The sequence below is a fragment of the Lissotriton vulgaris genome, chromosome 6, assembly GCF_964263255.1.
Source record: "Lissotriton vulgaris chromosome 6, aLisVul1.2, whole genome shotgun sequence".
In the NCBI taxonomy this organism is placed as follows: domain Eukaryota; kingdom Metazoa; phylum Chordata; class Amphibia; order Caudata; family Salamandridae; genus Lissotriton; species Lissotriton vulgaris.
The window spans coordinates 1914474266-1914618444 of record NC_141694.1 but is presented as its reverse complement, the minus strand read 5'-3'; positions in this window follow the sequence as shown (position 1 = coordinate 1914618444).

Sequence of the window (144179 nt, the reverse complement as noted above, 5' to 3'; positions counted from 1 at the left end):
TGGGTTTTTGTACAGGGCCATAACCTTCTTGACGTATATATCACCTAGATTGTATGCCTGTAGGCACTCTTCTAAGAAGTGCCAGGACACCCTGTCAAAGGCTTTTTCAGCGTCCAGTGTGATTGTGACGGCTGATGTGTGTGAATTTGAGCAATGTTCTATTACTTGGCAGAGGAGTCTGGTGTTATTGCTGGACATCCTGCCTTTCATGTACCCTACTTGTGTGTTCCCTATTAGCTTGGGGAGCACACTACTAAGCCTCGTTGCTAATATTTTGGCATAGATTTTGCAGTCTATGTTGATAAGTGATATAGGACGTTCGTTTTTTGGCCATTGTGTATCCTTACCCTCTTTTGGAATGACTATGATGTTGGCTTGTGACATTGTGGCGGTTACTTCTCATAAATCCCTGCAATGGTTGAAAGCTTTCGCTAGTGTAGATACGATTAGATCTTGGAAGGATTTGTAGAAGTGTGCTGTGTAGCCGTCTGGCCCTGGGGCCTTGTTGTCTTTTAGAGACTTAATGGCTGTTTTGATCGCTGTGGTTTTGAAGTCCTGGCCTAATGGTTTCGCTTCTGTCGGTGTTATTTTTGGTAGTTTAAGCTTCTCGAGGTAGGATTTAGTTCCTTTAGTGTCTAGCCCTTCATCTTTGTTGTATAGTTCCGCATAAAAGTCTTTGAAGGTGTGTACTATCTTGTTGTGTCTTGTGTGTGTTTTGTTTAAGGTGTCTGTGATTGCTGTGATGCTGTGCTGTCTTTTTTTGCGCTTGAGGTATGAGGCTAGAGATTTCCCTGCTTTGTTCGCCTCACATAGGTTGATTTCTTTGTATTTCCTTATCCAGAGAAATGTTCGCTCGCTAAGTATTCCATTGAATTTCGTGTTTCTTTTTTGTGAGTTGTGTTAAGGTACTCTGATTTGCGGTGTCTCTAATGTGTTGCGCTTCTAGATTTTTTATATCTTTTTCAAGCTGCTCAAGTTGGGCTCTTGCCTCTCTATCTCTTCTCGCTTTTATTTCTATTAGTACCACTCTTACTGTTGTTTGATTGCCTCCCACACAGTACCGGGATTTGTGTCCTGGGAACCGTTGTCTGTAATGTAGTCTGCTATGGCGTTCTGTATTTTTACTCTGTGCTCCTGTTTGGCTAAGGTCGTGGGATTGAGTTGCCATCTGCGTGTTAGTTGTTCGTTGTGTCTCCCAGTCAGGTGTAGGCTGATGCATGAATGGTCTGATAGTGTTCTTGCCGCTATGTCTGTATGTTCAGTTAGGTGTATGTGAGTACTCGAGATGAGGATGTAATCTATCCTACTGTAGGAGTTGTGTGGGTGCGAGTAGAAGGTGTAGTCTCTGGTATCGGAGTGTTGCAAACGCCATGGGTCTGCTAGGTCCATTTTGTTGCAAAGGTTCGTTAGCGGTTTGTGGAAAGTTGGGGTGCGTGTTTTAGACTTGGTCTGTCTGCCTAGCGACTGGTCTAATGCCATGTTGAAATCACCCACCACTACCATCATGTTGTTTTGGGGGCTGGATTCTAGCTTTTTCGTCACTTTGTCCCAGAATGGAGTGTCATCCGTATTGGGCGCATAGATGTTGGCTACCAGTATTGTTTCATCTCTTCTTTTCAGCTGCTTGATCAGTAGCCTACCCTCTTTGTCATGCTGCACACTTTCGATCGATATGTGATCTACTACTGATCAGTGTTACTACCCCCCTCTTTTTCCCCACCGCTGGTGAGCATGCTACTTGGCTTATCCATCTCGCCCTGATTTGTCTGCTTCTTCTAGGGATAGTTTTGTTTATTGTAGTAGTATGATGTTTCCCTTTGTTTTGGATAGGTAGTCTAGGGTTTACTTTCGCTTAACTGGGTGGTGGAGTCCTTTGACATTGAGTGAGATGATCTTGAGGTCCGCTAGTAGTGCTGTACTACCTATTCCTGAATTTGTTGGCCGCTACTAGGGCTAGGTATATTTTGGCCTCTGACGGCCTTACCCTCCTTAACCTGCTCCTGTATTTCAGGGTATTTTGCTTCAGAGCCGAGGCCGATCTGTGTGAGTTGCTGGAGGCCTCTCTACCAGAGACCTTGACAAGACGTACGCTACTAACTCAACATACTTGACGAACATGACATACAAGACACAAAAAATTACACCCCGCATCTGCCCCCCCTCCCATATCCCCTTCCTCACCCGCTTTTTGTCCAGTCCTTCCTTGTGCTGTGGGCGTGCGACAGCAAGATCCCCCTGCTCCCGCTTGGACCCCGGGGAGGCGAGACCTTTAACCTGTCATTGACCACATGTTTCTACTAAAAAGGATATATACATTATGACTGGGCCCTTCGTGGTGGGCCCTGAGGTAGATTGTCTACAGTACATGAGGCTGAGCATATGTTCTCTGTGCGAATAGATTCTATATTGTCGCTGGCTGTGCTCCTGTTGTCTCGTAATCCTTGTAATTCCTTCTGTTGTATCTTTCTCTTGGTTTTATCAGAGGTAGATTTGTTGTAGTGTCCATGTTTATATAGTTTGTTATGATAATCTAGTGAGGTGGAGTTGTATATGTCCAGAGCTTAGTCTCTGTTGGCTGCCGTTCCTGGTGAGGCGCTCCTTTTTTCCGTTGGCGTTGAGTCTTCCATTTCCTGTGTTGGTGGTCCTTTTAGGTACCTTGCGAGCTCTGCGGGGTCTTCGAAGATCAAGACTATTCCTTTGTTGTTTATCCTGAATTTTGCTGGGCCTGTGAATGAGAAGGCGATGTTTTCTTTCCTTAGTTTGTCTCTTTGGGCTAAAAACCCCTTTCTGATATCTACTGTAGGCTTTGAGTAATCCTGCGTTAGAATGATTCTGTGGCCATTCCATGATAGGTTTGGGATTTTTCTTTCTACACCGAAGATGGCGTCGGTTTGATGTGACCGTAGCGGTTTGCATATTATCGGTCTGGGGTTAGTTCTCCCCGTCTGTCTGCTTGCAGGAACTCTGTATGCCTTATCTACTTCGAAGGGGCCCTCAAACTTTATGCTTGTTAGTTTTGGGATGAGGTTTTGTAATAGTGCAACGCACGATCCGGGTTTGTCCTCCTCTCCTTCTGGTATCCCCAGAATTCTTATGTTTCCCTTTCTGCTGCGATCTTCAAATTCCGCTGCCTGTCGTCGGAGCTCAGTGGTAGCTTTGGCGATGTTGCCTACGGCTTAGCCCGTTAGTTGTGACCGGTCTTCGTTGTCGCTGACTCTTTACTCTATCGCCTCTACCTTGTTGTTTGTTGTGTGGATATCTGCTCTGATTGCTGCTAGCTCCAGCTCTATTTTGTCCATGGTTTTTTTGGTTGATTTGGCCAGCTTGTGGACGTCTGCCAGCTTTCTTAGGATACTGTCTAGTGTGCTGTTTATGTCTGTCTTTTGTTTGATCGATGAGTCATTATTGCCGCCCAGCCTGTTTTTCTTTAGTTGTTGTGTTGCTTTACTGTCTCCACCCGCCATCTTGATGTGGTTGGCTTATTACGTGAGACAGTTGTTGTTGTTACTCCTTTGTTATTGAGTTTGACTGGCTGGGCTAGCTTGTGGTTGTTGTAAAGCTCCTTGTGTCCTTTTGATGTATGCTGGAGATTTCTTGTTGTTTTGTCAGCTGTTGTGGGTTTTATGTCTGGGGTTTCCAATGCCACTGCTGAGCTACCATTGTTGCCTTTGTTTGCTAAAGTGTGTTGTTGCTTGCAAGTAGACCTTGTGTTGCCACTTTTTAGCCTACCTACAGCTATGGTTGGTTGCTGTATGACCGTTGCACGATAGCCTCGTGGCCCGACTAGCTTGTGCTATGTTCGGATTGTCGTTCCTTGTTGCCTGTTGGCTGAAGCCTCGAGCCCCCACACTATCTGGTGCAGCCTTGGCGGTGTCTTATTTTTTACACGCTTTAAGCCTTAAGTGACCTGGTTATTGGTGCGTTTGCCTTTGCTGGAGGTTTTTTGTGGCGAGTTGCCGGTTGTCCCCTTGGCTCCTTGGTCCGCTGCGAGAAGTTGTTGTGCCGCGCTTTTAGTCAGCGCAGTTTGGTTTTTTAGCGGTATTGTCGGTAATGTCCCGCTGTCTAGATGGCTCGTTTTAGCGCTAGGGATGATGTCTGGCTGGGCCTGCGCTGTTTCGCCTGATTAGGGGACACTATATTGTTCTTTTTTGTTTCTTTTTCTGCTTGCTTAGCTTCCCCTATGCTGGCTTCTCCTTGTTTGCCCCCTCGCCTGTTATGGGTTTTGTTTTCATTTTTGTTTGACCGCCTGATGGCCGCGCTCTTGGTATTGCATTGGTGTTTCGCTTTGGCACCTGCTCGTATGTTTGTTTTCGTTCTGCTCCCCTTTGCGACCTTTGACTTGCAGAAACTCTTTTCTGCGCATGCGCGACTTGTCTGTGCTTGTTTTGAGTTTCGTTCTTTAACTCAAAATGGCCGCGCCCAAGTGGAGTTTCGGTTTCGGCTTGGGGTACTTCTGCCTGTGCTCTTCGCTATATTCTCGTTGCCTTACCCCTTATTAGTGGTTTTGATCAGTTATCAGGCGCTAATATCTGGCTAATATCTGGGCCGCTCGCACTGACCTTGGGCCTCTTGGAAGCCTCTGAAGTTCTTTTGTAGTGATTGCCTCTTATACATATCTGTCTGACCGCGCCATATTGAGCTCATTCCTGCTCGTTCTTTGTGTCGGTTGCCGCAAGGGGAATTCTTCGATGTTGACCTGCGCTGTAATCTTCCTCTGCGCGCTGTGGTGGTCTTGTCTTGTTCCGATGTCTTTTGCTCCATTCCACAATTAAAACTGTCTCGGTTCTGGCTGTTTTTTCCGGCTTTTGAACACGGGGTCCGACGGAGCTCCGGATTTAGGCTGGCTCTTCCCTTGCCATCCAAGCCACGCCCCATAGTGGGACATTTTCAATACATTTATTGAACCAACATCATTCTTGCATAAAATATGTGTACTGCAATGATTAATAGACAGAAGCAGTCAAACGTGATTACTAACACCAAAAGCATAAATAGTAGATATAGTTCTAGCATTGTGTTAATGCAATGTATATATGCAGGCAAAAAAACAGGGCAGTAGTAGTAGTAAATGAACTTCATTCGGTATCCAAGAACCGTCAAAGTGCACATGTGCATAAACATTAAAAAAAAATTAAGAAAACCAATATAAAAGATGTGACACCACAGTTCATTGTAACAAGGCAGCAATCAAGAGTACTCCTACAATGCAAACCCTACTCTAAGTATACCTTGAGTGTATGGAGGTGTAATGCCAAGAATCCCCACAAGGGATGATCCAAACCCATTACCCAATGCAATAGAATGAAGGACCTCTTCTTGATCACAAACTTGATATCCCTCACGAGATGTCTGACTGCTGCGTGGTGAATTTTCAATATAAAATAAAGATTGCCTGGTCTCGAGTTCAATCGCTGTTTTTTTATTTATCAGCAAGTGTGAGCTCTATTATGTAGTTTTTAGAGACTCATTATTAATTCACTTTTTTTTAAATGTTTATCTTACTTGTACATTTGCAGTAAGAGGTTATAACACAACCTGAAGCAGTTCTTACACATAAATCATAATTCAAAAAAACAATTGTACATGGAAAATCATAACAACAATGGTTTGCATGACCATTACATACGTAAACATGAATTTCAATCATTAAAAAGGTACACCAGAATTTTCAACAATCAGTCTTGGGTCATATTTCGTTTTGGGAATTTTTTAAGACTGACACACTATGGGCATCTAATTTATGCAAGGTTCGAAAACGTCCTAGCAGCGCGGGACGTATTTTTCAGTTTAATGCCTTATAGTGGATTGGAAAATCAATCCATGTGGAAAAGCCGACGCGTTTCCAAACCCGGTGTGAATACTCGGGTTTTTCTTCAGGGCAAGCCTGGGTACCTGTTGGGTTAGAAATTATATTTTAGTCTCTACTCTTTCTCATAGTTATTGCTAGTAGGTTATGTTGGATGGGGCATATGGTACCTGTTAGTTTCGAGTGCGCGATGTCCTCATTATCATTCCGGTTTCCTGACCTTGACTCTGTATCAAGAGAAAGGAGACCATAAGTTGTCACCATGTCTCACTCTCTTTGGGCTACATGGGCATACCCGAGTATTCAAAGTAACTTCACTTACTTATTCTGAAGGTATGTGGGCATCAGTCACGCTGGCTTTTTCGAGCGGGTGCTGGCAGGGAAGTTTCCGCGTTAGGCGCGTGTTCTTTGCTGGGGTTGTTTCTTTGTTTCAATCGCTTATGGCTACAAAGTTAACAAGAACGCTCGGATTAATTCGGCGTTTTGCTTCAGAAATGAAGGCTGAAAGCGCAAGTTTGCAAACGCGAGGCGTTGGGAGCTCACCTTTTTAGATTCAATCACGGAGTTGTTTCGACCACACTGACTCTGCCGGACTTCACCCGGAAGTGACAAAGGTTAATCACCTGACATAACCCGCTGGTAGAGTTATGGGAGTTGAAGTGCGCTTTTTATAGGGATTTGGAAAAAGCTAAAGGAAGCTAATTCATTTGTTTTCATTGAAGGCAGGGTGGGTGCTCCAAAAGGGGCGGTGGCATTACATGAGGGCTCAATGAATGTTCCTTTGTAATTCAGATAGTTCATTCATCCCCTCTACTACACAGTTGAACTTGAGAATTAAGTAGGCTTCTCGTTGTAGCAACAATGTTTCTATGTCTCCTCCTCTAGGTGGAATTTTTATTCCTGACAGGACTGTCCATTTAAAGTCTTTTTCTGTGTGTCCACTTTGAGTGAAGTGTTGTACCATTGGGGCTGTTAGTACTTTTTGTTTGATGCGGGACCGGTGTTGGGCCATTCTCTGATTTATTTGCTGAACCGTTTTCCCAATATATAGTTTGGGACAAGGGCAGATAACCGCATACACCAAGTTGCGGCTTTTACAGTTGGTAAATTCTTTATGGAACCATTTTGTGTTATTGAATTCAAATTCAGTGCCTTCAATTGTAGTGGCACACGAGACACACGTTCCACATTTGTGATGTCCTTCAACTGGTTTCAGTCGCCATAGTGTGCGTAAGTCTGTTCTGACTTGGCTGACTCCTAGGTCTGCCCTCACAATCTGTTGTCCAATACTTTTATTCTTCTTCAGGGCAAAAAGGGGTTTCTGCATTGGCATCTCTAGCCCAGATAGCAGGTGCCAATTTTTGAGAATTATGGATTTGAACTTGTTAGTGTAAGGCCCGTAGGTACTAACACAAACTAGTCTGTCTAATGGTTTTTTCTGTTTTTTAAACAACAACTCTTCTCTTGGTGTACACCAAGCCCTTTTGATGGAGTGCTTTAACATTTTGTCAGGGTAACCTCTTTTTTTAAGTTGGTTGCTGAGGATTTCTGAATGTGCTGTAAAGTCCTCTTTTCTAGAGCAGTTCCTCCTAATCCTTAGCATTTGTCCATAGGGGAGGTTAGCTTTCAAACTTTGAGGATGGTAACTTCGGTAGTGGAGGATAGTGTTTTTGTCTGTGGATTTGCGGTGTAACGTGGTAATGAGTTTTTGATCTTGTACACCAACCTCAACGTCGAGAAACGTTAGGTGGGTGGTACTGTGGGTTAAAGTTAATTTTATATCCGGGTGTCTCATGTTCAGCCATTCATGAAATTGGATCAAGGATTCAACTGAACCCTTCCATTGACACCAGATGTCGTCAATGTAACGATACCAATTTAAAATGTGGTTCTGATAGGGGTTATTGTGGTACACAAACCGTTCCTCGTACAAGGCCATGAAGAGGACCGCCATTTCCGGGGCGTAAGGACACCCCATGGCGGTCCCCTTGACCTGCACGTAGAACGTGTCCATGAACCTGAAATAGTTCCTCTTTAGTGCAATTCGAGCTAAATCGATTATAAACTCAGTGGGCACTCTGTGTGGTTTGGGGCGGGTTTCCAGAAAGAATTCTATTGCTTCTAAGCCTTCCTCTTGTGGGATTTGTGTATATAGGGAAACTATGTCAAAGGACACCATTAGGTGTTGGTTCACATCAAATGGGACCCCTTCGACTTTAGTTATAAAGTCCATGGTATCTTTTAAGTAAGATTTTACATGGCCCAAAAATGGTTTCAAAAACACATCAACATATTTTGCTAATGGCTCTAGCACAGAATCACACCCGGAGACTATAGGTCTCCCGGGCGGTTCTGTGAGGTGTTTGTGTATTTTGGGTAAAAAATAGATTACCGGGGTACGTGGATTCTTTTTGAGTAGGTAATTGAACTCTTTCGGACCTAAGATGCTTTTGTCAAAAGCATAAATAGTAGATATAGTTCTAGCATTGTGTTAATGCAATGTATATATGCAGGCAAAAAAACAGGGCAGTAGTAGTAGTAAATGAACTTCATTCGGTATCCAAGAACCATCAAAGTGCACATGTGCATAAACATTAAAAAAAAATTAAGAAAACCAATATAAAAGATGTGACACCACAGTTCATTGTAACAAGGCAGCAATCAAGAGTACTCCTACAATGCAAACCCTACTCTAAGTATACCTTGAGTGTATGGAGGTGTAATGCCAAGAATCCCCACAAGGGATGATCCAAACCCATTACCCAATGCAATAGAATGAAGGACCTCTTCTTGATCACAAACTTGATATCCCTCACGAGATGTCTGACTGCTGCGTGGTGAATTTTCAGCATACAAGGACCTCAGTGTCAGTGGAAGGGCCTCCTCTGCTAATCTATTGGGATGCTCATCTTTTATAATAGAAAGCAACCTTGCGATGTGTGTATAGATTAGTGGTGTCATGGATATGTAGATAGCGCTGTCGCCCCTTGGATGAAGATAGAGATTACATTTGTACATAGTGCAAACCTAGATCTTGTACATGGTTTTCAAGGTGTTGTGATATTATTGTGCGAAGCTAGATGTGTTAACAAGTTGAGGTTCAAGGAAACAGATCCAACATTGTCAAGCACACAAAAATGTGCAAAAGGTCAGAGAGGGAAATGTTATTTGTGAGAACAATGTAAGAAATAAGCTACATGGCCAAACTTGGGAATGGTACAATATATGGCACTTGCACAGGAATCACACCTAAAAACTTTAGGATACCTATTTGTATATGTTGCTTTTTAAAAAGATGCAGAACCACAAACAATGATTGTCTCACACATAAGCAACTTCCAGGACAGTGAAATGCCACATGAGCATTAAACCTTTACAATGCAAGCATAATGTTAGGAAGAGTTACCACACACTTGTGGAAGTAAATGGCCGACCTAATTCAATCACACACATTCACAGTGTAGGAAAACAGAAAGAAGTAGCAGGTCATGGGGTGACTTCTGACAACATACAGAATTTACAACATGCAAAAGCAATCTGGACAAATAGTGGGGGAAGCAATTCATTTTGGTAACATCCAAGGATCAGCAGACCTCCTGGGAAGTAGACCTGTGACTAACAAGTGCATTTCAAACTGCCTCTTAGCCTCTGCCATGGCCAATGATGGACACAATTGCTCATCATCCCTTGCCATCTGTAGGCAGTGCAGACTCATCTCACATGTACAACACATTCACAGCACTTCTGTCCAGAAATGTACATCTTTGGGCCATGCTATATGTGACATGACTGTTGTGTGGCACTATCAGAGGGCCATTGCGGTATAGCTAGCTCCATAAGCACAGTTTGACAAGTACAGATCTGTCCAGCGTAAGTATTTCAACTGTACACATGCCTCACAGCATCCGTACCTGCTTCTAACATAATACACACACAGCTCAGACTGTCAGCCTATAAATATTTAACACCCTTCACCATGATTTTGTAACACAGGCTTTACATTGCGCCATCCAATGAACAGATGTATTGGAATGTGCATGCTAGACAGGAATGATTTATGGCTTAACAAACTTCACAATGATGATGTGAATTACACAGAGTACAGTGCTTAACAATCTATTACATGAAACATATGACACACCATCCACTAACACCCCATCATAGCCTGTTAGACAGGAAGCAGTGCAGTCCAACACAGTGAAGTATGTTTGTTAGGAAGTTACCTTGTCCTCTGGTGAGCATAGAGCTCATCAATGAGCATCTCCAGCTCATCTTGAGAAAAGGCTGGAGCCCTCACCCCTTTATCGCGTGCCATGACTGCTCCCAGGGATGGCAAACAGAAGTGAAATCAAGGAGGTGTAGATCGCAGCAGTTTCATTAGGCAAGGGAATCGTTTTGCGTACCACAACATACAGGTACGCCACATAGGCTGTATTCTACATACACGGACACAGCCATATGCACCAATGTCTGCCAGTGGCTGTGTCCACTGTGAACGTTACTGCCTATGGGGTGCTCTACTTCTACCGGCAGTAGTCGATTCTGAATGTCCGATAAGCAATGACATGCAACCGTCATTTTGGCATCTGTAATGAGAGCATTCTTCAAATTTTCTACAGCATCACCATCACTACAAGTATGTTCGGACATGTCTTCAGAGGTTGTAGACTAACGAGATAGTACGGCATTCCTGCTGATGTTTCCACGATTACTGCAGTGATTTTGACCTTAGCAATGATGGAAATAAGGTGTTCATATCGACATATATAGAACAGGTTGTTGTATATCATAAAATTAGAGCATGTACAATGTAGACAATAAATACGTAGATGGATGTGTAATGCTTACATAGCCAGTGCTATTTGCTCACATGAATAATTTGGCTTTCCCCTCACAGATGTTACTTTGGACACTGGGACCCTAGTCCAAATGAATGTGTACACCCCACATATAGATCGTCTGGGACAGGAAGAAGACACTAGGCTCCAGTATACATACCATTCCTCTACCGTTAAACCATGGAAGAAAGTGATGTCTTGGAGGGGTTCTGTCTGAATAGAAAGTACCCATACATAATAGTACTCACTGCACCATGTGTGTTCCTGACAGTGTGAGTGCCTAGGCCACAGTCAACATTGCACATGACTCCAAATCCCCATGTGCAAAGTAGCAGTGGACTGAAGTATATCAGGGACTAACATTATCATAACAAACAGCTATGACAATCAGGAAAATGTGGAAGTGTATGTTGACTACGCAAGCACACTAGTAACTAATTGTGTGACACAGGATGATAATGTATGTGGAAATCCAACACACATATGTGGACATAAGCCCATTACAAATCATTCAACATTAAGTCAACATAATTCTCTCTATGTGGGGTGAATCATGTTTGTTACTTCAACACATCAAACACATATCCAAACTACATCATTGCAAGAAACTCAAGCGAAATCAGGTTGACATTGTCCAAGAGAGGTAGAAATACCCACCATATCACATCCCACCGAATTCCAAGTCATCCACTCAATTGAGCAGTTAGCCTTCTCCTGTGGTATACCATCACAAGATCTACAACCCTCTGATAATTGCTAAACAAATTGGATGTAAGAGCCAAAACTGTAGTCCCACATTACAAAGTTCATAGTAACATCACAATGATATCATAAAATGTGGCCAGACTTGTGTGTTTCTAACAAAATTATCTCCTTTATTCAGATCAAAACAAATCAGTTTTTCAAATTGTCAGGCCATTGGCTAGTCCACGTGGATGCTAGGGAGGGCCGGCAACCAATAGGTTTGCCACCAGACTTGCCTACAAAACACTGCCACGGGTACCTCCCCAGGAAGGGGAATTTAGTGAGCACAGCAGGCACCTAAAAGATCTGAACTGGGAGGGGGCATTGGGCTTGAGAAGAGGGTATTGGGAGGTTTTTTTTGTTTCTTCTTCCTTTTATTTTGGGACTTGGATGGGTGTTTCTTGAGGTGGAAGAGATGGGTATGGGGATGCAAAAAGGCGGCCTAGGTATGGGAGAGGGAGCTGTCAAACAGGGCATAGTCCAAAGAAAAGGAATCATTGATCATGGTTAGATGCTAAAATGATATGAGTTTGGTCAATTCCAACTGTGCTGACACACATGAGGAACAGCTAATTGCAAAATAACATAACAAATGTGCATGTATCACACCACTTACTAGGATGGTCAAATGGTCTACAATATTAGCCTTAGCACATGCATTAATACCAATCGAGGAATTGATATAGCGTGCTACTCACCCGCTAGGGTCTCAAGGCGCTGGGGCGGGGGGGGGGGGGAGAAACCGCTACAGCTCGAAGAGCCAGGTCTTGAGTTGTTTCCTGAAGGAGAGATAGTCCTGGGTCAGTCGTAGGTGGGTGGGGAGGGAGTTCCATGTCTTGGCTGCCAGGTAGGAGAAGGATCTTCCTCCGGCTATGGTTCTGCGAATGCGTGGGACGGTGGCGAAGGCGAGGCTGATGGAGCGGAGCCGGCGGGTTGGTGTGTAGATCTTGAGGCGGTTGTTGAGGTATATGGGTCCCATGTCGTGGAGAGCCTTGTGTGCGTGGGTGAGGAGTCTGAACGTGATCCTCTTGCTGACGGGGAGCCAGTGCAGGTCTCTCAGCTGGGGCAAGATGTGGCTGTGGCGGGGGGTGTCCAGTACGAGTCGTGCAGAGGCATTCTGTATGCTCTGCAGTCTTTTCTATAGTTTGTCTGTGGTTCCGGCGTAGAGGGTGTTTCCGTAGTCTAGTCGGCTGGTGACGAGGGCCTGGGTGACCGTCTTCCTGGTGTTGGTGGGGATCCACCGGAAGATCTTTCGGAGCATGCTCAGGGTGTTGAAGCAGGATGATGAAAAGGCGTTGATGTGCTTGGTCATTGTGAGGGAGGAGTCCAGGATGAAGCCCAGGTTGCGTGCATGGTCCTTTGGCTTGGGGGCGGTGCCTAGGGCAGGGGGCCACCAGGAGTTATCCCAGGCAGAGGGGGATGTTCCCAGGATGAGCACTTCCGTCTTTTCTGAGTTCAGTTTCAGACGGCTGAGCTTCATCCATTCCGCAACGTCTTTCATTCCTTCCTGGAGGCTGGCCCTGGCAGTGGCGGGGTCGTTGGTGAGGGAAAGGATCAGCTGGGTGTCATCAGCTTAGAAGAAGATGTTAAGGTTGTGTTGGCGTGCGATGGCAGCGAGGGGGCTCATGTAGACTTGGAAGAGGGCGGGGCTGAGCGAGGATCCTTGAGGGACGCTGCAGATGATCTTGGTGGCCGAGGACCGGAACGGGGTAAGGCGGACCTTCTGGGTTCTACCGGTGAGGAACGAGATGATCCATTCCAGAGCCATTTCTTGGATTCCGATGTTACTGAGGCGCTGTATCAGGGTGCGGTGGCAAATAGTGTTGAAGGCTGCTGATAGGTCGAGGAGGATGAGGGCCGCTGTTTCCCCGTTGTCGAGCAGGGACATGATGTGGTCGGTGGCTGCGATGAGGGTGGTCTCGGTGCTGTGGTTAGCTCGGAAGCCGGACTGCGAGTGGTCGAGGGATCCGTTAGTGTCGAGGAAGGCGGAGAGTTGTTTGTTGATGGTCTTCTCGATGACTTTGGCCAGAAACGGGAGGAGCAAGATAGGGCGGAAGTTCTTGAGGTCCGTGGGGTCTGCGGTGGGTTTCTTCTGGAGGGCGGTGAGTTCGGCGTGTTTCCAGCTCTCCGGGAAGGTGGCGGATGCGAAGGAGCTGTTGATGATGTCCCGGAGATGGGGTGCGATGATGGAGCCGGCTTTGTTGAAGATGTGGTGAGGGCAGGGGTCGGTAAGGGAGCCAGAGTAAATGGTGTTCATCGTGCCGATGGTGTCTTCGGTGCTGACCGGAGTCCAGGTGTAGAGGGTGGTGGTGGGGGGCGTTGGATTGGAGGTAGGGTGTGTGGTCTGTGTGTCGAAGCTGTTGTGTATGTCGGCGATCTTGCGGTGAAAGAACGAGGCGAGTGAGTCGCAGAGGTCCTGTGAGGGTATGATGTTGTTGTTGCAGGCGCTGGGGTTGGAGAGCTCTTTAACGATGCTGAAGAGTTCCTTGCTGTTGTGGGAGTTGTTGTCCAGTCGTTCTTTGAAAGTGGCCCTTTTGGTGGTGCGGATCAACTGGTGGTGTTTGCGGGTGGCGTTCTTGAGGTCTGTCAAGTTTTCTGTTGTCTGGTCGTGGCGCCAGGCTTTCTCGAGGGTGCGGCAGGTTTTCTTGGAGGTTTTGAGGTCGTTGGTGAACCATGAGGCTTTCTTGCTGCCGGGTCTGCTGGGGGGGGAAGGAAATTACTCTTCATCCACTGTGAGATAGCTCTCATTCCTGCGGAGAGGGTCAACTGTACCGCCGATGTAAACTTGTCAAATCGGTAAAGCAGCTGAGTATCGTCAGCATATGATATGGGAATAAACCCATGGTTACTCAGGAGGTTGGCCAAGGGAGCAACATAGATATTGAAAAGAGTTTGGTTCAGGCATGAGCCCATAGGCACTCCCTTGGACAATTCCATAAGTGCAGAGCGGTATGGGCCAAGATTGACAGTCTGCGAGCGACCGGATAGGAAGCTCAACCATTGGAAGGCCGAGCTTCTTAAACCAATCTCCTGCAGTCTCCTGAGCAATATTTGATGAGAAACCATGTCGAATGCGGCAGATAGGTCCAACAGCGCCACATTTGTAGAGTGGCCCTTGTCTAGGGTCATCCTGATGTTATCGGTGACCGCTAGCAGGGCTGATTCTGTGCTGTAGTTGGGCCTAAAGCCAGACTGGGAGGGATTGAGACAGCCAGTATGTTTGACATGTCTTGAGAGATGAGTGCTAATATGTCTCTCCAAAAGTTTACCCAGAAAAGAGAGCAGCGAGATAGGACGGAGATTAGACAGATCTGCCAACGGGGCCTTTGTGTTTTTCCAAATGGGCATGGCCTGCGCTTCTTTCCATTCTGACGGGACATGGCTGTCTCTAAGTGAAAGCTTGAGGAGGTGTTTAATTGGGGGGGAAAGCTGAGTGGCCAGAGAAGTGATGAATTTGGCTGGAATGGTGTCATGAGGAGACCCGGATTTGATTTTGTGGATCAGAGTGGTAACCTCTCCCGAGGTTAACAAGGGAAACATTTCCAGCATCTGAGAGGTAGCCAGCACAAGGAGATCCACGGCTACGGGGGCAGATGCTGGCAATGTGATAAAACAATTTTTTCATAAATTTATTCAATCTTCAGTGAGAAATATTGAGCAATATTATTGCACAGGGTTTGCGTGGGAACCTCAAGGTTTTCGCAACCCTTGGGATTAATAAAAGACTGGAAGATGCAATATAGATTTTAGGGGCATTGCCAGCCATATCCAATTGGGAGGCAATACATTTTCTACGTGCTTCTTTTAAAATATTGTGATACCTGGACAGAGTGGTCAAAAACTGAGTTTTATCATTCTCATCGTGGGTTGTGCGCCAGCGCCTCTCATATTTCCTACATAGTTGCTTTTGCATATGCAACTGAGGAGAGAACCAGGCAGCCTGCGTCAGTTTGGAATGGTTGGGAAGACGTTTCAGTGGTGAAAGATAGATAATCGACTTAGAGAGTGCACATTTGTATTCTCCAAGGCTTCTATAATATTATCAGATGCGATAATCCATGGTCTTGAAAAGGAGGCTTGAAAGCTCTCTGGGGAAACTTTCTGCCATTGTCTGAGAATATGGTGGGTAGCTGGAATTGGTCCCTTCAGCTCCTTTTGTCCCTGAATAGAAAATTCAATTAGCACATGATCGGACCAAGTAAGTTGGAAAGGGGGCTAGCAATGGACCTTGGGAGAATTGGAAAAAAAATTGTCCAGTGTGTGGTTCACTATGTGAGAAGGGCCCTCATTGAGCTTAGATAGACCTAAGGGGTTCTAAGTCAGTCATAGGAGCCTGTGAATCAGTTTTGGAAGTGCATTCGCTGTGAATATTAAAATCACCTAAAAGCAAAAAATTGCTACTCACGATTACATGAGGGCTATTAAATCCATGAGTAATAAAGGGAAAATCAGCCAAAGGTCACACTGAAGCTCCCTTCTAACTAATTTGGTAAAAGAAGTCTATCCGGAAGACAAGTACTTCCATTTGAGCATTACAGCACTCATCCAGAGGCGAGACTTTGATACTATCTATGTGCACAATAGCAAGTCCTCCCCCCACTTTAGGTGTCCTGTTCATCTTAATGAATTTATAGCCTTCAGGTATGGCCTATGCAATAGCAGGGCGCAGAGTGGATTTTCAGCCAGGTTTCAGTCAGGAATCCCAAATCAGGCTTTATGGAGAATAGATGATCCCAGACCTCAGTAGAATGCTTGGGCAGGGAATGGATGTTGCATAGCAAAATTTTCCATCCTATATGTGACTTATCTATAACATTGCCTATAGATTGGGTAGGGGGGTAGTAGGTTCAGAAATATGGAAGCCTATATTAGGCAGAGGGCAATAAGAAGACTCACAAAGCTGCGCCATCTGGCCCATTGGTTGAACATGAACTCTCAACAGTTGCACACAATGATGTCTGAACGACAGTCTTCCACAGTCGCAAGAGTTGCCTTGTCTCCAGACCATCCTCATGTATGTAGTAAGATATAATAGCACCCTGTACACTTAGGTCCTTTTGACATACAACAGTGACCAGGTAACATCTACTATCATGGCCATAATTATAGCACCCCTACCAATATCACACAAGGCCCTGTTACAGCAACTAGTCATATTTTTAAATCCAACTCAGGATTAAGTGATGGACACCTGATACATACAGCTGTCTTCCTGCAATATGTGCGGTACTGTTTTAAATGAATCTCGGACCCTAGTATAAATTTCCCAATTAATGCCCTTATATAGGTATACTTTATCATTCCCTTATATAGGCAAAGAAATCATTACCATATTTGGCCTAAACTATACAGCCCAAATACGACATGGATACTTCCACTAAGCTCCAAGAATTAACAACGTTTCCTTGGAAAAACCCGCCTTCGACAGCCCAGGACTTACCCCTGCGTGAATATTAAGTTCTCCTAGAACACCCAGCGTTTTCCAAGAAATGAGCCTTTGAGTGACGTTATTAAGTCCAAACATGCGTCAAAGTAAAAATGTGCCTTGATTTGCCTAAACAAACACAAGGCGGTTTGGAGCAGATCGACTATCTACTTGCCCGACGCCCTGCAGCAGCAAGTGCCGAAGGAAGCCGACCCTCCAGCACACGCACTGGGAGACTCTGTCATTTCTCCTGCCGAGAAATCTAGCTCCAGTGTTTCCAGGCTACCCTTGCGGGTATCTGGGAAATCGAGTCCCGAGAACGAGATACAAGACCTCCTTCATTCTTGAACAAAGGTACGGAGCTGATTAGACCTCTTAGAGAATTATTGGAATCAGATTCCTGGCAGAAAACTCCTAGACTTAAACTCCTCCTCTTGTACTCCCTCCCTCTTACCAGACTTAGGTTAGGTACACCGGGGTAGGCGTATTCTAGAAGCACCAGTTGAGTATTTTAGTCATCCTTTTATCACTGTATGTATTCTATGTATTTTATACATTTTATGCACTTTATGGCTTAGAAAACATATCATGCTTTTACAGTTCTACTTTATAATACTGTTCGTATTATATGCATTGTACTTCATAGTAAGCTTTACTATTGTAGCAGTTCATTTTCAATGCTTGAGAAAGAAGACTGTTCAATAAATACCTTTTTATTGAAAACGCCCGTCTCTCTATTTCTCTTACACCTCTGGTGAAACTAAGCATGCAAGATTGACTGAGTGAAATAGTTATCTATTGTTTCCGCGACTCTAGAGATTTGATTTCTTATTCTTGGGAAACAAAGTTGTCATGTTTTATGCGGTTGTCAGAAACAAATCCCTTCTTGTTTATTCGAGAAAGTTTCTAGTGAACTCTGAGCTAGCTGGCACTCACAATTAAGTCTAATATAGCCAGTAGAGACCTAGTAGACCTCAGTGCTACGTCTAAGCTACAGGATATATTATTCCAATGAGCAGAGCCTATTGGGAATATAGGAACTACACTACATGGCGCCCAACGTTTGTTAAGGCGATAATTTAACGCTAGATACTAGAGTAAATCAGTCATGCTTTTCACACAGACCCCTCTTTACCATAAAAACTCCAATAGACGTTTGGAGTGGGTGAAAGGGCATAATATCCGCCCAAACTTAGTAGGACGAGAATCCTATGTATTAGTTTTTGGTTTAGTCAACGTTGAAGGATACAGGGATCCAAATTATTGTGCACCTAATCTTTGTTTGCTTGAAAGTTGTCCTGCAGAACTTTTCGTAAATAAAAATGTCGGAGAGTGACTACAAAAGGGAGAGAGCTAGAATAGCAGCTCAAGCAGTCTTAGATGACACACCTCTCCAAAAAAATGACCCGGATGCTATATTCATCCTGGCAAATATAAGGAAAACCATAACTATAAAACTTGTAGAAAATGGGGTATCATCGAGAGGTGGTAAAGTTATATTTGTGATAGAGGCACATGAATATCGGCAGACAGAGGTAATCTATTCATGGATTACTTTTCCACAAGCAAATCCAGTAACACAGGAGTTCCACTACTACAAAACAGAGGAACCTCCAGCGGAATACGTTCCTTTCGAGGACGTTGAAATTCCACTAACTTACCAAGAGCATCAGCTCTGGTTTAAAGGCGCCCTAAAACATCAAAATCATGTTACAAGGCTCGATCCACTAGGTAGACCAAGGAGCTACATGGCCGGTTCTAGCCAGCGATACACCGTATCCTGACATTGAAGAAATGTCAGATAGAGAACTTTTAGCTCAGCTAAAACAATTAATAAAAATACATAGACAATTGGTTCAATATGTCATGAGGAATTTAACAGTCCAACCAGCGATAAAAATTCTGCAACACACCCCGTAGCAGGGGAACACAAACAAAATTACACCACAAACTATACAGTCAGTCATTGGCAAGTTACCCGCCAAAAGGGAACAAATTCCATTTTGGCTAGCACAAAAAATTACTCTAATAGAGGCAGTATTCACCGATAGTACCTCATGAAAAACACAGAATTCTGACAATCTGTTTACCAATGGGGATTGCACCGCATGTGGAGGACTGTCACACTTGGGGTACAGTCTTTGCTTCAATCTACACAAAAACACATGGTGTACTGTTCATGGCGGGAATACCAGACATTCTGACACAAATTCAGAATGAATATGGCCCAGAACCAGCCTTAAATCTAGGTATGAAATTACTGAAAGATTTCAAACATGTCTCAGCTATATTATTGGTAACATTAGAGGTGAAGCAGCATCGTGGCAATCCGCCAGAAGTTAAAAGAAACAGATATAGCAGACCAACCTTATGAGCTTGCCAGAATTATTAAAAAATCATATGAAGAATTAGGTAGACATTGTTTGGGTGGAAAACCATTGAAGCCCCAACTAACTGAAAATCCTGAAAAAAACATTTATTGAGAATAATCTCACTACTCCAAAAAAGAAGTGGGAGAGTAATAAACAAACTCTTCCTCGAGAAAAATATTCTCAACCCAGAGGAAGATCTCCCCAACAGAGAGACAAGTCTCCCCGAAGGGAGCCCTCTGAAAAGAGATATAATATTAGGAATAGGGATAATTTGAAAAAACCTGATAGATATCAAGATAATGATACACGTCTCTCTCGATCTTTTCAGACTTCCTCGCAGAAATCGGAAAGAAGAGGACGGTTAGAACACAAGGAAGAACGCATCAAGACAAAAGACAAGGAGGAACCCGTTCACCAAAGTAAAAAAGCTCAGTTTTCCAAAAAGAACGTAGCAAGCATAAAAGTCAGACATGCCGAGGATCTTAAGGACACAACTCAAGAACGGGGAGTGGGCTCAGTCAATGCTAGACAGCGCAGCAGAAGTACCCGTAGTTTGCAAGATCCTGAAGGATCATCTGGAGACAGTGAACTTGAATGAATGCCTTCAGGTTGAAACTGCAGAGACCAGGGTTAGTATACCCCATAAGTTATATGAAGTAACACTCTGGATGGTCGGGGACTTAACTAGAAAAATAAGAGCACTCTTTTGGGAGAAGCTCTCTAAGGGCTATGACATTCTTCTAGCTGAACAAGACTGGCCACCTGAATTTGTCAGGGAGTGCCCACATGGCGAAGAGATAATTATGCGAGCCTTCTCTAATAACATTCCAATTCATAAATAATATACATATGCCAGAAAATGGGCAGTAGCTCAAGCTCCAGCATTATATAAAAATCACGCAGGATGGGATGAGGATTCTCCTCATCATAAAATCCAGTTAAAAAACCAGCCCACTGCACAAAGACAGTACCCAGTTAAGCAAGAAGCTAAAAAACAGGTCAGGGAGATTTTAAATCAACTTGAATACCAACGGGTGATTGAAACATGCATCTCATCTATGAACAATCCTTTGTTTCCTGTATCCAAACCAGACAATTCATATCGTCTAGTATTGGATTACAGACACCCTCAAGAAAGCCTGGCGCCACGACCAAACAGCAGAACACATGACACCCCTCAAGAACGCCACCCGCAAACACCACCAGCTGATCCACACCACCAAGAAGACAGCATTCAAAGAACGACTGGACAACTACACCCACAACAGCAAGGAATTCTTCAGCATCGTTAAAGTCAAGTCAAGTCAAGTCAAGAAATTTATATAGCGCGCTACATACCCATGGGGTCTCAAGGCGCTTGAAGAAGGGTGGGGAATTACTTGTCGAATATCCAAGTTTTAAGTTGTTTTCTGAATGCTAGGTGGTTCTGAGTAAGGCGAAGGTGAGTGGGAAGTGAGTTCCACGTTTTAGCTGCCAGGTAGGAGAAGGATCTACCTCCCATGGTGGTTTTGTTGATGCGAGGTACAGTGGCAAGGGCTTGGTTGGAGGATCGTAGCTGGCGGGAGGGGGTGTAGAAGGACAGTCGTGTGTTGAGGCATTCGGGTCCAAGTTCGTAAAGTGCTTTGTGTGTGTGGGTTAGGAGGCGGAAAGTAATCCTCTTGTTTACGGGGAGCCAGTGGAGGTTTTTCAGGTGACCAGAGATGTGTTCTTTAAGCGGGATGTCTAGTATGAGCCTGGCTGAAGCGTTCTGGATGCGTTGGAGTTTTTTCTGGAGTTTTGTGGTGGTACCGGCGTAAAGGGTGTTTCCGTAGTCCAGGCGGCTCGTGACCAGTGCGTGGGTGACAGTTTTTCTAGTTTCGGTAGGGATCCAGCGAAATGTTTTTTTGAGCATGCGAAGAATGTTGAAGCAAGATGAAGAAACGGCGTTGACTTGTCTGTTCATCGAGAGTGAGGAATCCAGGATGACGCCCAGGTTCCGTGCGTGGTCCGTCGGGATGGGTGCTTTTCCAAGGGCCTCTGGCCACCAAGAGTCATCCCAGGCGGAGGGGGAGGTGCCTAAGATGAGGACTTCTGTTTTGTCTGAGTTCAGTTTCAGACGGCTGTGCTTCATCCACTCGGCTACTTCTTTCATTCCTTCGTGTAAGTTGGTTTTGGCGGTGTTAGGGTCTTTGGTGAGTGAGAGGATCAGTTGAGTGTCATCAGCGTAGGAGATGATGTTGAGGTTGTGTTGGCGAGCGATGGCCGCAAGGGGGCTCATGTATACGTTGAAGAGGGTGGGGCTGAGTGACGATCCTTGTGGCATGCCGCAGATGACTTCAGTGGCCTCTGACTTGAATGGTGGGAGGCGGACTCTCTGAGTTCTTCCGGTGAGGAACGAGGTGATCCATTCCAGTGCTTTTCCTTAGATTCCGACGTTTCTGAGGCGTTGTAAAAGGGTGCTATGACAGACTGTGTCGAAGGCTGCGGAGAGGTCGAGGAGGATGAGGGCGACTGTGTCTCCATTGTCCAGTAGAGTACGAATGTCGTCTGTTGCTGCGATGAGGGCGGTTTCAGTGCTGTGTTTGGCTCGGAAGCCGGACTGTGAGGAGTCGAGGGATTTGTTGGTTTCGAGGAAGGTGGCGAGCTAGTTGTTGACAGCTTTCTTGATGACTTTGGCCGGGAATGGAAGAAGCGAGATGGGGCGGTAGTTTTTGAGTTCGGTGGGGTCAGCTGTGGGTTTTTTCAGAAGGGCGCTGAGTTCTGCGTGTTTCCAGCTTTCCAGGAAGGTGGCGGAGTTGAGGGAGCAGTTGATGACATCTCGGAGGTGTGGTGCTATGATGGAGTCTGCTTTGTTGAAGATGTGGTGAGGGCATGGGTCAGTTGGGGATCCTGAGTGGATGGAGTTCATCAGGCGGATGGTGTCCTCAGTGGAGATTGGGTTCCAGTCATTAAGGATGTTCAAGGGGGGTGAAGGTCCTGCAGAAGATTGGGTGGGTTGGTCTCCGGGTCGGTTGTCGAAGCTGTTGTGGATGTCTGCAATTTTGTTGTGGAAGAATGAAGCTAGGGAGTCGCAGAGGGCTTGAGAGGAGGTGATGTCGTTGGAGTTGGCTGATGGGTTGGTAAATTCTTTGACGATGTTGAATAGTTCCTTGCTGTTGTGGGCGTTGTTATCTAGTCGGTCTTTGAATGCGGCTTTCTTGGCAGATCGGATTAGTTGGTGGTGTAAGCGGGTGGCGTTTTTAAAGGCGTCCCTGGTGCTGGTGTTTGGGTCTTTTTTCCAGGCCTTCTCGAGGGAGCGACAGAGTTTCTTGGATTTCTTAAGATCATCGTTGAACCAGGAGGCGTTTTTGCTGCCTAGTTTGATTTGACGTTTTTTCAACGGTGCTAGGATGTCGGCGCTGTTGGATAGCCATTGGGTGAGGTTAATGGCTGCTTGGTCGGGGTTTGAGGAGTGGGCGGGGGGGTTTAGAAGAAGCGATGAGGAGATCTGGTCGATGGTGATTTTGTTCCAGTTTCTTCGCAGAGTGGGTTGAAGATGGTTGTGGATTGTGGTCTTATTGTAGATAAAGTGGACGCAGCTGTGGTCCGTCCAATGAAGAGCTGTGGTGTGACTGAATGAGACATGTTTGCTGGAGGTGAAGATAGGGTCGAGTGTGTGACCTGCAATGTGGGTGGGGGTAGTGACAAGTTGTTTGAGTCCGAGGTTGGCGAGATTGTCCAGAAGGGTGGTGGCGTTGCTGTCATTGCTCTTTTCCAGGTGAAAGTTGAGGTCTCCCAATAGGATGTATTCCTCAGAGGGGAGGGCGTGTGGGGTGATAAAGTCAATGATGTCGTCGCTGAATTGTGCACGGGGTCCTGGAGGTCGGTAGAGGAGGGTGCCTCTGAGTGTGGTCTTGGGGTCGGTGTGGATCTGGAAGTCAAGGTGTTCGGCGCTGGCAAGGTTGACGTCTGAGCTGGTTGAGATGCGGATGGAGTTCTTATGGACGATAGCGATGCCTCCTCCTGTTTGGTCGGTGCGGTCCTTACGGATGATCTTGTATCCTTCCGGGATGGCAATGGTGATGTCTGGGGCTGATGAGGCGTTCATCCATGTTTCTGTTAGGAAGGCGACGTCCGGGGAGATGGTGTCTAGTAGATTCCAGAGGTCGATGGCGTGCCTGTGGACCGAGCGGGTGTTGAGCAGGATGCATTGTAGGTGGTTGGTGTCGGATATTTGTTGTGTGTTCGTAGATGAGGAGTTGTTCTTGGTGCCGTCGAACTTGCAGGAGTAGCATGTGAAGGGTCCATGGGTGTGTCCAGGAGCGGCTTGGGCGCAGTTTGGGAGGCGGCCGGGGTTTAGGGCGAAGAGGGTGGAGGGGTCGTATGTAATGCGGGTGGGGTGGGTGGGGCGGGGGCCAGGGGGTCTGGCGCTGGGCACGGTCCAGGCACGGACGGGGGCGTAGACGGGCTTACCTTTGGCGCACCTTCGGCACGAATGGGGCGCGGTCGCTGCGCGTGAACGCTGCGCGCAAGAGCATCTGACATAAGTGGGTGGAAGGGGAGGGGCGAGGGAGGCTCAGCTGGGAGGCCGGGCGTGCTCTAAAGGACGGCCTTGCAGTGAAAACAACAACAACAACGAAATGGCGGCGGATGGTCAAGCACTATCAGCAAAGCGCCAGAGAAGAGTAAACGAAGGCACAGTGAGAGTGAGAGCGCAGCAGTTAATTGTAAGCTGAAGGTGTGAGGCAGACTTTAATATTTAACGTCCCAGCAGTCAAACTCCAACTCCAGCGCCTGCAACAATGACATCACACCCTCGCAAGACCTCTGCGACTCTCTCGCCTCGTTCTTCCACCGCAAGATCGCCGACATACACAACAGCTGCGGCACCCTGACCATGCACCCAACCACCGAACCAGCACCCCCACCACCACCCTCTGCACCTGGACCCCTGTCAGCACCGAAGACACCACCCGCCTGATGAACACCATCCACTCCGGCTCCCCTACCGACCCATGCCCACACCACATCTTCAACAAAGCCGACTCCATCATCGCACCCCATCTCTGAATCATCATCAAAAGCTCCTTCACCTCCGCCACCTTCCCGGAAAACTGGAAACACGCCGAACTGAGCGCCCTCCTGAAGAAACCCACCGCGGACCCCACGGATCTCAAGAACTTCCGCCCCATCTCGCTCCTCTCCTTTCCAGCCAAAGTCATCAAAAAGACCGTCAACAGACAACTCTCCACCTTCCTCGAGACCAATAGATCCCTCGAACCCTCACAGTCCGGATTCCGAGCAAACCACAGCACCAAGACCGTCCTCATCGCAGCCATCGACGACATCAGGTCCCTGCTCGACAACGAGGAAACAGCTGCCCTCATCCTCCTGGCCATCTCAGCAGCCTTCGACACCGTATGCCACCGTACCCTGATACAGCACCTCAGCAACACCACAATTCAAGGAGCGGCACTGGATTGGATCATCTCGTTCTTTGCCGGAAGAACCCAGAGAGTCCGCCTCCCCCCGTTCCGCGGACACCGAAGTCATCTGCGGCGTTCCTCAAGGATCCTCACTCAGCCCTACCCTTTTCAACGTCTACATGAGCCCTCTCGCAGCCATCGCTCGCCTACACAACCTCAACATATTCTCCTACGCCGACGACACCCAGCTGATCCTCTCCCTCACCAACGACCCCGCCACCGCCAAAGCCAACCTCCAAGAAGGAATGAAAGACATTGCAGAATGGATGAAGATCAGCCGCATGAAAGTGAACTCAGACAAGATGGAATTCCTCATCCTAGGACCATATCCCTCTGCCTGGGACAACTCCTGGTGGCCCCCTGCCCTGGGCATTGCACCCAAACCAACGGACCACGCACGCAACCTGGGCTTCATCCTGGACTCCTCCCTCATGATGACCAAGCAAGTGAATGCCGTCTTGTCATCCTGCTTCAACACTCTGAGCATGCTCCGAAAGATCTTCCGGTGGATCCCCACCGAAACCAGGAAGACGGTCACCCAGGCCCTCGTCACCAGCCGTCTGGACTACGGGAACACCCTCTACGCTGGAACCACAGCCAAACTCCAGAAAAGACTCCAGCGCATTCAGAACGCCTCAGCACGACTCATCCTGGACATCCCTCACGGCAGCCACATCTCTGCCCACCTGATTAACCTGCACTGGCTCCCCGTCAACAAGAGGATCACGTTCAGACTCCTCACCCACGCACACAAGGCTCTCCACGACACGGGCCCGAAGTACCTCAACAGCCGCATCACTTTCTACACACCCACCCGCCAGCTCCGATCTCGCCTACGTCCCACGTTTTCGGAAATCCACCGTCAGAGGTAGATCCTTCTCCTACCTGGCAGCCAAGACATGGAACTCCCTCCCCACTCACCTACGGCTGACCCTGGACCATCTCTCCTTCAGGAAACAAATCAAGACCTGGCTGTTTGAGCAGTAGCGACCCCCCCCCCCTCAGCGCCTTGAGACCCTTACGGGTGAGTAGCGCGCTATACAACTTTTGTGATTGATTGATTGATTGATTGTTGCAGAACATTTTCAGTACAAAACTCACACAGTGCAGCACTGATGAATAACATTGTGCGCAAAAAATATAAAACAACATTAGATATTTCAAATGGATTTTTCTGTCAAAATATTGCACCAGAAAGCAGGCATTTGACCGCTTTCTCAATATTAGGGACACAGCGACAATTTTGTCGTCTCCCCCAAGGATTCAATAATAGCCCAGTTTTTTTCGGCAAGACTAACAGAGTTACTCCAAACGTACCATGATGAGGCATTATCTTATGTCGCCGGGTTTGAGTCCTTGGATGGAACCCAGGGTTTTGGAGACCACTAATACTAACATCAGCCAGACACTATCTCTCACTTCATGTGGTCACCAAGTACAGGGTGCTGATTCTAGCTGCGGGTCTGGGCAGGGAAAATGTGTATCCTGCCAACTCTCCGAGGGGGAGCGGATTCCCAACCTTGTACCTCATGGCGAGCCACCTGTGGCGGATCCTGCTTTAAGGATTCTCAGTTGGAACGTTGCGGCTATTACAAGGAAGCTGTCCCTACCAGAATGGAATACCCTTGTGGAGGGCTATTCCATTTGCATCTTCCAAGAAACTTGGACTATGGAGGCCTGCCACAAGGTTGGGTATACTTTTTTCAGCCAGCGGTTCCATCCTCTTCTGGGAAGGGTCGCCCCTCGGGGGGACTCCTCATATGGGTCGCCATCTCACTTCGTTGCCAGGTTATCCAACATGTGACTGACTCACTCGATCTCCTGAGTATATCGCTCAAAGGACCCAAGAGAGGATTGACCCTAGACATTTTTAATATCTATGGTAGGGGTACAAAGGGGGGTTCAATCTCACCCATAGTCCTGGTCGCAGGGGACCTTAACTGTACGTTTGAGCCCCTCGGTTTGGAGGAATCTTTGGGGACCACTGAAGACGATACCAGGAGAGGTATACCAGTTTTATCCCTACCTCCCATTAGAAGGTGGTCCCAAGTGGTGGTCCAAATCTATTCCTTAAGTCTGGAATTCGATCTTAGGGCTGTGAATGGCAGGACGACTTCGGACCTGTCTGGAGCTCATACTTATAACAGGGTGGACCATACGTCCAGGATAGATTATATCCTCCTTGATGTAAAACTCTGGGGCTATTTGTTGGACATGGAGATACTCCCTACTGTAGAGAGTGACCATAACCTGCTCTCCCTTACTCTGCGTCCCTTCTGGTCGGACAGTTTGGGGGTACATACGCCCTCCCTGACGCATGCCCACCAGGTGGTTCACCCCTCTAATTGTGGCCGGCGTCTAAAATGGAGTCATCTTATCATGGACGAAGAGAAAGTCCTATCCATTACAGCACTCCTGTCCACCGTCCAGTCTAAGTTAGATGTACCGATCCCACATCCAGAGGAAGTTTCAGCACTTTTTTGTGCTACTACCAAGGTCTTGAGTGAACTTTTCCATCTTCCCAACAAGGCCTCTCGAATTGACAAGAGAAAGAACAGGCCAAATTCACAGGGTTGGTACACGAAAAAATCTAGAGAGAAGAAAAACTCCCTGATTGGTGCTGTTAAGAGTAAATACTTGGCTGATATAAGATTGGCAAGGAAGGACTATTCACAAACCATGCTTGCAGCAAAGAGAGAATGGGAGGACAGGTTCTGGGTGGATCTTAGGACAGCGAGTTTGGAAAGGGCTGCTAGAGGTTTCTGGAACCTTATAAGATCTAGGGATAGGCCAGTTAGCACACTGATAACGTGCAACATCCCTGCCCAGAGCTGGTTCAACCATTTCTCGTCTGTCCATACCTCAATTGAGTCACCTACCAATTCTGCTTTTCCACTTTGTGCTTGTCTAAAGGGATCAGAGTACGTTCCCTTTACAGCTAGAGAGGTGGAGGATGTAATTAAGACATTGGTGCCTTTGAAAGCAGCAGGGCCTGATGGGTTACCGGGTGACCTATTACGGGCTAGTCCCAAAGAGTGGGGGAATCTAGTATCATCACTGCTAAATGCCATCTGCGAAGGCGCACCAGTACCCGAATCCTGGAAGGGGGCAGAGGTTGTCCCGATATTCAAGAAGGGGTGTCGGGACAACCCTGCCAACTACAGGCCAATAAGTCTTATTGACTCCTCCCAAAAGGTGGCAGGGAAGGTGATCCTGAGAAGGGTGCTCCAGTGGATGGACGACAACAACATCTTGTCGGACCTTCAGGCTGGATTCCGCTCTGGCACTGGGACTATCGAGCAAGCCTTCAGATTGACCCTTCTCCACTGGAAGGTGGTGGTTCTGGGAGGGGGCAGTCTATATCTGGCCTTTATAGACCTTAAGACTGCCTTCGACCTGGTTCCCAGGGAGGAGCTTTGGAAGGTTTTGCTAGATCTAGGGCTGCCTATGTACATCCTTTCCCTTTTGGTAAAATTACACGATGGAAATTTTGCGCGGGTGCGCTGGGGTACGAAGGGTGAAAAAACTGAAAGGATCCACGTGGGAAGGGGCGTCCGACAGGGATGTGTGCTTGCACCCACCCTGTTTTCTCTTCACGTAAATGGTGTGGTTGCACATCTGCTGAGAAATCCCTCGGACGCTCCCTCCTTGGCGGGTAAACGGATCCTTACACTGCTTTTTGCAGATGACACTCTTCTTATCTCAAAGTCCCCTATGGGTCTCCAGAGCCTTTTGAATAGCTTCCAGGAGTTTTGTTTGTTGAGAGGGTTGGTAATTAATACCAATAAAACTAAGTTTCTGGTTATGAACCGCCCGAAGAAACTTGTCCGACCTCCGGCTCTGAACTCTGTGCCATTGGAGAGGGTTTCTGAGTTTGATTACTTAGGCATTCGCCTTAATGACTCTCTCACTTGGAAATCGCACATACACAAAATGCTACTGGGCCACAAAAGGGTGGGAGGTACTTTACTCAAGGAACAACGCTCCTCATCCAGTAAACCCTTAGCCCCAGTTGTGGGAATATATAAAGCCAGAGGGGTTAGTGCCGCATTATATGGGGCAGAGCTGTGGGGCACCTGCAACCTGGATGTACTAGCAATATCAGAGAGCAAATGTTTGAAAGATCTGATGGCTCTCCCCTGGAGTACACCAACAGTACCAGTGCTACTAGATCTAGGCTGCAGATCCATTAGGGACCAGGCGCAACTCCGCCCCCTTCTTCTTTGGGCACGGTTATGGCGGGTTCCCGAATTAGCTTCCTATGCGGAAGCATTATCTGAGGTTATGGCCATGGCAGGCTGGTCTAAGATCAAATGGTTGAGGGACGTCAAACGATTATTGGCGGAAATAGGGTTATCTGATGTATGGTCTTTGAAAACTGCACCACCCAAAGCTACGATTAAAAAGTTGTACTGGAACTGGGTCTCCATAAAACTACATTCAGATTCACGCCATTGCAACTCCACTGTAGCTTTTGTGAGGATTAAGGATGTGGTGGCCTATGAACCCTAAGTTTAAGTTTAAGTTTAAAGTATTTCTAAAGCGCGACATACACCGAGCGGTTTCTTGGCGCTAAGATAGCAAACTACCAGAGGGGGAAGAGTCAACCACTAGGACATAAACTGAAAAGGGGGGATGTTAAGGCAGAAAGGCCTGGGCAAACAGGAAAGTTTTCAGAGATTTACGGAAAAGGGAGTACTGGGTAAGGGATCTGAGGTGGAAGGGAAGGGAATTCCAAAACACAGGGGCCAGAGTAGCAAATTTAGAGCCACCCAGTTTTGTTTTCCTGAATCGCGGGGCAACTAGAAGATGTTGAACTGAGGAACGGAGGTCTCTGCAGGGAACGTAAGTTTTGATGGCTGAAGATATGAAAAGGGGGGCCAGACCAGACCTGGCCTGAAAGGCCATGCAGCCTAGTTTGAATAAGGCGCGTTCCCGAATGGGAAGCCAGTGAAGGGTCTTCAACAGAGGAGAGGTATGGTGGAATCTGGGGAGACCGAATGCAAGACGGGCCGCCTGGTTCTGAACAAGTTGGAGCCTACGCAAGCTGTACTGTGGGATGCCGTTGAACAGGGCATTCCCGTAGTCCAGGCGGGATAGAACCAGTGCGGACATAATCAGTTTGAGTGCAGGGAAGGAAAAGAAACGAGAGATAGTGCGGATAGTACGGAGAGTAAGAAAGCAAGAAGATACCACGGAGCCTATCTGGGAGTGCATGGTGAGTTTATCATTGAGCTTGATACCTAAGGTCTTAACTGAGGAAACAGGAGTGGGGGGAGAGCCGAGAGAGGGGGGCCAAAATAACGAGTTCCAGGGACTGGAGCAACCACCCATAAGCACCAGTTCCGTCTTATCGGGGTTGAGCTTCAGGTGGTTGAAGTTCATCCAGTCCCTGATGAAAGACAGAATAGATTGGGAGTTAGATATAGAGTCAGGGGAAGAGGAGAGATTAAAGATGAGCTGGAGGTCATCGGCATAGTTATATACCGTGACCTCCAGCCGCTGAAGAGCAAAGATGAGAGGAGAGATGTACAGATTGAATAATAGGGGAGACAGAGAAGAACCCTGAGGCACCCCGCACTGGACCTTACAGGGGGTAGCTGAAAACTCCCCAAGACGAACCCTACTTAGATATTATTTCCATGCCGTTTGATCATACCTTGTATTTTAAGTTTCGAGTGGGGATTCTACCAGTAAGCGAGGTAGTCGCACGCTGGAAACGGCCTTATCAACTTTCCCCTATGTGTGCATCCTTTTCCACCCAAATAGAGTCTGTAGACCATATTTTCTTTGAATGTCCGGACTATTTTGCACCGAGGTCCCGGTGGCTAAAACCTCTATGTAGACTTTTAGGCACCCGCCAGTGTACAGTGGCAATGCATATTTTAATGACTGATACATCCTCTGTAATTGTCTGTGCTGTGTCAAAGTTTTTAAAATGGGCTTGGTTGATTCGTACAAAAAGGCTTTCCTTGTCAATTTAATCTGGTTTTAATCGTTTTAAACATTTAGTTTTTGTTCTAATTTTTTAGTTGTAATTAGATTGTATTGATATTTATTATAATTTGTTTTGTTGTACTTGCTTTTATGGTATTTTTTTTACCAAAATAAAGCCTATCAATCAATCAATGTCGAAGACATCTATCTTACGGATGACGACTTGGACAAGCACTTGAAAACAGTGAACACCATAATACTTGGGTTCGCTTCTGAGGGGTATAAATTCAATTAAAAAAAATCAAGAATTGCCCACCTCAATGTCATATTCTTGGGATATGAATTGTCAAGTGAAGGCAAAAGCCTAGCAGCAAATTTCCTTGAACATTATGGCTGTATATTATATACAGATGGATCAGCAAAGCCCGCAATTGAGGGTAAACAAGCCTATAGTGCTGTGTGCGCAATTGTTAAAGGTCGCTGGCGAAGGCAAATTTAGATCTATGATCACAAAAACTCAATCACTCGGAGACTGTACAGCTCAGCGAGCTGAACTACAGGCTTTCAAGATGGTGCTTGAAAATACCGATCGCGAATTTCCCACACTTACAGTGTGCGATTCGTATTAATGCGTCCAATCTTACAATGAGTATCTGCATAACTGGGTTCAAAACGGATTCAAAGACGCTAAAGGTGGCACCATCAAGCATAAGTTGCCTTGGGAACAAGTAGTTCTTTTACAGAAAGAACTACAAAAGACTCACGTGATACATACACTGAGTCATCAGCGTGATGGCGTTCACGTTGCAGGGAATTCATTGGCTGATGAGGCCGAAAGGGAGCTGTGCAAACGGCTTCCGTAGCTGCTATCACTCGGTCAAAAACAAAAATAGACAGCAAAATAATGCAAGCTGTCACTGCTTCAATCAAAGACAGTGGTAAGACACTCCCGAAAGGCTTTCCAGTAAAATACTCATATATAACTGATGCAAACAATGTTCCTTTTGCTCAAATCCCTGGAGTGGGGAATAGGGCAATACCAAACATGGAACATAGGTTAGGACTAATCATTGCAGCCCATGAAGGGCGTGCTTCTGCACAAGCAGGTGTTTCCGCCACTGTATCATTATTAAAACAGAGATACTGGTGGCCACGCGTGAGGAAACAAACTAGAGACTATGTACTGGAATGTGAAATCTGCCAGAAAACGAAAGTCTCTACAGTGAAACGTCCTGCACAAAAGCCTCTTTTGATTTCAGACAAACCACTAGCGTGTGTTTATCTGGACCACTGTGGCCCCTTAACACGGGATGGCAACTATAAATATATCATGGTCGCAGTGGATTCGTGCACAAGATTTATTTGGTTATGGCCCCAGCGTTCGGCTGACGTCAGAACTGTTATAAAGGATTTGCAAGTCTTTATCGGCACATACGCAATAGGCACGCTACATTCTGATCAGGGTCCTGCGTTTAGCTCTTGAGGTTACAAAGGGGCCATGGTTAGTGTTGGCGTTGCATTGAGGTATTCTTGTCCCTTCCATCCTAAGGGTAATGTGGTAGTGGAAAGATAAAACCGTGACATAAAGCAATCCATAACAGCAAAGGTATTAGGTTTGGGTGATGGGTGTGTCAAACATCTAATAAGTGTCCAACGTAGTCTTAACAATCTGCCAAGAAATTCTCTTGGGGGAATCACTCCTTATGAGCTACTATTTGGTACGAGAATGATTATCGAGGACCTCGATTGTCAGACTTCAGTGGTAAAACAGAAACCCTTTGATGTCAAAGATCGTTTGGCTGTCTTACAGGACTTAAATAAAACAAGAAGAAGTCTGAGTAACACAACACAAAAGCCAACAGCCACTGAAGATAAACCGCCTGTCCCAGCAAGACCTGTCTGGATTCCAAAGATTGGGGATCTAGTCAGGGAAAAGATAGCGGTGAAGAAGGAATTTGAGCCTTCTTACAGAAAAGCAGTACATGTCTTAGCAATCCAAGGAACGAGATCAGTAGTACTACTGCCCCTTGCTGGTAAAAAGGAGAACAGAGACGTGTCTATTGACCTGGTAAAACCACAACATGTGGCCAATAATAAGTAGTAGGCCAAGTGGACTCCCAAGATGTAGCAGACAGCCAAATCTTGCTACAATCCTGTTGTTCAATGTTCAATGTTCAAACTGAAAGACTTATCACCTTTGATAAACCTGCAGTAAGACAAGAAGGACTATACAACAAAGCAATGGAACTCGTGCCTCTTGAGACCCAATTATCTGTTCGACCAGAAACACCAGTCTACAATGATGTAGCACCTGAATACACTAGCATGCCAAAGGAGAAATCAGTTCCAGCAATTTCAACAAACCCCGATGCCATTCAAACAATTGACAGAACTGCATCTGGATATTTCATCAACTTTGATAACTTTTCTGAGGATCCAAGTGAACCTGAAGATACAACAACAAAGAAAACTCTCAAAGAAAAACAACAGAACTTTTTCATGAACTTGAAAAAATATATCTGGTTTCACCATGGACTGAATTTTGGATTGGTTTAGGTGCATTTTTCCTCCTGCTTTAGTTAATATTGGTTTTAAGCCTGTGACAAATGATAGATGGAAAATACAGTACAATGGACACATCAAATCAGAAAATCAACTTGGTCCTAAAACCGCACAAGTCATCAGTAAACATCACAGCCATGCCTATACCAGGCGGTATAGCATGGGATAGAACTGATTATGATATCTATGGGCCGGTAGAGATGCTGAGGATTCCACATCAGCTCAAGGTTTCTTTGAATGACTTTGTAACACCCAGCATATTCTCTGATGATTGGGACTTTGAGACAATTAATAATATGATGTCAGATTTAGAAATGTCTGCGAAATATACTGAACATGACTATTTAGAAGGGTCGTCAGACTATGAACAAATGTATTGTTTTAACCATTTTGGTCATCACTATTTGCACAAATCTGTAAGCCCGAGAAATGTTTTTATGTATAATCAATGGGAACATAGTCCAACACCACAAAAAGGCAGCTCTAAAACATTTTATGAAAAGTTTCCTTACTTTTCAGGGTTTAATGTTACAGATCCAGAAACGTTTTATTTCAAAAATGTAAATAGGACAGGATTGAAAACAGTGTTGACCAATACCAAACAAGTTTATTCAGCAAACTTTTATGATAAGTTATCCACATTGGGTTACGACTTCTGTAAAGACAACATCGAGACAAAAACTGTCTGGGGCACAAAAGAATGGCAGATGCAAGGTCTGGAAGCTTTATTCAGAGCCTGCATTATACCTGAACAAATAATGTTTTTAAATGACACTGTGCAACAAACCTCTTGTCTTGGCCTAGCAAAAATAAAATATTTAAATAAACCCTCTATACCAAAGCCCATACCTGAAAATAACAAAACAACAGTAGGGAAGATAGACATACAATATGTTTTCAAATTGAACAGAACTAGTCCTAACTGAAAAAAATGGTTAATCTGGCCCATAGACACCAATAACTGTCAAGATAGATTCCTAAACAAAACAAAGGGTTTAATTCTTAACAGGCCAGATCCAAGATACTCCCAGAGTCAACATCCAGGGATAGTAACAACATACAGTGTAGGGAAACTATGCCTTGAATGGCTGAAAACTTCTACACTTCCAGAAATTAAACAACACTTGACTTTACTTAAAGAAAGCAATGATTTGCGAGATTTCTTATTGAGACCTCACAAACCACGGCAAAAACGTTTCATATACACCGATATATATGCAGCGTACAACAACGCTTGGAAAATAACACAATTAGAAACTACTGAAAGAATACGAGAAATTGATCGTATCAACTTGGAGAAAGCTCTCTCTCCAGTGGACAATGGGTTAACTACTCTGTCCTCCACAATATATTCATTGGACAGCATTGTATCCACTGCAATTGACATAATGGAACAAGACTTGATATTGTTACAACATGGCCAGTCTCTATTACGTTCTATAATGCAGCTATGCTGGACATTGCAAAATCTGCGTTCAGGCTACGTGCCATGGAGGCTTATCAACACAACGTCATTGTTTACTGGGTTTAACCTTAGAGATAAACAAATCTCTTTGCCACAAAGAGGAGCAGACTATACGGTGCTGAGCATGATGTGGTGTAGTTCCTATTTTCCCAATAGGCTCTGAGCATTGGAATAACATAAACGATAGTTTAGACGTAGGACCGAGGTCGACTAGGTCTTAATTAGCTAGCTCAGAGGTCACTAGAAATTTCCTTTAATGAACAGGAAGGAGTTAAATTTCCTGATTAGACAAGAAGGGATTAGTTTCTGACAACCGCATAAACATGACAACTTTGCTCCCTCCAGCATAAGGAGTATATCTCCAGAGTCGTGTGAAAACAATAGATAGCTATTTCACTCAGTCAATTGTGCATGCTTAGTTTCACCATAGTGCAGAGAAATAGAGAGACAGGCGTTTTCAATAAAAGTGGTTATTTATTGAGCAGTCTTCTTTCTCATGTAAGAGAAATGAATTGCCACAATTGCAATACTTATCATAAAGTAAAGTGCGTACAGTAAAAGGAGTATTATAATATAATACTGTAAAAGCATTTATATGGTTTCTGAGCCATATGATACTTAAAACGGATAAAATATATACAATACATACAATGATAAAAGTTGACTAAACGTACTCAACTGGTGCTTCTAAAGTACACCTACCCCGGTGTACCTTACCTAAGCCTAGTACGTGGGAAGGAGTAAGTGAGCTGCAGTTTAAGTTAAGTTAGTTTTGCCAAGAATCAAGAATTCTCTAAGGAACTAATCAGCTCCGTACCTTGGTTTTAGAATGAAGGAGGTCTTGTATCTTGTTCTCAGGACTCGATCTCCCAGCAACCTGCAAGGGTGACTGGAAACACTGGAGCTGGATTTCTCGGCAGGAGAAAAGACAGCGTCTTTCTCAGTGCGTCAAATGGGAGGGTCGGCTTCCTTTGGCACTCGCATCAGCTGGGCTTTGGGTAAGTAGATAGCCGCTCTGCTCCAAACCACTGTGTGTTGCTTAAGGCAAATGCTGGTATATTTATACCTGGAAGGTGTTGTGTTTGACTTAAGGTTGGACATAAGACGTCACTAAGAACTAGAACAAAGAAACCAAGCAGAGCCGCTTGCCCTCTGCGCACTGTTGCAATTCCCCGAAGGTGGGATTAATAAATACAATGTATATCAATGTTAAACATTTTAATTTCAAAAGACACGCTGCAAGCTACATGTGTTTGATTTTTTTCTTTACTGACATGTCCTTTTACATTAACTCATAACGTTTTTCAAGTGTACAACTCTCATTTAGTACGAAAATTGATAAATTTCCAACAATTTCATTTCAGAAATAAAAAGATACATCAATGGGATACTCTTCCTATATTCCCTGCCCAATGCATTTCGGGCCACCGGCCCTTCGTCAGGGGCAATACCTAAAAAAACAGAAAAAATAATTGCTTTTACTTTAAAGTGCTAGGTTTCTTGAAATGTGCAAAGTACACCGCAAGTCACTGTATGCATTCATTAAACATGCTGATACAAAAAAGTTTTAGAAATGTCCTGTAGTTCGCTACAGTTTTGTGTGCTCATACTCACTTTAACTCAGAAGTATAAGGATGAGACAGACGGAAAAGATGCGAATGTGTGATTGTGGATGGTTCCCTCAGTTTCTATAAAAATAAATGAAAATTGGCTCGTTTTAATCGCATGTTAAAACATCAGGGACAAGGTTGCCAAAAAATACTACGGGGGTTCCTTATCACTTACTCGTCAAAACACGGGTAATGGTGCCGCCTCAACGTAAACAAATAGAAAACAGGTCACACCGGACTTTGGTTATGAACCACTTGCCACAAAGGGTGCACTCGATGATACTGAAAAAGGACGAGTGGACACATATTCAGAATGTGTGACTCTGACCTATGCTTAACAAAAACGTGCACTATTTCATTCGCGTCCTGTCACTACCCAGCGTTACCAACTATATAGCGACGAGCATACCTCTTTATCTGCCGCTGCAGGCTTTGGCTTTACAAACAATCTCTCGTCTGAGTCCTCGGACTCGCTCGTGGTGCCGCTTAAAAATGAAAGAAAACAGGTTCTAACTAGAACGCAACGCTGAGAACCACATCTACCTACGGGTCTCGTTTCGAGAAGGTATCTACCTGCACTCCAATCCGTGATAAACTTCTAAGTTCTTCCGTCGTTCACAACTTCTTCGTGGTAATCCCGGCAGTCGGTAAACAAACCGGTCCTGCTATGCGACTAATAAACCCACCTACAAAAATGACGGGCCAATCACACGCATGAAAAAACTAAAGATGGACTAAGAAACTGAGAAGATTCTCGGGAGAGAACCCGGTGGGCGCCATATTTACATGGTGAAAAATAAAGTGTGATAGAAATCACGAAATGAACAATACTAATGTGTGATGTGTGAACTACAGGTTGTGGGGGTACATATTCCTTAATGACATATAACAATCAGCCTCTGTGCAAGCTCATACGTGCAATATCACAAATAACAACTCAAATCAACACGATCATTGATCCCTTTGGGATCTTGTGTTTGCAATCTCTTGATCCAATAAATTTCTCTTTGTAATAGAGTTCTGGTCATGCTTTTTCCGGGTGTTGGAGTCACCATTTCTAAGATCTGGAATTTTAGTTGGGCAATGGTATGTCTGTTTGTGTCCCAATGCACTGCCAGGCTACTGTTTGCATTCTTGTTCCGTATGGTGCTCTTGTGCTCTGAGATCCGTATTTTCACTTTTCTCTCTGTTTTCCCTACGTACAGAAGACCGCAGGGACATTTGATGGCATAAATAACGTTCATAGCATTACAGTCCGCATTTATCCTGAGAGGAATAGTTTCACCCGTGTGCGGGTGAAACTATTCCGGAACAAGAATGCAAACAGTAGCCTGGCAGTGCATTGGGACACAAACAGACATACCATTGGCCAACTAAAATTCAAGATCTTAGAAATGGTGACTCCAACACCCGGAAAAAGCATGACCAGAACTCTATTACAAAGAGAAATTTATTGGATCAAGAGATTGCAAACACAAGATCCCAAAGGGATCAATGATCGTGTTGATTTGAGTTGTTATTTGTGATATTGCACGTATGAGCTTGCACAGAGGCTGATTGTTATATGTCATTAAGGAATATGTACCCCCACAACCTGTAGTTCACACATCACACATTAGTATTGTTCATTTCGTGATTTCTATCACACTTTATTTTTCACCATGTAAATATGGCGCCCACCGGGTTCTCTCCGGAGAATCTTCTCAGTTTCTTAGTCCATCTTTAGTTTTTTCATGCGTGTGATTGGCCCGTCATTTTTGTAGGTGGGTTTATTAGTCGCATAGCAGGACCGGTTTGTTTACCGACTGCCGGGATTACCACGAAGAAGTTGTGAACGACGGAAGAACTTAGAAGTTTATCACGGATTGGAGTGCAGGTAGATACCTTCTCGAAACGAGACCCGTAGGTAGATGTGGTTCTCGGCGTTGCGTTCTAGTTAGAACCTGTTTTCTTTCATTTTTAAGCGGCACCACGAGCGAGTCCGAGGACTCAGACGAGAGATTGTTTGTAAAGCCAAAGCCTGCAGCGGCAGATAAAGAGGTATGCTCGTCGCTATATAGTTGGTAACGCTGGGTAGTGACAGGACGCGAATGAAATAGTGCACGTTTTTGTTAAGCATAGGTCAGAGTCACACATTCTGAATATGTGTCCACTCGTCCTTTTTCAGTATCATCGAGTGCACCCTTTGTGGCAAGTGGTTCATAACCAAAGTCCGGTGTGACCTGTTTTCTATTTGTTTACGTTGAGGCGGCACCATTACCCGTGTTTTGACGAGTAAGTGATAAGGAACCCCCGTAGTATTTTTTGGCAACCTTGTCCCTGATGTTTTAACATGCGATTAAAACGAGCCAATTTTCATTTATTTTTATAGAAACTGAGGGAACCATCCACAATCACACATTCGCATCTTTTCCGTCTGTCTCATCCTTATACTTCTGAGTTAAAGTGAGTATGAGCACACAAAACTGTAGCGAACTACAGGACATTTCTAAAACTTTTTTGTATCAGCATGTTTAATGAATGCATACAGTGACTTGCGGTGTACTTTGCACATTTCAAGAAACCTAGCACTTTAAAGTAAAAGCAATTATTTTTTCTGTTTTTTTAGGTATTGCCCCTGACGAAGGGCCGGTGGCCCGAAATGCATTGGGCAGGGAATATAGGAAGAGTATCCCATTGATGTATCTTTTTATTTCTGAAATGAAATTGTTGGAAATTTATCAATTTTCGTACTAAATGAGAGTTGTACACTTGAAAAACGTTATGAGTTAATGTAAAAGGACATGTCAGTAAAGAAAAAAATCAAACACATGTAGCTTGCAGCGTGTCTTTTGAAATTAAAATGTTTAACATTGATATACATTGTATTTATTAATCCCACCTTCGGGGAATTGCAACAGTGCGCAGAGGGCAAGCGGCTCTGCTTGGTTTCTTTGTTCTAGTATTTAATTGATGGAGTTTGGACTATCCATCTCCTTCTGCAGCACGCATAGATAAAGTTGGTAATTAATCAATTGTGAATATTGTTCAACACGGAGTGCCTTTCCCATTAATAACATTTTGTCACTAAGAACTGTCACTTAGAACTGGCAGTTCTTTCAGGACTCTCAGGAGTTCTAGGACAAATCAAAAGAAAAGCAGGGGGAATTCCCGGGTTGCTGGAGGTTTGGTTTGTTTAAAGAACGCAGTGTACTTTTTAGGAGTCTAGGGAAGTAGCCTTGCCGTATTTGGACTGCATGATGCTATGACTAAATATGGATACGATTCTTATGCCTTTATAAGGATATGATTTGTTATAACCACATGAGGGCATAAATCGGGAATATTTAATTAGGGTCCTAGATACGTTCACAACACCCACTCCACGTATAATGTCCAATATTACTAAATACTAAGCAATATATCAACATATAAGTATGCATGTGTTTTCCAGCCCACCCCAAAATACATCAAATGCATTTGAAATGGTATAGATACACGAAAATGAGTATTATACTGTATGCTTTCAAGCAGTGGTATCATTCAGATAAAATTTTGTTCATTTAGAATGTTGACTGAATGAATCACGAAAATTACATTCCTGAAATGGCTCTTAATCCAGAAGAAAAGGTCGAGACCATTTCATCACATATTTATACAAGATTGTACATGTGCTAGAGGCTGATTCAAAATATTGTCTCTAGAGTCTCTAAAAATAGAAGTTATGTTCTCTAAGAATAGTTCTACTTTAAGCAGAGTACCATGTGCCAAAAAAAGGTAAATATTTTGGAAATTGGGAAAAAACTAATTTTGCTTTCATGGGAAAAACATATTTCCAAATCTTTTCAGTAGTGTTGTTTATAAAAACTGAAGGCTGAATTCAGAGTTCAGGGAATGCTGTGTGCTCGCTATTTCAAATACTATTCCCGTTGTTAGGAGAGAACAATACTTCAGATAGGCCGGCAAAAAATGCGTCTACAAAAGTAGGTGAAAGTCAGAAAAAGTTGAAATAGTACATATATGCGATGCATTGCCATCATCGGTGTTTAGATCAGCAATGGTCATGGAAGGTTGCACCTGTGTGGTGCCGCTTTCATCTCGTACTTCACCACCACCTAATCATAATGGTGAAGTCTCAACGAATGCCGTCATCAGAATAGGTAGCCGCTGGGGACAACACGTTGCATGAGTTGTTACCGGACCAAGCAAAGCATCGATATCCATTGGTACTGCTAATGGTAGTGTAAGACAGACGTCCAACATGCATTCTTCTCCGCATAGCAGACATCGAAGCACAGGTACGATGCAATCTTGCCAGATTGGGGTGAATGAAAGAAACCAGGGAGTATTCAGATCTCTTAGCCGGGCCAATCCGAGGACTTTAGTGATACGTTCTCGGTATCGTATTGATAGGATCATTTCTTCCATCGTAGCCGGAGTTTTATCTGTGACTTGGCTTGCCATATCGGAGCAGAAGGAACAAAAATAAAATTCCCGCTACGAGTCCCAAAATAAGAGGCAGGCCACCGAATAGAGAATGCACAAAATTCGGAAAGATGCCCAGAACTGTTTCAAAGGGTGCTAACAGTCCCAAAAAAATTGTCTTAAATACATGTGCGATGCCACTGGTATCTGACATGTTTAAGATTTGGCTTAACTTTTCTACAAATTGCACGGGCAATTTGTCGATAATAGGGTATGTATCTCTGCCGCTGTCCTTACAACTTGCAGATCATACGTTTCTTTGGACGAGGTTAAAGGCACAGTTGTCTGTAAAAGAATAGACTTCATTCTGCTTAAAGTATCAATTCGAATAGAAGAGATATTCACAGAAGGACATATTTCTGCCTCCATGTCTGGATTGGTTTTTGGATACAATACTTGCATACAACAAATGACCCTGGAAGTAACGCTCACGAGATAGGCTTTTTCTGGCATCATGCCACAACGGCTGTGGTCACTTATTATAACGTAGCTACCGTTGGAAAGTTGTCTGAAAAAGGGATCTATCTGTGTAGCAGGGGTGCCGTGCAGATGACATGAAAGGTTGTTTGATGAACCTTCACAGGCTCCATGCAAGTTAATTCCTTGACACAGAAGTGTACCCCTTAGTGATTTTTTACAATTGTTACCACTAAGAAATACTTCTTTTTTCCCTTCACTATAACATCTATGTGTATAAGGTAAATTCCAGGTTGACTTGATGTATCCTTTACCCAACCTTTCATACAGGCCTGCTGGTATATACTTTTGGCAGTTTTGAAACTGAAAAGTTGTTATCGGGATTGTAATGGTGCCATGTATTATCCATTCAATGACAGGTCTTTCTGACATTGTCAATGGTAATCTTTCTAGTTTTTCAATGCTCAGCACCGTATAGTCTTTTCCTTTTTGTGCCAACGAGATTTGTCTATCAGTAATGTTAAAGATAGAAAATAATGACGTTGTGTTGATTAGACGCCATGGCACGTAGCCTGAATGGAGGTTTTGTAACATCCAGCCTAGCTGTACAATAGAATGTAATTGGGACTGGCCATGTTGTAGCATTAGCATATCCTGTTCTATTATATCAAAAGCAGATGATACAATGCTGTCCAGTGAATACATTCTGGAGGACAGAGTCGTTAACCCATTGTCCACTACAGAAAGTGATTTTTCCAAATGAATACAATCAATTTCTCGTATTTTTTCTACAGTTTCAATTTGTGTTACTTTCCAAGCTTCATTGTAAGCTGCTTATATACCGGCGTATATGAAACGTTTTTGACGCTGTTTGCGAGGTCCCATTATGAAATCTCGCAAGTCAGCACCTTCTTTAAGAAAAGTTAAGTGTTGCTTAATTTCGGGAAGTGTGGATCTCTGTAGCCATTCGAGGCATAGTTTTCCTACACTATATGTTGTAATTATCCCTGGATGTTGTCTTTGGGAATATCTTGGGTCTGGCCTGTTCTGTTTGAACCCCTGTATTTTGTTCAGGAATCTATCTTGACAGTTATTAGTGTTTGTGGGACAGATCAACCATTTGTTCCAATCAGGAATTGTTCTGTTTTGTTTTAAAATATAGGACACGTCTAACCCCTCTTCTGTAGTGGTGTTTCTATCAGGCATAGGCTTTGGTATAGACGGGTTGTTTAAATCTTTTATCTTGGCTAGGCCAAGACAAGTTGTTTGTTGAATGGTGTCATTCAGGAACATTATTTGTTCTGGGATCATGCAGGCTAAATAATGATTCTAAACCTTGTACCTGCCACTCTTTTGTACCCCTGATGGTTTTTGTCTCAATGTTCTTTTCCCAAAATTCAAAACCAAATGTAGACATTTTTTCATAAAATTTTTCAGAATAAATCAATTTAGTATTTGTCAACATGTTTTTGACTCCTGTCTTAATCATAATTTTAAAATAAAACGTTTCTGGATTAGTGTAATTAAACCCTGAGAAGTATGGAAACTTCTCATAAAATGTTTTCAAACTGCCTTTTGGCGGAGTTGGACAATGTTCCCACTGATCATAACTGAAAACATTTCTAGGATTAGCAGATTTATGCAGATAATGATGCCCAAAGTGATTGAAGCAATACATTTCTTCATTATTCGATGAACCCTGTAAATATTCATGTTCTGTACATTTTGCTGACATTTCTAAATCATATTATTAATATTTTCAAAGTCCCAATCATCAGAGAAAGTAAAAGGTGATACAAAGTCACTTAAAGAGATTTTGAATTGGTCTAGATATTTCAAGAGCTCAACCGGGCCATAGATTTCATAGTCAGTTTTGTCCCATGCTATACCACCAGGTATAGGGATGGCAGTGATGTTCACTGATGATAGTTCTCTTTTTTTGATGTGAGAAGATCTGTGTGGTTTCAGGACCAAGTTGATGTTCTGACTTGCTGTGTCCATTGTACTATATTTTCCATCAATAAATCTACCCACATTTAAAACCAAGATGAGCCACAGAAGGAGGAAAAGTACACCTAACACAATCCATAATTTAATCCATGGTGAAATTAGATATGTTTCTCTCAGTTGATGAAAGAGCTCTGTAATTTTTTCTTTGAAAGTTTTTGTTGCTGGCTTGTCCCCATGTTCACTTGGATCATCGGAAAAGTCATCAAAGTTGATAAAGTAGCCAGATGCAGTTCTGTCAATTGGTGGAATTGCTTCCGGATTTCCATTGATCTTTGGATTTTCTTTTGTTACATTTGTATAGTCAGAGGCTACATCGTTGTAGACAGGTGTTTCTTGACGAACTGTTGCAATTTGGGTTTCAAGAGGCACGAGTTCCATGGCTTTGTTGCATAGTCCTTTTTTATTCACTGCAGGTTTATCAAATGTGATTAGTCTCTCAGTTTGAACCTCTTGGATTGTAGCAAGATTTGGTCTTCTGCTAATTCTTGGGAGTCCACTGGGCCCACTACCTATTATTGGCCACATGGTTGTGATTTCACCAGGTCGATTGATACAACTCGGTTCTCCTTTTGACCGGCAAGGGGGGGTAGTACTACTGATCTAGTTCCGCTGACAGCTAAGACAGGTACTGCTTTTCTGTAAGAAGGCCCAAATTCCTTCTTCAGCGCGATCTTTTCTCAGACCAGATCCCCAATCTTTGGAATCCAGACAGGTTTTGCTGGGACAGGTCGTTTTTCTTCAGTGGTCGTTGGCTTTAGCTTTTCGTTACTTAGACTTTTTCTTGTTTCATTTAAGTCCTGTAAAACAGCCAAACGATCTTTGATATGAAAGGTTTTTTGTTTCACCACTGAAGTCTGACAATCCAGATCCTGGATGATCATTCTAGTTCCAAACAAAAGTTCGTACGGACTAATACCTCCTAGAGAATTTCTTGGCATGTTATTAAGACTACATTTGACACTTATTAGATGTTTGACCCACCTGTCACCCGAACCTAATACCCTCGCTGTTATAGATTGCTTTATGTCATGGTTTTTTCTCTCCACTACGCATTTCCCTCGGGATGGAATGGACTAGAGTACCGCAATGCAATACCCATGCTGGCCATGGCCTCCTTGTAAGCCGGAGAGCTAAACACAGGACCCTGGACAGAATGTAGCATGCCAATGGCGTATATGTCGATAAAATCTTTTATAACAGTTCTGGCCTCAGCCGAGCGCTGGGGCCACATCCAAATGAATCTCGTGTAGGAATCCACTGCGACCATGATATGTTTATAGTTGCCGTCCCTTTGTAAGGGACCACAGTGGTCCAGATAAACACATGCTAATGGTTTGTCTGAGATTAGAAGGGGCATCTGCGCTGGTCGTTTCACTGTTGATACTTTCGTTTTTTGGCATTTTTCACATTCTAGAACATAGTTCCTAGTCTGTTTTCTCATGCGTGGCCACCAATATCTCTGTTTTAATAATGATACTGTGGCAAAAACACCAGCATGTGCAGAATCGAGCCCTTCGTGTGCCACTAAAATTAGTCCTAACCTGTGTTCCGTGTTTGGAATTGCTCTATCCACCACTCCAGGGATTTGAGCAAACAGAACGTTGTTTGCATCAGTTTTGTATGAGAACTTTACTGGAAAGCCTTTCGGGAGTGTCTTACCACTGTCTTTTACTGAAGGACTGACAGCTTGCATTATCTTGCTGTCTATTTTTGTTTTTGACCGAGTAATGGCAGCTACGGAAGCCATTTGTACAGCTGCTTTCACGGCCTCATCAGCCAATGAATTCCCCGCAACGTGAACGCCATCACGTTGATGACTCAGTGTATGAATCACATGAGTCTTTTGTAGTTCTTTCTGTAAAAGAACTACTTGTTCCCATAGCATTTTACGCTTGATTGTGCCACCTTTTGCATCTTTGAAGTTGTTTTGATCCCAGTTCAGCAAGTATTCATTGTAAGACTGGACACAGTAATATGAATCGCACACTATTAGTGTGGGGAATTCGCGATCAGTATTTGCAAGTGCCAACTTAAAAGCCTGTAGTTCAGTTTGCTGAGCTGTACAGTCTCCGAGTGAATGAGTTTTAGTGACCAAAGGTTTAAATTTTCCTTCGTGCCAACAACCTTTAACAATCGCGCACGCAGCACTATAGGCTTGTTTACCCCCAACTGCGGGTTGTGCTGAGCCGTCTGTATATATTATACAGCCGTAATGTTCCAGAGGCAGGATTTCAGTTGGCAGAGGACATTCATATTCGTTTTGTAGAAATTCTTGTGGTTTTAAGTTAGGATCAAATTCGTATACTACGTCTGGTGCAGTAAGAGAATGAACCCATTGTATCCATCTCGGATGTAAAGCTTTAGCATTGGGAATGCTTGCTTTTGTTACTGCTTCTAGGGCAGGTACCGGTGTAACGAATATTATACGTTTACCTTGTGCCAGGGCTCTTTCTTTTGCTACAGCAGTTTGAACCGCAGTTAGAATTTTTTCAGAAGACCTGAAATTCATTTCAGCTTGTGTGTACAAGTGTGCTTTGTAAGCTAATGGTACCGTTTCTCCCTCATTAGAGGTCAGGTATGTGAATCCGCATCTTCCTGGGATGACTCAGATTACAAGATTGCGTTCATTTGCGCGTGTTTGCAGTTTTGTTTTAGTTAACATGTCTGTCTGTAATGATCTTAAAATTTCTGTGTGTTTTTGAGTCCAATTAATTGGTTTAAAATGAGGTTTTATTAGGTCATAGAGAGGTGTAACCCTCTCTGCCTAATTTAGAATGTATGTTCTTCCGAAATTCAGGAAACCTAGAATTGATTGTAAGTTTTTCAGCGTTTTTGGAGCTTGGAGTACTGCACACTTCTCTAAGAAGTTGTCTGCTAGGCTTTTGCCTTCACTTGATAATTCATATCCTAAAAATAGGACTGTTAGATGGGCAATTCGTGACTTTTTAAAGTTAAATTTGTACCCTTCAGATGCGAACCCAAGTATGATGGTGTTCACTCTTTTCAAGTGAGTCTCCAGGTCATCGTCTGTAAGATAGATGTCATCAACATGAGATAATGCCTCATCATCATACATTTGTAGTAACTCTGTTACCCTGGTTGAAATTAATCCTGGGCTGTTTTTGAACCCCTGTGGGAGACGACAACATTGTTTTTGGGTCCTCATGCTGGAGAAAGCGGTCAAATACCTGCTTTCAGGTGCAATGTTTTGACAGAAGAAACCATTTGAAATATCTAATGTTGTTTTATATTTCTTGCGCACAATGTTATTTATTAGTGCTGCACTGTGTGAGTTTTGTACTGCAAAGGTTTTGCCACAAGAGTTTAGGTGTCTGTAGTCCAAAACTAGACGATATGAATCGTCTGGCTTGGAGACAGGAAAAAAAGGATTATTTATTTGTAAGGTGCACGTTTCAATCACCCCCTGATATTCAAGTTGATCTAAGATTTCTCTCACTTGTTTTTTAGCTTCTTGCTTAACAGGATACTGCCTCTGTGCAGTAGATTGATTTTTTAACTGGATTTTATGGTGAGGAGAATCCTCATCCCATCCTACATGATTTTTCTATAATGCAGGGGCTTGGGTCACTGCCCATTTTCTAGCAAATGTGTATTTTTTATGAATTGGAATGTGATTTGAGAAAGCTGGCATAATCATTTCTTCGCCATGTGGGCACTCCCTGACAAACTCTGGTGGCCAGTCTTTTTCTGCTAGAAGGATATCATAGCCTTTAGATAGATTCTCCCAAAAGAGACCTTTTATTTTCCTAATTTTATCTCCCTCTATACGTAATGTTATTTCATATAGTTTATGGGGCACGCTAACTTGGGTGTCTGCAGTTTCCACTTGAATGTATTCATTCGTGTCCACTGTCTCCAGAAGATTCATCAGGATCTTGCGAGCTATGGTCACTTCTGCTGCGCTGTCTAGCATTGTCTGGGCCCACTCTCCGTTTTTCAGTTGTGTCCTCAGAATTCTCGGCATGTTTTACTTTAATACTGGCTACCTTCTTTCTGGGAAATTGTAATTTTTTACTTTGATGAGCAGGTTCCTTGTCTTTGGACTTGACGTGCTCTTCTTTATGTTCTGACCATCCTCTTATTCACGATTTCTGTGTCTAAAAAGATCGAGAGGGACGTGTATCAATATCTTGATATCTGTCAGGTTTTCTCAAATTGTCCCTATTTCTAAGGTTGTATCTTTTTTCAGAGGGCTCCCGTTGTGGAGACTCGCCCCCCCCTTCTGGAAATCTCTCTCTTCTTTGGGGAGACCTTCCTCTGGACTGAAACTGTTTTTCTCTGGGAGAGGTTTGTTTATTACCCTCCCACTTCTTTTGAGAGTTGATATTATTTTTAATGAAAGTTTTTTCAGGATTTTCAATTAGTTGTGGTTTTACTGGTTTACCACCCCAGCTATCTCTACTTAATTCTTCATAGGATTTTTCAATTATTCTAGCAAGTTCAAAAGGTTGTTCTGCTATATCCGTCTCTTTCAATTTTTGGTGGATCGCCACAGATGCTGCTTCTCCTTTTATGTTGGCTAATCATATAGCTGAGACCTGCTTAAAGTCTTTCAGTAATTTCATACCCAGAGTTAAAGCAGGTTCTGGACCGTATTCATTTTGAATCTATCGTAGTACATCTGGTATAACGGCCATTGACGGAACACCATGTGTTTTTGTGTAGATTGAAGCAAAGACTGTGCCCCAAGTGTCACTGTCCTCCACATGTGGTGCGATCCCCATTGGGAGACAGATAGTCAGAATTCTGTGTTTTTCTTGAGGGGTAGTATCAGGAAATACTGCCTCTATTTGAGTGATTTTTTGAGCTAACCAGAATGGAATTTGTTCCTGTTTTGCGGGTATTTTACCTATACATGATTGTATATTCTGTGGTGTAATTTTATTTGTGTTCCCCTTTTGAGGGGTGTTTTGGGGAATTTTAATTGCAGGTTGGACTGTTGAAGTCCGCATGACATATTGGACCAATTGTCTATGTATTTTAATTAGTTGTTTTAATTGAACCACAAGTTCTCGGCTTGACATTTTTTCAATGTTGGGGTGTGGTGTGTAGCTGGCTAGAACCGGCCAGGTGGCTCCTGGTCTACCTAGTGGACCGAGCCTGGTAATGTGATTTTGATGTTTTAGGGCGCCATTAAACCAGAGCAGGTGCTCTTGGTATGTTAGTGGGATTTCAACTTCCTCAAAAGGAGAGTATTCCTCTGGAGATTCCTCTATTTTGTAGTAGGGGTACTCGCGTGTCACAGCATGTGCTGCTGGAAAAGTTATCTAGGAATAGAATACCTCTGTCTGCCGATATTCATGGGCCTCTACCACAAATACAACTGTACCACCTCTTGATGATACTCCATTTTCTATAAGTTTTATAGTTATGGTTTTTCTTATATTGACCGGGATGATTATAGCATTCTGGTCGTCATTTTGGATAGTTGTGTCATCAGCTAGAGTTGAGCTGCTAGTCTAGCTCTCTCCCTTTTGTCCTCACTGTCTAAGATTTTTACTGACAGAAAGTTTGCAGAGTATGTTTTGAGGAAACAAAGATTAGGTGCACAATATTTTGGAACACTGTCAGGCTGATTCATGAAAACCGGAATCTGCGATTCTCAAATAGCGAAAAATTGCAAATCGCTATTGAGAAATCGCAGATCATGATGATTAGCGATAAAAAAAAGCGATTCGCACGCGGCCGCAAAAGCCGTTTGCGATTATCGATAATCGCAGAAAAATCGCTATTTCCGGCTACATCTGTGTCGGGATTGCGATATCGCAAATAGCGATATCGCAAATAGCGATATCGCTAATTGCGAGATCGCAAAATCGCGAGATCGGGAAAACGGGAAGTCGCATTTCGAGCACAGTAATGACATCACAACCAGGAAGCAGCCAGTTCCCACCCCCATTCACCACAGTGAGGCAGACCTCGAGTCAGCAACTGGGAGAGCTCCTGCTATTCTGTTTGGATTCCAACTCTGAAACTACAGTGCTGCAATATCTGAGGATGCAGTTCCTGGGCCCAGCAACACCACAGGGTGGAAGAGGAAGTTAACATTTTCCGAGCAGGAGCTGGAGCATTTGATAGAAGGGGTGGTGGCCAACCACTCCAAACTGTTTGGCAAGGACTCTAGGAGGGTGCCGGAGCAGGAAAAACGGAGGATCTGGCAGGGAATAGCGTCCACGGTGAACTCCGTGGGTGTGGCTGATAGGTCACTGGGCAAACTAAAAAAACGCTGGTACGACCTCCGAGGTCGTGCCAAAGAGAAGGTGGCTGAGCGGCTTGGAGAGGCATCGGGCACTGGAGGGGGAGGACCTACAGTCCCTCCAAACACAGCCTTGGAGGACCAAGTAGAAGACACGCTGGAGAGGGAGGCGTGCATTGGAGTGACTCGTCTTGACTCATCCCGCCCCACCCAAGACATCCAAGGTAAGTGGCATGCGACTGCGACCCTGTCCCCTATGAATGTTCATGACCATATAGCCTCCCATAATGTTCCATAGTCATGCCATTGTTGCACATCAGGTAATGCCCTGAAGCATTGTGGGACATGTAGTGTGGCCACAATGTAGAAGTACCACAATGCAGCCAGACAGGTTCCAAAGTACGCAAAGCCATAGCCAGTCAGGGAATGTCACCCAGCATGCATGTAGCAACTGCACGTGTGACAGATACATGCAACTAATGAACGTCCACTTACCCTCACAGGTGGCGCAGACAGCAGCGACAGCGAGAGGCTGCAAATAGATGAGGAGGCCCTGGATCAGGAGGAGGTGCCGCCACATACACAGCCACCAGCCCCTGCCGCAGCAACAACCCCAGCAGCCAGGTCCACCAGCAGTGTGCCTCCTGCGTCTGGCGCAGCAACCACTGCCGCAGGCAGGCCCAAAACTAGTGTGCCCCCAGCCACAGCCGCAACTACTGCTGCCGCTGCCAGGCCCACTACCAGTGTGCCTCCAGCCCCTGCCGCACCAGCAACACCTGCGGTGACACCACCAGCAGCTGGTGCTTATACATCAGGGCCCGCGACAGCGGCAACACAGCGGCCAGCCACTGTGTCAGGCCAGCAGAGCAGGCGTGGCAGGTCTCGCCAGCCGACCAATGCAGCTATCAGCAGGAGGGGGAATGGACAGCGGCTGGCGCGAATGAGCGTGGAAAGACGCATGCTGCGTATACATCAGCTGCAGGCACGCCGGCAAGGTGCCATACAGCTACAGCTGTACAACATTGGGTGCAATGTGGCCGGAGTGGGGGACCGGATGGACCGCATGACGGAGGCCATGGCAGGTGTGGGGGAGGGAATGGCCCGCATGACTGCAGCCATGGAGGCCAACACTGCAGCAATTACATCTCAGTGCAACGCAGCACGCCGGCGCCACCGTCAGCTATTGACCCGGCTGACGGCCTACACCAGGTCCAATTATGTTATAGGCAATGCCACATCACAGTTATCGCGGCGGTCCCTTGCGCAGCAGCAGCAGCTCATCCAGTGCTGCGAGGATGTGGCCAGGGTCCTTGAGCACCTGACCACTGCCGTGACAGCACTACACCCTCCTGCTCTACCTGCCAATGTTGGGGGTGATGATGTCAGTGAGGGGACATCGAGCGTGAGCAGCCACTCGGCCTCACAAGTAGGGGCACTCAGGCGCAGCACCAGGCCCACGGCAGGTACACGAGCCTTGGATGAGGATGAGCCGCAGAGGCGCTTGGGTGGTACGCGCAGGAGGCGCACTTGACTTCATATGACTATTTCAGGCACAGGCTGAGTATAAGCCTGCCCTGTCCTTTCACACAGCAGTATGCTGAAATACTGTTAGTAATGACAACATTTAAAGTGGTACCATTATTGTGAATGAAACAATAATATTTAATTTTGCAGCACACATTGGCGTTGTGTCATTATTACATTTTGCATGCATTTGTGATTTGTGGAGTGAGGGTAGAGGGTGCACTAGAAACTGTTCATTGTGATGTGGTTGCGGCGTCTGTGGCCTTCAGCTGGGTTCTCCCCGCGTGCATGGCGCGCATGTGCAGGAGGCCGGTTGTCCCCTTCCGATTCACTGCCAGAGATGTCGACAGGTATCCGGCGCTTGGTAGCAATGTTGTGTAGGATAGCACACACAGCCACAATGCGGCAGCACACTTCAGGACTGTAGTACATGGCCCCACCTGTCATGTTAAGTATGCAGAATCTGCTTTTCAGTAGGCCAAATGTTCTCTCTATGCAATTCCTTGTGCGTATGTGTGATACGTTGTAACGCCGTTGCTGTGGTGTAGCAGGGTTGAGGTATGGGGTGAGGAGGTATTCACGCAGGGCGTACCCACTGTCACCTGAATGAGAGGAGCAGAGGGTGAGTGCCTGTGCAGCGCAGCTAGTCATTCGCAATGTGACATTGTGGGCAAAGTGTACTTACCAAGTAGGTGTCCTTCCCCGAAGTCTCCCCTGACCAGTCGTGTGTGGAGGCCGCTGTGGCGAAATATGAATGAGTCATGTGTACTCCCCGGGTACTGTGCCACTATGTCCGTGATGTATGTCTTTGCATTGCAGACCATTTGGATGTTGAGGGAGTGGTAGGACTTGCGATTGCCGTACATGTACTCCGTTCCAGCAGGTGGGCAAATGTGGACGTGGGTACAGTCAATGCATCCTATAACGTGTGGGAAACGGGCAACATTGTAGAATTGTAGCTTGGTCTCATCCAATTCCTGTTGGCTGGTGGGAAATTTGATGTGCTGGTGTAGCTGGGTCAGCATTGCGTCAAGGAAACTACGTAGGCAGCGGGACATGGTGGGCTGGGATATCCCCCCAGCTACCGCAACTATCCCCTGGAAGCTCCCAGAGGCCAGGAGGTGCAGGCTACACAATACCTGGACATGTGTTGGGACGGCATTGGTCCGCCTTTGTTGGGTGCTGCATCAGGGGGTCAAGGTCCTGTATAAGCTTGATGATCATAGCCCCATTCAGCCGGTACTTTGCGTATATTTGCTCTCTGGTCTGGCCCAGCAGGGTGACCCGCTGGCGGAATATCCTGTCCTGGATTCTGCGTCTCCTCCTTGCTGCTCGCTGTAGCCTTCGCCGCCTGACCACCATGTACATTCCTGGCATTGTGAGACTCCTTCTGCTGTTGCTGCTTCCCCTTAAGTGTGTTTGGTCAGGCCTGCACCAGTTACTGATTGGCCAACGGTTTTTCAAAAAAAAAATTCCAATGGATTTGATGGTTACCACCTGCTTTGGGTTCTCCTTAAATTGCGCCTCGCAAAATGCGATTTTTGGCTTTTCGCTAATAGCGATTTTTCATGAATACTGATTGCGAGTAATGTGCGATTTCGCTATTATTTTCGCAGATTCCGTGCTTTCTCGCTATTTCCGATTCGCAATTGGTATCCTGCCGGCATTCTGCGAATATTTTAGCGATTTCGCAAATCTGTGTTTGCGAATTCGCATTTTTGATTGTGAATTCCGATTTTGGGAATTGCGCCCGCGATAGCATTTTCACAGCTATTGCGGGCGCAATTTTGCTTCATGAATCAGGGTGTGTATCCTTTAACGTTGACTAAACCAAAAACTAATACATAGGAATCTCTTCCTACTTAGTTCTCGTGGATATTAACCTTTTACCCACTCCAGACGTCTATTGGAGTTTTTACGGGAAAAGGGGACTGTGTGAAAATCACGACTGAGTTACTCTAGTATCTTGCGTTAGATTATTGCCTTACCAAACGTTGGGCGCCATGTAGTGTAGTTCCTATATTCCCAATAGGCTCTGCGCATTGGAATAACATAAACAATAGTTTAGACGTAGGACTGAGGTCGACTATGTCTCTACTGAATATGTTAGACTTAATTAGGTATGCCATCTAGCTCAGAGGTCACTATAAACGTTCTCGAATGAACAGGAAGGAGTTAACTTTCCTGATTAGACAAGAAGTTCAAGTTCAAGTTCAAGTTCAGGAATTTGTATAGCGCACTACTCACCCAGAGGGTCTCAAGGCGCTTGAGGAAGGGTGGGTGCGTTACTTATCGAAAAGCCAGGTTTATAACTGCTTTCTGAAGGAGAGGTGGTTCTGTGTAAGGCGGAGGAGAGTGGGGAGAGAATTCCAGGTTTTGGCTGCTAGGTAGGAGAAGGATCTTCCTCCCATGGTGGATCTATGGATGCGCGGAATTGCGGCGAGGGCTTGATTGGATGATCGTAGTTGGTGTGTGGGTGTGTAGAAGGACAGTCGTGTGTTGAGGCATTCAGGTCCTAGGTCGTAGAGGGCTTTGTGTGCGTAGGTGAGGAGACGGAATGTTATTCTCTTGTTCACGGGGAGCCAGTGGAGGTCTTTCAGGTGACCGGAAATGTGAGCTTGACGGGGGATGTCCAGTATGAGTCTGGCTGAGGCGTTTTGAATGCGTTGGAGTTTTTTCTGTAGTTTGGCTGTGGTTCCGGTGTAAAGGGTATTTCCATAGTCCAGTCGGCTAGTGACACATGCGTGGGTGACTGTCTTTCTTGTTTCGGTGGGGATCCAACAAAAGATTTTTTTGAGCATGCGTAGGATGTTGAAGCATGAAGATGAAACGGCGTTGACTTGTCTGGTCATCGAGAGGGAGGAGTCTAGGATGAAGGCCAGGTTACGTGCGTGGTCTGTAGGTATGGGTGCTGTACCTAGGGCCGGTGGCCACCATGAGTTGTCCCAGGCAGAGGGGGATGATCCTAAGATGAGGACTTCCGTTTTGTCCAAGTTTAGCTTTAAACAGCTGTTCTTCATCCATTCGGCTACTTCTTTCATTCCTTCATGTAGATTGGTTTTGGCGGTGTTTGGGTCATTTGTGAGGGAGAGGATCAGCTGGGTGTCGTCTGCGTAGGAGATGATGTTGAGGTTGTGTTGTCGCGCGATGGATGCGAGGGGCTCATGTAAACGTTGAAGAGGGTGGGACTGAGTGATGATCCTTGTGGTACGCCGCAGATGACTTCGGTGGCCTAATGGGGGGAGGCAGACTCTCTGGGTTCTTCCGGCGAGGAACGAGATGATCCAGTACAAAGCTTTTCCTTGTATTCCGACGTTGCTGAGGCGTTGTATGAGGGTGCTATGACAGACTGTGTCGAAGGCGGCGGAGATGTCAAGTAGGATGAGGGCAACTGTTTCTCTGTTGTCCAGTAGCGTTCGGATGTCGTCTGTAGCAGCGATAAGGGCGGTTTCGGTGCTGTGTTTTGCTCAGAAGTCGGACTGTGAGGGGTCGAAGGAGTTGTTGGATTCAAGGAAGGCGGCGAGCTGACTATTGACGGCTTTCTCAATGACTTTGGCAGGGAATGGGAGGAGTGAGATGGGGCGGTAGTTCTTAAGTTCAGAGGGGTCTGCTGTGAGTTTCTTCAGAAGGGCGCTGAGTTCGGCATGTTTCCAGCTTTCCGGGAAGGTAGCGGAGTTGAAGGAACAGTTGATGACATCGCGGAGATGGGGTGCGATGATGGAGTCTGCTTTGTTGAAGATGTGGTAGGGACATGGGTCTGTTGGTGAACCTGAGTGGATGGAGTTCATCAGGCGGATGGTGTCTTCAGTAGTGATTGGGTTCCAGGCGCAAAGGTTGTGAGAGTGCTGTTTTGGTTCGGAGGTGGGTGGAGTGGTCTGTTCTTCACACTGGTTTTCAAAGCTGTTATGTATGTCGGCGATTTTGTTGTGGAAGAAAGAGGATAAGGAGTCTTAAAGGTCTTGGGAGGGAGTGATGTCGTTGGTGCTGGCGGAGGGGTTGGTAAATTCTTTGACGATGTTGAATAGTTCCTTGCTGTTGTGGGCGTTGTTGTCGAGTCGGTCCTTGAATGCTGATTTCTTGGTGGATCGGATCAATTGGTGGTGTTTGCGGGTGGCGTCCTTGAAGGTGGTCAGGTTGTCAGTGGTTGGGTTTTTTCTCCAGGTTTTCTCGAGGGTACGACATAACTTCTTGGATTTCTTAAGGTCATTGTTGAACCAGGGGGCCTTTTTGCTACCTTGTTTGATCTGGTGGTTTTTCAAGGGTGCTAATTCGTCAGCGCTGTGGGTGATCCATTGTGTGAGTTTGGTGGCAGCTTGGTTTGGGTCCGATGGTATGGCAGGAGGGTTTTGGTTAAGCGCTGTGAAGAGTAGGTCGGTGGTGATTTTGTTCCAGTTTCTTCGAGGAATAGGTTGTGGGGGGTTGTGGGTCGTGGTCTTTTTGTAGTTGAAGTGAACGCAGCTGTGGTCCGTCCAATGGAGAGCTGTGGTGTGATCGAAGGAGATGTGTTTGCTGAAGGTGAAGATAGGGTCGAGCGTGTGTCCGGGGGTTTCAACAAGTTGTTTGAGTCCGAGATTGGCCAGGTTGTCCAGAAGGGTGGTGGTGTTGCTGTCGTTTTTCTTTTCCAGGTGGAAGTTGAGGTCTCCCAGTAGAATGTAGTTCTCGGATGTGAGGGCATGTGGGCTGATGAAGTCAGTGATGTCTTCGTTGAATTGTGTGCGGGTTCCTGGTGGTCTGTAGATGAGGGTGCCTCTAAGTGTGGTCCTGGGGTCGGTGTGGATCTGGAAGTGAAGGTGTTCGGCGGTCGCGAGGTTATCGTCGGAGTTGGTCGTGATTCGGATGGTGTTCTTATGGACGATGGCGATGCCTCCTCCTGTTTGGTTGGTGCGGTCTTTTCGGATGATCTTGTAAGCGTCCGGGATGGCTATGGCGATGTCGGGCGCTGATGAGGCGTTCATCCAGGTTTCTGTAAGGAAGGTGACGTCCGGCGATGTAGTATCGAGTAGGTCCCAGATTTCAGTGGCGTGTCTGTGGACCGAGCGGGTGTTCAGCAGGATGCACTTCAGGTGGTTAGAGTCAGAGCTGTGTTTGAGGGAAGTGGATTTGGTGTGGGTCCTGATGCAGGTGAACTTGCAGGAGTGGCAGGCGAATGGTCCATGGGTGTGTCCTGGGGCAGCTACGCAGCATTGTGGTGTGCGTCCGGGGTTAAGGGCAAAGAGGGTAGCGGCGCCATACGTTATGCGGGTGGAGTGAGTTTTGCGAGGACCAGGGGGTCTGGCGCTGGGCGTGGTCCAGGCGCGGACGGGCATAGACAGGCTTACCTTTGGCGCACCTTCGGCGCGCATGGGGCACGACCACTGCGCGTAAAAACATCTGTCATATGTGGATAGTGGAAGGGGAGAGGCGAGGGAGGGTCAGCTGGGAGGCAGGAGCGGGGTGGAGATCAGGGCAGGGAGGCACAAACAACAACAACAAAATGGCAGCAAGCCAATAACGAAACAGGACTGGGGCACAATCTGAAATAGCGCAATGCAAATGGCAGTGGCGCCGGCACAATCAGGCACAAATAAATCTGCAGGCAGCACAGCACAAGTTAAAAAGTCGTACAAGCGCACCTTGGCAATCAAGCGCTACGATCTAATTAACTTCAGCAATTTAGTAAATAATAATAGGCAGGCGGGGGCAATCTATCGCTACGAATTTAAATAAAATAATTATACAGGCTAAAGCAGTGCAAGGCGAGATCGCTACGATACCAGGTGAGGCAGGGAGCAGCGTGTGGAGCGACTGCTTCTGCTGGGAGCAGGACGGTCCAGACGGTTTCTGACAACTGCATTAACATGACAACTTTGCTCCCTCCAGAATAAGGAGTATATCTCCAGAGTCGTGTGAAAACAATAGATAGCTATTTCACTCAGTCAATTGTGCATGCTTAGTTTCACCAGAGTGCAGAGAAATAGAGAGACAGGCGTTTTCAATAAAAGTGGTTATTTATTGAGCAGTCTTCTTTCTCATGCAAGAGAAATGAATTGCCACAATTGCAATACTTATCATAAAGTAAAGTGCGTACAGTAAAAGGAGTATTATAAAATAATACTGTAAAAGCATTTATATGGTTTCTGAGCCATATCCTACTTAAAACGGATAAAATATATACAATACATGCAATGATAAAAGTTGACTAAACGTACTCAACTGGTGCTTCTAAAATACGCCTACCCCGGTGTACCTAACCTAAGCCTAGTACGTAGGAGTAAGTGAGCTGCAGTTTAAGATAAGTTAGTTTTGCCAAGAATCTGAATCAAGAATTCTCTAAGGATCTAATCAGCTCCGTACCTTGGTTTTAGAATGAAGGAGGTCTTGTATCGCGTTCTCAGGACTCGATCTCCCAGCAACCTGCAAGGGTGACTGTAAACACTGGAGCTGGATTTCTCGGCAGGAGAAAAGACAGCGTCTTTCTCAGTGCGTCAAATGGGAGGGTCAGCTTCCTTCGGCACTTGCATCAGCTGGGCTTTGGGTAAGTAGATAGCTGCTTTGTTCCAAACCACTGTGTGTTGCTTAAGGCAAATGCTGGTATATTTATACCTGGAATGTGCAGTGTTTGATGTAAGGTTGGACATAAGAGGTCACTAAGAACTGTCACTAAGAACTGGCAGTTCTTTCAGGACCCCCAGGAGTTCTAGGACAAATCAAAACAAAAGCAGGGGGAATTCTCGGGCTGCTGGAGGTTTGGTTTGTTTAAAGATCGCGTTGTACTTTCTAGGAGTCTAGGTAATTAGCCTTGCCGTATTTGGACTGCATTGGCTATGACTAAATATGGATATGATTCTTTTGCCTTTATAAGGATATGATTTGTTATAACCACATAAGGGCATAAATCGGGAATATTTAATTAGGGTCCTAGATACGTTCACAGCAATGAAAATCTGGAAAGATTACCATTGACAGTTTCTGAGAAACCTGTAATAGAATGGATACTTCATGGCACCATCATGATCCCAGTGACGATTTTCCAGTTTCAGTACAGTCTACAGCATATACCAGAAGGCCTGTATGAAAGGTTGGGTAAAGAATACATTAAGTCAACATGCACTTTACCATATACACACAGTTGTTGGAATAAGGGGAAAGAGGTATTCCTTAGTATGAAAAATTGTAAAAATTCACTAAGCGGTACACTTCTGTGCCAGGGTATTAATTTACACGGAGCCTGGGATGGTTCTGCGAATAACTTTTCATGCCACCTGCACGGTACTCCCTCCACACTGATAGAACCCGTTTTCAGGCAGCTATCCAATGGCAGTTACGTTATGTTAAATGATCACAGCTGCTGTGGAATGGTGCCAGGAAAAGTTTATCTGGTTAGTGTGTCATCCATGGTCACTTGTTGTATGCAAGTATTGTATCCAACTCGCAAGTCAGACAGTCAGACGGCAATTTGGCATTCATTGAATATCTCTTCTATACAAATTGATACTTTAAGCAGACTAAAGTCTATTCTTTTGCAAAAATCTGTGCCACTGACATCATCAAAAGAAACGTATGATCTGCAAGTTGCAAGGACATCTGCAGAGATACATGCATTATTATCAACAAACTGCCCTGTACATTTTGCAGAACTGTTAAGTCAAATCTTAAACATGTCTGATAGCAGTGGCATCGCACATGTTTTTAAGACGATTTTTTCGGGACTGTTAGCACCATTTGAAGCAGTCCTCGGCATTTTCCTAAATTTCGTGCACTCTGTGTTCGGTGGCCTGCCTCTCATCTTGGGACTCGTAGCAGGAATATTATTTTTATTTATTCTGCTCCGATATGGCAAGTCCAGTAACCGGCGATACCCAGAACCTCATGGAACAGACGGTCCTTGCCCAGAGGTATCGTGAGAGGATAACACAGATTCTCGGCTTGGCTCGTTTAAGAGATCTGAATACTACATGGCTTCTCTCGTTCAGACCAATCTGGCAAGATTGCATCTTACCTGTTCTACGATGCCTGCTTTGTGGAGAGGAATGTGTGTTAGACATTTGTCTTACACTTCCATCAGTCCTGCCATCTCATGTCGACGCCTTGCTAAGTCCTGTAACAGCTCATGAATTGTGTTGCCCCCAACGGCTACAGATCCTGATGATGGCATTCATTGAGATCTCACCAGTGAGTCTAACTGAGGGTGAGGTGCGAGAAACACCAGGCACACAGGTACCATCTGATATGACCATTGCTAACGCGGCAACAAGCGCTGACGGCAATGCTTCTCATCTATGCATATTTGATCTGCTGGATCAAGTGGTTCCACTTTCACCTACTGTGGTAGACGATTTCTTTGCCAGCCTAGACGACTTGATGTTTTCTCCTGACACCGAGAATAACTTTTGAGTCATGCACACAGTATTCTCTGAACTCTGAAATTCGGCCTTTATATTTTCAAAACAATGACTTCTAACATTTGGAACTCTATTTACACAACAAAGTTGTAATTTTTCTCTCTTTCCAAAACATTGAACTTTTGGCACAGACTAATCTGCTTAAAGTAGAACTATTCCTAGAGAACAAGTCATTTTTTGAATACTGACTAAAAGAACTATTTAGGCCTCATCCCTATTAATAGAAAGATTGCTATGACATGTTATGCTATGAACTGATCTCAACATTCTCTTCTGTATTTAAGAGACGTTTTTATATCTGTAATCTCATGATTCTTTTTAAATTGCATAAATTAGACTAAAATATTGTATGCTTAGAAATGTTTTCCCTTAAGTATATTGTGTAATGTAGAAATGCTAAAAATATTTTTCTGCTTACCCAGTTCAAATGCATTCTTTGTATTGGGGTGGGATTGTAAACACTAGATTTAGATATGTTCAGTGCTTACTAGATTAGCTTTATTTATATTATTATCCATGGAGTGGGTGTTGTAAATTAATCTCGGACCCTAGTATAAATTTCCCGATTCATGCCCTTATATAGGTATATTTTATCATTCCCTTATATAGGCAAAGAAATCATTACCATATTTGGCCTAAACCATACAGCCCAAATACTGCATTGATACTTCCACTAAGGTCCAAGAATTAACAACGTTTTCCTGGAAAAACCCGCCTTCAGCAGCCCGGGACTTCCCCCTGCTTGAATATTAAGTTCTCCTAGAACTCCCGGTGTTTTCCAAGAAATTAGCCTTTGAGTGACGTTATTAAGTCCAAACATGCGCCAAACTCGGCACCTTCAAAGTATAAATATGCCTTGATTTGCCTAAACAAACACACAGTGGTTTGGAGCAGATCGACTATCTACTTGCCCGATGCCCTGCAGCAGCAAGTGCTGAAGGAAGCCGACCCTCCAGCAGACGCACTGCGAGACTCTGTCATTTCTCCTACCGAGAAATCCAGCTCCAGTGTTTCCAGGCTACCCTTGCGGGTATCTGGGAAATCGAGTCCCGAGAACGAGATACAAGACCTCCTTCATTCTAGAACAAAGGTACGGAGCTGATTAGACCTCTTAGAGAATTATTGGAATCAGATTCCTGGCAGAGAACTCCTAGACTTAAACTCCTCCTCTTGTACTCCCTCCCTCTTACCAGACTTAGGTTAGGTACACCGGGGTAGGCGTATTCTAGAAGCACCAGCTAAGTATTTTAGTCATCCTTTTATCACTCTATGTATTTTATGTATTTTATACATTTTATGCACTTTATGGCTTAGAAACCATATCATGCTTTTACAGTACTACTTTATAATACTGTTCGTATTATATGCATTGTACTTCATGGTAAGCTTTACTATTGTAGTAGTTCATTTTCAATGCTTGAGAAAAAAGACTGTTAAATAAATAGCTTTTTATTGAAAACGCCTGTCTCTCTATTTCTCTTGCACCTCTGGTGAAACTAAGCATGCAGGATTGACTGAGTGAAATAGTTATCTATTGTTTCCGCGACTCTAGAGATTTGATTTCTTATTCTTGGAAAACAAAGTTGTCATGTTTTATGCGGTTGTCAGAAACTAATCCCTTCTTGTGAATTCAAGAAACTTTCTAGTGACCTCTGAGCTAGCTGGCACTCACAATTAAGTTTAATATAGCCGGTAGAGACCTAGTAGACCTCAGGCCTACGTCTAAGCTACAGGATATATTATTCCAATGCGCAGAGCCTATTGGGAATATAGGAACTACACCACAGTACCAAGAAGAATGTGTCACAGACGTGCCTATTCTACACTGTTCACATGACCCAACTGGACCTTTTTTGGTCTCTGTCACAATAATCTCTACAAATCTATATCTCTTGAAAGGTGTACCTTTGCTATGTATCACATGTCTCATACCTAAATTAGAATGGAAACAATGTGGCTGAAAGTTGGGTGAGATGTCCTCACATATATCCTTATGGCATTAGACTACCAAAACCTAGGGACCTGCTCACTCCTGAATGGTGTGCTCACTAGTACCAATCTCCCATAGCATACTGTGAAGCCAGTACAATAGGTAAAGTTAATGCGACATAGGGACTCTCCTGTCCATGAAGGGAATGGTGAAGTTGTAAACAAAGGAATGGACATCACATCACCTTGACTTGTCTATTAGGCACATATACCAATGTATGACTGAATGTGAACACCCACATATGAGCCCAATGTGTCTGCATTACACTACCTGCTGCATGTCAGTAGCCCCTTAATGAACTTCCACTACTCCACATGTGCATGCCCGCTAATGTATACTCACACCTCAATGGCTTGAAACTTCACATTGTGAGAGCGTGCTGTAAATAGTCCGACCATGTATGTCAGGGCCTCATTATTTGAACAGAAATATTGCAATGAATAATGTATTTGGATATGTGTGATCCACCCACCCATGTCTACGACAATTTGATTTTCTTCCAGATTTCATCATGCAATCGGATTAAAAGGTGTAATAGCCTATGGTCAATTCTCCATTTTTGTAGCTCACCCCTCAGTCTACCATGACTGACTGGCTTTATTGAAGGCTGTTCTGTAGGCAATATAGCAGACATGCAAAGACAGAGTTTTCCTGTAATACTTTACTAACTATTCATTTAAGGGCAATATTGTTTTCAATTTTAGGGCAGCCTGACTTAAATTCAGTTTGGTTAAGTTGTTTAAGATCGTGTTTGATTGACCATGCAGATAGTGTGCCCAATAAATATTTTTTAAATATCTTGCCTTCACAATCAAGAAGAACGATTAGACAATAACGTTTTGGATTTTTTGTAAGTCTGTTTTTAAGGTCATATGGTTTTTTCCAGCCCTTCCTGCCCAGGATGTAGCAAACTTAAAAATTTTGAAAAATTAGGATCTGATTTTATTGCTGCAATGGGTATACCATTAGGAGCTGTTGCATATGAGGGTCAAATTCATGATTTCTATTTGAGATATTTTAATTGCTGCATTCAAATAATTTGACTTCAGATGAAGGGTGACAACATTGTTTGAATAAAAATTCTTAATGTGTCTTTTAGATATCATTGTGTTTAAAATAATCATTTAATATTCTGCGTGCCTCAGTTCCACTATCAATTTGGGACCAAAAACATTTTGCATTATTTTTTTAATTGCTCAAATAATGTAGTTCAAGCAACTTCATAGTGTCTCATCCATACTTCCTTTATTGGAATGTATGACGGAACCCGGCATTTATTTCTAACTCATGTCTTCATTCTGCAGTCACTACCCCAAATGCGCTATTACCACGCATGTCTTAACAACATTTACCTTGGGATTACTTCAAGTGAGAGGAAGATGGCGGCCGGCTAAGACGCTCGGTCGGGAGCTCCAGGCTCACCAAGACGAAATTTCGACACAAAACCACTTTTAGCCACTGCTACTCTCCAATGACCCGCAATAAGGCAAAATAAGTCATTGATCTGCCTGAAAGTCCGGAAAGCGTAATGCGAGTCCTCTTCCAGCCGTATGCCTCCAGAGTGACCGAGACGCCGTACACAGGAACTTGGGCAGCGGCAGTTAGTGGAACCAAGAGCTGCCGGGTCGCGCTGGGAAGAATTCCTTTCCTGTTCCGGGGGGGGGTGTGGCAGTGACAGTGGTGACGGCGATTTGGTTTTTGGAACCCGGGAGACTGCGATTCTCAACCAAACACACCCGTGGCTCCATCAAGCAGCGAGAGGAAACAACGGAGCAATAGTGCAGGCTTCCACATTAGACGAAGGTGATCCCAGGAGCCCGGGCCCAGGAAAACTAATAACGAAAGAGGCAGAGAATCGACTAGACTGGCTGGCAGTCGCTAAGCTGCCGTTTCGACTGAAAGAGGTGCTCCACCACAAGGGATCAGACAACAAACTTATGATTAAGGTACAGGGGGAGAAAAAAGTCGTGGGGGGTGCAGCACCAGATTTGATTGTGGGGTGTAATCTTGCTGATGATGGGGGCAAGTGGTAAGGGCAAAAAACAGTATTGTGACCACAGCTGCCATTCTAGTATCTAAAAACTGTGAGGGTCGGAGTCTCTTGCGATCTTCAACACCACCCAGGACTTTGAGTAGCGACAGTGAGACGGTAATAGAGAGTGGAAATAGAGTGAGATCTTCCTATTGCCTTAGGAGCAGAAAGTTTTCCAAACAACGCTTCCCTCCGCCCACAAAACAGGTCTTGGCACCCAGGAGTACAAAAAAAAGAAAACAAAAAGGACCCTCTAACTTTGAAAGCTTATCACAAGGCATAAAAACCAGAGCAGCAATAGCGAAAGAACAGGGAAAGACCCTACCAGAACAAAAAATAAAAATAACTCCCTCCCTAAGATCTTTCTTTAAAGTTCAAGTTAGAGGCGGTACTCCTGCCCTAAGAGACAGGACTGACCTTTCTCTCTCCACCGCAAATAAGTCAGCAAAAACTACAAATTTGAGCTTTCAAATTGTAGATTTGCTAGCTTTGTAGATTTGCTAGCAAAGACAGGAAAGACAGGAGCAAAGACAGGAGATAAAATCCCGGCCATAAGTAAGGGAGTACCCCCGCAGGAAACCTTAAATCCTCAACCAACTATGAGATCCCTTGAAACCCCAACAACAGAACCCTCTGATCTGGTCTCCACCGAAATAAGAGGCGCCCCTACCTGTGCCAATCAGATTGAGAGACATATGGAAACACTCATAGATAAAATGATGGGAGAAATGAGAGCGAGATACACAATCTCTGAAGTCAACCAGAATAAAATACACAAAGTGTGTGAAAGTTCAGATCAAAAGCTAAATGAACTAGGAGAAAGAGTCACCGCAGTTGAAGCTGCTGTAGAAACATTAAGCAAAAAAGTAGCAACAAACCAAAAAGATATAAGATCGCTAAAAGAAAGTGACAAATATATGAAAGAAAAATTAGAATCGTTAGAGAACCAAGCGAGGAAAAACAACCTACGGGTGCTAAATGTTCCAGAAAATCTGGAAGGGACAGACATTAAAATAATTAATTGTCTCTCTTCTAGAAGAGTTCTTTCCCTGGACCAAAGAGAGTAACTTGTTGGAGGATATACAAAGTGTCTACAGGGACCCCTTTCAGAAAAAGCAAAGAAAGAAGGACACCAAGAAAAATTCTAATACATTTTAGGTCTTACACTTTGAAAGAGAAAATCTTAAGCGAATGCTTAAAAAACGGCACATTGAAAAAAGACAATTGGTCCTTCAGAATTCGTTCTGATATGTCCAAAGCCACGCAGGACAGACAATGGGAACTGGGTCAATTCATGGAAGAATTAAAATCCCTTGGAGCCACTGTTCAAATGAAGTTCCCCGCGGCTCTCCGGATTATGTGGAGGAATAAAATGCATAATATAAGGGACCCCAAAGAGGTAGAAAATTTCATTGAACAGATCAAAGACTAACTGCGAATGGAAAAAGTATGAAAAAAGTGTAAAAACATAAAGAGGGAAAAGTGACTATTCACGCCCGGTGAAAATGGAGCTCAAAACGGGCAAATACATCGCCCAAAAGAAAAAAAAGGGAGGCTTCCTCAGGGTGGGAAAAATCGTACCTCACAAAAAAAAACCATCACAAAGTAAAACCAGATCACGGGTGGGGAGCAAATTAGGGAAAAAAAAAAAAAATGTCCTCTGAAATTGAACCAAAAGGAGTTTTCGGGAGCCAAAATATTCAAACTAGTCTAAAACAGTGCCCAAATGTATAAGCAAACAAATAAATAAATGGAGACAAACCAGAAAAAAATCAAGATTCTCTCGTGGAATGTCAATGGCCTCAGAACGGTCAACAGAAGGAGAAGATTCCTTGAATACTTGAAAGAAATCGAGAGTGAAATAATTATATTACAAGAGACACACCTCTTAAGCACGGAATGGGATAAAATATAAAAAAAATTAAATTGGGTGGATGCCTGTGTATGCACTAACCTGGACTGCAATATTAAAGGAATAGCAATTATTCTTAAAAAATCCCTGAAAGCTAAGATTGAATATAAAGCAGTGGATAGCAAGGGAAGATGGGTCGTGACCAAAATAAGAATAAACGATAATATACTCTCTATAGTCGGACACTATGGTCCTAACCTAGACGACCCAACTCCACTTCAAACACTTTACTCAGAGCTGCTATCAACTACCGCTCCTATAATACTAGGGGGTGACTACAATATTATACTTGATCCTAAAATGGATAGATCTCCCCCCAGTAAACACGTTCATCTACCCAAGATGAGGGAATTGTTAGGCAATTTAAAAAAAGACTTAGACTTGATTGACATGTGGAAAACAAAAGGAGACAATAGACACCCATTTACATTTCACAATAAAAAACTGGGCCATAAATCCAGAGTTGATTTTTTCCTATTAAACAGGAGTCTACAGGACAACGTTGCAAGTATTGAACACTTACCTGCACACTTATCTGACCACTCTGCAGTACATCTAACCCTTCTAATGACAAATAAGACAACACTACCTAGATGGACAGTTGATCGGACTCTACTGACCAACCTGCAAGTTATTGATGAACTAATAACTGTCTCTGCAAACTTTTTTGAGGACAACAAGGCAGGCACAACAAAACAGATTACCTGGGACGCTTATAAAGCAGTCATCAGGGGGAAACTACTAACCTTGGGGGCCCATAGGTCCAAAATTAAAAATCAGGAAATCAGAACCATGGAGGCGACATTAAACTGGTGGAAGAACAAATAGCGTCAGCAAGCACACCAGAGCTAAAATCTACACTAGAAAGTAAAAACCAACTGCTAAAAGAAAATTTGTTCGATTACTTAGAGAACATAGTGAGAAAAAAGTGGGAAGCCAGCAAACTGTCAAACCACGAATATGGAGAAGGATGTGGGAAAATGCTGACGTGGAGAAGTAAAACAGGCCAAACAAGAAATCAAATAACTTGCTTTCAGAACCCCGATCAAACAATATCAAGCTTTGACGACCTCCCAATAAAACAACAATTCACAACTTTTTTCTCAAACTTATAAAGATTTAATTTCAACAAAAGAACAGTCCTCTAGATATCTAGACTCCATACTACAACCAACATTGACGGAGGAAGAGAAAAACGGGCTAAACAAAGAAATTCGTCCGGAAGAAGTGAAAGCTGCCATAAAAGACTTGAAAAAGGCAAAGCTGCCAGCCCAACGCTCTTCCTAATGAGTTCTACAGAACAGTAAAGGAATCAGTAGTGGATCAACTATCAGAATTAATAAACGCAATATACATTAATCAAGAAAAATTCCTCGACTCATGGAATGAAGCAACAATCAGCATCATCCTAAAATCTGGTAAAAATCCGAAACTCTGTGAATCCTACAGACCCATTTCATTGCTAAACTGCGATTATAAAATCTTTATACAAGTTATAACAAAGAGGCTATCTACAGTAATACCAAAATTGATTAATCCTGACCAGAAGGGTTTCATAAAAGGAAGACACATTCATGAAATAACACATGAATTATTCGCAACTATAGACAGAGCCATTAGTGAAAAAAAAACCCTTACCATAATCACCTTCGACGCAGCCAAAGCGTTCGATAGAGTCAATTGGACCTTTTTAAATCAAGTTATCAACAAATACAATCTAGGAGAAAACTTTGGTCATATGGTAGAGGAAAACACCAAGAGCAAAAATTTTAGTCAACGGAAGCCTAACCAACAACATTGAGATACAAAGAGGAACAAGACAAGGGTGCCCGCTGTCCCCACTTCTTTTTAATCTCTATATTGAACCACTCGCATGCCACCTGAGAAGACACCCTCAAATATCACCTTTTAAACATCATAACTGGTCAAAAAAAAAAAAAAAGTTGCACTGTATGCGGATGATCTGATGGTATTCACAGATAATTTCGAAAACTCTACCGAGGCAATGGAAGATACGATATTAAACTTTGGAAAAGTGTCAGGTTATTTAACAAACCAAACAAAAACTGAAGCCATGAGTTGGAACTCACATCCTGATACCCCATACAATAGGAACAAAATAAAATATCTAGGAATTAACCTTGTTAAAGAATTGGAGAAAGTCCCTCAACTAAATTTGAACAGAATCCTTACAGAAACAAGGAGACTACTCAAAGATTGGAATGGGTTACCATTGACTTTCCTGGGAAAATCCAACATAATAAAATTTTAATCTTACCCAAATTTACATACCTATTCAACACCATACCATTAGAATTCAAGAAAAACGCCCTAAAGAAAATCCAAGGGGCTATTGCCAGCTTTATATGGTCATCCAAGAGCACAAGAATTTCTTGGATTAAACTAAGGAGGAAGAAAGAGCATGGAGGTATTGCCTGACCAGACCTATTTGAATACTATAGGGCTTTCCAATTCAAGAACATGAGACCCTTATTAAGAAAATACCTTTCCTATCCGGTCTTCCTACAGAGTATGACAGGCAAACTTGATCACTTCCTGTTTAAGTTCGGCCACCCAAAATTCTTCAAAAAAATAAAACTAAAGATTATATATAACGCCGCAAAATTATGGTATCAAATTAGGAACACAGTAAAGATTCCATACTACAGCTCCTCGGCTACGATTTTGGACTCTCCAGGTACACCAGACTATTTAAATGACTCCCTGGCCGCACCACTAAAAACTGCAAGAATTGAATGCTGGGGTCAACTGCTGGTAGAGAATTGTATAATTACATGGGACCAAATATCCTTAATCACCAACTCAACTTTATCAAAATTTAAATACTACCAGCTGACCTACTGGGCCAAATCCCTAACAGAAACAAAAACGAGCAATGAAGATCTAGAGAGGGAAATGATCAAACCCACATCAATAAAAAAAGAAACATCCAGATGGTATTGGGCTTTCATAATGGCTGGTGAAGAAGAGTGTACAGTCCCTGAAACAATATAGAAGAAGGAATTGCCGGGAACACTATATCCAAACAGCTAATTAACACCTTCAGTATGGTCTCCGAAATCAAATCCAATGATTAAAGCGATAACAATAATTCAGCTGGAAATCATTTCTGCCGAGTAGCCAAGAAGGCTAGCTCCCCCACTACCGAAACAGAATTATTGGAGATGATAAAGGAAAAGGAGAAACCTGTTCCGAAACAAAACCAAAAGGGATACTCTCCGACCAGAAGTGTATTATGGGGCAGTGATGGCACAAACCGTTGAAACAAAGGTCTCCCGAAACTCCTTATACATAAGCTGGCAAAATGAGGATTAAAAAAAAAGATTTACCTTTATACTTTGGTCAATGTCTCCATATATTCTTATTATGCACCATGATTTCCCCTTTTTTATTACAATCTGCACTGTTATCATAAGGCAATTTCAGTAATAGGGACCCATACATCAGGTGCCAATCTGAGTTTTTCTGACCTATAGTGTATAATTATATAATAATCTAATATTTCTCCTTTCTTGCCAATTTAATATGGCCGCTATTTTTTCTTAACAACTTGCCCTACATACTGGACGTTGGTCGCACGTGAGCGCTAGGGTTTGCATGATCCGCACCAGTATCTATCTTTCTTCGCCTTTTAAACGGTAATACTGCTGAGAGTGAGCTTCACCTGAGAGACCTGGATCTTTATTCAAAACAGTTTAATGGCCATTGTTACATACTTTTCCTTTCTACCATTTCAAGATGGCTGCTGCTTTTTTCTCAGAATTTGCCTTCCACTCAGGTTTGTGACCGGCACGTGGGAATCAGGATTCAACTGACCCGAACCAGCACATATGTTTTTTATAATGAGCGACACTGTCGGGGGTGAATACGCATCTGTGATACCCCACGTAGACTAAGAGAATACTTATCGATAGACATCAGACTCCCGGGGTGGATTATTGGGGTCCCTTCATTATGTTTGGGGTAGTACCGATTATGTGTACTCTCAGTCTGCAAATATTTACAGAATGGAACCCATTATTCATATTTGAATTTGTTTGACTATTACTCAGTTACCGTCCATGTCTTGCGTTGTCACTATCATATGGTGGTCGGCGTCTTTTAGAATTTGTTTCTACTTTCATTAACACCACTACACTTTAAATGCATCCTTAATTGAATGCCAATACGCGTATATTATTTTTTTTAATTAATGGACGCCCATGTTTTTTTAATTTAATTTGTACTGATTGTCCTCTTTATTATTTAGCCTTCCACAGAGGCTTTTAGTTCTACCACTATTTTAGCCTTTACATATTAATGTATTCATATTTGAATGCACATATGTATGAAGGATTGATTCTGTGTCAGCATTTGTTCCTCTTGTTTAGTATGGGTTGATTGCTTTATTTATTTATCATTAAGCCATCCATGGCGACATTAGCTCGATTTTGACTTTCCTTGTTTTATTTAACTCTTGTTAAGTTTTGTGCAAAGTAAGGGGGTCATTAGGATCGCGGACGGACTTGAGTCCGTCCGCGACCCCTGAGTAGGAGGGAATGTCCGCATGGGCTGCGGCGTTCCCTCTGTGCAGATTAGGATGTGACCACCAGGGTGGCGGTCACATCCTCTATTTGTAACATTGCGGCGGGTGGAGCTTCAAGCTGCACCCGCAGCAATGTTAAAAATGCACGCATTGCATTTGTATGTAGAAAGCGGCAGGCACCGCGCGGTGCCTGCCGCTTACTGCATACAAATGCAGGGGGGTACCATAGGTACCTCCCATGTGCTCCCCCCACCCCCCCTTCACCTAGGGGGCCCGCAACGGGCCCCGCAGTGAAGTTGCACATGCTTTTCCACGGCGGAAAAGCCGCCACGAAAAAGCATGTTTCCGAGCACATCCTAATCTGGCTGATGGTGTCTGAGAGACACCGTCACCATATTAGTGCTTTTCCGCTGCGGTTGTAAGCCAACTGCGGCGGAAAAGCTGCGGACGGAAACCAGGACCCACCAGCCATCCTAATGTGGCGGTGGGTCTTGGTGGGTCCGCAGAGGATTTTCCGCATCCTCCAGGCCGGCGGTGGCTTCTGCCGGCCCGGTGGATGCGGAAAATCCTCCATCCTAATCAGCCCCATAATGCGGATATATTCTTTTCAAATTGTTTGAAAGAAAATTATTAAATTGTTAGTTCCTTTATTTATATATCATACATTTTTATTTAATATTGATGAGAATCACATTTTTCTTGACACTTTGGCCGTTAATAATTTCAATACCAACTTATATGTGGATTATTGAGATCTGAATGATGATAGTGCTATTTGGGCCTTCCTTAGATGTTCGCAATCTAGGTATTTGGCCATCGAGTTGGCTTATCCATGGCTTGATTCCATATTAAATTGAATACAATTGTGCTAATTTCTATTGCCCCCATACACGTATATTTTCAAGATGTTCATGGTATATCTGCACTACATATTCTTTATAGGTATCGTCCCTGAAGTAAATTCTCCTTGACACAACTTGATTAATACTACTGGGAAGAAACAATTTTGAGTAAGAAGAAAACAAACCCTGGTCAGTAGACATTTCTTATACAACTATATTTGAATAGTTACAAAAAGGAAATGGAATGACCCTTAGTACTATATATATATGAGGTATGTTTTGGATTGATACATCATGAGGTTGGGTATTTTCGAACTTTTTGATCACACTTTGGATAGGAACAAAGGGTTGAGGACACAAAGACATCTATGTGCAGCATATTTCAATGTTGGTTGATTTCAAAGGAGCGAATTTTACTGTATGGGATTGGTAGGTAGATGTTAGGGATTGTACACGTTTTATGATACATTGATTTACTTTATAGTATATATGTTATTCCCCAGTGTACAAAAATGCACAGGTAGAGCCAGATGGGTTTCATGTGGCATAACATTGAATTACTTTGTGATTTTGTTTTGTTTACCAATGGCTTAAACAGTTTTTGTTTTTTTCTCCCCTTCCTTCTTTGACTGTCTAGTTGGTACATGTCTTGCATGTCAGTTAATGATGTGTTGGTTGCTTTAGTTTGGTGTGTCTTGTATATGTAATATATGCGCAATATGGTGCAGTTTATGTTTTTTTGTTACTATTTTGATGCACGTTAATTGTATTTGTTCCCTGTCATAGGTCTTTGTATTCTTAATGATGTGACTATATAGTATTGTATTGTATTGTCTCTATATGTGTCAGTTAGAAGCTTCTTATCTCTAATTTCTTGTTTTTATTCTATGTATAAAAAAAATACAGTCCTGGTGAAGTTCATCAACGGTTTTAAACGAAGCGCATTGGCTGGATGCTCTCTCTGGTTGGATGTCTTTTGTGTGAATAAGAGAAAAAACATTCCTATGGATACAAAGTAAAGAAGAAATAAAGCATATACTTTGGATCATATATTGGACTTTTAAGGACTGCAATATTTATGTGAGCACCTTTCCATTTGCAATTCCATGTTGTTGTCCTCGGGACACTGGTACTAGACAAAGGCAGGTACCGGAGATGAAGTGCACAGGACTCGAGCTTGCTGAACTTTAAGTGAGATGTGGTCTGGTTGGTTCGCCTTTGGCTCGTGTTTTCTGAATGCTCTTCCGCGAGGGAGGCCTTTGTGAAGTCTTAGTTGGAATTGAAATGGCAAAGCTGGGCATTAACTTACATTTATTACCTGAATATGGCCCAAGACATCCAGATGATGCTCCAAGGAAGGACAACCAGTGTGCGTCACACTACATTTTATCAGTCCTAATGTTTTGCAAATTTAAAACAATTGCTAGAAAATGATATGCGAAATTTGATATAATATTAAACACCCTTGTTTGATGTGAATGTGAAATGTGCAATTACATATTGTTTAGGAGAGCAGTGGTCCAAAGCTCCTACCACATCAAGTGCATTTAGAAAAGCCCTTTTCTGCAGATCCCCCACAGAGGAGCTGGAGGCGGCGCGTTTGTATCTGGTGCTCCCTGGACCGGAGGAGTCATAATAATAGCAGACAGGCTCAGCTCAACCCGGGGTGAGACTGTACGGCCGGACCCACCGCGCCTGCCCTTCATGTGTGTTCCAAGCATCGTATCGGCCTGAGCACAAGTCGGCCGGTGAACTCCTTCCCATATGTGAATCCCTGTTCATGCACAGGACAGAATGATCAGTTGTATTTTATTTAATGCGTGAGACAATTAACAGAGGTTTTAAATAACCCAACATGTGTTACATTTTGGCAGGAAAAACCCACAGAAATCACGCAGGAAAGCATATGGGGCCTTATTTATGAAGGCCTTGCGCCACCGGTGCGTCACTTTTTCCCATTTTAAAAGTGACGCAAAAGTGGCGCAAGACCTTCATAAATAAGGCCCCATGGTGTTTACTGTGTCGTGGATTTTGATTCGCTAAAGACCAAAATCCGACTGTTATTCCTCATAAACTTATAAAAGGAGTTATTTGTCGCACCAGGTAAATACCCTCCCCCATGGTATCGTATTTATTCAGAGGCAATAAATAACTCCTCAACTTGTAATCAGACCCCAAAAGATGTAAAGATCACATCCAAAGACCCCCCTTCCTGCCTTCCCCTGCGTCTCCCAATAGAAGCGGATGCCACGTATGTGAACAGATCGATCACATGACCGAGGCGCCGGCCGAACATGCCTGCTTGTCAACTTTGCATTGGAGGGTGCTGTTTCAAGTAACTTTGGCTGCTGCACTGCCAGGGTGAAACCTATCAACCTCGGATATTTCAAAAGACCCCGATGAAGCTAGAGGAGGGCGACTTTTGTAGCTTTTATATTCTTTTCGTATCCAGGATTTCCATGACAGGGTTCCTGCAAAACAGATGTGTGATCCTTGCCAGGGTGGGCACACGGGGTGCGAAGATGTCTGTGATGCAAGTGTATCATGGTGTCCATAGGAAGGTGTAAATGAACATGTTTCTAACAATACTTAGCATTTGAGTGGCGTCATGTATATTTAAAAAAGATGTGCTCTCCATTTATTTATTTATTTATTTATTTATAGTTTTGTAGAGCGCGTAGTCACCCGGTGGGTATCCCAGCGCTGAACCATGTTACTCACTGAGGGGGTAGTCAGGGGGATGCCAGATTAGGGAAAGAGTAGGGTTTTGAGTGCTTTTCTGAACTGAAGAAGGTTGGGTTCTGTTCTGATGCTCAAAGGGAGTGCATTCAACTTCTTGCCAGTATTAACCGAGAAGCGGCGGCCACCTATGCGGGCCTTTTTCACCTTCGGGATCATGATGAGGTTTCCATGCTCCGAGCGAAGCGCTCTCGTGGGTCTGTAGGGACTGATCCAGTTGTTAAGTATGGGCGGGCCGGTATTATGAAGAACCTTGTGGGCAAGACAGAGGGCCTTGAAAGCGACCCTTTCCCTAATAGGGAGCCAGTGCAGCTTCCTAAGAGCGGGCTTGGCAGATGATCTGGCCGGGGTGTTTGTTAGGAGTCGGGCTGCGGCGTTTTGGGCTTTTTGCAGAGTTTGAAGAGTGGATTCTGGGGCGCCCAGGTAGATAGCATTGCTGTAATCCAGCCTAGATAAAATTAGGCCCTGGATCAGCATGAGACGCGACTGGAAAGGTAGTAGTGGGATTACCTTCCTGCAAGACTTAAGTAGACCGTAGCATATGCCGGCTGTCTTTCTTGCCTGAGTCCGAAAGGTAAGGTCCGTCTCAAGCCACACTCCGAGACTTTTTACTTCCTTCTTGGGGGTGGGGGGTTCCCCCATGCAGGCGGGCCAGATGTTAGAGGGGAGGCTCATAGTTTTTTGTCCTAGGAGCAGGATCTCCGTTTTGGAGCCGTTTAGCTTCAAAGCGGAGTCGCTCATCCACTTATGTACGCTGGAGAGGCAGTCGTGGAGGTTGGAGGGCTCAAGCTTGGGGTGGGAGAGTGTCACCACCAGCTGTGTATCGTCAGCATAGCTGACGATAGTGACTCCAAAGGGTGAGACGAGTTCCTCCAGTGGGGCCATGTAAACGTTAAACAACGTAGGGCTCAGGGAAGAGCCCTGAGGCACACCACACTGGAGGGGGATGGAGGAGGAGCGGCTTTCGCCTTCCCATACTTGGTAGGAACGTCGGGAGAGAAAGGACGATAGCCACTTCAGTGCTCTGCCCTTAACCCCAATATTCTCGAGACGGTGGGTTAGGACCTGGTGACTGACCGTATCAAAGGCCGCACTTAGGTCTAGGAGGACCACTGCCACTGATCCTCCTGTATCGATGATTTCCCTAGTTCTTTCTACGGCTACGAGGAGAGCAGTGTCCGTGCCCTGACCTGGTCTAAAGCCTGTCTGTGAATCGTTGAGGAGATGGTTTGACTCGAGGTAGTGGGACAGCTTTTTGTTCACGAGTTTCTCGGCAACTTTACCGATCCACGGGAGGAGTGAGATAGGTCTGTAGTTGGACAGGTCTGTGGGGTCGAGCGACGGTTTCTTGAGGAGCGCTTTGACGACAGCTTCCTTCCAGTTGGAAGGGACCTCTCCCTGTTCCAACGAGATATTGATCAGGGCTGTCAGTTGGGGAACTATGGTCTGCGAGATGTTTTTTGCGAAGCGTATGGGGACAGGGTCGCTAGGAGCTCCGCTCTTGGTTGAGGTGAGTATGGCCCTTACTTCCTGTTCTGTAACTGGGCCAAGTGACTCCAAAAAGGGTGTGTTGGCGGGGGGCATCAGCTCCTCGACTCTCTCCGAGGAGTCAGAGTTGGCGGGCGGGAGGGAGGTGAGAATTTTTTTAATTTTATCGTTGAAGAAGGAGGCCAGCTTAGCACATTTTTCCTCAGCGGCTTTGGGGTCCATGGGTTTCTGAGGGGGGTCCGGGACATGAAGGAGTTCTTTGAGAATTGAAAAGGTCTCCTTGGATGAACAGGAGGAGTCTTTTATTCTTTCCTCATAGTAAGTCCTTTTGGCGTCTTGTAGGGCTCGTTTGTATGCTTTCATGGAGTAGTGGTATGCACTTTTCTCTTCTGTTGATTTGCTTTTTCTCCACGTGCGTTCTGACTTTTTGCATAGTTTTTTCAGGGCAGTAAGGGCGGGTGTGTACCAGGGAGCGGGGCTAAGTCTTTTGACGTGTTTGAGAGTGCTGGTCAAAGGAATGGAGCTGTCTAGGGGTCGGACTAGCCAGTCCATGAATTCTCTGTTCGCGGTGTTAGGGTCCGTGGACAAGGGGGCGATGGTATCGCGTAATTTAGTCTCCCATTCCTCAGGTAGTAACTTGTGCCATCGTCTGGCTTGTATCCTTGTTTTATGTTTGAGCGCTGGTGTCATTTCGAGTGACCAGTGCATGAGGATCAGCATATGGTCAGTCCACGGTAGGGGAGTGGGGTCTTGGGCGTACAGGTTCCCGACGTTGGAGAATATGGGGTCCAAGAGCTGACCTTTCTCATGGGTGGCTTTGGGGTTTTGCAGATGGAGGTCAGCTGTAGCGAGGTCAGCGAGCAGGTTTGCTGCGGCATTGTCAGTGGGGTCCAGAAAGTGCATGTTAAGGTCCCCTAATAGGAGGAAGTTAGAGACTGAGGTAGTCTTGAGTAAGATGTGGTCCATCAAGGTATTGGTGAATTCGCCTAGAGTGCCTGGTGGCCGGTACACCAACAGCCCCGAAAGGGAGGAAGATGGCGAGATCTGGATAATGAAGTGGCAGTTCTCGCAATCTTTGACAGTTCCGGACTCGATTCTACATTTGAGGTGGTTTTTGTAGAGTATGGCTAATCCGCCACCTCTACCAATTGGTCTATTTAAGCAACATATTTGATAACCAGGGGGTGTTGCATTAGCCACATCGAAGTCACTGTGCGGGGTCAACCAAGTTTCCGTCAGAAACAGTAAATCCAGCATAGAGTCCTGGACGAGGATGTTGATTTCGTGGGCATGTTTAACTAAGGATCTGCAATTCAGAAGGCCGAGCCGGAGTCCTTGCTGGCGTTCCGTTTCCTCGGGTCTGTTGCAGAGGGTGCATCCTACAAAGGGGTTGTCTTCCTTGTGGACATATTTACACTGGGGATGTTTTTCCAGGTTCCAGGCAAGCAGTGAACCTCTGGGGTATGAGATGCGGTTTTGCAGATTGGGCATAGTGGCTGGGCCTAAGGCCGTCTGGGCCCGGACGGGCCCAGACGGGCTTGCCTTTGGCGCGCCTTTGGCGAGCTGACGGCACGCCCGCTGCGCCCGTCCGCTGCGCTTCCTGGCGAGACACATGGTTTATGCTGTGGGAAAGGGGCATCACGGGGGCGTGGCCAGCTGAGGTGGGCGTGTCTTACGTCGCGCCTCTCCCTCGGGAATGGCGATGTGAGAGTATCAAGCGTTGCAGCGCTAAATCCGCTGTTCGTGAGCTAAGAGGTGAGTGATTATTAAAAATACACAAAGTATCACACAACAAAGGTTTTAAAAGGATTCAATGACAAGCTCACTCCCGGCTTCCGCCTCAGGAGACTCGTGGTTCTTAGTGTCGCGCTTTCCAGCTGCGCGCACTATTTATACCTGTATCAGGGGGCGTGGCCAGCTGAGGTGGGCGTGTCTTACGTCGCGCCTCACCCTCGGGAATGGCGATGTGAGAGTATCAAGCGTTGCAGCGCTAAATCCGCTGTTCGTGAGCTAAGAGGTGAGTGATTATTAAAAATACACAAAGTATCACACAACAAAGGTTTTAAAAGGATTCAATGACAAGCTCACTCCCGGCTTCCGCCTCAGGAGACTCGTGGTTCTGCAAGTTGCATTGGATTCCCAGGGTTTCATTGGTTGCAGAATTACCCTGACAGAAGCCTGGATGTGCTCTCTGCTGTTGCTGTGCTGTGTGGCCAGCCAGGTGTGCGGCACAGTATATTCAAGGGTGAATAATACACCTTAGTAGCAACATTATGCAAAGTACCTGGAAAAATAAAAAATGCCTTGTCTCTTGGTTTTAGTGGATATCACATAGACAGCAGGATAGGAATGGAGTACCAGGTGTGATAGGGCTTTTCACATATGCAAAGGTTCTGATCTCACAACTTGACAATTTGCGAGCAGAAAAAGGCCACTTGGTGTGTAACACACATAGCTTGTAATTCAGTAAGATATCACTGAAGTGCGGTTTGTTTTTCTGAGTTCATACCAATAGGTATTAGGGGTCATTTCAATTCAGAATGGTATAGTACGTAGTATTATTTTGAGACAAAAAACCCTGTTGCAAAACATTACTATATTACTGACTACACAAAGGGAGTGGTAACCCATTCACAAACAGGGAACGTACATGGGAAGGGGTCTATAAAAGACCCCTATCCCCTTGTGGATGTTGACAAAAACATGGCCCATGGCTTACTCTTAAAGTTTCATTTTTTCAAGCATATCCCGCCTTCCTTAAAGGAGAATGGTCTGACACAAAAAGATGCTTCATTACAACAATCACAGACATGATTGTGACATGTTCATTATTAGTCATGAAGTAGGTCAAATCACAACCCATTTCAGATCGGTATTTGTGCACATTGCACCACCCTGGTTATTCTGAGCGCAATATGTGACCGGTATTTTGCCATCAGCTCTTTGTCCATCTGACCCTTAATCCCCCCAATGTGCTCTTTGAGGGGGGCTTACATGCGGACGTTGGGTTCAGGTCAGAGAAAGGCCTTCCATGCACCAGGAGGACTAGCTCTCCACTCTCTTTCCTTCTTATAAAGTGAAACAAGGGATCCTTTCTGCTGCTCAGATTCTAAGTGCATTTAAAGAAACAAGATGTGTGCAAAGGTTGCAGTGACCTAAACTTTAGAGACGACTTGATTACTCTAAGGACACTAAACACAAGAATCATGCAAATATGGGTAAAAGTAGTGAGTTGCCTTTGATTAAAAGCAGCACTTGACTGTAAAAGAGGTAAAAGAAGAGACTAGGGTTTAGGAAGGAGGCTGGAGTGAAACCTTACAGCCTGACTTAGAGGCGTGGCCCCATGCGGCATCTGCTCAACATGCAGACACCTCCTTCTGCCATCCTCTGGTTCCCTGACTCACATAATGGCCTGAAACTGGAGGCCTTGCCCTGCTGAAGCCTCAGCTCAAACCATCAGGGGAAGCCCATGAGCTGGTGACCAGTTCACCTCTATTTACAGTGGAGTGACCTCAACTGCACTTCCATGACTGACACTGCCGTGTGACGCATGATTGGACAGGCAGAACCAGCAGAGGCAGAGAGAGGGCCAGGGGACGGGAGAACCAGCAGAGGCAGAGAGAGGGCCGGAGGATGGGAGAACCAGCAGAGGCAGAGAGAGGGCCAGGGGACGGGCAGCACCAGCAGAGGCAGAGAGAGGGCCAAGGGACTAGCAGAAGGAGCAGAGGCAGAGAGAGGGCCAGGGACGGGAGAACCAGCAGAGGCAGAGAGAGGGCCAAGGGACTAGCAGAAGCAGCAGAGGCAGAGAGAGGGCCAAGGGACTAGCAGAAGCAGCAGAGGCAGAGAGAGGGCCGGGGACGGGAGAACCAGCAGAGGCAGAGAGAGGGCCAAGGGACAGGCAGAACCAGCAGAGGCAGAGAGAGGGCTGGGCGGGCAGAACCAGCAGAGGCAGAGAGAGGGCCAGGGGACAGGCAGAACCAGCAGAGGCAGAGAGAGGGCTGGGCGGGCAGAACCAGCAGAGGCAGAGAGAGGGCTGGGCGGGCAGAACCAGCAGAGGCAGAGAGAAGGCCAGGGGACGGGCAGAACCAGCAGAGGCAGAGAGAGGGCCGGGGGATGGGCAAAACCAGCAGTGGCAGAGAGAGGGCCGGGGACAGGCAGAACCAGCAGAGGCAGAGAGAGGGCTGGGCGGGCAGAACCAGCAGAGGCAGAGAGAGGGCCAGGGGACAGGCAGAACCAGCAGAGGCAGAGAGAGGGCCGGGGACGGGAGAACCAGCAGTGGCAGAGAGAGGGTCAGGGGATGGGCAGAACCAGCAGTGGCAGAGAGAGGGTCAGGGGACGGGCAGAACCAGCAGTGGCAGAGAGAGGGTCAGGGGACGGGCAGAACCAGCAGTGGCAGAGAGAGGGTCAGGGGACGGGCAGAACCAGCAGTGGCAGAGAGAGGGATTTATGTCCTTCATATAAAGACAACGTGCAGGTAATTCATACAACTTCTGCTCCCGTATTTGCTGTATTAGACGACTGCTAGTCCATCTGAGCTACTAACCCTGGGCTAAATTTTCGTCCACAGACATTTTTTTGTTACATCGACACTACCTTGAATACACACAGGTAGGAGGCTTTGTTTGTGTTGTATGTTGGTCGCTGTTTCTTCCTTCTAAAACGTCACACACTTAAGGAAATATTTTTCCTTTTTTCAGATTCTCTGGTCCTGATGAGAATCGGACAAAGGGTCCGATTCGAAACGCGTCGACCTTGTGTACCTTCTTTGTTAGGTCTATGGTTTAAAAAGGAATGTATATATTGACCCTGTTTTATAACTGTTTTGATATCAAGTATCTTGAATAACAGTCTTTAATTGTTGTTGACTTGCGTTTGACTTTGTCTTTTGACCTTTTTCTCACCCCCCTGTTTGTTTCATCCCACATGCACAGTGTCCGTCATGTGTTGTAAGGAATGTGAGTATGAATGTGGAATGACTGATGTTTGAAAGATTTTTGGAAAATCTATGTTCACTGCACAGATTGTCTGTCCTATTTTGTAATTTATCATTTTTTTGTCCCTTTATATATATACAAGAAAAGTATTTTGTTACTTCTGGTTGTGTTATCAAAAAACATTTTCTATTGAAAAGAAATAAATATATTTGATATGTTTCAACAGTCGACTGACAATTGAATCTTTGTTAGTTTGGATCCCAATTGGGTTGGCATTTTTTCAAAATTGGATACAGTATTGGCACTCTTTTTGTTTATTCTAGTATTGGACTCTGCTTTACTGTAGATGAGTCAAAGCCCTTGTTTGTTGTTCTAGGCATAGACGAGTCTTGGCATCAGTAAAAGTCCAACTTGCTTTCTAAAAAGCAAAATGGTGGTTTTCTTTGTAGTGAAAGCATATGCTAGTATAAAGAAAGAAATCAATAAAGAAAAGCAAAAGAACAACATATTCCAAATAAATGTGCAGGCTATGTGCTTCAATAATAAAAAAAAGTACAGCTTCACACTGGTCTGCCATCTTGAAACATTAAAAATGATAGCGTTTGCAGAATACAGTTTCAAGATGGTGGCATGGTTTTGAAGCTTGCAGCACTGATGCCTGGCACTCTGCATAAGAAAGTTGTGGTGCAGTAGCAAAGGCAGTGGAGTTTGTGGTACTCTCATTGCTCATTTAGCTCTGGACTGCAGTTGCAGTTGAGTTGCTGAATATGAATGTAAGGAAATGTCTCCTGAGGTCGGATCCCTCTAGCAACAAAGCCAATGGTTGAAGAGTGCTGATCCACTGACCCTGTATGCTATTCTGAATCTGGATCTTGGTGTGGTACCTATACAGGAGATTGTGTTAAATCGTCCCCTTCTGTACTGGAGGCAACTTTGGTCCACCCCAGAGCTTATCAGTGATAAGGAGGACTTGGGAGATCTCCTGTCCAGAAGGGGTGTGGGGAAAAGCCCCTGGTTAAACTACATTAAGCACCTTTGTCAGGTGCTTGGATTGGGGGACATGTGGTCTTCCCCTGAGGAGACCTGCGTCTCGATATCCAAGAAATCTCTGAGTTTGGTACTCAAGCGTTACCAAACTGATCTTACATTATCAAACCCCTCCTTGGGTAGGCTGACCAACTCCTTTTTGGACATAAAGGTCCATCCTTACTTCGAGAATTTTTTGGATGACATTCAGCCCCCTCTGGCTAAAAAACTATACATCCAGTTTAGACATGGTTCATTGCCACTCAGGGTTGTAACTTATAAGTGGTTTAAAACCCCACGAGTAGGGAGTTCTTGCCCAGGGTGTGAGAGCATTAGTTAGACAGATCTGCACGTTCTGCTCTTCTGCCCATCTTACTCTAAAGCAAGAGACAAATGGATCATCCAATTTTGTAAATCTAGGGCTCTTAGGGACTAGAGGGAGGTATCCAGAATCCTTAAATACGACACCTCCCCTCTGGCAGTGTTTGCTACCGTTAGATTTCTTCTGTCAATGTGGTATGTACAATGTGCAAAATTAAAAATAGGAAGTTCACAATCTACTGATACCCTAGTAAATTAAATATTGTATTATGAGGCTCCTTTCCAATAAAATGCTTAGGGATTGTTCAATCGCGACTTTCATTTTAAATTATGTAGTCCTTTTTATGTCTGTACTCTCTCAACCTTTTTAACTATTTTATTTATATACTATGCTTTAGGACTCCTATGCATCATTGTCGTAAATTAGCCATTTTATCTGTAAATGTGTACATATGTCTTTTTATGGTTTTTAACTGATACTTAAAGCTTTTTGACTGACTGACTGGCTATTCTGAAGGGATGAAGCATTCTGTGATTGAATAAGTGAAGTGGCCTTACCGAAAGCCCATTTTCTCTAACCAAGATTATGTACTCTCTTTTAGAAAACATGAAGCTGGTGAGGCAGCTGAAACAGACAGACCTACAATTCACAGAAATAGACAGAGCACACGTTTTTTGGCTTTTACGCATAAGACATACAGTACTGGTTAATAGCATCACAACATCCCTAAAAGACTTGGAGAAAGTGAGGTACCTCAGGACCAGTGCAGGTTTCCTTCAAAGATATGGAACAGATGTGGTACGGTAGTGTAAGCCAAAGCAAGATCCTTTAAAAACATGGACAAAATCTGGTGCTGCAGGGTCAGTTCAAGCTTGCTTCAAGGGCATGGAACAAGTGTGGTACTACAGGGCCAGTGGAAGCTTCATTCAAACACATGAGCAAGTGTGGTACTACAGGGCCAGCTAGTGTTACTTCCTCCAAAGACAATGAGCAGATGTGGCACTGGGCAGCATAATGTAACATCTCCCTTGGATACAATGAACAAGCAGCATTCCAGATGGGTAGGGACAGCACTGGGGTGTATGGCACCAGGAGTGCGGGCCATGAATGTTTCTAAGTTGATGTGTAAACACTATCACTTTGGATAAATGCCTTTCAATGCAGTGCTGTAATAGAATATATCAGGGTGAACCACTTGTTAAAGAAAAATAATTTTCCTGATATTTGATTCAAAATATCAATAACAAATATTCCTGTGGCTCAGCATCTATTTGGGGTTCTTGGAGCCAAGACTGACCCTTGGCTGGGCTCTCCCTGTTAGTTTTCATGCTGGTCCACTTCTACTATTGCACTGTGTGCGTGGGTAACATTTACTGCAGTTTCCCCTCCCTCAGTACCTTGCTCTGGAATGTAACCGCTTATTTTCTGAGATTATGGCTGGGTTCCAGGGGTGAGGGCACTATACCCAAAAGGAAGGATTCACCCCATCACCCTTGACACCCCACTTCACTGAGATTGACCACTCTCTTATTTCATATTTCATTTTCAACCAGAAAAGGTTGTGACTTTCTTTTGACCTTAGGAACAGCTACCCCTAGTGTTGAATGGGTTCCATGGGTCTCAGAAAAATAACTATCCCTACATCTGGTCTTATTAAAGAAAAATTGAGCATTTCTTGGGCACAAAAAACAACCAAATATTACATTTTCGTAGTTTCAGCACTTTGTGAAAAGTAAATCTATGTTTTTTTACCAACCGCCTTCAACTGCTCTCCATCGATTAGGATGAATACAGTGATTCGTGCCTGCAGAAACCACGCAGCAGCATGCACATAACGTTATCTTTTACCTCTGCTCGCAGCAGACAGTCAAGACCAAATGTGCAGAATGCATTTACAAAAGTGAGCAAGTGCACTGCTTGGCCATTCAATGACTGTGTAATACAGCCTCTGCAGTACACCTGCAGGAGCGTGAGAGGGCTCCACTGCTCGGAGTCTGACTCCTGAACATGAGGTGATCATAGGGAGGTAACAGCAAGTGGGCAGTGGAGCTGGAACCATTTTCAGACTAGGGGTGCTGACATCAACATTATATCACTGAACTCATAGGGATTCTGAAAAATATGAGCATCACAGAAAGACTGAGTTTTGTAAAGGATCCCCTCCAGTTCAGCAGAAGAGTGGTAAGGATATAGCAATGAGCTGCTGATGCATTTAGGAGCACACTGTGGAGCACACTGTCACAAATACCTCACTAACGCATGGTGTGGCAGCCACTGTCACAAATACATCATTAAAGCATGGTGTGGTAGCCACTGTCACAAATACATCATTAAAGCATGGTGTGGTAGCCACTGTCACAAATACATCACTAACGCATGGTGTGGTAGCCACTGTCACAAATACATCACTAACGCATGGTGTGGCAGCCACTGTCACAAATACATCACTAAAGCACGGTGTGGTAGCCACTGTCACAAATACATCAGTAAAGCATGGTGTGGCAGCCACTGTCACAAATACATCACTAAAGCACGGTGTGGTAGCCACTGTCACAAATACATCAGTAAAGCATGGTGTGGCAGCCACTGTCACAAATACATCACTAAAGCACGGTGTGGTAGCCACTGTTACAAATACATCACTGAAGCATGGTGTGGCAGCCACTGTCACAAATACATCACTAAAGCATGGTGTGGTAGCCACTGTCACAAATACATCAGTAAAGCATGGTGTGGCAGCCACTGTCACAAATACATCACTAAAGCACGGTGTGGTAGCCACTGTCACAAATACATCACTGAAGCATGGTGTGGCAGCCACTGTTACAAATACATCACTAAAGCATGGTGTGGTAGCCACTGTCACAAATACATCAGTAAAGCATGGTGTGGCAGACACTGTCACAAATACATCACTAACGCATGGTGTGGCAGCCACTGTCACAAATACATCACTAACGCATGGTGTGGCAGCCACTGTCACAAATACATCAGTAAAGCATGGTGTGGCAGCCACTGTCACAAATACATCACTAAAGCACGGTGTGGTAGCCACTGTCACAAATACATCACTGAAGCATGGTGTGGCAGCCACTGTCACAAATACATCACTAAAGCATGGTGTGGTAGCCACTGTCACAAATACATCAGTAAAGCATGGTGTGGCAGACACTGTCACAAATACATCACTAACGCATGGTGTGGCAGCCACTGTCACAAATACATCACTAAAGCATGGTGTGGCAGCCACTGTCACAAATACATCACTGAAGCATGGTGTGGCAGCCACTGTCACAAATACATCACTAAAGCATGGTGTGGTAGCCACTGTCACAAATACATCACTGACGCATCGTGTGGCAGCCACTGTCACAAATACATCACTAAAGCACGGTGTGGCAGCCACTATCACAAATACATCACTAAAGCACGGTGTGGTAGCCACTGCCACCAATACATCACTAACGCATGGTGTGGTAGCCACTGTCACAAATACATCACTAAAGCACGGTGTGGCAGCCACTGTCACAAATACATCACTAAAGCACGGTGTGGCAGACACTGTCACAAATACATCACTAACGCATGGTGTGGCAGCCACTGTCACAAATACATCACTAACGCATGGTGTGGCAGCCACTGTCACAAATACATCAGTAAAGCATGGTGTGGCAGCCACTGTCACAAATACATCACTAAAGCACGGTGTGGTAGCCACTGTCACAAATACATCACTGAAGCATGGTGTGGCAGCCACTGTCACAAATACATCACTAAAGCATGGTGTGGTAGCCACTGTCAAAAATACATCAGTAAAGCATGGTGTGGCAGACACTGTCACAAATACATCACTAACGCATGGTGTGGCAGCCACTGTCACAAATACATCACTAAAGCATGGTGTGGCAGCCACTGTCACAATTACATCACTGAAGCATGGTGTGGCAGCCACTGTCACAAATACATCACTAAAGCATGGTGTGGTAGCCACTGTCACAAATACATCACTGACGCATCGTGTGGCAGCCACTGTCACAAATACATCACTAAAGCACGGTGTGGCAGCCACTGTCACAAATACATCACTAAAGCACGGTGTGGTAGGCCCTGCCACCAATACATCACTAACGCATGGTGTGGTAGCCACTGTCACAAATACATCACTAAAGCACGGTGTGGCAGCCACAGTCACAAATACATCACTAAAGCACGGTGTGGTAGCCACTGCCACAAATACATCACTAACGCATGGTGTGGTAGCCACTGTCACAAATACATCACTAAAGCATGGTGTGGCAGCCACTGTCACAAATACATCACTAAAGCATAGTGTGGCAGCCACTGTCACAAATACATCACTGAAGCATGGTGTGGCAGCCACTGTCACAAATACATCACTAAAGCACGGTGTGGCAGCCACTGTCACAAATACATCACTAACGCATGGTGTGGCAGCCACTGTCACAAATACATCACTAAAGCATGGTGTGGCAGCCACTGTCGCAAATACATCACTAAAGCACGGTGTGGCAGCCACTGTCACAAATACATCACTAACGCATGGTGTGGCAGCCACTGTCACAAATACATCACTAAAGCACGGTGTGGCAGCCACTGTCACAAATACATCACTAACGCATGGTGTGGCAGCCACTGTCACAAATACATCACTAAAGCATGGTGTGGTAGCCACTGTCACAAATACATCACTAAAGCATGGTGTGGCAGCCACTGTCACAAATACATCACTGAAGCATGGTGTGGCAGCCACTGTCACAAATACATCACTAAAGCACGGTGTGGCAGCCACTGTCACAAATACATCACTAACGCATGGTGTGGCAGCCACTGTCACAAATACATCACTAAAGCATGGTGTGGTAGCCACTGTCACAGATACATCACTAAAGCATGGTGTGGTAGCCACTGTCACAAATACATCACTAAAGCACGGTGTGGTAACCACTGCCACAAATACATCACTAACGCATGGTGTGGTAGCCACTGTCACAAATACATCACTAACGCACGGTGTGGTAGCCACTGTCACAAATACATCAGTAAAGCATGGTGTGGTAGCCACTGTCACAAATACATCACTAACGCATGGCGTGGTAGCCACTGTCACAAATACATCACTAACGCATGGTGTGGTAGCCACTGTCACAAATACATCACTAAAGCATGGCGTGGTAGCCACTGTCACAAATACATCACTAACGCATGGTGTGGTAGCCACCGTCACAAATACATCACTAACGCATGGTGTGGTAGCCACTGTCACAAATACATCACTAAAGCATGGTGTGGCAGCCACTGTCACAAATACATCACTAACACATGGCGTGGTAGCCACTGTCACAAATACATCACTAACGCATGGCGTGGCAGCCACTGTCACAAATACATCACTAAAGCATGGCGTGGTAGCCACTGTCACAAATACATCACTAACGCATGGCGTGGTAGCCACTGTCACAAATACATCACTAACGCATGGCGTGGTAGCCACTGTCACAAATACATCACTAAAGCATGGCGTGGCAGCCACTGTCACAAATACATCACTAACGCACGGCGTGATAGCCACTGTCACAAATACATCACTAACGCATGGTGTGGCAGCCACTGTCACAAATACATCACTAAAGCACGGTGTGGTAGCCACTGTCACAAATACATCACTAACGCACGGTGTGGTAGCCACTGTCACAAATACATCACTAAAGCACGGTGTGGCAGCCACTGTCACAAATACATCACTAACGCATGGCGTGGTAGCCACTGTCACAAATACATCACTAACGCACGGTGTGGCAGCCACTGTCACAAATACATCTCTAACGCATGGCGTGGTAGCCACTGTCACAAATACATCACTAACGCATGGTGTGGTAGCCACTGTCACAAATACATCACTAACGCATCGTGTGGTAGCCACTGTCACAAATACATCACTAAAGCATGGTGTGGTAGCCACTGTCACAAATACCTCACTAACGCATGGTGTGGTAGCCACTGTCACAAATACATCACTAAAGCATGGTGTGGTAGCCACTGTCACAAATACATCACTAACGCATGGTGTGGTAGCCACTGTCACAAATACATCACTAACGCATGGTGTGGTAGCCACTGTCAAAAATATATCACTAGCGCATGGTGTGGTAGCCACTGTCACAAATATATCACTAACGCATGGTGTGGTAGCCACTGTCACAAATATATCACTAAAGCACGGTGTGGTAGCCACTGTCACAAATACATCACTAAAGCACGGTGCGGTAGCCACTGTCACAAATATATCACTAAAGCACGGTGTGGTAGCCACTGTCACAAATACATCACTAAAGCATGGTGTGGCAGCCACTGTCACAAATACATCACTAAAGCACGGTGTGGTAGCCACTGTCACAAATACATCACTAAAGCATGGTGTGGTAGCCACTGTCACAAATACATCACTAACGCACGGTGTGATAGCCACTGTCACAAATACATCACTAACGCATGGTGTGGTAGCCACTGTCACAAATACATCACTAACGCACGGTGTGATAGCCACTGTCACAAATACATCACAAACGCATGGTGTGGTAGCCACTGTCACAAATACATCACTAACGCACGGTGTGATAGCCACTGTCACAAATACATCACTAACGCATGGTGTGGCAGCCACTGTCACAAATACAACACTAAAGCATGGTGTGGCAGCCACTGTCACAAATACATCACTAAAGCACGGTGTGGTAGCCACTGTCACAAATACATCACTAACGCATGGTGTGGCAGCCACTGTCACAAATACATCACTAAAGCATGGTGTGGCAGCCACTGTCACAAATACATCACTAAAGCACGGTGTGGTAGCCACTGTCACAAATACATCACTAAAGCATGGTGTGGCAGCCACTGTCACAAATACATCACTAAAGCATGGTGTGGTAGCCACTGTCACAAATACATCACTAACGCATGGCGTGGTAGCCACTGTCACAAATACAACACTGAACCATGGTGTGGTAGCCACTGTCAGAAATACATCACTAACCCATGGTGTGGTAGCCACTGTCACAAATTCATCACTAACACATGGTGTGGTAGCCACTGTCACAAATACATCACTAAAGCACGGTGTGGCAGCCACTGCCACAAATACATCACTAACGCATGGTGTGGTAGCCACTGTCACAAATACATCACTAACGCATGGTGTGGTAGCCACTGTCACAAATACATCACTAACGCATGGCGTGGTAGCCACTGTCACAAATACATCACTAAAGCATGGTGTGGTAGCCACTGTCAGAAATACATCACTAACGCATGGTGTGGTAGCCACTGTCACAAATATATCACTAAAGCACGGTGTGGTAGCCACTGTCACAAATACATCACTAACGCATGGTGTGGTAGCCACTGCCACAAATACATCACTAATGCATGGTGTGGTAGCCACTGTCACAAATACATCACTAACGCATGGTGTGGTAGCCACTGTCACAAATACATCACTAACGCATGGTGTGGTAGCCACTGTCACAAATACATCACTAAAACATGGTGTGGTAGCCACTGTCACAAATACATCACTAACGCATGGTGTGGTAGCCACTGTCACAAATACATCACTAACGCATGGCGTGGTAGCCACTGTCACAAATACATCACTAACGCATGGCGCGGTAGCCACTGTCACAAATACATCACTAACGCATGGTGTGGTAGCCACTGTCACAAATACATCACTAACGCATGGCGTGGTAGCCACTGTCACAAATACATCACTAACGCATGGCGCGGTAGCCACTGTCACAAATACATCACTAAAGCATGGTTTGGTAGCCACTGTCACAAATACATCACTAACGCATGGCGTGGTAGCCACTGTCACAAATACATCACTAACGCATGGCGTGGTAGCCACTGTCACAAATACATCACTAACGCATGGTGTGGTAGCCACTGTCACAAATACATCACTAACGCATGGTGTGGCAGCCACTGTCACAAATACATCACTAAAGCATGGTGTGGCAGCCACTGTCACAAATACATCACTGAACCATGGTGTGGTAGCCACTGTCACAAATACATCACTAAAGCATGGTGTGGTAGCCACTGTCACAAATACATCACTAAAGCATGGTGTGGTAGCCACTGTCACAAATACATCACTAAAGCATGGTGTGGTAGCCACTGTCACAAATACATCACTAACACACGGTGTGGCAGCCACTGTCACAAATACATCACTAAAGCATGGTGTGGCAGCCACTGTCACAAATACATCACTAAAGCATGGTGTGGCAGCCACTGTCACAAATACATCACTAAAGCACGGTGTGGCAGCCACTGTCACAAATACATCACTAAACCATGGTGTGGCAGCCACTGTCACAAATACATTACTAACGCATGGTGTGGCAGCCACTGTCACAAATACATCACTAACGCATGGTGTGGTAGCCACTGTCACAAATACATCACTAAAGCACGGTGTGGCAGCCACTGTCACAAATACATCACTAACGCACGGTGTGGTAGCCACTGTCACAAATACATCACTAAAGCACGGTGTGGTAGCCACTGTCACAAATACATCACAAACGCATGGCGTGGTAGCCACTGTTACAAATACATCACTAAAGCACGGTGTGGCAGCCACTGTCACAAATACATCACTAAAGCATGGTGTGGCAGCCACTGTCACAAATACATCACTAAAGCATGGTGTGGTAGCCACTGTCACAAATACATCACTAACGCATGGCGTGGTAGCCACTGTCACAAATACATCACTAACGCATGGCGCGGTAGCCACTGTCACAAATACATCACTAACGCATGGCGTGGTAGCCACTGTCACAAATACATCACTAACGCATGGCGCGGTAGCCACTGTCACAAATACAACACTAAAGCATGGTGTGGTAGCCACTGTCACAAATAAATCACTAACGCATGGTGTGGTAGCCACTGTCACAAATACAACACTAAAGCACGTTGTGGTAGCCACTGTCACAAATACATCACTAACGCATGGTGTGGTAGCCACTGTCACAAATACATCACTAAAGCATGGTGTGGTAGCCACTGTCACAAATACATCACTGAAGCATGGTGTGGCAGCCACTGTCACAAATACATCACTAAAGCATGGTGTGGTAGCCACTGTCACAAATACATCACTAAAGCACGGTGTGGCAGTGTAGGAAGGTGGATATCTGACTATGGTTACCCCCAAACTTTTTGCCTGGTGTTTAGCTGGTTTTTGACTTAGTTGGCCTGGGATCCTGCTATTCAGGGCCCCAGGCTGATTGCTCTCTCCTTAAAATGGACTCCATGTACCTTAGGTGCATAACACAATTGGAATTGGTTCACCTTATAGGCCCCTGTAACAGTGTACCATAGGTACCCAGGGCATAGGTGTAGCCAAGGCCTACCAGGGGCTGCAGCATGTATTGTGCCACCCCTGGCCTGGCCTCCATATTTGACACAACTGGCTGATCACTCAGCTGGGGTAAGTTGGTGTAATCACCTCTTACTTAGGTACAGTATGCCTGTGCCTAACCCTAAACTGGACACATATGTTCCTATCAGCCACTCCTATGGAAGGCCTCATCAATCCTGGAGGCAGAGTGCTTGGAAATATGTGAGATGGTGCTCTAGCATGAGCTGAGCCTGTCTGCAGCTGTCGGGAACCACTCCCTAAGCTGTTCCGGGATATTGCCATACCATATACTCTTAAGTGCATTATAATCCTCGCGGTTATTTGCTATCTTTGGTTTGGCTTTATCAAAACATGTCGAGTAAGGTGTCATACGAATTGGAATACTATCCCCTCGCCAGTTCTGGCGACGGGGATAGCATTCCACCCTTCTAGAGGGACACGACATGTGTGTAGCCTTAACCCCGGTTAAAGTTAACCAGAGCCTCAGCATCACAAAATGGATGCTGCCACCACAGACACATGTCTGACCTCCTGCTGCTGGGAGTCCTTCCAGCGAGGAGGGCCTGGACAAAGGGTTTCCTGCCTGGGGAGGTGCGAGCACCACCCCAGACAGGGTTTTGTGTATTGGATAGGACAGGGCTGAATAGATTGAGACATGCCTGGGGCACACAAGGTGTCCCTGTGCATAAGCCAGCCCAAACCGGTTCTGGGGCTTTCCAGCCCCAGTCCTGGCGAGGAGCTGGACAAAGGAGAGGGGGTGTAACCACCCCCCTTCCTGGTCCCACCCATAGGGGAGGGACCTAGCAGGAGATCCACCCCTCAGATTGGAATAAGAGAGGGAGCAGTGCCATTGCACAGCAGATCATCCCGAAATCAACTTAAACTAAGAAGAAGACTGGACTTCGACATTCTGCTGCACAGAAGACTGAAGAAGAATCTCCCTTGTGGCCAAGGAGTGACCACCCTGTGAACACAGGTACCAACCAGCAACTCGACGTCTGCTTTGCCGCCGCCTCCCGCCGGAGCCCGAGCCCAGAGCCCGACAAGAACCAGATTCCCAGACCTCTCAGAGCCCGATCCACAGTCCCTGCAAAGAAGGGACCCGTGGAGGCACCGAGTGACGTGGGACCGGACCTCTTGAAAGACACCCGAAAAGCTGACTGCGCAGCTTCTGAGGCATCCTCGACGTTGTGCTTTGGGGATTGAGAACCCCCACCACCGAGCAGCCCTTGCACCGAAGATCAGCCCCCCAGCATCTCCACGATCTGCGTGGGGCCCTTTTGCACTGTGCCACTCGACGCGCCATCCCGGCCACTAGCCACGCGGCCAGCGGCCATCTTGGCGACGAACCCGAAGATTTAAACAGCAGGTCTGGTTGCTCCAGACCTACCCAAGCTCCTGTGAAAAGGAGCACCCGCTCTGACCTTGCTGGTCCGAGTGAACAGCATCTTTCAACTCCTGCGTGGCTTGCATTTGCCAAGGCCTGTTTGCTCCGATCAGGTCGCCGACACCGCCAACAGCGAGAGGCCTACGTGGGACAGCTCGTGACCGACTCCTGGACGTCCTCGACCCCGGGTATCCACGTGGCTGCAGAAAGAAGCTACCCGACAACGCCTGTTTGCACCCGACATCACCTGGTTCCACTCTGGTTCCACGGCAGTCACTGGCTAGTGACTTTGAACACTGTCCCCTCTGCTTTCAGGTCTTCACATCTTCAGATCCACCCTTGGATCCACCGGAACTCTTCTCATCGAGCCGCCTGCAGCATCTCCTGCTCCAAGCACCATCGACCAGCGTGACGAAACCCGACACATCTTCGACCCTGTGCACCCGCTTCCTGTGGGTGAGGTAACTCAGCTCCGCCGGTGCTCCTGCACTGGTACACATCCCAAGGGCCTGTGTTTTAAGTTTCAGCTCCGTAGGTCACTCGGAAGGTTCCTAACTTTCTAACTTTGTGCTTTTTACGCACCATAGACTTTGTATTGAGAAGTGCGTGCACTTTGAACACTGCACCCGAGTCCCGTGGGCCTTTCCCGACTTAGTTAACTCCAGTCTCGAATAGCTCCAGCGATTCCCAAGGCCCTAGGCCTCTTCACTTTCCTCCTGGTATCTCTTATACCACTTATTTAGTATATGGTTTAGGTGGCCCCTAGGGCTCATCCATATTGTGCAACTTTTGTGTATTTTAAACTGTCTTGTGATTTTACGCTTGTGCTTCTGTGCTCATAAAGAGTCCAGGGGATTTTATAGTTAATAAATCAATATATATTTTCAATATATATCTGTGTGGTGTCCCTTTCATTTGGTATTCAAGGGGGTTGTGTATGGTATAACAGCTGGCTTCACATGCCTTTCAGAGTTTAGCCTAAGACTGCTTTGTCCACGTTACCACTAGGATAACTGGTCTACAAGGTTGAATTACAACCATCATCATAAGGGTTGCTTGGCATGGTACAAAGTGATCACTAGAACTAGTGAGCATTATATACCAGGCCAACTTCTCACATTGGTGAGCAGCGGATTGGGATCTGAGCTTGCTGTTGTTTTACCATTACAATCTTTGAGATTATCATCTGAAAGATCACACAGGTACCTGCTAGGTACATATAAAACAAGACTAGTATACTTAAGTTCTACTGAACTTAGTTGTTGTAGAGCAAAGGGAGTAGCACACCCTAGCTACAACTACTAGATAGGTTTAGTAGGTAAACACCAGTGTAGGTAGATTGCAACACATCCACCCACACTAGAGCAATGTCTGGAACAGAGGGGTCCAGTGGACTTACTCCTGTTGAGAGTGACCCTCCAAGGGCACCATCCCAGTTTGCTATTTTTCCCTTTAAGGAATTAAGACAGCTTTGTGTCTTAAGGGGTCTGAAGACAGGGCCTTCCCCTACTACAGACCACCTAAGAGAGCTCTTGGATCAGTCTGAAGCTCTAAAGACCTCTAAAGCAAACCCCACAGGGAATGCTGAAGGAGGCCATCCTTCAGAGGATGACACTGTAGACACCCCTGCCCCTATCATCCTAGTAGATGAGGAAGCCTCCACCACTGGAGCTCCTCAGGTAGATGAAGAGGAAGAGGAAGAAGAAGAGGAGGAAGAGGTGGAAAGCAGTGAGTCAGATGATGACAGAAATAGTCAGGTGCTGGTCAGTAGACTGAACCAGGCTAACTTAAGTCAACTTGGGAATGAATCAGGTAACAACCCATTCAGACCCCCAGGTGGACTTAACCAGGGCCATAGGAGGAGGAGGCATCACTCAGGTGAATCCAATACCTCCCATGTCTCTAGAGGCTCTCATGGTCACTCCAGAAAGGAGATGACTAGCCCTCAGAGAAGGGAACATGAGGCCAAGATGAGAGAGGCTGAGCTTAGGATCCAGAGACAAGAGTTAGAAGTTGCCCTGGCCCAAGAGAAACTTGCTAGAGCAAGACAGCCTAGAGAGAGTGGATTAGGATCCACTGGTGGCAGCACTATCCAGAAGGATAAAGACAGGTCCTTTGATACAAGAAACCTGAGTAAGATTGTGCCCCCCTACAAAGCTGGGGATGATATCCACAAATGGATGACTGCACTTGAGAGAGCCTGCATGGTACAGCAGATCCCTCAGGAGCAGTGGGCAGCAATCTTGTGGCTCTCCTTTGAAGGTAGAGGCAGAGACAGACTCCTCACAGTTAGTGATGAGGATTCTAGAACCTACATGGTCCTGAAGAGTGCTCTGATTGATGGGTTGGGCTTAACCACTGAACAGTACAGGTTAATGTTCAGAGACACCCAGAAGACACAGACTCAGGACTGGTCTGAATTTGTTGAGTGTGCCACTAAGGCTCTGGAGGGCTGGTTGCTGGGAAGTAAGGTTACTGACTATACAGGATTGTATAATTTAATTATGAGAGAGCAAATCTTAAGTAATTGTCAAAATCAGCTTCTACATCAGCACCTGGTTGACTCTGATCTGACCTCCCCACAAGAATTGGGTAGGAGGGCAGACAAATGGGTCAGAACCAGGATCAGGCCTAAGAACCAGGGTGGTGACCAAAAGAAAGAGACTACCAAGCCTCAAGAGAAGGGTGGGGATAAAAGTAAGGAAAAGACTTCCCCAGGGCCCCAAAACTCCAAGAATGGGGGTGGGTCCCAAGACACTTCTACAACCCAGAAAAAGCCTTATTGTCATACCTGTAAACAGGTGGGGCATTACAAAACAGATAGCTGTTGTCCCAAGAATGGCAATAAGGAGAATATACCTCCAGGTAAGGCTCCAACACCTCCTGTCACTGTTAGCAGTGGTCCCCCAGGTGGTGGGAGCACCCCCAAGAATTTGGGTGGGTTTACTTTTGGAGGACAGGTGGACTCTGGCCTATCCAGGTCCCCTAACTCAGATACTCTTGTCTATGAGACTGGCATGGGGTTTGCCAATTTCACTGCTTGCCCAAACACTTTGAGCAAGTATAGACAGGAGCCCCTCATCAATGGCTTGAAAGTTGAGGCCTTCCGAGACACAGGGGCTAGCATCACCATGGTGGCTGAATGTCTAGTCCCCTCAAGGCAACTTTTACCTGATGCCAAATATCAGGTGACAAACATTGATGGCATAGAAACCAATCATCACATGGCAGTAGTCAATCTTAGCTGGGGAGGTGTCACTGGCCCAAAGAGAGTGGCAGTGTCAGCAAACTTGCCTGTAGATTGCCTACTGGGTAATGATTTGGAAATCTCAGCCTGGGCTGAGGTTGAACAGCAAACCCATTCTAGAATGGTAAATCTCCATGGAAAGGTTAGTGGGGCTGTAATGGCTACAGCCCCAATTCAAGATGTCCTTCCTGAAAAGGTTGGGAGGGCTGAGCAAACCTCAGCCCCATCTTTAGATAACTTCCCTCCTGGAAAGAGTAGCAGGGCTGCACTAGTAACAGCCCATACCCAAACTGAGTCTCCTCCTGAAAAGGTTGGTGGGGCTGTGATGGCCACAGCCCAAACTCAAACTGATACATGGGTAGTGAAGCCTGAAATGATGGATCACTCCACCCAAACAGAGAGCATTGAGGAGGAAGAGAAATCTCCCTCCCACCAGACTTTAGGAAAGGATCAGCCTCCTCAGGGAACTGATCTTACTCCTGATGAAGGAACTGTCCCAGAGGTTGTTAGGCCTGGCCTAACAGAGCCTCTGATGGCAGTGGACCCTTCTCAGGTGGGACCCAGTCTGGAGCAGGTGACCTGCCCCTCTCTACCTTGCCTTACTCAGCCCAGGGCTGCAGAGGACAAGAAGGACAGTGAGACCCAAAGGGCCCCCTGTCAAATAAAGCACCCCCATCAGCAGATTAGGGGCACCGAAACTAGTAGCCCTAGTGAGGTGAAAACTTTAAAAACTCCTGAGGGATCCCCCTTAAAAGTAGTTAGGGACCTCCCCCAGATGGATATTGTTGGGCACAGCCAAACCTGGGACCCTAAGGGCCCCAACCTGAACTGTCCCTCCAGTAAGCCAAACAGAGGGACTCAGCCTCCAGCTTTAGGTAGCCAGAGGTTGACCCTGAGAGCACAGTGCAACTCAGTCAGAGAAAGAAAGGCACACATGGTGGAGAGTGATTGGAGGAAGCTGAGCCCTACAGAGGAAACTCACTTCAGTACTCCATCTCAACACCAGCCTTTGACTTTGCAAAGACACACCACAGGTAGAGATTCCCTATGGTGGAGACCCTCAGATACCCTTAGGGTGAGGGATTGCTTAGTGGACCATGAGACAGGGGGTTACCAAGCCAGAGCTGGTACTTCCTTATATGGCCACTTAGGCAATATAGGCTTACCTGGTCAAGGATAGCCTTATCTCCTTTCGTTTGGGGGGGGGTTATGTAGGAAGGTGGATATCTGACTATGGTTACCCCCAAACTTTTTGCCTGGTGTTTAGCTGGTTTTTGACTTAGTTGGCCTGGGATCCTGCTATTCAGGGCCCCAGGCTGATTGCTCTCTCCTTAAAATGGACTCCATGTACCTTAGGTGCATAACACAATTGGAATTGGTTCACCTTATAGGCCCCTGTAACAGTGTACCATAGGTACCCAGGGCATAGGTGTAGCCAAGGCCTACCAGGGGCTGCAGCATGTATTGTGCCACCCCTGGCCTGGCCTCCATATTTGACACAACTGGCTGATCACTCAGCTGGGGTAAGTTGGTGTAATCACCTCTTACTTAGGTACAGTATGCCTGTGCCTAACCCTAAACTGGACACATATGTTCCTATCAGCCACTCCTATGGAAGGCCTCATCAATCCTGGAGGCAGAGTGCTTGGAAATATGTGAGATGGTGCTCTAGCATGAGCTGAGCCTGTCTGCAGCTGTCGGGAACCACTCCCTAAGCTGTTCCGGGATATTGCCATACCATATACTCTTAAGTGCATTATAATCCTCGCGGTTATTTGCTATCTTTGGTTTGGCTTTATCAAAACATGTCGAGTAAGGTGTCATACGAATTGGAATACTATCCCCTCGCCAGTTCTGGCGACGGGGATAGCATTCCACCCTTCTAGAGGGACACGACATGTGTGTAGCCTTAACCCCGGTTAAAGTTAACCAGAGCCTCAGCATCACAAAATGGATGCTGCCACCACAGACACATGTCTGACCTCCTGCTGCTGGGAGTCCTTCCAGCGAGGAGGGCCTGGACAAAGGGTTTCCTGCCTGGGGAGGTGCGAGCACCACCCCAGACAGGGTTTTGTGTATTGGATAGGACAGGGCTGAATAGATTGAGACATGCCTGGGGCACACAAGGTGTCCCTGTGCATAAGCCAGCCCAAACCGGTTCTGGGGCTTTCCAGCCCCAGTCCTGGCGAGGAGCTGGACAAAGGAGAGGGGGTGTAACCACCCCCCTTCCTGGTCCCACCCATAGGGGAGGGACCTAGCAGGAGATCCACCCCTCAGATTGGAATAAGAGAGGGAGCAGTGCCATTGCACAGCAGATCATCCCGAAATCAACTTAAACTAAGAAGAAGACTGGACTTCGACATTCTGCTGCACAGAAGACTGAAGAAGAATCTCCCTTGTGGCCAAGGAGTGACCACCCTGTGAACACAGGTACCAACCAGCAACTCGACGTCTGCTTTGCCGCCGCCTCCCGCCGGAGCCCGAGCCCAGAGCCCGACAAGAACCAGATTCCCAGACCTCTCAGAGCCCGATCCACAGTCCCTGCAAAGAAGGGACCCGTGGAGGCACCGAGTGACGTGGGACCGGACCTCTTGAAAGACACCCGAAAAGCTGACTGCGCAGCTTCTGAGGCATCCTCGACGTTGTGCTTTGGGGATTGAGAACCCCCACCACCGAGCAGCCCTTGCACCGAAGATCAGCCCCCCAGCATCTCCACGATCTGCGTGGGGCCCTTTTGCACTGTGCCACTCGACGCGCCATCCCGGCCACTAGCCACGCGGCCAGCGGCCATCTTGGCGACGAACCCGAAGATTTAAACAGCAGGTCTGGTTGCTCCAGACCTACCCAAGCTCCTGTGAAAAGGAGCACCCGCTCTGACCTTGCTGGTCCGAGTGAACAGCATCTTTCAACTCCTGCGTGGCTTGCATTTGCCAAGGCCTGTTTGCTCCGATCAGGTCGCCGACACCGCCAACAGCGAGAGGCCTACGTGGGACAGCTCGTGACCGACTCCTGGACGTCCTCGACCCCGGGTATCCACGTGGCTGCAGAAAGAAGCTACCCGACAACGCCTGTTTGCACCCGACATCACCTGGTTCCACTCTGGTTCCACGGCAGTCACTGGCTAGTGACTTTGAACACTGTCCCCTCTGCTTTCAGGTCTTCACATCTTCAGATCCACCCTTGGATCCACCGGAACTCTTCTCATCGAGCCGCCTGCAGCATCTCCTGCTCCAAGCACCATCGACCAGCGTGACGAAACCCGACACATCTTCGACCCTGTGCACCCGCTTCCTGTGGGTGAGGTAACTCAGCTCCGCCGGTGCTCCTGCACTGGTACACATCCCAAGGGCCTGTGTTTTAAGTTTCAGCTCCGTAGGTCACTCGGAAGGTTCCTAACTTTCTAACTTTGTGCTTTTTACGCACCATAGACTTTGTATTGAGAAGTGCGTGCACTTTGAACACTGCACCCGAGTCCCGTGGGCCTTTCCCGACTTAGTTAACTCCAGTCTCGAATAGCTCCAGCGATTCCCAAGGCCCTAGGCCTCTTCACTTTCCTCCTGGTATCTCTTATACCACTTATTTAGTATATGGTTTAGGTGGCCCCTAGGGCTCATCCATATTGTGCAACTTTTGTGTATTTTAAACTGTCTTGTGATTTTACGCTTGTGCTTCTGTGCTCATAAAGAGTCCAGGGGATTTTATAGTTAATAAATCAATATATATTTTCAATATATATCTGTGTGGTGTCCCTTTCATTTGGTATTCAAGGGGGTTGTGTATGGTATAACAGCTGGCTTCACATGCCTTTCAGAGTTTAGCCTAAGACTGCTTTGTCCACGTTACCACTAGGATAACTGGTCTACAAGGTTGAATTACAACCATCATCATAAGGGTTGCTTGGCATGGTACAAAGTGATCACTAGAACTAGTGAGCATTATATACCAGGCCAACTTCTCACAGGCAGCCACTGTCACAAATACATCACTAAAGCATGGTGTGGTAGCCACTGTCACAAATACATCACTAAAGCATGGTGTGGTAGCCACTGTCACAAATACATCACTAAAGCATGGTGTGGTAGCCACTGTCACAAATACATCACTAAAGCATGGTGTGGTAGCCACTGTCACAAATACATCACTGAAGCACGGTGTGGCAGCCACTGTCACAAATACATCACTAAAGCATGGTGTGGCAGCCACTGTCGCAAATACATCACTAAAGCATGGTGTGGTAGCCACTGTCACAAATACATTACTAACGCATGGTGTGGTAGCCACTGTCACAAATACATCACTGAAGCACGGTGTGGCAGCCACTGTCACAAATACATCACTAAAGCATGGTGTGGTAGCCACTGTCACAAATATATCACTAAAGCATGGTGTGGTAGCCACTGTCACAAATACATCACTAACGCATGGCGTGGTAGCCACTGTCACAAATACATCACTAACGCATGGTGTGGTAGCCACTGTCACAAATACATCACTAACGCATGGCGTGGTAGCCACTGTCACAAATACATTACAAACGCATGGTGTGGTAGCCACTGTCACAAATACATCACTGAAGCACGGTGTGGCAGCCACTGTCACAAATACATCACTAAAGCATGGTGTGGTAGCCACTGTCTCAAATACATCACTAACGCATGGCGTGGTAGCCACTGTCACAAATACATCACTAACGCGTGGCGCGGTAGCCACTGTCACAAATACATCACTAACGCATGGTGTGGTAGCCACTGTCACAAATACATCACTAACGCATGGCGTGGTAGCCACTGTCACAAATACATCACTAACGCGTGGCGCGGTAGCCACTGTCACAAATACATCACTAAAGCATGGTGTGGTAGCCACTGTCACAAATACATCACTAACGCATGGCGTGGTAGCCACTGTCACAAATACATCACTAACGCATGGTGTGGTAGCCACTGTCACAAATACATCACTAACGCATGGTGTGGCAGCCACTGTCACAAATACATCACTAAAGCATGGTGTGGCAGCCACTGTCACAAATACATCACTGAACCATGGTGTGGTAGCCACTGTCACAAATACATCACTAAAGCATGGTGTGGTAGCCACTGTCACAAATACATCACTAAAGCATGGTGTGGTAGCCACTGTCACTAATACATCACTAAAGCATGGTGTGGTAGCCACTGTCACAAATACATCACTAACGCACGGTGTGGCAGCCACTGTCACAAATACATCACTAAAGCATGGTGTGGCAGCCACTGTCACAAATACATCACTAACGCACGGTGTGGCAGCCACTGTCACAAATACATCACTAAAGCATGGTGTGGCAGCCACTGTCACAAATACATCACTAAAGCATGGTGTGGCAGCCACTGTCACAAATACATCACTAAAGCACGGTGTGGCAGCCACTGTCACAAATACATCACTAAAGCATGGTGTGGCAGCCACTGTCACAAATACATCACTAACGCATGGTGTGGCAGCCACTGTCACAAATACATCACTAACGCATGGTGTGGTAGCCACTGTCACAAATACATCACTAAAGCACGGTGTGGCAGCCACTGTCACAAATACATCACTAACGCACGGTGTGGTAGCCACTGTCACAAATACATCACCAAAGCACGGTGTGGTAGCCACTGTCACAAATACATCACTAACGCATGGCGTGGTAGCCACTGTTACAAATACATCACTGAAGCACGGTGTGGCAGCCACTGTCACAAATACATCACTAAAGCATGGTGTGGCAGCCACTGTCACAAATACATCACTGAAGCATGGTGTGGCAGCCACTGTCACAAATACATCACTAAAGCATGGTGTGGTAGCCACTGTCACAAATACATCACTAAAGCACGGTGTGGCAGCCACTGTCACAAATACATCACTAAAGCATGGTGTGGTAGCCACTGTCACAAATACATCACTAAAGCATGGTGTGGTAGCCACTGTCACAAATACATCACTGAAGCACGGTGTGGCAGCCACTGTCACAAATACATCACTAAAGCATGGTGTGGCAGCCACTGTCGCAAATACATCACTAAAGCATGGTGTGGTAGCCACTGTCACAAATACATTACTAACGCATGGTGTGGTAGCCACTGTCACAAATACATCACTGAAGCACGGTGTGGCAGCCACTGTCACAAATACATCACTAAAGCATGGTGTGGTAGCCACTGTCACAAATATATCACTAAAGCATGGTGTGGCAGCCACTGTCACAAATACATCACTGAAGCACGGTGTGGCAGCCACTGTCACAAATATATCACTAAAGCATGGTGTGGCAGCCACTGTCACAAATACATCACTGAAGCACGGTGTGGCAGCCACTGTCACAAATATATCACTAAAGCATTGTGTGGTAGCCACTGTCACAAATACATCACTAAAGCACGGTGTGGCAGCCACTGTCACAAATACATCACTAACGCATGGCGTGGTAGCCACTGTCACAAATACATCACTAAAGCATGGTGTGGTAGCCACTGTCACAAATACATCACTAACGCATGGTGTGGTAGCCACTCTCACAAATACATCACTAAAGCACGGTGTGGTAGCCACTCTCACAAATACATCACTAAAGCATGGTGTGGTAGCCACTGTCACAAATACATCACTGAACCATGGTGTGGTAGCCACTCTCACAAATACATCACTAAAGCATGGCGTGGTAGCCACTGTCACAAACACATCACTAAAGCATGGTGTGGTAGCCACTGTCACAAATACATCACTAACGCATGGCGTGGTAGCCACTGTCACAAATACATCACTAAAGCATGGTGTGGTAGCCACTGTCACAAATACATCACTGAAGCATGGTGTGGCAGCCACTGTCACAAATACATCACTAAAGCATGGTGTGGTAGCCACTGTCACAAATACATCACTGAAGCATGGTGTGGCAGCCACTGTCACAAATACATCACTAAAGCATGGTGTGGTAGCCACTGTCACAAATACATCACTAAAGCATGGTGTGGCAGCCACTGTCACAAATACATCACTAAAGCATGGTGTGGTAGCCACTGTCACAAATACATCACTAAAGCATGGTGTGGTAGCCACTGTCACAAATACATCACTAACACATGGTGTGGTAGCCACTGTCACAAATACATCACTAAAGCACGGTGTGGCAGCCACTGCCACAAATACATCACTAACGCATGGTGTGGTAGCCACTGTCACAAATACATCACTAACGCATGGTGTGGTAGCCACTGTCACAAATACATCACTAACGCATGGCGTGGTAGCCACTGTCACAAATACATCACTAAAGCATGGTGTGGTAGCCACTGTCAGAAATACATCACTAACGCATGGTGTGGTAGCCACTGTCACAAATATATCACTAAAGCACGGTGTGGTAGCCACTGTCACAAATACATCACTAACGCATGGTGTGGTAGCCACTGTCACAAATACATCACTAACGCATGGTGTGGTAGCCACTGTCACAAATACATCACTAACGCATGGCGTGGTAGCCACTGTCACAAATACATCACTAACACATGGTGTGGTAGCCACTGTCACAAATACATCACTAAAGCACGGTGTGGCAGCCACTGCCACAAATACATCACTAACGCATGGTGTGGTAGCCACTGTCACAAATACATCACTAACGCATGGTGTGGTAGCCACTGTCACAAATACATCACTAACGCATGGCGTGGTAGCCACTGTCACAAATACATCACTAAAGCATGGTGTGGTAGCCACTGTCAGAAATACATCACTAACGCATGGTGTGGTAGCCACTGTCACAAATATATCACTAAAGCACGGTGTGGTAGCCACTGTCACAAATACATCACTAACGCATGGTGTGGTAGCCACTGTCACAAATACATCACTAACGCATGGTGTGGTAGCCACTGTCACAAATACATCACTAACGCATGGCGTGGTAGCCACTGTCACAAATACATCACTAAAGCATGGTGTGGTAGCCACTGTCACAAATACATCACTAAAGCATGGTGTGGTAGCCACTGTCTCAAATACATCACTAACGCATGGTGTGGTAGCCACTGTCACAAATACATCACTAAAGCACGGTGTGGTAGCCACTGTCACAAATACATCACTAAAGCATGGTGTGGTAGCCACTGTCACAAATACATCACTAACGCATGGTGTGGTAGCCACTGTCACAAATACATCACTAACGCATGGTATGGTAGCCACTGTCACAAATACATCACTAAAGCATGGTGTGGTAGCCACTATCACAAATAAATCACTAACGCATGGTGTGGTAGCCACTTTCACAAATACATCACTAACGCATGGTGTGGTAGCCACTGTCACAAATACATCACTAAAGCATGGTGTGGCAGCCACTGTCACAAATACAACACTAAAGCATGGTGTGGTAGCCACTGTCACAAATACATCACTAACGCATGGTGTGGTAGCCACTGTCGCAAATACATCACTAAAGCATGGTGTGGTAGCCACTGTCACAAATACATTACTAACGCATGGTGTGGTAGCCACTGTCACAAATACATCACTGAAGCACGGTGTGGCAGCCACTGTCACAAATACATCACTAAAGCATGGTGTGGTAGCCACTGTCACAAATATATCACTAAAGCATGGTGTGGCAGCCACTGTCACAAATACATCACTGAAGCACGGTGTGGCAGCCACTGTCACAAATATATCACTAAAGCATTGTGTGGTAGCCACTGTCACAAATACATCACTAAAGCACGGTGTGGCAGCCACTGTCACAAATACATCACTAACGCATGGCGTGGTAGCCACTGTCACAAATACATCACTAAAGCATGGTGTGGTAGCCACTGTCACAAATACATCACTAACGCATGGTGTGGTAGCCACTCTCACAAATACATCACTAAAGCACGGTGTGGTAGCCACTCTCACAAATACATCACTAAAGCATGGTGTGGTAGCCACTGTCACAAATACATCACTGAACCATGGTGTGGTAGCCACTCTCACAAATACATCACTAAAGCATGGCGTGGTAGCCACTGTCACAAATACATCACTAAAGCATGGTGTGGTAGCCACTGTCACAAATACATCACTAACGCATGGCGTGGTAGCCACTGTCACAAATACATCACTAAAGCATGGTGTGGTAGCCACTGTCACAAATACATCACTGAAGCATGGTGTGGCAGCCACTGTCACAAATACATCACTAAAGCATGGTGTGGTAGCCACTGTCACAAATACATCACTGAAGCACGGTGTGGCAGCCACTGTCACAAATACATCACTAAAGCATGGTGTGGTAGCCACTGTCACAAATACATCACTAAAGCATGGTGTGGCAGCCACTGTCACAAATACATCTCTAAAGCATGGTGTGGTAGCCACTGTCACAAATACATCACTAAAGCATGGTGTGGTAGCCACTGTCACAAATACATCACTAACACATGGTGTGGTAGCCACTGTCACAAATACATCACTAAAGCACGGTGTGGCAGCCACTGCCACAAATACATCACTAACGCATGGTGTGGTAGCCACTGTCACAAATACATCACTAACGCATGGTGTGGTAGCCACTGTCACAAATACATCACTAACGCATGGCGTGGTAGCCACTGTCACAAATACATCACTAAAGCATGGTGTGGTAGCCACTGTCAGAAATACATCACTAACGCATGGTGTGGTAGCCACTGTCACAAATATATCACTAAAGCACGGTGTGGTAGCCACTGTCACAAATACATCACTAACGCATGGTGTGGTAGCCACTGTCACAAATACATCACTAACGCATGGTGTGGTAGCCACTGTCACAAATACATCACTAACGCATGGCGTGGTAGCCACTGTCACAAATACATCACTAACGCATGGTGTGGTAGCCACTGTCACAAATACATCACTAAAGCACGGTGTGGCAGCCACTGCCACAAATACATCACTAACGCATGGTGTGGTAGCCACTGTCACAAATACATCACTAACGCATGGTGTGGTAGCCACTGTCACAAATACATCACTAACGCATGGCGTGGTAGCCACTGTCACAAATACATCACTAAAGCATGGTGTGGTAGCCACTGTCAGAAATACATCACTAACGCATGGTGTGGTAGCCACTGTCACAAATATATCACTAAAGCACGGTGTGGTAGCCACTGTCACAAATACATCACTAACGCATGGTGTGGTAGCCACTGTCACAAATACATCACTAACGCATGGTGTGGTAGCCACTGTCACAAATACATCACTAACGCATGGCGTGGTAGCCACTGTCACAAATACATCACTAAAGCATGGTGTGGTAGCCACTGTCACAAATACATCACTAAAGCATGGTGTGGTAGCCACTGTCTCAAATACATCACTAACGCATGGTGTGGTAGCCACTGTCACAAATACATCACTAAAGCACGGTGTGGTAGCCACTGTCACAAATACATCACTAAAGCATGGTGTGGTAGCCACTGTCACAAATACATCACTAACGCATGGTGTGGTAGCCACTGTCACAAATACATCACTAACGCATGGTATGGTAGCCACTGTCACAAATACATCACTAAAGCATGGTGTGGTAGCCACTATCACAAATAAATCACTAACGCATGGTGTGGTAGCCACTTTCACAAATACATCACTAACGCATGGTGTGGTAGCCACTGTCACAAATACATCACTAAAGCATGGTGTGGCAGCCACTGTCACAAATACAACACTAAAGCATAGTGTGGTAGCCACTGTCACAAATACATCACTAACGCATGGTGTGGTAGCCACTTTCACAAATACATCACTAACGCATGGTGTGGTAGCCACTGTCACAAATACATCACTAAAGCATGGTGTGGCAGCCACTGCCACAAATACATCACTAACGCATGGTGTGGTAGCCACTGTCACAAATACATCACTAACGCATGGTGTGGTAGCCACTGTCACAAATACATCACTAACGCATGGTGTGGTAGCCACTGTCACAAATACATCACTAAAGCATGGTGTGGTAGCCACTGTCACAAATACATCACTAACGCATGGCGTGGTAGCCACTGTCACAAATACATCACTAACGCATGGCGCGGTAGCCACTGTCACAAATACATCACTAAAGCATGGTGTGGTAGCCACTGTCACAAATACATCACTAACGCATGGCATGGTAGCCACTGTCACAAATACATCACTAACGCATGGTGTGGTAGCCACTGTCACAAATACATCACTAACGCATGGTGTGGTAGCCACTGTCACAAATACATCACTAACGCATGGTGTGGCAGCCACTGTCACAAATACATCACTAAAGCATGGTGTGGCAGCCACTGTCACAAATACATCACTGAACCATGGTGTGGTAGCCACTGTCACAAATACATCACTAAAGCATGGTGTGGTAGCCACTGTCACAAATACATCACTAAAGCATGGTGTGGTAGCCACTGTCACAAATACATCACTAAAGCATGGTGTGGTAGCCACTGTCACAAATACATCACTAACGCACGGTGTGGCAGCCACTATCACAAATACATCACTAAAGCATGGTGTGGCAGCCACTGTCACAAATACATCGCTAACGCATGGTGTGGCAGCCACTGTCACAAATACATCACTAAAGCACGGTGTGGCAGCCACTGTCACAAATACATCACTAACGCACGGTGTGGGTGCCACTGTCGCAAATACATCACTAACGCATGGCGTGGTAGCCACTGTCACAAATACATCACTAAAGCACGGTGTGGCAGCCACTGTCACAAATACATCACTAAAGCACGGTGTGGTAGCCACTGTCACAAATACATCACTAACGCATGGCATGGTAGCCACTGTCACAAATACATCACTAAAGCACGGTGTGGCAGCCACTGTCACAAATACATCACTAAAGCATGGTGTGGCAGCCACTGTCACAAATACATCACTAAAGCATGGTGTGGTAGAAACTGTCACAAATACATCACTAACGCATGGCGTGGTAGCCACTGTCACAAATACATCACTAACGCATGGCGCGGTAGCCACTGTCACAAATACATCACTAACGCATGGCGTGGTAGCCACTGTCACAAATACATCACTAACGCATGGCGCGGTAGCCACTGTCACAAATACAACACTAAAGCATGGTGTGGTAGCCACTGTTACAAATAAATCACTAACGCATGGTGTGGTAGCCACTGTCACAAATACAACACTAAAGCACGTTGTGGTAGCCACTGTCATAAATACATCACTAACGCATGGTGTGGTAGCCACTGTCACAAATACATCACTAAAGCATGGTGTGGTAGCCACTGTCACAAATACATCACTGAAGCATGGTGTGGCAGCCACTGTCACAAATACATCACTAAAGCATGGTGTGGTAGCCACTGTCACAAATACATCACTAAAGCACGGTGTGGCAGCCACTGTCACAAATACATCACTAAAGCATGGTGTGGTAGCCACTGTCACAAATACATTACTAACGCATGGTGTGGTAGCCACTGTCACAAATACATTACTGAAGCACGGTGTGGCAGCCACTGTCACAAATACATCACTAAAGCATGGTGTGGTAGCCACTGTCACAAATATATCACTAAAGCATGGTGTGGCAGCCACTGTCACAAATACATCACTGAAGCACGGTGTGGCAGCCACTGTCACAAATATATCACTAAAGCATTGTGTGGTAGCCACTGTCACAAATACATCACTAAAGCACGGTGTGGCAGCCACTGTCACAAATACATCACTAACGCATAGCGTGGTAGCCACTGTCACAAATACATCACTAAAGCATGGTGTGGTAGCCACTGTCACAAATACATCACTAAAGCATGGTGTGGTAGCCACTCTCACAAATACATCACTAAAGCATGGTGTGGTAGCCACTGTCACAAATACATCACTAAAGCATGGTGTGGTAGCCACTCTCACAAATACATCACTAAAGCATGGTGTGGTAGCCCCTCTCACAAATACATCACTAAAGCATGGCGTGGTAGCCACTGTCACAAATACATCACTAAAGCATGGTGTGGTAGCCACTCTCACAAATACATCACTAACGCATGGCGTGGTAGCCACTCTCACAAATACATCACTAAAGCATGGTGTGGTAGCCACTGTCACAAATACATCACTAAAGCATGGTGTGGCAGCCTCTGTCACAAATACATCACTAAAGCACGGCGTGGTAGCCACTCTCACAAATACATCACTAAAGCATGGTGTGGTAGCCACTGTCACAAATACATCACTGAACCATAGTGTGGTAGCCACTCTCACAAATACATCACTAAAGCATGGTGTGGCAGCCACTGTCACAAATACATCACTAAAGCATGGTGTGGCAGCCACTGTCACAAATACATCACTAACGCATGGTGTGGTAGCCACTGTCACAAATACATCACTAACGCATGGCGTGGTAGCCACTGTCACAAATACATCACTAAAGCATGGTGTGGTAGCCACTGTCACAAATACATCACTAAAGCACGGTGTGGCAGCCACTGTCACAAATACATCACTAAAGCATGGTGTGGTAGCCACTGTCACAAATACATCACTAAAGCACGGTGTGGCAGCCACTGTCACAAATACATCACTAAAGCATGGTGTGGTAGCCACTGTCACAAATACATCACTGAACCATGGTGTGGTAGCCACTCTCACAAATACATCACTAAAGCATGGCGTGGTAGCCACTGTCACAAATACATCACTAAAGCATGGTGTGGTAGCCACTGTCACAAATACATCACTAACGCATGGCGTGGTAGCCACTGTCACAAATACATCACTAAAGCATGGTGTGGTAGCCACTGTCACAAATACATCACTGAAGCATGGTGTGGCAGCCACTGTCACAAATACATCACTAAAGCATGGTGTGGCAGCCACTGTCACAAATACATCACTAAAGCACGGTGTGGTAGCCACTGTCACAAATATATCACTAAAGCATGGTGTGGCAGCCACTGTCACAAATACATCACTAACGCATGGTGTGGTAGCCACTGTCACAAATACATCACTAACGCATGGTGTGGTAGCCACTGTCACAAATACATCACTAACGCATGGCGTGGTAGCCACTGTCACAAATACATCACTAACGCATGGTGTGGTAGCCACTGTCACAAATACATCACTAAAGCACGGTGTGGCAGCCACTGCCACAAATACATCACTAACGCATGGTGTGGTAGCCACTGTCACAAATACATCACTAACGCATGGTGTGGTAGCCACTGTCACAAATACATCACTAACGCATGGCGTGGTAGCCACTGTCACAAATACATCACTAAAGCATGGTGTGGTAGCCACTGTCAGAAATACATCACTAACGCATGGTGTGGTAGCCACTGTCACAAATATATCACTAAAGCACGGTGTGGTAGCCACTGTCACAAATACATCACTAACGCATGGTGTGGTAGCCACTGTCACAAATACATCACTAACGCATGGTGTGGTAGCCACTGTCACAAATACATCACTAACGCATGGCGTGGTAGCCACTGTCACAAATACATCACTAAAGCATGGTGTGGTAGCCACTGTCACAAATACATCACTAAAGCATGGTGTGGTAGCCACTGTCTCAAATACATCACTAACGCATGGTGTGGTAGCCACTGTCACAAATACATCACTAAAGCACGGTGTGGTAGCCACTGTCACAAATACATCACTAAAGCATGGTGTGGTAGCCACTGTCACAAATACATCACTAACGCATGGTGTGGTAGCCACTGTCACAAATACATCACTAACGCATGGTATGGTAGCCACTGTCACAAATACATCACTAAAGCATGGTGTGGTAGCCACTATCACAAATAAATCACTAACGCATGGTGTGGTAGCCACTTTCACAAATACATCACTAACGCATGGTGTGGTAGCCACTGTCACAAATACATCACTAAAGCATGGTGTGGCAGCCACTGTCACAAATACAACACTAAAGCATGGTGTGGTAGCCACTGTCACAAATACATCACTAACGCATGGTGTGGTAGCCACTGTCGCAAATACATCACTAAAGCATGGTGTGGTAGCCACTGTCACAAATACATTACTAACGCATGGTGTGGTAGCCACTGTCACAAATACATCACTGAAGCACGGTGTGGCAGCCACTGTCACAAATACATCACTAAAGCATGGTGTGGTAGCCACTGTCACAAATATATCACTAAAGCATGGTGTGGCAGCCACTGTCACAAATACATCACTGAAGCACGGTGTGGCAGCCACTGTCACAAATATATCACTAAAGCATTGTGTGGTAGCCACTGTCACAAATACATCACTAAAGCACGGTGTGGCAGCCACTGTCACAAATACATCACTAACGCATGGCGTGGTAGCCACTGTCACAAATACATCACTAAAGCATGGTGTGGTAGCCACTGTCACAAATACATCACTAACGCATGGTGTGGTAGCCACTCTCACAAATACATCACTAAAGCACGGTGTGGTAGCCACTCTCACAAATACATCACTAAAGCATGGTGTGGTAGCCACTGTCACAAATACATCACTGAACCATGGTGTGGTAGCCACTCTCACAAATACATCACTAAAGCATGGCGTGGTAGCCACTGTCACAAATACATCACTAAAGCATGGTGTGGTAGCCACTGTCACAAATACATCACTAACGCATGGCGTGGTAGCCACTGTCACAAATACATCACTAAAGCATGGTGTGGTAGCCACTGTCACAAATACATCACTGAAGCATGGTGTGGCAGCCACTGTCACAAATACATCACTAAAGCATGGTGTGGTAGCCACTGTCACAAATACATCACTGAAGCACGGTGTGGCAGCCACTGTCACAAATACATCACTAAAGCATGGTGTGGTAGCCACTGTCACAAATACATCACTAAAGCATGGTGTGGCAGCCACTGTCACAAATACATCACTAAAGCATGGTGTGGTAGCCACTGTCACAAATACATCACTAAAGCATGGTGTGGTAGCCACTGTCACAAATACATCACTAACGCATGGTGTGGTAGCCACTGTCACAAATACATCACTAAAGCACGGTGTGGCAGCCACTGCCACAAATACATCACTAACGCATGGTGTGGTAGCCACTGTCACAAATACATCACTAACGCATGGTGTGGTAGCCACTGTCACAAATACATCACTAACGCATGGCGTGGTAGCCACTGTCACAAATACATCACTAAAGCATGGTGTGGTAGCCACTGTCAGAAATACATCACTAACGCATGGTGTGGTAGCCACTGTCACAAATATATCACTAAAGCACGGTGTGGTAGCCACTGTCACAAATACATCACTAACGCATGGTGTGGTAGCCACTGTCACAAATACATCACTAACGCATGGTGTGGTAGCCACTGTCACAAATACATCACTAACGCATGGCGTGGTAGCCACTGTCACAAATACATCACTAACGCATGGTGTGGTAGCCACTGTCACAAATACATCACTAAAGCACGGTGTGGCAGCCACTGCCACAAATACATCACTAACGCATGGTGTGGTAGCCACTGTCACAAATACATCACTAACGCATGGTGTGGTAGCCACTGTCACAAATACATCACTAACGCATGGCGTGGTAGCCACTGTCACAAATACATCACTAAAGCATGGTGTGGTAGCCACTGTCAGAAATACATCACTAACGCATGGTGTGGTAGCCACTGTCACAAATATATCACTAAAGCACGGTGTGGTAGCCACTGTCACAAATACATCACTAACGCATGGTGTGGTAGCCACTGTCACAAATACATCACTAACGCATGGTGTGGTAGCCACTGTCACAAATACATCACTAACGCATGGCGTGGTAGCCACTGTCACAAATACATCACTAAAGCATGGTGTGGTAGCCACTGTCACAAATACATCACTAAAGCATGGTGTGGTAGCCACTGTCTCAAATACATCACTAACGCATGGTGTGGTAGCCACTGTCACAAATACATCACTAAAGCACGGTGTGGTAGCCACTGTCACAAATACATCACTAAAGCATGGTGTGGTAGCCACTGTCACAAATACATCACTAACGCATGGTGTGGTAGCCACTGTCACAAATACATCACTAACGCATGGTATGGTAGCCACTGTCACAAATACATCACTAAAGCATGGTGTGGTAGCCACTATCACAAATAAATCACTAACGCATGGTGTGGTAGCCACTTTCACAAATACATCACTAACGCATGGTGTGGTAGCCACTGTCACAAATACATCACTAAAGCATGGTGTGGCAGCCACTGTCACAAATACAACACTAAAGCATAGTGTGGTAGCCACTGTCACAAATACATCACTAACGCATGGTGTGGTAGCCACTTTCACAAATACATCACTAACGCATGGTGTGGTAGCCACTGTCACAAATACATCACTAAAGCATGGTGTGGCAGCCACTGCCACAAATACATCACTAACGCATGGTGTGGTAGCCACTGTCACAAATACATCACTAACGCATGGTGTGGTAGCCACTGTCACAAATACATCACTAACGCATGGTGTGGTAGCCACTGTCACAAATACATCACTAAAGCATGGTGTGGTAGCCACTGTCACAAATACATCACTAACGCATGGCGTGGTAGCCACTGTCACAAATACATCACTAACGCATGGCGCGGTAGCCACTGTCACAAATACATCACTAAAGCATGGTGTGGTAGCCACTGTCACAAATACATCACTAACGCATGGCGTGGTAGCCACTGTCACAAATACATCACTAACGCATGGTGTGGTAGCCACTGTCACAAATACATCACTAACGCATGGTGTGGTAGCCACTGTCACAAATACATCACTAACGCATGGTGTGGCAGCCACTGTCACAAATACATCACTAAAGCATGGTGTGGCAGCCACTGTCACAAATACATCACTGAACCATGGTGTGGTAGCCACTGTCACAAATACATCACTAAAGCATGGTGTGGTAGCCACTGTCACAAATACATCACTAAAGCATGGTGTGGTAGCCACTGTCACAAATACATCACTAAAGCATGGTGTGGTAGCCACTGTCACAAATACATCACTAACGCACGGTGTGGCAGCCACTATCACAAATACATCACTAAAGCATGGTGTGGCAGCCACTGTCACAAATACATCGCTAACGCATGGTGTGGCAGCCACTGTCACAAATACATCACTAAAGCACGGTGTGGCAGCCACTGTCACAAATACATCACTAACGCACGGTGTGGGTGCCACTGTCGCAAATACATCACTAACGCATGGCGTGGTAGCCACTGTCACAAATACATCACTAAAGCACGGTGTGGCAGCCACTGTCACAAATACATCACTAAAGCATGGTGTGGCAGCCACTGTCACAAATACATCACTAAAGCATGGTGTGGTAGAAACTGTCACAAATACATCACTAACGCATGGCGTGGTAGCCACTGTCACAAATACATCACTAACGCATGGCGCGGTAGCCACTGTCACAAATACATCACTAACGCATGGCGTGGTAGCCACTGTCACAAATACATCACTAACGCATGGCGCGGTAGCCACTGTCACAAATACAACACTAAAGCATGGTGTGGTAGCCACTGTCACAAATAAATCACTAACGCATGGTGTGGTAGCCACTGTCACAAATACAACACTAAAGCACGTTGTGGTAGCCACTGTCATAAATACATCACTAACGCATGGTGTGGTAGCCACTGTCACAAATACATCACTAAAGCATGGTGTGGTAGCCACTGTCACAAATACATCACTGAAGCATGGTGTGGCAGCCACTGTCACAAATACATCACTAAAGCATGGTGTGGTAGCCACTGTCACAAATACATCACTAAAGCACGGTGTGGCAGCCACTGTCACAAATACATCACTAAAGCATGGTGTGGTAGCCACTGTCACAAATACATTACTAACGCATGGTGTGGTAGCCACTGTCACAAATACATCACTGAAGCACGGTGTGGCAGCCACTGTCACAAATACATCACTAAAGCATGGTGTGGTAGCCACTGTCACAAATATATCACTAAAGCATGGTGTGGCAGCCACTGTCACAAATACATCACTGAAGCACGGTGTGGCAGCCACTGTCACAAATATATCACTAAAGCATTGTGTGGTAGCCACTGTCACAAATACATCACTGAAGCACGGTGTGGCAGCCACTGTCACAAATATATCACTAAAGCATTGTGTGGTAGCCACTGTCACAAATACATCACTAAAGCACGGTGTGGCAGCCACTGTCACAAATACATCACTAACGCATAGCGTGGTAGCCACTGTCACAAATACATCACTAAAGCATGGTGTGGTAGCCACTGTCACAAATACATCACTAAAGCATGGTGTGGTAGCCACTCTCACAAATACATCACTAAAGCATGGTGTGGTAGCCACTGTCACAAATACATCACTAAAGCATGGTGTGGTAGCCACTCTCACAAATACATCACTAAAGCATGGTGTGGTAGCCCCTCTCACAAATACATCACTAAAGCATGGCGTGGTAGCCACTGTCACAAATACATCACTAAAGCATGGTGTGGTAGCCACTCTCACAAATACATCACTAACGCATGGCGTGGTAGCCACTCTCACAAATACATCACTAAAGCATGGTGTGGTAGCCACTGTCACAAATACATCACTAAAGCATGGTGTGGCAGCCTCTGTCACAAATACATCACTAAAGCACGGCGTGGTAGCCACTCTCACAAATACATCACTAAAGCATGGTGTGGTAGCCACTGTCACAAATACATCACTGAACCATAGTGTGGTAGCCACTCTCACAAATACATCACTAAAGCATGGTGTGGCAGCCACTGTCACAAATACATCACTAAAGCATGGTGTGGCAGCCACTGTCACAAATACATCACTAACGCATGGTGTGGTAGCCACTGTCACAAATACATCACTAACGCATGGCGTGGTAGCCACTGTCACAAATACATCACTAAAGCATGGTGTGGTAGCCACTGTCACAAATACATCACTAAAGCACGGTGTGGCAGCCACTGTCACAAATACATCACTAAAGCATGGTGTGGTAGCCACTGTCACAAATACATCACTAAAGCACGGTGTGGCAGCCACTGTCACAAATACATCACTAAAGCATGGTGTGGTAGCCACTGTCACAAATACATCACTGAACCATGGTGTGGTAGCCACTCTCACAAATACATCACTAAAGCATGGCGTGGTAGCCACTGTCACAAATACATCACTAAAGCATGGTGTGGTAGCCACTGTCACAAATACATCACTAACGCATGGCGTGGTAGCCACTGTCACAAATACATCACTAAAGCATGGTGTGGTAGCCACTGTCACAAATACATCACTGAAGCATGGTGTGGCAGCCACTGTCACAAATACATCACTAAAGCATGGTGTGGCAGCCACTGTCACAAATACATCACTAAAGCACGGTGTGGCAGCCACTGTCACAAATACATCACTAACGCATAGCGTGGTAGCCACTGTCACAAATACATCACTAAAGCATGGTGTGGTAGCCACTGTCACAAATACATCACTAAAGCATGGTGTGGTAGCCACTCTCACAAATACATCACTAAAGCATGGTGTGGTAGCCACTGTCACAAATACATCACTAAAGCATGGTGTGGTAGCCACTCTCACAAATACATCACTAAAGCATGGTGTGGTAGCCCCTCTCACAAATACATCACTAAAGCATGGTGTGGTAGCCACTGTCACAAATACATCACTAAAGCATGGTGTGGTAGCCACTCTCACAAATACATCACTAACGCATGGCGTGGTAGCCACTGTCACAAATACCTCACTAAAGCATGGTGTGGTAGCCACTGTCACAAATACATCACTAAAGCATGGTGTGGCAGCCTCTGTCACAAATACATCACTAAAGCACGGCGTGGTAGCCACTCTCACAAATACATCACTAAAGCATGGTGTGGTAGCCACTGTCACAAATACATCACTGAACCATAGTGTGGTAGCCACTCTCACAAATACATCACTAAAGCATGGTGTGGCAGCCACTGTCACAAATACATCACTAAAGCATGGTGTGGTAGCCACTGTCACAAATACATCACTAAAGCATGGTGTGGTAGCCACTGTCACAAATACATCACTAACGCATGGTGTGGTAGCCACTGTCACAAATACATCACTAACGCATGGTGTGGTAGCCACTGTCACAAATACATCACTAACGCATGGCGTGGTAGCCACTGTCACAAATACATCACTAACGCATGGCGTGGTAGCCACTGTCACAAATACATCACTAAAGCATGGTGTGGTAGCCACTGTCACAAATACATCACTAAAGCACGGTGTGGCAGCCACTGTCACAAATACATCACTAAAGCATGGTGTGGTAGCCACTGTCACAAATACATCACTAAAGCATGGTGTGGTAGCCACTGTCACAAATACATCACTAAAGCATGGTGTGGTAGCCACTGTCACAAATACATCACTAAAGCATGGTGTGGTAGCCACTGTCACAAATACATCACTAAAGCATGGTGTGGTAGCCACTGTCACAAATACATCACTAAAGCATGGTGTGGCAGCCACTGTCACAAATACATCACTAAAGCATTGTGTGGTAGCCACTGTCACAAATACATCACTAAAGCACGGTGTGGCAGCCACTGTCACAAATACATCACTAAAGCATTGTGTGGTAGCCACTGTCACAAATACATCACTAAAGCATGGTGTGGTAGCCACTGTCACAAATACAACACTGAAGCACGGTGTGGCAGCCACTGTCACAAATACATCACTAACGCATGGTGTGGCAGCCACTGTCACAAATACATCACTAAAGCATTGTGTGGTAGCCACTGTCACAAATACATCACTAAAGCATTGTGTGGTAACCACTCGCACAAATACATCACTAAAGCATGGTGTGGTAGCCACTGTCACAAATACATCATTAAAGCATGGTGTGGCAGCCACTGTCACAAATACAACACTGAACCATGGTGTGGTAGCCACTGTCACAAATACATCACTAAAGCATGGTGTGGTAGCCACTGTCACAAATACAACACTGAACCATGGTGTGGTAGCCACAGTCACAAATACAACACTGAACCATGGTATGGTAGCCACTGTCACAAATACATCACTAAATCATGGTGTGGCAGCCACTGTCACAAATACATCACTAAAGCACGGTGTGGTAGCCACTGCCACATATACATCACTAAAGCACGGTGTGGTAGCCACTGTCACAAATACATCACTAAAGCATGGTGTGGTAGCCACTGTCACAAATACATCACTAAAGCATGGTGTGGTAGCCACTCTCACAAATACATCACTAAAGCATGGTGTGGCAGCCACTGTCACAAATACATCACTAAAGCATGGTGTGGTAGCCACTGTCACAAATACATCACTAAACCATGGTGTGGCAGCCACTGTCACAAATACATCACTAAAGCACGGTGTGGTAGCCACTGTCACAAATACATCACTGAAGCATGGTGTGGTAGCCACTGTCACAAATACATCACTAAAGCATGGTGTGGCAGCCACTGTCACAAATACATCACTAAAGCACGGTGTGGTAGCCACTGTCACAAATACATCACTAACGCATGGCGTGGTAGCCACTGTCACAAATACATCACTAAAGCACGGTGTGGCAGCCACTGTCACAAATACATTACTAACGCATGGTGTGGTAGCCACTGTCACAAATACATCACTAAAGCATGGTGTGGTAGCCACTGTCACAAATACATCACTAAAGCATGGTGTGGCAGCCACTGTCACAAATACATCACTAACGCATGGTGTGGTAGCCACTGTCGCAAATACATCACTAACGCATGGTGTGGTAGCCACTGTCACAAATACATCACTAAAGCATGGTGTGGTAGCCACTGTCACAAATACATCACTAAAGCATGGTGTGGCAGCCACTGTCACAAATACATCACTAACGCATGGTGTGGCAGCCACTGTCACAAATACATCACTAACGCATGGTGTGGTAGCCACTGTCACAAATACATCACTAAAGCATGGTGTGGCAGCCACTGTCACAAATACATCACTAAAGCACGGTGTGGTAGCCACTGTCACAAATACATCACTAAAGCACAGTGTGGCAGCCACTGTCACAAATACAACACTAAAGCATGGTGTGGTAGCCACTGTCACAAATACATCACTAAAGCATTGTGTGGTAGCCACTGTCACAAATACATCACTAAAGCATGGTGTGGTAACCACTGTCACAAATACATCACTAAAGCACAGTGTGGCAGCCACTGTCACAAATACAACACTAAAGCATGGTGTGGTAGCCACTGTCACAAATACATCACTAAAGCATGGTGTGGCAGCCACTGTCACAAATACATCACTAACGCATGGTGTGGCAGCCACTGTCACAAATACATCACTGAAGCACGGTGTGGCAGCCACTGTCACAAATATATCACTAAAGCATTGTGTGGTAGCCACTGTCACAAATACATCACTAAAGCACGGTGTGGCAGCCACTGTCACAAATACATCACTAACGCATGGCGTGGTAGCCACTGTCACAAATACATCACTAAAGCATGGTGTGGTAGCCACTGTCACAAATACATCACTAACGCATGGTGTGGTAGCCACTCTCACAAATACATCACTAAAGCACGGTGTGGTAGCCACTCTCACAAATACATCACTAAAGCATGGTGTGGTAGCCACTGTCACAAATACATCACTGAACCATGGTGTGGTAGCCACTCTCACAAATACATCACTAAAGCATGGCGTGGTAGCCACTGTCACAAATACATCACTAAAGCATGGTGTGGTAGCCACTGTCACAAATACATCACTAACGCATGGCGTGGTAGCCACTGTCACAAATACATCACTAAAGCATGGTGTAGTAGCCACTGTCACAAATACATCACTGAAGCATGGTGTGGCAGCCACTGTCACAAATACATCACTAAAGCATGGTGTGGTAGCCACTGTCACAAATACATCACTGAAGCACGGTGTGGCAGCCACTGTCACAAATACACCACTAAAGCATGGTGTGGTAGCCACTGTCACAAATACATCACTAAAGCATGGTGTGGCAGCCACTGTCACAAATACATCACTAAAGCATGGTGTGGTAGCCACTGTCACAAATACATCACTAATGCATGGCGTGGTAGCCACTATCACAAATACAACACTGAACCATGGTGTGGTAGCCACTGTCACAAATACATCACTAACCCATGGTGTGGTAGCCACTGTCACAAATACATCACTAACACATGGTGTGGTAGCCACTGTCACAAATACATCACTAAAGCACGGTGTGGCAGCCACTGCCACAAATACATCACTTAAGCACGGTGTGGTAGCCACTGTCACAAATACATCACTAACGCATGGTGTGGTAGCCACTGTCACAAATACATCACTAACGCATGGCGTGGTAGCCACTGTCACAAATACATCACTAAAGCATGGTGTGGTAGCCACTGTCAGAAAGACATCACTAACGCATGGTGTGGTAGCCACTGTCACAAATATATCACTAAAGCACGGTGTGGTAGCCACTGTCACAAATACATCACTAACGCATGGCGTGGTAGCCACTGTCACAAATACATCACTAAAGCATGGTGTGGTAGCCACTGTCACAAATACATCACTGAAGCATGGTGTGGCAGCCACTGTCACAAATACATCACTAAAGCATGGTGTGGTAGCCACTGTCACAAATACATCACTGAAGCACGGTGTGGCAGCCACTGTCACAAATACATCACTAAAGCATGGTGTGGTAGCCACTGTCACAAATACATCACTGAAGCACGGTGTGGCAGCCACTGTCACAAATACATCACTAAAGCATGGTGTGGTAGCCACTGTCACAAATACATCACTAAAGCATGGTGTGGCAGCCACTGTCACAAATACATCACTAAAGCATGGTGTGGTAGCCACTGTCACAAATACATCACTAACGCATGGCGTGGTAGCCACTGTCACAAATACAACACTGAACCATGGTGTGGTAGCCACTGTCACAAATACATCACTAACCCATGGTGTGGTAGCCACTGTCACAAATACATCACTAACACATGGTGTGGTAGCCACTGTCACAAATACATCACTAAAGCACGGTGTGGCAGCCACTGCCACAAATACATCACTTAAGCATGGTGTGGTAGCCACTGTCACAAATACATCACTAACGCATGGTGTGGTAGCCACTGTCACAAATACATCACTAACGCATGGCGTGGTAGCCACTGTCACAAATACATCACTAAAGCATGGTGTGGTAGCCACTGTCAGAAATACATCACTAACGCATGGTGTGGTAGCCACTGTCACAAATATATCACTAAAGCACGGTGTGGTAGCCACTGTCACAAATACATCACTAACGCATGGTGTGGTAGCCACTGTCACAAGTACATCACTAACGCATGGTGTGGTAGCCACTGTCACAAATACATCACTAACGCATGGCGTGGTAGCCACTGTCACAAATATATCACTAATGCATGGCGTGGTAGCCACTGTCACAAATACATCACTAAAGCATGGTGTGGTAGCCACTGTCACAAATACATCACTAAAGCATGGTGTGGTAGCCACTGTCACAAATACATCACTAACGCATGGTGTGGTAGCCACTGTCACAAATACATCACTAACGCATGGTGTGGTAGCCACTGTCACAAATACATCACTAACGCATGGTGTGGTAGCCACTGTCACAAATACATCACTAACGCATGGTGTGGTAGCCACTGTCACAAATACATCACTAAAGCATGGTGTGGTAGCCACTGTCACAAATACATCACTAAAGCATGGTGTGGCAGCCACTGTCACAAATACATCACTAACGCATGGTGTGGCAGCCACTGTCACAAATACATCACTAACGCATGGTGTGGTAGCCACTGTCACAAATACATCACTAAAGCATGGTGTGGCAGCCACTGTCACAAATACATCACTAAAGCATGGTGTGGTAGCCACTGTCACAAATACATCACTAAAGCACAGTGTGGCAGCCACTGTCACAAATACAACACTAAAGCATGGTGTGGTAGCCACTGTCACAAATACATCACTAAAGCATTGTGTGGTAGCCACTGTCACAAATACATCACTAAAGCATGGTGTGGTAACCACTGTCACAAATACATCACTAAAGCACAGTGTGGCAGCCACTGTCACAAATACAACACTAAAGCATGGTGTGGTAGCCACTGTCACAAATACATCACTAAAGCATGGTGTGGTAGCCACTGTCACAAATACATCACTAAAGCATGGTGTGGCAGCCACTGTCACAAATACATCACTGAAGCACGGTGTGGCAGCCACTGTCACAAATATATCACTAAAGCATTGTGTGGTAGCCACTGTCACAAATACATCACTAAAGCACGGTGTGGCAGCCACTGTCACAAATACATCACTAACGCATGGCGTGGTAGCCACTGTCACAAATACATCACTAAAGCATGGTGTGGTAGCCACTGTCACAAATACATCACTAACGCATGGTGTGGTAGCCACTCTCACAAATACATCACTAAAGCACGGCGTGGTAGCCACTCTCACAAATACATCACTAAAGCATGGTGTGGTAGCCACTGTCACAAATACATCACTGAACCATGGTGTGGTAGCCACTCTCACAAATACATCACTAAAGCATGGCGTGGTAGCCACTGTCACAAATACATCACTAAAGCATGGTGTGGTAGCCACTGTCACAAATACATCACTAACGCATGGCGTGGTAGCCACTGTCACAAATACATCACTAAAGCATGGTGTGGTAGCCACTGTCACAAATACATCACTGAAGCATGGTGTGGCAGCCACTGTCACAAATACATCACTGAAGCACGATGTGGCAGCCACTGTCACAAATACATCACTAAAGCATGGTGTGGTAGCCACTGTCACAAATACATCACTAAAGCATGGTGTGGCAGCCACTGTCACAAATACATCACTAAAGCATTGTGTGGTAGCCACTGTCACAAATACATCACTAAAGCATTGTGTGGTAGCCACTGTCACAAATACATCACTGAAGCATGGTGTGGTAGCCACTGTCACAAATACATCACTGAAGCACGGTGTGGCAGCCACTGTCACAAATACATCACTAAAGCATGGTGTGGTAGCCACTGTCACAAATACATCACTAAAGCATGGTGTGGCAGCCACTGTCACAAATACATCACTAAAGCATGGTGTGGTAGCCACTGTCACAAATACATCACTAACGCATGGCGTGGTAGCCACTGTCACAAATACAACACTGAACCATGGTGTGGTAGCCACTGTCACAAATACATCACTAACCCATGGTGTGGTAGCCACTGTCACAAATACATCACTAACACATGGTGTGGTAGCCACTGTCACAAATACATCACTAAAGCACGGTGTGGCAGCCACTGCCACAAATACATCACTAACGCATGGTGTGGTAGCCACTGTCACAAATACATCACTAACCCATGGTGTGGTAGCCACTGTCACAAATACATCACTAACACATGGTGTGGTAACCACTGTCACAAATACATCACTAAAGCACGGTGTGGCAGCCACTGCCACAAATACATCACTAACGCATGGTGTGGTAGCCACTGTCACAAATACATCACTAACCCATGGTGTGGTAGCCACTGTCACAAATACATCACTAACACATGGTGTGGTAACCACTGTCACAAATACATCACTAAAGCACGGTGTGGCAGCCACTGCCACAAATACATCACTAACGCATGGTGTGGTAGCCACTGTCACAAATACATCACTAACGCATGGTGTGGTAGCCACTGTCACAAATACATCACTAAAGCATGGTGTGGTAGCCACTGTCAGAAATACATCACTAACGCATGGTGTGGTAGCCACTGTCACAAATATATCACTAAAGCACGGTGTGGTAGCCACTGTCACAAATACATCACTAACGCATGGTGTGGTAGCCACTGTCACAAATACATCACTAACGCATGGTGTGGTAGCCACTGTCACAAATACATCACTAACGCATGGCGTGGTAGCCACTGTCACAAATACATCACTAATGCATGGCGTGGTAGCCACTGTCACAAATACATCACTAAAGCATGGTGTGGTAGCCACTGTCACAAATACATCACTAAAGCATGGTGTGGTAGCCACTGTCACAAATACATCACTAACGCATGGTGTGGTAGCCACTGTCACAAATACATCACTAACGCATGGTGTGATAGCCACTGTCACAAATACATCACTAACGCATGGTGTGGTAGCCACTGTCACAAATACATCACTAAAGCACGGTGTGGTAGCCACTGTCACAAATACATCACTAAAGCATGGTGTGGTAGCCACTGTCACAAATACATCACTAACGCATGGTGTGGTAGCCACTGTCACAAATACATCACTAACGCATGGTATGGTAGCCACTGTCACAAATACATCACTAAAGCATGGTGTGGTAGCCACTGTCACAAATAAATCACTAACGCATGGTGTGGTAGCCACTTTCACAAATACATCACTAATGCATGGTGTGGTAGCCACTGTCACAAATACATCACTAAAGCATGGTGTTAGCCACTGTCACAAATACAACACTAAAGCATGGTGTGGTAGCCACTGTCACAAATAAATCACTAACGCATGGTGTGGTAGCCACTTTCACAAATACATCACTAACGCATGGTGTGGTAGCCACTGTCACAAATACATCACTAAAGCATGGTGTGGCAGCCACTGCCACAAATACATCACTAACGCATGGTGTGGTAGCCACTGTCACAAATACATCACTAACGCATGGTGTGGTAGCCACTGTCACAAATACATCACTAACGCATGGTGTGGTAGCCACTGTCACAAATACATCACTAAAGCATGGTGTGGTAGCCACTGTCACAAATACATCACTAACGCATGGCGTGGTAGCCACTGTCACAAATACATCACTAACGCATGGCGCGGTAGCCACTGTCACAAATACATCACTAAAGCATGGTGTGGTAGCCACTGTCACAAATACATCACTAACGCATGGCGTGGTAGCCACTGTCACAAATACATCACTAACGCATGGTGTGGTAGCCACTGTCACAAATACATCACTAACGCATGGTGTGGCAGCCACTGTCACAAATACATCACTAAAGCATGGTGTGGCAGCCACTGTCACAAATACATCACTGAACCATGGTGTGGTAGCCACTGTCACAAATACATCACTAAAGCATGGTGTGGTAGCCACTGTCACAAATACATCACTAAAGCATGGTGTGGTAGCCACTGTCACAAATACATCACTAAAGCTTGGTGTGGTAGCCACAGTCACAAATACATCACTAACGCACGGTGTGGCAGCCACTGTCACAAATACATCACTAAAGCATGGTGTGGCAGCCACTGTCACAAATACATCACTAACGCATGGTGTGGCAGCCACTGTCACAAATACATCACTAAAGCACGGTGTGGCAGCCACTGTCACAAATACATCACTAACGCACGGTGTGGTAGCCACTGTCACAAATACATCACTAAAGCACGGTGTGGTAGCCACTGTCACAAATACATCACTAACGCATGGCGTGGTAGCCACTGTCACAAATACATCACTAAAGCACGGTGTGGCAGCCACTGTCACAAATACATCACTAAAGCATGGTGTGGCAGCCACTGTCACAAATACATCACTAAAGCATGGTGTGGTAGCCACTGTCACAAATACATCACTAACGCATGGCATGGTAGCCACTGTCACAAATACATCACTAACGCATGGCGCGGTAGCCACTGTCACAAATACATCACTAACGCATGGCGTGGTAGCCACTGTCACAAATACATCACTAACGCATGGCGCGGTAGCCACTGTCACAAATACATCACTAAAGCATGGTGTGGTAGCCACTGTCACAAATACATCACTGAAGCATGGTGTGGCAGCCACTGTCACAAATACATCACTGAAGCACGGTGTGGCAGCCACTGTCACAAATACATCACTAAAGCATGGTGTGGTAGCCACTGTCACAAATACATCACTAAAGCATGGTGTGGCAGCCACTGTCACAAATATATCACTAAAGCATTGTGTGGTAGCCACTGTCACAAATACATCACTGAAGCATGGTGTGGTAGCCACTGTCACAAATACATCACTGAAGCACGGTGTGGCAGCCACTGTCACAAATACATCACTAAAGCATGGTGTGGTAGCCACTGTCACAAATACATCACTAAAGCATGGTGTGGCAGCCACTGTCACAAATACATCACTAAAGCATGGTGTGGTAGCCACTGTCACAAATACATCACTAACGCATGGCGTGGTAGCCACTGTCACAAATACAACACTGAACCATGGTGTGGTAGCCACTGTCACAAATACATCACTAACCCATGGTGTGGTAGCCACTGTCACAAATACATCACTAACACATGGTGTGGTAGCCACTGTCACAAATACATCACTAAAGCACGGTGTGGCAGCCACTGCCACAAATACATCACTAACGCATGGTGTGGTAGCCACTGTCACAAATACATCACTAACGCATGGTGTGGTAGCCACTGTCACAAATACATCACTAACGCATGGCGTGGTAGCCACTGTCACAAATACATCACTAAAGCATGGTGTGGTAGCCACTGTCAGAAATACATCACTAACGCATGGTGTGGTAGCCACTGTCACAAATATATCACTAAAGCACGGTGTGGTAGCCACTGTCACAAATACATCACTAACGCATGGTGTGGTAGCCACTGTCACAAATACATCACTAACGCATGGCGTGGTAGCCACTGTCACAAATACATCACTAACGCATGGCGTGGTAGCCACTGTCACAAATACATCACTAATGCATGGCGTGGTAGCCACTGTCACAAATACATCACTAAAGCATGGTGTGGTAGCCACTGTCACAAATACATCACTAAAGCATGGTGTGGTAGCCACTGTCACAAATACATCACTAACGCATGGTGTGGTAGCCACTGTCACAAATACATCACTAACGCATGGTGTGGTAGCCACTGTCACAAATACATCACTAACGCATGGTGTGGTAGCCACTGTCACAAATACATCACTAAAGCACGGTGTGGTAGCCACTGTCACAAATACATCACTAAAGCATGGTGTGGTAGCCACTGTCACAAATACATCACTAACGCATGGTGTGGTAGCCACTGTCACAAATACATCACTAACGCATGGTATGGTAGCCACTGTCGCAAATACATCACTAAAGCATGGTGTGGTAGCCACTGTCACAAATAAATCACTAACGCATGGTGTGGTAGCCACTTTCACAAATACATCACTAACGCATGGTGTGGTAGCCACTGTCACAAATACATCACTAAATCATGGTGTTGCAGCCACTGTCACAAATACAACACTAAAGCATGGTGTGGTAGCCACTGTCACAAATAAATCACTAACGCATGGTGTGGTAGCCACTTTCACAAATACATCACTAACGCATGGTGTGGTAGCCACTTTCACAAATACATCACTAACGCATGGTGTGGTAGCCACTGTCACAAATACATCACTAACGCATGGTGTGGTAGCCACTGTCACAAATACATCACTAACACATGGTGTGGTAGCCACTGTCACAAATACATCACTAAAGCATGGTGTGGTAGCCACTGTCACAAATACATCACTAACGCATGGCGTGGTAGCCACTGTCACAAATACATCACTAACGCATGGCGCGGTAGCCACTGTCACAAATACATCACTAAAGCATGGTGTGGTAGCCACTGTCACAAATACATCACTAACGCATGGCATGGTAGCCACTGTCACAAATACATCACTAACGCATGGTGTGGTAGCCACTGTCACAAATAAATCACTAACGCATGGTGTGGTAGCCACTGTCACAAATACATCACTAACACATGGTGTGGCAGCCACTGTCACAAATACATCACTAAAGCATGGTGTGGCAGCCACTGTCACAAATACATCACTGAACCATGGTGTGGTAGCCACTGTCACAAATACATCACTAAAGCATGGTGTGGTAGCCACTGTCACAAATACATCACTAAAGCATGGTGTGGTAGCCACTGTCACAAATACATCACTAAAGCATGGTGTGGTAGCCACAGTCACAAATACATCACTAACGCACGGTGTGGCAGCCACTGTCACAAATACATCACTAAAGCATGGTGTGGCAGCCACTGTCACAAATACATCACTAACGCATGGTGTGGCAGCCACTGTCACAAATACATCACTAAAGCACGGTGTGGCAGCCACTGTCACAAATACATCACTAACGCACGGTGTGGTAGCCACTGTCACAAATACATCACTAAAGCACGGTGTGGTAGCCACTGTCACAAATACATCACTAACGCATGGCGTGGTAGCCACTGTCACAAATACATCACTAAAGCACGGTGTGGCAGCCACTGTCACAAATACATCACTAAAGCACTGTCACAAATACATCACTAAAGCACGGTGTGGCAGCCACTGTCACAAATACATCACTAAAGCATGGTGTGGCAGCCACTGTCACAAATACATCACTAAAGCATGGTGTGGTAGCCACTGTCACAAATACATCACTAACGCATGGCATGGTAGCCACTGTCACAAATACATCACTAACGCATGGCGCGGTAGCCACTGTCACTAACGCATGGCGCGGTAGCCACTGTCACAAATACATCACTAACGCATGGCGTGGTAGCCACTGTCACAAATACATCACTAACGCATGGCGCGGTAGCCACTGTCACAAATACAACACTAAAGCATGGTGTGGTAGCCACTGTCACAAATAAATCACTAACGCATGGTGTGGTAGCCACTGTCACAAATACAACACTAAAGCACGTTGTGGTAGCCACTGTCACAAATACATTACTAACGCATGGTGTGGTAGCCACTGTCACAAATACATCACTAAAGCATGGTGTGGTAGCCACTGTCACAAATACATCACTGAAGCATGGTGTGGCAGCCACTGTCACAAATACATCACTAAAGCATGGTGTGGTAGCCACTGTCACAAATACATCACTAAAGCACGGTGTGGCAGCCACTGTCACAAATACATCACTAAAGCATGGTGTGGTAGCCACTGTCACAAATACATCACTAAAGCATGGTGTGGTAGCCACTGTCACAAATACATCACTAAAGCATGGTGTGGTAGCCACTGTCACAAATACATCACTAAAGTATGGTGTGGTAGCCACTGTCACAAATACATCACTGAAGCGCGGTGTGGCAGCCACTGTCACAAATACATCACTAAAGCATGGTGTGGCAGCCACTGTCACAAATACATCACTAAAGCATGGTGTGGTAGCCACTGTCACAAATACATCACTAAAGCATGGTGTGGTAGCCACTGTCACAAATACATCACTAAAGCATGGTGTGGCAGCCACTGTCACAAATACATCACTAAAGCATTGTGTGGTAGCCACTGTCACAAATACATCACTAAAGCACGGTGTGGCAGCCACTGTCACAAATACATCACTAAAGCATTGTGTGGTAGCCACTGTCACAAATACATCACTAAAGCATGGTGTGGTAGCCACTGTCACAAATACAACACTGAAGCACGGTGTGGCAGCCACTGTCACAAATACATCACTAACGCATGGTGTGGCAGCCACTGTCACAAATACATCACTAAAGCATTGTGTGGTAGCCACTGTCACAAATACATCACTAAAGCATTTTGTGGTAGCCACTGTCACAAATACATCACTAAAGCATGGTGTGGTAGCCACTGTCACAAATACATCATTAAAGCATGGTGTGGCAGCCACTGTCACAAATACAACACTGAACCATGGTGTGGTAGCCACTGTCACAAATACATCACTAAAGCATGGTGTGGTAGCCACTGTCACAAATACAACACTGAACCATGGTGTGGTAGCCACAGTCACAAATACAACACTGAACCATGGTATGGTAGCCACTGTCACAAATACATCACTAAATCATGGTGTGGCAGCCACTGTCACAAATACATCACTAAAGCACGGTGTGGTAGCCACTGCCACATATACATCACTAAAGCACGGTGTGGTAGCCACTGTCACAAATACATCACTAAAGCATGGTGTGGTAGCCACTGTCACAAATACATCACTAAAGCATGGTGTGGTAGCCACTCTCACAAATACATCACTAAAGCATGGTGTGGCAGCCACTGTCACAAATACATCACTAAAGCATGGTGTGGTAGCCACTGTCACAAATACATCACTAAACCATGGTGTGGCAGCCACTGTCACAAATACATCACTAAAGCACGGTGTGGTAGCCACTGTCACAAATACATCACTGAAGCATGGTGTGGTAGCCACTGTCACAAATACATCACTAAAGCATGGTGTGGCAGCCACTGTCACAAATACATCACTAAAGCACGGTGTGGTAGCCACTGTCACAAATACATCACTAACGCATGGCGTGGTAGCCACTGTCACAAATACATCACTAAAGCACGGTGTGGCAGCCACTGTCACAAATACATTACTAACGCATGGTGTGGTAGCCACTGTCACAAATACATCACTAAAGCATGGTGTGGTAGCCACTGTCACAAATACATCACTAAAGCATGGTGTGGCAGCCACTGTCACAAATACATCACTAACGCATGGTGTGGTAGCCACTGTCACAAATACATCACTAACGCATGGTGTGGTAGCCACTGTCACAAATACATCACTAAAGCATGGTGTGGTAGCCACTGTCACAAATACATCACTAAAGCATGGTGTGGCAGCCACTGTCACAAATACATCACTAACGCATGGTGTGGCAGCCACTGTCACAAATACATCACTAACGCATGGTGTGGTAGCCACTGTCACAAATACATCACTAAAGCATGGTGTGGCAGCCACTGTCACAAATACATCACTAAAGCATGGTGTGGTAGCCACTGTCACAAAAACATCACTAAAGCACAGTGTGGCAGCCACTGTCACAAATACAACACTAAAGCATGGTGTGGTAGCCACTGTCACAAATACATCACTAAAGCATTGTGTGGTAGCCACTGTCACAAATACATCACTAAAGCATGGTGTGGTAACCACTGTCACAAATACATCACTAAAGCACAGTGTGGCAGCCACTGTCACAAATACAACACTAAAGCATGGTGTGGTAGCCACTGTCACAAATACATCACTAAAGCATGGTGTGGCAGCCACTGTCACAAATACATCACTAACGCATGGTGTGGCAGCCACTGTCACAAATACATCACTGAAGCACGGTGTGGCAGCCACTGTCACAAATATATCACTAAAGCATTGTGTGGTAGCCACTGTCACAAATACATCACTAAAGCACGGTGTGGCAGCCACTGTCACAAATACATCACTAACGCATGGCGTGGTAGCCACTGTCACAAATACATCACTAAAGCATGGTGTGGTAGCCACTGTCACAAATACATCACTAACGCATGGTGTGGTAGCCACTCTCACAAATACATCACTAAAGCACGGTGTGGTAGCCACTCTCACAAATACATCACTAAAGCATGGTGTGGTAGCCACTGTCACAAATACATCACTGAACCATGGTGTGGTAGCCACTCTCACAAATACATCACTAAAGCATGGCGTGGTAGCCACTGTCACAAATACATCACTAAAGCATGGTGTGGTAGCCACTGTCACAAATACATCACTAACGCATGGCGTGGTAGCCACTGTCACAAATACATCACTAAAGCATGGTGTGGTAGCCACTGTCAGAAATACATCACTGAAGCATGGTGTGGCAGCCACTGTCACAAATACATCACTAAAGCATGGTGTGGTAGCCACTGTCACAAATACATCACTGAAGCACGGTGTGGCAGCCACTGTCACAAATACATCACTAAAGCATGGTGTGGTAGCCACTATCACAAATACATCACTAAAGCATGGTGTGGCAGCCACTGTCACAAATACATCACTAAAGCATGGTGTGGTAGCCACTGTCACAAATACATCACTAACGCATGGCGTGGTAGCCACTATCACAAATACAACACTGAACCATGGTGTGGTAGCCACTGTCACAAATACATCACTAACCTATGGTGTGGTAGCCACTGTCACAAATACATCACTAACACATGGTGTGGTAGCCACTGTCACAAATACATCACTAAAGCACGGTGTGGCAGCCACTGCCACAAATACATCACTTAAGCACGGTGTGGTAGCCACTGTCACAAATACATCACTAACGCATGGTGTGGTAGCCACTGTCACAAATACATCACTAACGCATGGCGTGGTAGCCACTGTCACAAATACATCACTAAAGCATGGTGTGGTAGCCACTGTCAGAAATACATCACTAACGCATGGTGTGGTAGCCACTGTCACAAATATATCACTAAAGCACGGTGTGGTAGCCACTGTCACAAATACATCACTAACGCATGGCGTGGTAGCCACTGTCACAAATACATCACTAAAGCATGGTGTGGTAGCCACTGTCACAAATACATCACTGAAGCATGGTGTGGCAGCCACTGTCACAAATACATCACTAAAGCATGGTGTGGTAGCCACTGTCACAAATACATCACTGAAGCACGGTGTGGCAGCCACTGTCACAAATACATCACTAAAGCATGGTGTGGTAGCCACTGTCACAAATACATCACTGAAGCACGGTGTGGCAGCCACTGTCACAAATACATCACTAAAGCATGGTGTGGTAGCCACTGTCACAAATACATCACTAAAGCATGGTGTGGCAGCCACTGTCACAAATACATCACTAAAGCATGGTGTGGTAGCCACTGTCACAAATACATCACTAACGCATGGCGTGGTAGCCACTGTCACAAATACAACACTGAACCATGGTGTGGTAGCCACTGTCACAAATACATCACTAACCCATGGTGTGGTAGCCACTGTCACAAATACATCACTAACACATGGTGTGGTAGCCACTGTCACAAATACATCACTAAAGCACGGTGTGGCAGCCACTGCCACAAATACATCACTTAAGCATGGTGTGGTAGCCACTGTCACAAATACATCACTAACGCATGGTGTGGTAGCCACTGTCACAAATACATCACTAACGCATGGCGTGGTAGCCACTGTCACAAATACATCACTAAAGCATGGTGTGGTAGCCACTGTCAGAAATACATCACTAACGCATGGTGTGGTAGCCACTGTCACAAATATATCACTAAAGCACGGTGTGGTAGCCACTGTCACAAATACATCACTAACGCATGGTGTGGTAGCCACTGTCACAAATACATCACTAACGCATGGTGTGGTAGCCACTGTCACAAATACATCACTAACACATGGCGTGGTAGCCACTGTCACAAATACATCACTAAAGCACGGTGTGGCAGCCACTGTCACAAATACATCACTAAAGCATGGTGTGGCAGCCACTGTCACAAATACATCACTAAAGCATGGTGTGGTAGCCACTGTCACAAATACATCACTAACGCATGGCATGGTAGCCACTGTCACAAATACATCACTAACGCATGGCGCGGTAGCCACTGTCACAAATACATCACTAACGCATGGCGTGGTAGCCACTGTCACAAATACATCACTAACGCATGGCGCGGTAGCCACTGTCACAAATACATCACTAAAGCATGGTGTGGTAGCCACTGTCACAAATACATCACTGAAGCATGGTGTGGCAGCCACTGTCACAAATACATCACTGAAGCACGGTGTGGCAGCCACTGTCACAAATACATCACTAAAGCATGGTGTGGTAGCCACTGTCACAAATACATCACTAAAGCATGGTGTGGCAGCCACTGTCACAAATATATCACTAAAGCATTGTGTGGTAGCCACTGTCACAAATACATCACTGAAGCATGGTGTGGTAGCCACTGTCACAAATACATCACTGAAGCACGGTGTGGCAGCCACTGTCACAAATACATCACTAAAGCATGGTGTGGTAGCCACTGTCACAAATACATCACTAAAGCATGGTGTGGCAGCCACTGTCACAAATACATCACTAAAGCATGGTGTGGTAGCCACTGTCACAAATACATCACTAACGCATGGCGTGGTAGCCACTGTCACAAATACAACACTGAACCATGGTGTGGTAGCCACTGTCACAAATACATCACTAACCCATGGTGTGGTAGCCACTGTCACAAATACATCACTAACACATGGTGTGGTAGCCACTGTCACAAATACATCACTAAAGCACGGTGTGGCAGCCACTGCCACAAATACATCACTAACGCATGGTGTGGTAGCCACTGTCACAAATACATCACTAACGCATGGTGTGGTAGCCACTGTCACAAATACATCACTAACGCATGGCGTGGTAGCCACTGTCACAAATACATCACTAAAGCATGGTGTGGTAGCCACTGTCAGAAATACATCACTAACGCATGGTGTGGTAGCCACTGTCACAAATATATCACTAAAGCACGGTGTGGTAGCCACTGTCACAAATACATCACTAACGCATGGTGTGGTAGCCACTGTCACAAATACATCACTAACGCATGGCGTGGTAGCCACTGTCACAAATACATCACTAACGCATGGCGTGGTAGCCACTGTCACAAATACATCACTAATGCATGGCGTGGTAGCCACTGTCACAAATACATCACTAAAGCATGGTGTGGTAGCCACTGTCACAAATACATCACTAAAGCATGGTGTGGTAGCCACTGTCACAAATACATCACTAACGCATGGTGTGGTAGCCACTGTCACAAATACATCACTAACGCATGGTGTGGTAGCCACTGTCACAAATACATCACTAACGCATGGTGTGGTAGCCACTGTCACAAATACATCACTAAAGCACGGTGTGGTAGCCACTGTCACAAATACATCACTAAAGCATGGTGTGGTAGCCACTGTCACAAATACATCACTAACGCATGGTGTGGTAGCCACTGTCACAAATACATCACTAACGCATGGTATGGTAGCCACTGTCGCAAATACATCACTAAAGCATGGTGTGGTAGCCACTGTCACAAATAAATCACTAACGCATGGTGTGGTAGCCACTTTCACAAATACATCACTAACGCATGGTGTGGTAGCCACTGTCACAAATACATCACTAAATCATGGTGTTGCAGCCACTGTCACAAATACAACACTAAAGCATGGTGTGGTAGCCACTGTCACAAATAAATCACTAACGCATGGTGTGGTAGCCACTTTCACAAATACATCACTAACGCATGGTGTGGTAGCCACTTTCACAAATACATCACTAACGCATGGTGTGGTAGCCACTGTCACAAATACATCACTAACGCATGGTGTGGTAGCCACTGTCACAAATACATCACTAACACATGGTGTGGTAGCCACTGTCACAAATACATCACTAAAGCATGGTGTGGTAGCCACTGTCACAAATACATCACTAACGCATGGCGTGGTAGCCACTGTCACAAATACATCACTAACGCATGGCGCGGTAGCCACTGTCACAAATACATCACTAAAGCATGGTGTGGTAGCCACTGTCACAAATACATCACTAACGCATGGCATGGTAGCCACTGTCACAAATACATCACTAACGCATGGTGTGGTAGCCACTGTCACAAATAAATCACTAACGCATGGTGTGGTAGCCACTGTCACAAATACATCACTAACACATGGTGTGGCAGCCACTGTCACAAATACATCACTAAAGCATGGTGTGGCAGCCACTGTCACAAATACATCACTGAACCATGGTGTGGTAGCCACTGTCACAAATACATCACTAAAGCATGGTGTGGTAGCCACTGTCACAAATACATCACTAAAGCATGGTGTGGTAGCCACTGTCACAAATACATCACTAAAGCATGGTGTGGTAGCCACAGTCACAAATACATCACTAACGCACGGTGTGGCAGCCACTGTCACAAATACATCACTAAAGCATGGTGTGGCAGCCACTGTCACAAATACATCACTAACGCATGGTGTGGCAGCCACTGTCACAAATACATCACTAAAGCACGGTGTGGCAGCCACTGTCACAAATACATCACTAACGCACGGTGTGGTAGCCACTGTCACAAATACATCACTAAAGCACGGTGTGGTAGCCACTGTCACAAATACATCACTAACGCATGGCGTGGTAGCCACTGTCACAAATACATCACTAAAGCACGGTGTGGCAGCCACTGTCACAAATACATCACTAAAGCACTGTCACAAATACATCACTAAAGCACGGTGTGGCAGCCACTGTCACAAATACATCACTAAAGCATGGTGTGGCAGCCACTGTCACAAATACATCACTAAAGCATGGTGTGGTAGCCACTGTCACAAATACATCACTAACGCATGGCATGGTAGCCACTGTCACAAATACATCACTAACGCATGGCGCGGTAGCCACTGTCACTAACGCATGGCGCGGTAGCCACTGTCACAAATACATCACTAACGCATGGCGTGGTAGCCACTGTCACAAATACATCACTAACGCATGGCGCGGTAGCCACTGTCACAAATACAACACTAAAGCATGGTGTGGTAGCCACTGTCACAAATAAATCACTAACGCATGGTGTGGTAGCCACTGTCACAAATACAACACTAAAGCACGTTGTGGTAGCCACTGTCACAAATACATTACTAACGCATGGTGTGGTAGCCACTGTCACAAATACATCACTAAAGCATGGTGTGGTAGCCACTGTCACAAATACATCACTGAAGCATGGTGTGGCAGCCACTGTCACAAATACATCACTAAAGCATGGTGTGGTAGCCACTGTCACAAATACATCACTAAAGCACGGTGTGGCAGCCACTGTCACAAATACATCACTAAAGCATGGTGTGGTAGCCACTGTCACAAATACATCACTAAAGCATGGTGTGGTAGCCACTGTCACAAATACATCACTAAAGCATGGTGTGGTAGCCACTGTCACAAATACATCACTAAAGTATGGTGTGGTAGCCACTGTCACAAATACATCACTGAAGCGCGGTGTGGCAGCCACTGTCACAAATACATCACTAAAGCATGGTGTGGCAGCCACTGTCACAAATACATCACTAAAGCATGGTGTGGTAGCCACTGTCACAAATACATCACTAAAGCATGGTGTGGTAGCCACTGTCACAAATACATCACTAAAGCATGGTGTGGCAGCCACTGTCACAAATACATCACTAAAGCATTGTGTGGTAGCCACTGTCACAAATACATCACTAAAGCACGGTGTGGCAGCCACTGTCACAAATACATCACTAAAGCATTGTGTGGTAGCCACTGTCACAAATACATCACTAAAGCATGGTGTGGTAGCCACTGTCACAAATACAACACTGAAGCACGGTGTGGCAGCCACTGTCACAAATACATCACTAACGCATGGTGTGGCAGCCACTGTCACAAATACATCACTAAAGCATTGTGTGGTAGCCACTGTCACAAATACATCACTAAAGCATTTTGTGGTAGCCACTGTCACAAATACATCACTAAAGCATGGTGTGGTAGCCACTGTCACAAATACATCATTAAAGCATGGTGTGGCAGCCACTGTCACAAATACAACACTGAACCATGGTGTGGTAGCCACTGTCACAAATACATCACTAAAGCATGGTGTGGTAGCCACTGTCACAAATACAACACTGAACCATGGTGTGGTAGCCACAGTCACAAATACAACACTGAACCATGGTATGGTAGCCACTGTCACAAATACATCACTAAATCATGGTGTGGCAGCCACTGTCACAAATACATCACTAAAGCACGGTGTGGTAGCCACTGCCACATATACATCACTAAAGCACGGTGTGGTAGCCACTGTCACAAATACATCACTAAAGCATGGTGTGGTAGCCACTGTCACAAATACATCACTAAAGCATGGTGTGGTAGCCACTCTCACAAATACATCACTAAAGCATGGTGTGGCAGCCACTGTCACAAATACATCACTAAAGCATGGTGTGGTAGCCACTGTCACAAATACATCACTAAACCATGGTGTGGCAGCCACTGTCACAAATACATCACTAAAGCACGGTGTGGTAGCCACTGTCACAAATACATCACTGAAGCATGGTGTGGTAGCCACTGTCACAAATACATCACTAAAGCATGGTGTGGCAGCCACTGTCACAAATACATCACTAAAGCACGGTGTGGTAGCCACTGTCACAAATACATCACTAACGCATGGCGTGGTAGCCACTGTCACAAATACATCACTAAAGCACGGTGTGGCAGCCACTGTCACAAATACATTACTAACGCATGGTGTGGTAGCCACTGTCACAAATACATCACTAAAGCATGGTGTGGTAGCCACTGTCACAAATACATCACTAAAGCATGGTGTGGCAGCCACTGTCACAAATACATCACTAACGCATGGTGTGGTAGCCACTGTCACAAATACATCACTAACGCATGGTGTGGTAGCCACTGTCACAAATACATCACTAAAGCATGGTGTGGTAGCCACTGTCACAAATACATCACTAAAGCATGGTGTGGCAGCCACTGTCACAAATACATCACTAACGCATGGTGTGGCAGCCACTGTCACAAATACATCACTAACGCATGGTGTGGTAGCCACTGTCACAAATACATCACTAAAGCATGGTGTGGCAGCCACTGTCACAAATACATCACTAAAGCATGGTGTGGTAGCCACTGTCACAAAAACATCACTAAAGCACAGTGTGGCAGCCACTGTCACAAATACAACACTAAAGCATGGTGTGGTAGCCACTGTCACAAATACATCACTAAAGCATTGTGTGGTAGCCACTGTCACAAATACATCACTAAAGCATGGTGTGGTAACCACTGTCACAAATACATCACTAAAGCACAGTGTGGCAGCCACTGTCACAAATACAACACTAAAGCATGGTGTGGTAGCCACTGTCACAAATACATCACTAAAGCATGGTGTGGCAGCCACTGTCACAAATACATCACTAACGCATGGTGTGGCAGCCACTGTCACAAATACATCACTGAAGCACGGTGTGGCAGCCACTGTCACAAATATATCACTAAAGCATTGTGTGGTAGCCACTGTCACAAATACATCACTAAAGCACGGTGTGGCAGCCACTGTCACAAATACATCACTAACGCATGGCGTGGTAGCCACTGTCACAAATACATCACTAAAGCATGGTGTGGTAGCCACTGTCACAAATACATCACTAACGCATGGTGTGGTAGCCACTCTCACAAATACATCACTAAAGCACGGTGTGGTAGCCACTCTCACAAATACATCACTAAAGCATGGTGTGGTAGCCACTGTCACAAATACATCACTGAACCATGGTGTGGTAGCCACTCTCACAAATACATCACTAAAGCATGGCGTGGTAGCCACTGTCACAAATACATCACTAAAGCATGGTGTGGTAGCCACTGTCACAAATACATCACTAACGCATGGCGTGGTAGCCACTGTCACAAATACATCACTAAAGCATGGTGTGGTAGCCACTGTCAGAAATACATCACTGAAGCATGGTGTGGCAGCCACTGTCACAAATACATCACTAAAGCATGGTGTGGTAGCCACTGTCACAAATACATCACTGAAGCACGGTGTGGCAGCCACTGTCACAAATACATCACTAAAGCATGGTGTGGTAGCCACTATCACAAATACATCACTAAAGCATGGTGTGGCAGCCACTGTCACAAATACATCACTAAAGCATGGTGTGGTAGCCACTGTCACAAATACATCACTAACGCATGGCGTGGTAGCCACTATCACAAATACAACACTGAACCATGGTGTGGTAGCCACTGTCACAAATACATCACTAACCCATGGTGTGGTAGCCACTGTCACAAATACATCACTAACACATGGTGTGGTAGCCACTGTCACAAATACATCACTAAAGCACGGTGTGGCAGCCACTGCCACAAATACATCACTTAAGCACGGTGTGGTAGCCACTGTCACAAATACATCACTAACGCATGGTGTGGTAGCCACTGTCACAAATACATCACTAACGCATGGCGTGGTAGCCACTGTCACAAATACATCACTAAAGCATGGTGTGGTAGCCACTGTCAGAAATACATCACTAACGCATGGTGTGGTAGCCACTGTCACAAATATATCACTAAAGCACGGTGTGGTAGCCACTGTCACAAATACATCACTAACGCATGGCGTGGTAGCCACTGTCACAAATACATCACTAAAGCATGGTGTGGTAGCCACTGTCACAAATACATCACTGAAGCATGGTGTGGCAGCCACTGTCACAAATACATCACTAAAGCATGGTGTGGTAGCCACTGTCACAAATACATCACTGAAGCACGGTGTGGCAGCCACTGTCACAAATACATCACTAAAGCATGGTGTGGTAGCCACTGTCACAAATACATCACTGAAGCACGGTGTGGCAGCCACTGTCACAAATACATCACTAAAGCATGGTGTGGTAGCCACTGTCACAAATACATCACTAAAGCATGGTGTGGCAGCCACTGTCACAAATACATCACTAAAGCATGGTGTGGTAGCCACTGTCACAAATACATCACTAACGCATGGCGTGGTAGCCACTGTCACAAATACAACACTGAACCATGGTGTGGTAGCCACTGTCACAAATACATCACTAACCCATGGTGTGGTAGCCACTGTCACAAATACATCACTAACACATGGTGTGGTAGCCACTGTCACAAATACATCACTAAAGCACGGTGTGGCAGCCACTGCCACAAATACATCACTTAAGCATGGTGTGGTAGCCACTGTCACAAATACATCACTAACGCATGGTGTGGTAGCCACTGTCACAAATACATCACTAACGCATGGCGTGGTAGCCACTGTCACAAATACATCACTAAAGCATGGTGTGGTAGCCACTGTCAGAAATACATCACTAACGCATGGTGTGGTAGCCACTGTCACAAATATATCACTAAAGCACGGTGTGGTAGCCACTGTCACAAATACATCACTAACGCATGGTGTGGTAGCCACTGTCACAAATACATCACTAACGCATGGTGTGGTAGCCACTGTCACAAATACATCACTAACACATGGCGTGGTAGCCACTGTCACAAATACATCACTAATGCATGGCGTGGTAGCCACTGTCACAAATACATCACTAAAGCATGGTGTGGTAGCCACTGTCACAAATACATCACTAAAGCATGGTGTGGTAGCCACTGTCACAAATATATCACTAACGCATGGTGTGGTAGCCACTGTCACAAATACATCACTAACGCATGGTGTGGTAGCCACTGTCACAAACACATCACTAACGCATGGCATGGTAGCCACTGTCACAAATACATCACTAACGCATGGTGTGGTAGCCACTGTCACAAATAAATCACTAACGCATGGTGTGGTAGCCACTGTCACAAATACATCACTAACACATGGTGTGGCAGCCACTGTCACAAATACATCACTAAAGCATGGTGTGGCAGCCACTGTCACAAATACATCACTGAACCATGGTGTGGTAGCCACTGTCACAAATACATCACTAAAGCATGGTGTGGTAGCCACTGTCACAAATACATCACTAAAGCATGGTGTGGTAGCCACTGTCACAAATACATCACTAAAGCATGGTGTGGTAGCCACAGTCACAAATACATCACTAACGCACGGTGTGGCAGCCACTGTCACAAATACATCACTAAAGCATGGTGTGGCAGCCACTGTCACAAATACATCACTAACGCATGGTGTGGCAGCCACTGTCACAAATACATCACTAAAGCACGGTGTGGCAGCCACTGTCACAAATACATCACTAACGCACGGTGTGGTAGCCACTGTCACAAATACATCACTAAAGCACGGTGTGGTAGCCACTGTCACAAATACATCACTAACGCATGGCGTGGTAGCCACTGTCACAAATACATCACTAAAGCACGGTGTGGCAGCCACTGTCACAAATACATCACTAAAGCACTGTCACAAATACATCACTAAAGCACGGTGTGGCAGCCACTGTCACAAATACATCACTAAAGCATGGTGTGGCAGCCACTGTCACAAATACATCACTAAAGCATGGTGTGGTAGCCACTGTCACAAATACATCACTAACGCATGGCATGGTAGCCACTGTCACAAATACATCACTAACGCATGGCGCGGTAGCCACTGTCACTAACGCATGGCGCGGTAGCCACTGTCACAAATACATCACTAACGCATGGCGTGGTAGCCACTGTCACAAATACATCACTAACGCATGGCGCGGTAGCCACTGTCACAAATACAACACTAAAGCATGGTGTGGTAGCCACTGTCACAAATAAATCACTAACGCATGGTGTGGTAGCCACTGTCACAAATACAACACTAAAGCACGTTGTGGTAGCCACTGTCACAAATACATTACTAACGCATGGTGTGGTAGCCACTGTCACAAATACATCACTAAAGCATGGTGTGGTAGCCACTGTCACAAATACATCACTGAAGCATGGTGTGGCAGCCACTGTCACAAATACATCACTAAAGCATGGTGTGGTAGCCACTGTCACAAATACATCACTAAAGCACGGTGTGGCAGCCACTGTCACAAATACATCACTAAAGCATGGTGTGGTAGCCACTGTCACAAATACATCACTAAAGCATGGTGTGGTAGCCACTGTCACAAATACATCACTAAAGCATGGTGTGGTAGCCACTGTCACAAATACATCACTAAAGTATGGTGTGGTAGCCACTGTCACAAATACATCACTGAAGCGCGGTGTGGCAGCCACTGTCACAAATACATCACTAAAGCATGGTGTGGCAGCCACTGTCACAAATACATCACTAAAGCATGGTGTGGTAGCCACTGTCACAAATACATCACTAAAGCATGGTGTGGTAGCCACTGTCACAAATACATCACTAAAGCATGGTGTGGCAGCCACTGTCACAAATACATCACTAAAGCATTGTGTGGTAGCCACTGTCACAAATACATCACTAAAGCACGGTGTGGCAGCCACTGTCACAAATACATCACTAAAGCATTGTGTGGTAGCCACTGTCACAAATACATCACTAAAGCATGGTGTGGTAGCCACTGTCACAAATACAACACTGAAGCACGGTGTGGCAGCCACTGTCACAAATACATCACTAACGCATGGTGTGGCAGCCACTGTCACAAATACATCACTAAAGCATTGTGTGGTAGCCACTGTCACAAATACATCACTAAAGCATTTTGTGGTAGCCACTGTCACAAATACATCACTAAAGCATGGTGTGGTAGCCACTGTCACAAATACATCATTAAAGCATGGTGTGGCAGCCACTGTCACAAATACAACACTGAACCATGGTGTGGTAGCCACTGTCACAAATACATCACTAACGCATGGTGTGGTAGCCACTGTCACAAATACATCACTAAAGCATGGTGTGGTAGCCACTGTCACAAATACATCACTAAAGCATGGTGTGGCAGCCACTGTCACAAATACATCACTAACGCATGGTGTGGCAGCCACTGTCACAAATACATCACTAACGCATGGTGTGGTAGCCACTGTCACAAATACATCACTAAAGCATGGTGTGGCAGCCACTGTCACAAATACATCACTAAAGCATGGTGTGGTAGCCACTGTCACAAATACATCACTAAAGCACAGTGTGGCAGCCACTGTCACAAATACAACACTAAAGCATGGTGTGGTAGCCACTGTCACAAATACATCACTAAAGCATTGTGTGGTAGCCACTGTCACAAATACATCACTAAAGCATGGTGTGGTAACCACTGTCACAAATACATCACTAAAGCACAGTGTGGCAGCCACTGTCACAAATACAACACTAAAGCATGGTGTGGTAGCCACTGTCACAAATACATCACTAAAGCATGGTGTGGTAGCCACTGTCACAAATACATCACTAAAGCATGGTGTGGCAGCCACTGTCACAAATACATCACTGAAGCACGGTGTGGCAGCCACTGTCACAAATATATCACTAAAGCATTGTGTGGTAGCCACTGTCACAAATACATCACTAAAGCACGGTGTGGCAGCCACTGTCACAAATACATCACTAACGCATGGCGTGGTAGCCACTGTCACAAATACATCACTAAAGCATGGTGTGGTAGCCACTGTCACAAATACATCACTAACGCATGGTGTGGTAGCCACTCTCACAAATACATCACTAAAGCACGGCGTGGTAGCCACTCTCACAAATACATCACTAAAGCATGGTGTGGTAGCCACTGTCACAAATACATCACTGAACCATGGTGTGGTAGCCACTCTCACAAATACATCACTAAAGCATGGCGTGGTAGCCACTGTCACAAATACATCACTAAAGCATGGTGTGGTAGCCACTGTCACAAATACATCACTAACGCATGGCGTGGTAGCCACTGTCACAAATACATCACTAAAGCATGGTGTGGTAGCCACTGTCACAAATACATCACTGAAGCATGGTGTGGCAGCCACTGTCACAAATACATCACTGAAGCACGATGTGGCAGCCACTGTCACAAATACATCACTAAAGCATGGTGTGGTAGCCACTGTCACAAATACATCACTAAAGCATGGTGTGGCAGCCACTGTCACAAATACATCACTAAAGCATTGTGTGGTAGCCACTGTCACAAATACATCACTAAAGCATTGTGTGGTAGCCACTGTCACAAATACATCACTGAAGCATGGTGTGGTAGCCACTGTCACAAATACATCACTGAAGCACGGTGTGGCAGCCACTGTCACAAATACATCACTAAAGCATGGTGTGGTAGCCACTGTCACAAATACATCACTAAAGCATGGTGTGGCAGCCACTGTCACAAATACATCACTAAAGCATG